Raw genomic sequence first — 116,788 nt, 5'->3', positions numbered from 1 at the left:
GACTGACACCCAGCTTGCTACAACCTCCTTTCAGATAGTTTTAGGGAGCGATAAGGTCTCCCCTCAGCTTCCTCTTATCCAGGCTGAACAACCAGTTCCTTCAGCTGTGCCCTGCTCAGACTCCCATTTGTGGTGCATACCCATTCAGTTTTTCACTAGTGCAGATCAAATTATATCCTTACAGAAGGTACAAGTTAAATTTACACACAGGCTCAGCACATCTTAGTATTTGTTATTTTCCCAGGGTCCATAATATTTGCTCTAGCAGTACACTGATGTCAAGTCACCGCCATGGACCGGCACTTGTTGAGCTCTAAAAGGGCAGATTCATTTAGCTGTCTTTCCTCTCCTCTGAAATCAACTTAACTTTTTCAAGTATCTGAAAACAGAGTCCATTTCCCCCCTTCTGACACCTCCACGTTAATTTGACATGTATCATAGTCTACACTAAAATGATCAGAGTTACTTGGCACAGAGTTATTTTGTTTGTCATGTTCATAAGTATTGTGTTTGTGAAAACTAGGGGAGTCATGACAGGTTTCTCAATGCTTGAATGAAAGCTCACATTTCTCACGTTGACTTGCTCAGTTCATAGTGACTGTGGTTCAGAATCTGAGGAATGAACATTTCCACTAGACTTCACAAAAAACTTGTTTAACTTCATAGAATCACAGAATCATAGAATCTCAATTTTCCGTCACGTGCCTTGTCTCCTTTCAAGCTCTAAATTTGACTCCCGGAAACAGAATGTTGCAAAAAATCATCAGATTTAGAATGTTAGTAGATACTAGTAAGAATGACTAGTGATAATTTTAGGTAGATCAGTCTCAAATAGAATAAATGATTAAATATAAATATAAAAAAATATAAATGAATAAATATAAATATAAATATAAATATAAATAAATAAAATCTGTATTGCTTATGCTGCTAGCATGTCTCTGTAAAATTCCAAACCTATGGTATTCATTAACCAATAATCTCTTAGTGGTTAGAAACAAGGACAGTAAGTTGTAGTCCAAGATGTCTGCGAGACAGGATTTATGATGGTACCCACTGTGTATAATCTTTGAATCATGACCAAAGCAGGTACAAGCCAAGAGCCTGCGAGCCAAGGACATGTTCCCTGACCATACATGGTCAATTTGAGGAGTGGTCGAGACCTCCGACTCACGGACCACCTACCCAGATTATACCACCTACACAAAAGAGGATAATAGAAGACTATGATTGAGGCTGCGCGCCAATTTGCATCAGAAGCGAGAAAAGAAGAACCAGTTATCAAGAGGATTAAATTAAATATGTATTGTACAGACTGAATATGTATGAATTTAATATTTAAAGATCTGTTGATTGCAATGTGCCGGTGGATATCTTTGGGAAGGATCCCATGTCCCCAGAGCGCATCATTATTAAAGGACGTCTCTACTTATTTGACTGTGTGTAGATAAGTTTTTCTTACCCACTGCAGATTTGCAACAAGAACACTTTGCTGATGTGAATCGGAGAAGGATATGAAGGCAAAGGAAGGATCTGTTCCTTACAGACTTTATAGTGCAAGCCCTTCCATTTATTATCTTATTGCTGCAACTCCTGCCATGTGAAACATGCTCTTTGCTGATTCTCCAAAATCTTTATCGAGCTTTGAGATTCTATTTGTTTTGTAAGAAAAGATATGGTCTTCAGATTTTATTTTATTTTATTTTTTATTAAAACAGTTTAGGGATTTGATTTCTTGGCATTTATGTTTTGTCATCCAACTCCCTTTTTTCTCATCCTTCTCTTTCTTTCCCTCCATTTTTTTTTCAAATTTCCAAAGGAAATAAAAATTGAATAATGAGAGAATGTAGTTTCAATGTGTCTGTGGTCCTCAATCTTTCATTGCATGAGAACATTTTGAAATAAGGATCAAATAATATAATTGTTTGTAAAATAATTTTTTAACATTAAAAATACAAGAAATTTAGCAGGTATCAATTCAGTCTTTTCCAAAAAACAGATTTGGAGATTTCTATTTTTATAATTCCAAACTCACTATGGCTTTATTACAATAAGGCTTCTGTTGCTCTTCTCCTTTTTTAAATCTTTCTTTCACTTTGACAAAGATTGTGTCTGCATTTTTCTGCTTTTTATGAAACATGAATTGCTTTATTATTCTCACAAGAAAAGTAAAGAAAATAATGAATTGAGACTAAGTGTTAGCTATTCCCCACAGAGCCTGTCAGGAGTACAAAAATAGCTTACTGCATGTTGAATAAAAGGTCACTGAAGTCTGTTCCCTTAATATTCCAAGCTAAGGCTGCTCCTTCTGCAAGCATTTGCTTTGCTGATGGAATATCTAAAAGGCTGTCAGGGCACATAGAGAGTTAAAATTTCATCAGAGAACGGACTACCTAGAAACAGTCATTCCAAGATTGCAAGTAGTTTTGAGGGCTAAGAGGATGCTGAGAGTGAAATGCTTAGGGTCACTCTTTGGATTCTCAGTAAAGCTCTGAATTACCTTTGAATTACCTTCATTAGGCAGTTTGTGTTGATAGAAGGAGAGCTAAAGCTATGGCTCTGTCTCTGAAAAAGAAAAAAAATAGAAGAAAGAAAAGGAAAGCAAATGATGCACCTTGTGTTGCCTCAAGGGATGGTTTTGCAATCATGCTGAGCCTAATTGACGAACATGTTGTGCTTGCGCTAAGTCCTCAAAGATTTCATAGCACGTCAGCAAATATGCTACTATTTGCAGTTCAGTTTGGTATTATTTGGTCTGTATCAATGCTGTGGAACTGTGGTAAAACAACATGTGATTTGATTCCAGCCAGCTCACCCATAAAAACCGTCGATCAGCCCATGCTATTATTCTTAGAGGGGCACCTCTGTGACTGGATTGGATTAAATGAGCAATAGAGTCAGGTTTAAATTACAAGGAGAACAATTTAATGGAGACAGATTTAAAACATGGAACTTTGTCATTATGGGGAAAGAAAGAAGCAGCGAGAGCTGCTGTGATTTCAACTTCCTCAGTAACTCTTGTTTACCAATGAGAAGAAGTAGAAGAATCCAGCCTAAGGTAATAGTGGTTGACATTTGTTTTTATTGTTCGATGTACAAATGTTTGTATTAGGTTATGACATACCTGTTGTGAGGAATGGTAAATAAGTGTTAGAAAACAGAAAGAAGACAGTTTGATCAGTTGTACCATCTACCATCAATTCCATATGATATTTTTATTGGATTAATCATAATTTAAATTTATTTGGAGAAGTGGAATTAAGATGACAATTTTTAATGAGAACATTAACATTATTAATGCTGCAAAGTTAAGCACTGTTTACATTTTTAAGTTACAGGATTATCTTATAGGTTTCTGCATAAATGGTAAGCAAATAATTAAGTTTAGAATCCCAGAGTAGCTAAGGCTCTGCAAAATACTTCAGATTGACCTTTAGATTTATGTGAGAGGCTTTGTAGTTTGTTAAAAATATATGTATATTGTAGACAGCTGGTCTATGTTTTATTTTGGAGAAAAAGGATGCTCTATAGAAATCCCATTGAGCTGCATTGATCTGAAATAAAAAAATCTGCCTTTTAAAATATGCATGTTTCTAAGTTTAAACCTAACATTTGATCGTTTTGTTTAAACCGACCTTCTACAGGAAAATCAGTGTGAGGGGTCATGCTTTGACATGCTACTAATTTTATACTATCATAACCACTCTGAAGTAATAAAGTTGTAAAATGATGCCTGGTTTTCCTCCCCGGGTGGCACGATTTAGGAAGTATATCTGAATGCACAGGTAAATGTCTGATGTCAGTGGCATTTGGGAAGGTATTTAGTAAGTGTAGTTATGAACTACAGAAGTACTGAGAGGCCTTGATTATTCTGGACTAGCCTCTCCAGCTTCCACTCCCAGTCATCGCACGGGTGATGCAGGCGTTTCCCAAGTTTGACCTTGGTAGAAACAGCTGGAGCTGTTTCTTGAAAAGAAGATCTTGCAAGGCTTTCAGGGCTTGATAGGAAAGCTAAAAATTCTTTCCCAGCATGATAATGATCTTATTTGCCTATCAACTTTTTTTTGCCTATAACTTTTCAACATATCTAGAGCTACATTTCGTCTGTGCACCCCACTTGATTTAAAACAGCTTATCTGGTCCATGTCCAATTCCTGCTTCTCATGTGATTCCTCTTCAGTTTGTGAGTCCAGGAATAACCATACTTTCTGTTCTTGAAATAGTCCTAAGAACAGATTGATGCTTCAGAGAAACCTGTTTGAGCACTGATTTCTAGGCTGCCCTTTGTTTGAAATTATGATGATGCTAGGGTCCTGGTGTCTTCATACAGGCAAACAGCTGTTTGGAAAATCCCCATGTACCCAAATTCTATTTGAATTGAGTCGTGGACCATTGTTCACACGTTAAGAATTATCTCCCAAGGTTATGGTAATTATGTCCTTAGCTACACAATGCCTTAATTTCCTCCTATGTAAAATTGCATTCATGATTCTTATCTAGCTTTTGAACCCTTTTAGAACTGAACAGCGTTAGTAATTTGTTTTTCTTGTTTGCTAGGAGAAAGAGCAGATCCTAACCATGATAGGAATTGTTAATAAACATTAAAGAGACAACTTCCTAGCAAATGATTGAAATGTTAGAAACTTGACTTTATCATATCCCAAGCTTCTGCACTCTTCTGTGGAAGATACATTCTAAAAAATTCAGAAATTGTGCGACTGGCTTTTCTATTTCCAGCAGACTTGAAAAGTGGTTTACCTTGAACATTTAGGCTAAGATGGGATGAATGCTCTTCCCACTCCAGAATGCCTGTTCCTTTGCAGGGGAAGTTCTTTAATTTCATTTACCTCTAATACTATTCTACATAACAGAGATGTTGCCAAACTTAACAACTTTGTCAGTAAGGTTTTGACCACATGACAATCATAGCCAGTGATCACACCCACGAGGAATATATCTATCATTGCACTTAGCTCCTTTAATTACCTGTCTTTCTGAAATGAGTATTTACTTAATAACGAGTTACAAAGACCATAAATACTCCCTTCAAACTTAGCAGAATTTCTTTTTAATTTATAGATGAAACATTTTATGTCCCGTTTTTCACTCCAGTGTGTCATGACTGAAACTTAGTAGTAAGCCAGGCAGGTTTCTCTTGCTTTGAGAGGATTGTTGAGAATGTCAGAGAAAACTTTATATAGTCTCTTGTGTCATCAAAAATTAGTTGGTCCTTTTCAGATATGAGAAAAGAATCATGCTAAAAAATGTTTTTATTCCTGCATGACTTAGCACAGCAAATTTGAATATGCTTACAAGAATGCCATAAAATATGAGGAGAACAGAAAGCATTACGTGGAATGGAAATAAATAAAAGAAAATGAAGTAGAGGGAATTCTTCTTAACGGGGGACAGCTGAACGCATGACCAGATCTGTTCTTCACTCCTTCCTATGTAAGCTATCCTGAGAATGTTAATAGTTTCTCAATTAAGTCAAAACCTGAGATGGTACGGTAGGTCGCAGAAGGTTGTGGAGCTACGTAAAGCTGTGTTAGAAATCTTCTAATAATAAGAATGGTAGTACTATAAAGAAACTAGACAGAATGCAGTGTGCTGCTTTCTGTCATGAACCTCACCTCATATACCTAGCACAGCTGGTTGAAAGAAGAACACTGCGTGCTATTAGCGAGTGCCAGTAGTGATCACAGTACTTCCCCATCTCTGTAGTACATAAATGTGATATCAACAGTGGACTGCACCAATAATTTCCAGTATCACAAATCTATATTTTCACAGTTAGAATATATGCCACACACTACATTAGTTAAATCCGTTGTTGTGAACCTTGGTGAAATTACTCAGAAATGCTTGATGTACCTGTAAGAGAGAAGAATTGGAGCGTAACTAGGTGTATGTGCTCACACGTGCCTGTTTGTCTGTATATGTTTGTGTGGGAGTGACTTAACTTAAATATGCTTACTGTGTGTTTGTGATGTTTAATTTGTTTTCTAGCACACGGCATCTCCATGCATTCCTAGGGCTGAACCTGCCCTGCTGCATGACAGTCTGTGTGGTTATTTGGCTAAAGAATGAGAAGTTTCTCTTGTATGTGAGGTGTAATAGTGGGGAGGATTTGTTGACTAAAGAGTTTCCAAGCTTGGAAGAATGGAAAAGTGGGAGAGATGGAAATGTGAATGATGTGCCTTTTAGGGTAGTGCACCTCAGCAATTATATTAGGCAAGCGCATTGCGTGGACCACCATGAATGCAGAAGAACAGCTTTGTCCTTTGACCACACTGTGAAAAGTGGTGCTCATTCCAGGAGCATCAGTAAAAGTGGCAGCCTTCTAGAGTAGCTTCTGTGGGTGAGCATGTATTTCTTCTTTGAAAACCCTGGTTTCTGAGTGAAAGTAAAACTATTCTGAGTTGTTGACAGATTTAAGACCAGCAGGGAACATGCCATTCCTTGGCCGTATGAAGGAGGAGAGTACCTTTTATTTTCAGTTTTAGATATTCCCCTAACATGTGGGGGGTTAGGGACGCCTCCGTCACACATGCACAGCACTCAAAAGAGGAAAAGGAAAGACAGGATGGCAGCTGAGCTCTGTCTCACTATGCACAGCATCATGAGAGCCTCGTTATCTCACGGGGCAGAGCAGCTCTGCACCGATGCCAGCAAGAACCACAGACCAAGGTGCCAGAGTTTGGTCCTCAGCAAATGACACATAATGTCCAATGCAAAATCAACCCTTGAGGTATTAATTAATTTTAATTTTCCAGGCTGGCAGTCTTGATGAATAGATTTTACTCACTGTATAGCAAGGTCAGTGTGATAAATTTTGAAAAAATACAAGTTCAAATGTTTTTTGATTTCACAAGCACTGAGCTCAGTGAGAAAGAACAGACTGAGACAGCAAGGAGAACAGCCAATCCTGTTATATTTGTCTTTCTTATTACTGACTTGCCATGATAAATATGGAAAATTATATTTGGCTAGAAGGAGGCTGAGAAAGGGAACAGATGGCCACCAAAAGAATACTAGAGCAGCTAATAGTCACTGGCATATTTCTGGGATAAAAATTTAAATCTGAAGCCAAGCAGAAGCATTATCCATTTTTTTCTGATCAGGGTACTGTGTATGAAACTGATCCTGCTATGCTCTGACTAGATGAAGGTGGGCTTCCTGAAATGCATTCGCCGAATGGAATAAACAACCTCTGTCCTGCAGTTAACGGCTCTTGCAGTTATGCTGACAGAAATAGTTGACAAGGTGGGGAAAATGTTTATGTTCCTACTGTATTTTGAGTGAGAGTGCATTTGCTATGGCTTTTTAATATAGTGCATGATTTAACACCTACATTGCATTCTGTCTATGCATTCTACAGGCTTTATTCTGTTTTGAAGACAGAAAGAAGAAAGCACCCGTTTAAATGAGGAGACAATGGAGTCTATATTTTATATAGTTGTGTATTTAATGATTTCTGAAATTTTAATGCATTTCTGATTTTTATGGTCAATCATGTACTGAAAAAATAGGCTGACATTTTAGGAATTACGCAAATGTGTCACAATTTCTGATTTTGCAAAATGCTGTGTGGTCAGTACCTAAAACTCCTTATGACTGCAGACTAGAGAATGAAGCCATTGTTCTGTTTATTGAGTGATAATTGGAATTAGCAAAGTAATACATGATTTGAAGGGCTAGAATAGCAGGAGATGATAGTTTGGGATTGAAGTGCAGTATTGGAGCTGTAGGACAGGCTGAGTGCTCTAGAGGTAGGATAGCCAGGAGCGCAGTATTGGAGCTGTAGGACAGGCTGAGTGCTCTAGAGGTAGGACAGCAAGGAGTGAAATGGAGTGGAATAGTAACAGCTGCCGCAGTTTTTCTGTAGAGTGCATTCCTGCTTCCTTAGCTCTTGCTGAGTTTTAAAGACATTTTGTGAATTGTTCATGCTCTATTAGTAAATACAATATATTTTGCAATTTGTATTTAGTAATATAGACATCACTGCATAGCCTTTTAAAAGTATTGCTAAGGAATAAAATGCCATTTTAGAGTGAAGACTCTGCGGCCTGTACAGGTATGTGAAGTCCACTGTTTCTTTGGTTTTCAGTGATAGCTGTTTCTCGCTAAAATCCTGGCTTTATATTGACATGTATTTAGAAAAGTGGTTAACAAACTGTCTTTAAATGGAATGCGATGTTTTCATCAGCTCTAGAAACTGAAAAATAAAGCTAGCTGGGAGTAAAGTATAGATGAAGTGTGGGAAGAAGTGTAACATGCCTAAAATTAATAGTCTTATTAAGAGATCAGTTGATGTACCTACCAGAGTTATGAATGTGGATCCCAGACTCACCTTCATAACAAATGTGATTCTCCCTTAAAATGCAGGATACATAGTTTGCATGTGAAATGTTTGTCTGTAAAAATAATCTGGCACTGGGTTTTCCATAGATCATCTATGCAAATTCCTACTGAAGGACAGTGACCACAAGGATGTCTGGTGCACTAGGCAAAGTATATCATGCTCTAGGACATTCATATGTAGGATGCAGTAATCCAGTGGTCCTCTTCTGGGGGCATTTGTTGTGGTGGTTCTGGATTTACAGTACATAGTCCCTTACACCTGGACAGCTGATCTGCAGTTCCAAAGATGGGAATTACTATGTCGTGCAAAGACAGATCTTCATTCCCTTCTCTTTCCTAATATTCTCCTCTGCTCCATAGATATCTATGACCTTTCCTCTCAAACTGTACCCAACTAGCATAATAAGGCTAAACCCAGAGCTGCTGTTCTCATCTTGTTCTGAATCTGAAGTTTACCCTTTAAGCTTGCAAAAGGACTTATTTATTTGTGGGTTTTTTTCTCCCAACTTTTCAAATAAAAACAGAAAAGACCTGCCATGGACACTAAATGGCACATTTGTCCAAAGGACAATTTCTAGCTCATCTGCTCAGCTTTAGTGATGTCTTTGTGGTTGACAGTAAGGCAATCAAACCTGCACACCAAAGGGCAGCATTTCCTTCATGTGATCAGGCAGATTTGTACACAGATTTTTATCTTCATATTTAGTTTAGAGGTGTCTTCTAGAGGTCTCAAATCTAACCTCATCTCCAAGGATGGAGATCCCAGAGCCTCTCTGAGCACCTATTCCATACTTACAAAGCAGGATGTGTCAGAGCCATTGTACATGTGTCTTCAGCTTGATCTGCACCTTTGTAGCAATGCCAATGTGTCCTGGATATATCGAGATCGCCGTATGTGCATGGATCAGCTTGTACACAAGCACCCCTCACCCCCTACAGCTCCTATATATATATGCAAAATATTGGCACAGATGCAGCAGTCTAATCTGAGTTGTACCTTCTTTCAGGCTCAGACAGAAGCCCTTTCAGCACAGCTGGGCTGCAGCATGGCAAATGTTTTTTTACAAGCACTAGCCAGTACAAAACACATTAAGCATACTCCTCCAGTGTGCAGACACCTTTTACTCCTCCAGTGTGCAGTCATAACTGAAGTCCATGACAAAGGCCACTAAAAAGTGATCCCCTGGCACTGGATAGGCTAAAAGTCATTGCAAAGAGCAGACACTTTATCATCAGCAGGTGCTCTGCCCATTTAAGACTGTGTGACAGGTACAGGCCATGGAAGCCCTGGCTTCAAAATAGACAAAGAAGAACACCATGCTGCTTTATTTTTAATCTGCAGTTCACATTCATAAGATAATTTTGGCTGCAAATTTGTTATTTTGAAACTCTAAGTTAAAGTTCCCCACTCCAAGTTCCTCTGCTTCTAGAGAAAATATGGCTGTTCTACAACTTCAGAACTTCTATAGCAGAACTGATGTGTCTACTTGGATAAAGATGAATTTTTTGACTATGAGTGGAATCACATTGTGTCTCAGAGCCCAGGGACCAGAGAGCACTTTTGACCAAACCCATTGGGATTCACACCAGCCTATAGAGCAGAGCTCCAAGCTGCTTTAGCCATGGAGTTTGCAGTAACCAAATTATCATAAAGATTTCTGCAATTCACTGCAGTCTGTTGTTGGACAGAAATGTACAGTACTACTTATCATGTTTATCTTTATAAAAATCTGCTAGAAGCACCAGCAAAATCTTAAAAATTATGAGCTGCATAGCACTTTCCCCGTGTTTCTCTTTTTGCATTTGTTGCTAATATTATTTGTCCATTGGAACCAATGGATTTTTTTCTATATCTCAGTAAGTTTAGACATGGATTTTTGGTTTTATAAAATCTATACCACAAGTTCAATCAGTTTAATGTTGCTATTAACAATGGATGAGCTCACAACCTACCTTGTGGGGCAGTGAGCTCTTCCAAGCAGACTATCAGCTTTTGAGCACATATTTAGGGAAGGCAAAGGCCCCCCCTTCCCCTCCACTGACCACATGGGCATATCGAGCATGCTGAGAGGCATAATAGGCAAAGCAAGCTGTCTCTGCACCTGCCCACAAAACAGTTGTTTGACTGGGAGAGGAATTGCTAGATCATAGCACGTTTTCAGCAGCTTTTGTGGTCCTCTCTCACACACTGTGTTGGCACAGACACTGCCACAATGGAAAGAAACACAGAAACAATACAGAGATTTCAGGATTTTTTCTTCCAGAATAATTTCTGTTAAAGCAGCATTTCATGTTTGCAGTCTTCCCGTGTAGATGCATATTCTCAGTCTCAACTTGTTCAAGAGAGAGATCATCTGGGATCTAACAGAGTCTTCCATCAGGTATGTGACTCTTCAGCTGACTTTAAAAATATCTGAATGCTTGTTTTCTAAGAGACCCCTTATAATAAATGAATCTGAGCAAAGGGAAGTCCTTTATTCTCTGCCTTCTTCCATTTCCGCTGTAGCTGTACGACTGTTGCAAGTGCCTGCTGGTATTTTGGTTTTGCTAGCTGTTCAGTAGCATTTGAGGACTTTCTTCTGCCTAGCCTCTTTTGTTTCTTGAAGCTTTCATGTCAAGTTCACTGGAATCTTAGTTCTAAGGTTTTAAAGACTTTTCCACAGTATTGGAAAAGAAAACCTATTAATTCAAGTTGGTTGGATCGAGAGCTTTGTTTCTTTGCTTTTTGGGAAAATATCAAATCTCTCCTTTGTTGCCAAAAGTTTGACAAATATGTTTCTATCCTTCCTCAATGACAAAAATTTCACAGGCTTATAAGGGTTGTACCCTTAACTCTCTGGACTTTGTTCTGCATTTGATAGTGCATAGTTGATCTATTTCAGATCTATTTCAAATAATCTTTTTATTATTTGGCAAAGAAATAGTCTACCTTGAAAATGTTCTTCACTAAGAGTGTGATTTCTCTCACTTTAGATATCAAGAATATTAGAAATCCTAACATTCATATAACCGCATCCTTAAATGACTGAATTTAAGGAATGAGTGATATAGAAATGTTTTGCAAATAACAAATGGGAGAAGTCTAAAGGAAGGACTAATAATCCTGGAGTTTTCAAATTAGTATAAGCATTTATTTTTTCAGTAAAGTTTGCACAGAGCCTGCGTTTTCCTCACTAATGAGGAGAGCGACAAAGTGGCCTAGTCGAAGTGAACTCCATGGCAAATGATGGGGAAGGAAATATTGAGAAACCAGTGCAGAGAAGACCCTCCCACTGTCTCCACACAGAATCACAGGATGTTAGGGGTTGGAAGGGACCTCAAAAGATCATCTAGTCCATCCCCCCTGCCAGAACAGGACCACCTAGAGTAGGTCACACAGGAATGTATCCAGGCGGGTTTTGAATGTCTCCAGAGAAGGAGACTCCACAACCTCTTCGGGCAGCCTGTTCCAGTGCTCTGTCACCCCCACAGTGAAAAAGTTTTTCCTTATGTTAATATGGAACCTCCTGTGCTCCAGCTTGCTCCTGTTGCCCCTTGTCTCCACCCCTGGTGTTTGGCAGCAGTCCAGTCCCAATTACACTGGGAATAACTAATGATGTTGCCTGCCATTTACAACTCATGCCTACTTATTACCCTATGAATGCTTTATTCTCCCCTCTTAAAGAAGTCCTGCTGCCTGGACTGGTTGTTTAGTTTCCAAGCCCATCTACCTTTTCCAGCTGAAGCAGTCTCCACTCTGATGCTGGGTGGAGGTGTTCTTGTGGGAAAACTTTCATGACCCAAAATGTGCGAGGCTGCCCTGTTGCCTGGACAAACTCCTCCTGCCCATTAGTATAAGTGGGAGCTGACGGAGGGTATGTGCTCGTTTCACCTTCACCGTTAGGTGTCAGAAGAGAACCATACACATTTTCCAAGGTTTTAAATCACCCTGGTTTTCGAAGGTGTTACACAGAATTGCTTGCTAGATTATAATGTAGTACTTACCTATGCTTTCTATTTAGAAAGTCAGTCCCGGTGTTCTTTCCCTCCCACATCTGGAAGGTCAAGCAAAGCATGGTTTGGTTGCAGACACTGCAAATCCTCTCCCTGTTGAAAGCAGCCTGCCTCAGATAACAAATAGCTTGCAGAATGTCCTCCCCTCTCTTCAGGTGAGTTACAAAGCTCTCAGACATCTTGTGTGTGCCTGGTTAACCAGCTTCTAAGTACTGCTAAGACTGTCAGTGGCAAAGTGTCACAAGTGTGTTTGTGTGTGGGAAAAGGGAGATAATTTAGTATCAGAATTTCCAGCGGTTTCTGTTTTCAGTCATAATTAAAGAGGGAACAAAAGGAAGAACTACAGTCAAATAGACAGATTACTAACCAGCATGGTTGTGTGTATCTTCAGACATTTTAATGGACACATAATATCACAGGAAGTTTTTGAAGTCATCGTCACTTTTGGCTTTCCTTCTTTCTCAATTTTTCCCCAAATCCTGCGTCCATCCCCTGTCTGTATTCTTCCTTTTCTGCTTCCATCCGCAACAAATCAGGGACCTGCACTACTCACCACCACTACTCTGATCACTCCCTTTTTCATCTTTCTTCTGCTTCAATGGAGTGTCTTTATTGAGAGATTTGACAGGTTCTATAGGGCTCTGAAATGAAATGTTTTCAGATCTCTTGCACTGGAAGTCCTCACATAAAGCATTTTGTTCGGGAAGTCAAGAGACTTCTCAAACAGTTTGACTTTAAAATTGGCAGCTTGCTATTACTACTGGTTAGTTGATTTGGTTAGGAGGGTGTGTATCGTTGGGCGAAGCTACAAGATGCAAAATAGCGTGAATGATGAGGTAGAAGGGATTAGTTTCCAAAATAATTTAAATTTTCTTTAAAGATTAATTCTGTGGCCTTCATAAATCAAACCTGCATTCGAGTCCTACAAAAGCCAATGATTAAGCTTTGCATCTGAAAATGAACCTTCCCTCCATTTTATTTTTTGTGAAAAGATTGGAGCCAAATGTTTTAGAGAGTTAAGTTTTGGTTTTTAAATTTCATTTATAGACTTCTATAAGAAGCTGTGTAAACACATGTAAGAAAGCCTTTTGCTTGGCTTAGAAATGTCAGAGGACAATAAACATTTCAATCTAGAAAGCATGATTATGTGCTGTCTGTTTTGGAGACCTTCTTTGTTTACCCTTCCTTAGAAATAACACAGCATTGCTGAATTGAGGGAGTGTGTATTGGAATGGGTAGAGTGGAGTTCTCAGGCTGAGGCTCAGCAGAATAGCAGTAGGACTGATCTGTGTCAACACAGACCTGTACTTTATCTGGTCAAGTGTGCCTCTCATACCTGATCGCCCTGCTTTTGTAGCAGTTAATATTGCAAAAGAAGTAGCAAGGTTAGAGACAAGTATGGGAAGATGTTTTCACTTTGAAACAAACCCATTTTCACTTGCACTAATGTATTCTTAACTCCAAACTCACAAGCACCAAGATGTATGTATCCAAGCAGTACCAGCCGGGACTTCTTGCAAGGACATGGTCGACTAGGATTGCCCACTGGTTGGCCCATATCATGTCCCCTGGGTTCCTCTTGTCTTGACAACCACGTGCTGGTTATTGAATATGGCTTTTGTACCCATCTGACAATGAGACTGATCTTTTATGTCTTCATCCTGTCCCACCTCTGTGAGTCATCAGGACTTTTTCAAGGGATAAGAAATTATAAATAAATTAAGGAATAATTTAGGTTGGAAGGGACGTCTTGAAAACATCTAGCCCAGCCTCCCTCTACAAGCAGAGCAAACTTGGAGCAGGTTGCTCAGGGCCTTGTCCAGGTGGGTTCCGAATATCTCAAAGGTTGGAGAGTCCACATCTTCTCAGGTTGCCTGTTGTAACAGTGAACCTCTCTCGTGGCAAAAAGTGTTTCTCCTAATATCTAACCAGCATTTCCTGTGTTGCAAGTTGCATCCATTAGCAACATACCCATCTTGTCCTAGATTCATGCACCTCTGAGAACAGTCTGGCTTTGCTTTCTCTGTAGCATCCCTTCAATAACTAGACAGCAGTAAGATCAGTCCTGAAGCTTCCTCTTCTGCAGGGTCACCAAATGTGTTTCCTGCAGCCTCTCATTGGACATCATGTCCTCCAGGCTCCTGACCACCCCCTGACCTCTCTCCTGAATTCGTTCCAGTTGGTCAATGTCTTTCCTCTATTGGGAAATCACAGACCAGACACAGTACTCCCAGCGCGGTCTCACAAATGTTGAATAGAGGGAGAGATCACTTCTCCCACCCAGCTGGCTATCCTCTTGCTAATACAACCTGAGGTGTCTTTGGCCTTCTTTGCTATGGGGGCATACTACTACCTCATGTTCAAGTTGTTGTCAGGCCCTTCCCTGCAAAGCTGCATCCTTTCAGTTTTTCCCCAGCCTGTCCTACTGGCTATATGCTGTTCCAGGTGCAGGACTTACCATTTATCTTCGTTCAACTTTAGAAGATACACATAGCACATTTTTCTAGCCTGGTGAAGTCCCTTTGGACAGCAGCCCTGCTGTGGTCGGCAGACTGGAAAGGGTGAACTCATCCATTGTCCAGATCATTAATAAAGACACTAAAGTGTACTGGCCTTAGTATTGATCCCTGAGGGATGTCACCAGTAACCAGTTGTCACTGATCACAGTCCTTGACCACAGAACTTGACCACCCAGCCAATTTTCCACTCACATTGTGATCCATTTGTCAAGTTCATATCACACTCTTTGGGCTTCAAGCATACCATGGGAGACAGCGTCACAGGCCTTGTTGAAGTCGAAGGATATGATGTCCATTGCTTTTCTGTCATTGGCCAAGCCAATCACTTCATCAGAGAAGGCAATCAAGTTGTTCAGACATCATTTGCTCACAGTTTATGTTGGCAAATTCTTACTGACTATTCCAAATCTACTTCTTGTCTTTCATTTGGTTGGAAATATTTTCCAAGAGGAATTGTTCCATAGCCCTCCCAGGGACTGAGGTAAGGCTAACCAGCCTGTAGTTCGCTGAAGCCTTCTTCTTGCCCTTTTTGAAGGTAGGTGTGATGTTTGCCTTTTCCAAATGATCAGGAACTGCTCCTGATTGCCATTGACTTTGAAAGATGATAGAAACCTTCCTTGCAATGACATTGGCCAGCTGCTTCTACACCCTCAAGTGCATCCCATCTGGTCCTGCAGACTTGGGTAAGTCCAGCTACTTAAGTGGTCCCTAATTACCTTCCTCTACTGCAGGTAATGCTCCTTTACACAAATGTTACTTCGAGACTCAGGGACTTGAGAGGCTTGAGGGCAAAACTTACCAATGAAAAGCATTGTGTACCTTGTTCTTTTCCACTGGGCAGTGGGTTCACATTTCCCTTAGCCTTCCTTTTTTGCTGGTAATGTACTTATAGAAACTGTTCTTACTGACTTTTGCATCCCTTGCTAGCTGCAATTCCAGCTCAGGTTTGTCTTTCCCAAACATGCATGCATGTTCAGGTAGTGTCTCTTGCATGTAGCCCAGATAGCCCATCCCTGTGTCTATCTTTTTTGTGCACCTTACTGTGTTTGCGCCTGGTTAGAAGTTCCCTTTTTCATCCATACTGGCCTTCAACAATGTTTGTTCAGCTTTCTGCATGTTAGAATGGACTATTCTTGTGCTTTAAGGAGATTGACTTTCAAGATCAATGAGCTCTCCTGATTCCCTTTGCCCTCCAGGACAGTCTTCCATGGATTTACGATAAGAAGATCCCTGAACAAGCCAAAAGGTGCTTTCCTGAAGACCAGGGTTTGTAATTCTGCTTGTCTCACTTCTCTGAGGATTTTAAACTCCACAATCACACGGTCACTGCAGCCAAAGCTGCCCTTTCCTTGACCTTCACATCCTCAACCAATTGTTCCTTGTATGTGAGTAACAGATCCATCAGTGCATCTCAGATCACCTGCTTTAAGAACACAGCCCAGAAATCCCCAAGAATGCTTTTGCCACTTCAGCAGATACTGAAGCGATTGAGTTACCCCATGTATATCAGGGTCACCTAATATGCGGTTATGATGACTCTTCCCTGCTGTACGTAAGCAAAACCCCACTTCACTAAGTTAGCAAAGCTCTCTGCAGACACTCTTGCCCTCCTTCATCAGATGGATCCTGTCTCTGCCTAGCAGTTCTTGTTCCTCATCCTGTGTTCATAGAAACCATAGCCTTCTCTAGCTTCCGCCAGGATTGATCCACTGAATGCATCATCTCCAGCTCAGTCTTTTCCCCCTAATGAAGAGACTGAGGAGAACATGGCCTGGGCTCCCACACGTTACATCCTTATCCCAGAGCACACTGTCTTCTGTCTCCTTAAGGATCTGGTGCTCTTTTATCTCCAACACTCCATCATCTCTTCATGGCTTGATTTTGTAGTCTATCCTTTGTTTTCCCATTCTGGGAGCCCTGAGAATCTGCATGTGCTGGAAACTTGATCATCTGCTGATATAGGTGGCATCTGTATATCCTTGCAATTTCTTCCTTCTAGTACTTCTGCACCCACACAGGCCCATTCATACCAGTCTTGATGTTTCTGATGTAAATGTGTATGTGTGTGGACCCAAGCTGGTGTCCCTGCAGTTCTGTGGGCTGCACAAGCAATTTCAAGGATTCTAGCACAGCTCTCCAGTGGATGTGCCCACATTGAAATCTGAGACGAATAATGCCTATTTTACTATCTTTCCTACCCTCTGTACTAGTTCATGAGAGTTACTGCAACTTAATCAAACCATGGCAGTTTGTAGCATTTATAGAAAGTGAGAGCCCCTGTATTGAATGAACCTGGAAGATGAACTTCCTTCTCTTACTTAGAGATTTATCTTCCCATAGTGCAATAGCTTCTAGTGATATTGCAGAATTTGCTCTCTGGATAGGTAGGGCGTTCTAGTCGCCAAGCATACTTGTTCGGTCTCAGCACAAAATTGACACAGAGATCACTGAACAAATCCAGACTAAATATCTTGCAGCTTTGTCTTTGGGAATGTAGCATTTTAAAATATATTTTTGTACATATTTGTATAATTGCAGATCAACAGAATGTTCATGAAAATATCTGAAAACAATATTTTTTTTTCTTTTTTCTGCTTGGCAGGAAAGCAGAACTCAAGCCAATTTTTCCCAATTTAACCTTCCAGACAGGCTTCCTGAAAGCGATACCAGAGCCCAGACAAAACCGTCAGAACTGGAAAGCACCAGCATCAGTGTCAAGCTGCCTATGACAGCTTCAGGTAGAATAAAACAGAACATGCTAAAAAGACTGGAGTGACAGGCTGCCCACACACATGAGGAGTGTATGCAGTCAGGATACTCTGTGCCAGAGGTCCCATGCTAAATGGTCACTGAAATATTTAAAAAACATTTTGGAGGACAGGAATATGGATGAGCTCAGTGATTTCTAAAAATGCTGTTTGGGGATGTATGCAACAGGAGAATGAACAGACTAACACAAATATATAAATGAGAGAAGTATGCATTATACAAAATAATGCATATTTGTCTAAGATGACAGGTCACGTAGGCGACAGCAATATTCTACTACTGTGATAAAACACTTTTCCCACTTGCTTGTAGCTTGTGTCATATTTTATCTATGTGGGCTAAATTGCATTTTGGGAGTTCTGAGATCTAGAAAGTTTCTTGCAGATTTAATCCATTTTTAGAAGGATTCTAGGAAAAAAAAAGTAGTGGCCTTTTCCTTTAAATGATTTAGCATCCCTTCATTAGTGGATGAAGATCTGCCACTGTTTAACAAAACACCCACATACATGCCTAGAGAACAGGTTGATTTGTGATGCTACCGTCTGATTATTTATCTAAATTTAAATGATGTAAGTGGAGGTGTTAGGGTAGCTGAAATATTTCTGTGCAGAAAGAATCAGAACTAGGACAACAGCAGATTTGGGCTTCATTTAATTCCTAACCTCATGCATCTGAACTTGACAGTTTCTATCAGAAAAACAAGCACTTGAAAGCTTTGGTTAACTACAGCATACTGCCGTTTTATAAATATCACAATCAAACCAATAAAAGCATATTTTTTTTTAATGTAAGCTATGAAGCTTGCTGAAGCACATAGATGACAGATGGGATTTTCAAAAACATCTAGGTCCCTAACTTTGCTCAGAATCAAATTTGCCTAAGCTCTCTTAAAAGTCTTGCTGACAGATTATGAATGCTTCATTGAACATAATACTGTAAGTCAGAAAAAGAAGAAGGAAACATAAATTTGTGCAAAATGTCAACATTGTAGAATCATAGAAATGTTGGTTGAAGGGGACCTCTAATAGTCAGCTACTCAACCTCCTGCTCAGAGTGGCATGCTCTACTGTAAAACGTTCCATTGTAAAAGCAATTTGCCATCAGGTTTCTGACATTTTATTGATTTTTGGTTTTATATTCTTGTTTTCTGATTTAGAAGCCTTGAAAAGTTTTAGAAACTACTTAACAGTCTATGAGCAAAAAGAAATTTTCAATTATACAGAGCTATGGTTTCTTGGGCTGGAAGCTAAAAAGATTGAAGGTTTGCCTGAAACTCAGAATAATAATTGTTACGATGATGAGCATGGTTCCTACTTAAAGGTAAGTGGAAAAATTGTGGTATTCATTTTCAGCTCAAATTTGTAGTGACTGTCTGCCAACTCTTAAATGATCTATGTGAGATAAATGTTGTTTCTAGAAGATAAATATTCACATAGTGAAAACATCAGTACCAATCACTTTAAAGCTCAGAAGAGAATCCTAAAGAGAGACCCACTTTGCATCTCATTCAGGACTGATGCAAGGTAGGTGGATTAATGAAGCACGCACTTGTTATTTTCTCTCACCCCTGTTTAATGTAGACTTCACTTGCTGACAGTCCAGCTTCTTTCATAGACAGTAAACTCTCACACACATGAACTTTAGAGCCTGATCTTTGTTGTATTATTTGAATCTGAACTATTCGTTTTCTTTCAAAGGTTTTACATGACCATATTGCATACCGATATGAAGTGTTGGAGGTCATTGGGAAAGGGTCATTTGGGCAGGTCGCTAAATGCTTGGATCATAAAACCAATGAATTAGTGGCATTGAAAATAATAAGGAATAAGAAAAGGTGAGACATCTGTTGACTTTAAATGAGTACAATCAGCTTTTTGTTCTATAGGCAGTGACAGTCTGGCATAATGTGAACAAAGCAAAATCAAACCCCCTGTACATCAGGCTTTCATTAAACACAGTGAGACAGAGTGAGGAAAGGTGGGGTCAGGGACTCAGAACTGGCCTGGACCCAGTGGAGACACAGTCTATGAAGGCAGGCACATTTTTTCCAGACTTACAAGGAGGTCTCTGTATCTGTGACACAGTTAATACAGAGCTCAGGTAACCTGGCCTGCATGACTGAAAGCTGAGAGCCTACATTCTCCCACCAAGACTCTAAAGCCACAAGAATATGTTGGGAGGCTCAAATCGCTCATTTTAACATGAAAAATTCTACACTATTGTCCTAAGCAACCTCTACCTGTTATGTGACTGGTTACAAATTTTTAGTTGAGTTTAGCTTGAACCAGTCTATGAATCAGATCAGAATGATGCTGTTGGCATCAGCAACAGAATTGCTGTTCAGTTTTCCCCCTCTGTGAACACCAAATGTAAAGACGATCTTCAAAGCTGACTCTCTTACTGTGGTAGGTGTGAAATACAGCCCTGTTCAAGTAAACGGAAGCATTCCTGTGGACTTTGAAAGCACTAGGATTTTACTCTGGATGCTCATTTGAAACTTTTTCATTAAAACATATTTTCAGACAAGTCAAAATAACTACTCTTAAGTGTTATGTAAGGCCAGTATATTTAGACTAGAAAACAACAAAAGAATCAAAGTTGTAGTATTTAACAGGGGTGAATGGTAAATTTTAAATCATTGTCCCACATGTTGAGTTTACAGTAAGATTGTGTTGCAATACTATGTCATGTGATATTTCAGATTTCACAGCCAGGCTTTGATAGAAGTGAAAATCCTTGATGCTCTCCTGAAGAAGGACAAAGATGATACTCACAATATCATCCACATGAAGGAATATTTCTACTTTCGCAATCACTTCTGTATTTCCTTCGAACTGCTGGGGTAAAGTATGTTTTCCTTTACACAAATTTTAAGGAGCATTGTAGATCTTGTGCCTTACCAGCTTTAATTTTTACGTCTTCTTCAGAAGAATTTGCAGGTATGAATGTTACAAGAAAGGAATACTGTTTAAATACAGACTGTATAATTGAGCTTTTAAACACCAAAGTTGAACTGAAAAATGCTCCGTTTAGATTTCACACAGACAGTGACATGATCCTCCCCTGATTTTCTGTGCTGTGTATTGAAGTCATCTTCCCTAAAAGACCTATAATGAAAAGACTAAAACAATGAATTCAGGACTGGTAAACTTCAGGGTATATAAATATGAATAATATTTGATAATTAAAAAATATAACTGCTTCTTGCTTTCTATGAACCTGTGCTGCAGAACACATCTTAGGAGGAATTTTGGAGAAATTTTAGAGAAGTCAGATAATTTTATTCACCAACCTCCTTGTAATCAGGGCATCAAACTGGAATTACGAATGTTACCCACAGTCCCCTATCTCTTAAAGTAAAGCCCCCATTCCTGCATGTGTTATAGCCCTTGCTGAAGATTCACAGAATCACAGAATGACAAGGGTTGGAAGGGATCTCTGAAGATCACCTAGTCCAACCCCCTAACAGAGTAGGATCACCTAGAGCAGGTTGCACAGGACAGCATCCAGGTGGGTTTTGAATGTCTCCAGGGATGGCGACTCCACATCCACTCTGGGCAGCCTGTTCCAGTGCTCTGCCACCCTCAAAGTAAAGAAGTTCCTCCTCATATTTAGATGGAACCTCCTGTGTTCATCACAACATGGAAGGCTTGATCTCAAAGAGACCTAAATTCATTGTGTTGTTGCATGTGAATCTGTCACTCACAAACACACGGGGAAGGGTTGACTCCTTCTCTCCAGAGGAGACACAGACCAGTCTTCTCAGAAAGCTGTTACGGAAACTCATAGGAAAACATTCATGGCATAACTCTTTATACCAGTTGAAGACTGGTAGTCATGTAAAAATATTTTTCTGGTGAAATTTTTATTCCTTCTAAAATATAGTGAAAACCCCTTAATTTGTGAACTTTCTTCTCCATCATTTACTTCTGAAGCAATGGTCTTTGCCTGACGCCAGTGAGCTGATGGTCCCAGGGTGCTGACACGGGGTCCTGGGCTAAGGGCAGGTGAGGGGAACTCCAGGCTACTGGTCAGGGCCATTGGGGCTGGTGGTGCCCTCGAGGACTTAGGGCAGCATTCACATGTTGCTGACCACGCTTGCAGAAGTCAGCAACATCATTTAACACCCTGCTGGAAGGAGCTAAGATGTGACGGTGACAGGTGGGATATAAAAACCTAACGAGACCTGAATTTATGGGGGTATATATCTAGAAAGATTTAGCGTTGACTAAAATCTCTTTAGACAAAAAGGATTTACACAAGGTAAGCCAAAGCAAAGATAAATGAGAGCGAAAGGAGACTGAAGAACATTTGTTTCTCTCGGTTCCTGAATGATATTTTTTCTTGGTGAAAATCAGCATGGCTACATAACATAGCACTGAGTTTAGCAAGCAAGCAAGTCCACTGAATTATGTCTTCTTTAGATCTGGAGGCTCAGGGAAATGTTTGTGCATATTACATACAGAATAATATTCTCAAGAAGGAAAATAGCTAAAGGTCATTTTCTTCTGCATGAGTCCTCCCTCATGTAGGAAGACAGGCTAAATACTTTCTTAATGCACTATAAACTAACCATGCCTTTACAAATATGTTCCCTGATCTCTTTTCTGCTTTCTGTCTTCTTCCACCCCCACAACCCCTGCAGAATAAATTTGTATGAGTTGATCAAAAAGAATAATTTCCAAGGGTTCAGTTTGTCTTTAATTCGACACTTCACTCAGTGTGTGCTGAGATGTTTACAAGTGCTCTACCAGGAAGGAATCATTCACTGTGATCTGAAGCCTGTAAGTATGGTAATTTCATAACCTGTTCTTCTGTAAAGAATGCACTAGCTTCATCTTATTTTTTATTGATAGAAAGGAACTCTCAGAAAAGTCCTTAAAACCCAGTAGGATATTTGTACAGAAGGTATAGTTTATTTCAGACTGAATTAGTACTAGAGTCGAGTGATTCTTTCCATTGATTCAGTTCATTCACTGTAGTATTATACGAGATTATCTGGTTGCCAAAATGTATGCAAATATAAATCAAATTCAGGTAATGACTTTTTGCTTCAAGAAAGAAAAAAGTACTTGTGAAATTAAGTATTTCAATATGAGGGACATTATAATGCAAGGAGATATTCACAAGGTAACCTGTTTCAGGTTATCCTGTAAGTCTATTTAATTTCATATGCATAAAATTAAGTAGCCTTATAAATGACAAAGCAATTATATAGTACAGTATTCAGGCTGATCACCTGTTTCTCAAGGAACATCTGTGATCTAATTCCTGCTGCTATATCTGCTAAGTATTCATACTACATGAAACATTTCCATTCTCCTTAAGCCACAATCTTAAATGCTTGCTATTTTCTGAGATTTCTGAAGTATTTATTTCTATTTTGATTTCAGGTGAATGTTTCTCTTGATTTCTTTTTTAGAAATGCAAATGAACCAATAAATAAATAAATAAGCTGTAAAGTAAAAATGCTAAGGTTGAAATTTTGTTCTCATTTTGCTTAATGTATGTTGACTCAGAAGTCTGAAGAGCACTGTTGGTACCCATTGTCTTGCCAGCCTCTTTGCTAGACCAATTTGCAATGAGAAGTGAGGCTTGCAATATAACAAAAATATCTTAATCAGAAACAATTAGCCCAATGGGAAATCTGTTTCCAGGCAGCCACTGACAAGGAATGAGGTTGGCAAAATCTATGAGTGTAGTCTGTATTTAAATAGAGTAATGTATGAGTGAACATTCAGTGAGTTAACTAAGAGAATTTTATTCTCGTTCTACGATTGTACAGTCTCATGAATTTAATTTACATTGTCTGAAACTCATATCTGTTATTCCATCTGTCTCCTATGATACTTCTCAACATAAGGTAGAGTACAGTTCTCTGGACTTAATGTTGGGTAATCACTGCCCCCAGAACCTGGTTTTGCATTGTTAATCAGCTCACTTGCATTGTGAGAGATTCAGTATTAGAGACCAAGTCTTACCTTGAGCATGAAGGGATAGCTCAGCTGCAGAGAGGATGCTTCTTCCCATGATAGACCCAAGAGCGCTTGGGTAATGCAAGTCAGCCCTTGCCTTGTGTTTCATCAGTAGCAGCTTCTCCCTCCTGTCGTGCAAAGTATTTCCTCATAAGTCCACTAATTACCCAAGAAACTACTTTGTCATTGGTTGGCATCAACTTGGGAACTGCTCAGTCCTTCAAAGCTTTGATGTATAATCACTTTAAAACTGGTTGATAAAGGTAGCCATCTCTCTGCTAAGAAGTGGAGAAGGCTGTGTGATCAGAAAGGAAATCAAAGGAAATGCTTGATTCAGATAGATTTTTAATGACAATAAAATTCAACTCGGCAGAAGAGAGCTAAAAGGCTATGCTTATACGTCAGATCAAATATTCCTGAGCTAGCTGTTTAAGAATCACTTCTCGAGCTGGAATTGTAGGCACACAGTGCTGTATCCATCTGCACCCAGCTAGTATTCCACAGGACCCTACCATTTCTGTTCACCACTACTTTGGGAACTCTGCACCACAGTATCGTGAACTGGAGAGAGGTATGCTTACAGAGAGTCTGGAGAAAGTTGAAATCAGTGGAGGGAAGAACTGTGAAGCACAGCTTGTTCATGGGGTGGGGGCTTTCTGTGGTTACAAAAAAAGATGGTTCCGGTTCATTTAGCACAGCACGCAACCAGGTGCAGTTTGCCTTCTACTAGATTAAAAACTATGAGTTTTGGGGAACGCACTCTGCTCACACAGCATGCATTCTCATGGGCTGTTGTCGTGATAGCGCTGTACACTGCACAGTGCAGTGGCTTGAATTGTACATGAGGGACTAGTGTCCCTGTCTAGCTAACCTTCAAACTGTGTACCTTTACAAATATCCCTCCTGCTTTGGTTGATTGCACATTATTGAATGCCTACTGATGTTAGCAAATGCATTCCCAAGGAAGCTGTAGTTTGATGTTTTTATTATTTATATAAGTGTAAACCCAATGTGTTATGCATTGCTTATTTTCCAAAGTGTTCTCTAATCTAATGTGGTGTTAAAACCTTTTTTCCCCTGTGATTTTTTTTCTCTTTAGGAGAACATATTATTATACCACAAAGGCCAAGGTTCAGTTAAAGTTATTGATTTTGGATCAAGCTGCTATGAACACCAAAGAGGTTTGCAGAAAAGTCAAGTTGATGTAATTTTCTTAATAAGCTTTCTTAATTTTAAACAATGTGGAAAAAGTATTTATTTGATTGAGCTAATATAGTGGCCTAATTAGAATCTGATAAACTGTTCGGTCACTGGTAGGAAACAAGTAAGCTATTACTGTGCTTTTTCTTTGTCCCAAGCTTGATCAGTTCCTCTACTCCTGTTGAAATCAGAATTGAATTTGCAAGAGTGGTTAGCTGAACAGGCCTATGAGGATGATCCCAATACTTCACTTAGCAAGGAGTTTATCAGGTCTAGAGAGCCTTTCTCAGTGGGATGCTTAAAATATAATTGGTACTTTTTGGACTAATACAATGGGGGGGGGGGGGGGGGGGGCGGGAGCTATGCTTTTAGTTTAGAATGTCTAAGTTCAGTTTGTGGGTTTTTTTCCTATCAAAGAAAGATTTAAGTAGAATGTGGAGGAGATAAAAAGAACAACATTTTTAAGGGAGAAATGAATGTATAAAAATTCATGTAATAAATCTCAACATTAATAGACATATTGTAAAGCAATAATGATATCACCATCAGAAATGCAAATATAATCTGTTAAAAAAACCAAACACAGCAACAAAAAAAGAAAGCCAAGAAAGAAATCTACACTGCACTTTATTAACTTAGAAAAACAAAACTAGTCTTAAATGTAATATTTTTCCTATGAAAGATTGATATTTAAGCTGAGCCAAACCTGTTCATCTGTATTTTGGGATTCAGATCATTAGATTTATGTCCCAGTTTTGTAGGGGTGCATAATCATTTTAGGTTTGCCCATATTCGAGTAGAATGTGATCTGAGATGCAGCCTGAAATTTTTGCAGAGAGGAACAAACTGAAACACAAAATGAGTGAAAAGAGAGATGGAACATGACTGAGGAGACTCTTTCAGCTGAAACAAGAAGTAGTACAACCCTCAAAGTGGTGCAGGATTAGAGAGTAGAAAACAAAAAGTCAGCTATTTATTTGTGAAAAGAATGACAAAAAGCAGACAGCAATAATGCAGCTGGTCAAACGCACAAGGGCATAGATTGCCCCCACAGTACTCTCTAACTGTACAGATTTGGTGAAATTACATATTGTGCAGCACTTACTTTTCAGGGCGCTTTCCTTCCGGAAAGATGTTGAATATGCGGGGATGCAAAGAAGTGTAGAAATATAAACGAAGTGACCATCAGAGAGATAGGAGTAAGAAAATAACAGAGCTTACATGCTGTAATCGGGTTCAGTCATCTGAATGACAAGAGGTAAAAGAATTAGTCTACCTACTATGATGAGTATCAATCTTGAAATGAAATCTTTTCACATCTGCTGTAAGCTATAATGCATTAATAGGGAAATCGGAAGGCAGTAGGAGATGTTCCCTAAGTGTCAGTGAAACCAGTATGTCCTACAATGTAAGCCTATGATACTGAAGAGCTGTCGACTAATGCAGGGGGAAGACCTCCAACCAGGAAAATGAACTTGGCGTAAGCTGAATCATAATAATTTCTTTCAGCGAAACTTGTTGGAGAACCATTTCCAAATAGAATAGTGGAAAGAATATCACCCATTGATTTTAGGATGGAAATAGAAAAGACTTTCAGGGCCTACGTGAGCAATCTCTTAATGTCAGCTTATGGACACAGTAGATATGTGATGCCTGAACATCTATTTCACTTTTCTGTGAAATCTGGAATCCACATTTCTGTCCCAATTATGATATTTTGCTTCTTGTCTAACTTTCTGTTTTGATACAGTGTACACCTATGTTCAGAGCCGGTTTTATCGCTCGCCTGAAGTGATTCTTGGTCATCCTTATGCTATGGCTGTTGATATGTGGAGCTTAGGCTGTATCATAGCTGAGCTTTACACAGGTTACCCACTGTTTCCGGGGGAAAATGAAGTAGACCAACTTGCCTGCATCATGGAGGTAACTTTTTGGGTTGTCTTTTGAATTGCATACTCATTTGATAAACTACATTGCCAGCAACAAAAAAAAATCTCAAGAGATAATGAAATAGAATTGTCTATGGGCTGGCTTTTTAGAGGGAGGTTTCTTACAGCCAAATTGTTCTTTGAAAGGATGGGTTCTAATGCAAAACTGTTATTTCTGTTTTGTGTGCCAAACACTGCTTTGTACACTCATTGTCTTGCTTCTGAAAGATAGAATTTTAATCTTGTCAGAATTTGTATGGAGAACTTAGAACAGAAGAAGCATATCTAAGGGGAAGGAGAAGCAATCCAAATTATAACAGGCTCCTTTTCTCTTAGAAGTCAAATATGTGTTGGTCAATTTGGATGTTTTTAGTCCAAACTCCTGCTGAGAGAGACATTTTTGCCAACATTTGAGTAGTCAGCTGTGGCTTTGTCTAGCAAATCTTGAAAACCTCAAAGGCTTGAGTAGAAACCCACTGGGTGACCTGCTCAAGTGCTGCTCTATTTTCCTGGTGAAAAAGTCACCCTGCACTTCTCAAGCCACAATTTGTGGGTGTTGCCCCTTCTTTTACTGTCTACCCCTACCAAGGAGTTTGGCTCTATCATCTTTGTAAATGTTTTTCAAAGAGTTTTAGGAATGTACTGTGACATCTACCTCAGATCACCTAACCAGTGCAAATGTTAGAATAGATGCAAGACTGACCCACTAAGACAAGTTACTTAGTTATTCCATATCAGTCACTAAACTACAACCTGACATTGAACTCAGCCCCAATTTCTGATCCTTCTAGCGCCCTGTTAGTTTGCACAAGATTTTCAAAGAGAGTACCTCTCCATATGGTCTCCTACGACAGCTGTCATTAATAGAGATGCTTGTTCTTAGAACCGTCTGTGGTAGCAAAGATCCCAGTGTCATCCTTTATAAGATCACATTTTCTGAGGGCAGACAGCTCTAAGGAATCCCTTCATTCCTTCCACAATAAATGGCACAAGAAGAAATGCTTTGTAGACATTTCCCAGTAAATTGCCACATTCAAGTTCTTTTTGAATGGAGGGTGAAATACCACGTCTCTCCTGATGGTTGTTACATATGTTTATGAAATGAGAAGTAACTCCATGAATTCATTTTCTGTGTTGAAGGTATTGGGTCTTCCACCAGCCGATTTTATCCAGGCTGCATCAAGGAAGCGAACGTTCTTTGGTAACAGCTTCATGTTGTTTGTCTTCGCTGGATTCCTCCCCGCTAGTTAATCATTAGTTGATAGTACCGGTGGAGAGCAGGGCCAGAGAACCTTAGCTGCTTCTTAGCTGACAAATCTTCTTTCAGGAAGAGGTATTGAGGAGAAGCAAAAGGGTAACATGAAGACTACAAATGAACCTGGTGCTGTGCTCTTCATGTCTTATGGGCCTCTCATTGCCAAGATGATCGGGAAGGGATTGGGAAATCCATTCCACTGTTACTCCTTAAAAATATTATTTCTAAATGGAACATAGTGGGCTTTGGGAAGTAATTTATATCAAGTTCATTCCTTTGCGTATAATTTGGTTTTGTAAATTACACAAAATTAACAAAAAAACCTCTGTGTAGGATGCAGTCTCTAGGATCTAACCAATATTGTTTGCACAGTGCTGACAGACTATCAATCCAACAGGCCAAAACTGCAGTTAGTGGGATGGATATGGGTACTGGTTTTGCAAGTCTCCTAAATACCTGGTGATGATGTTTAACCTTATTTTTTGAGCATGTCTGTATTTTTTTAAGATTCCAAAGGTTTTCCTAAATCCATAACTAACAGTAAGGGAAAAAAGAGATGCCCAGACTCCAAGGATCTAAGCACAGTGCTGAAAACCCATGATGCTGGTTTCTTGGACTTTCTGAAAGGATGTCTAATGTGAGTTCATAGTTTTGACTTATGTGCAGCAGGCTAGTTTTGACTTTGCTTTCATTCTCTTGTGTCTTTAAAATCTTAGTATCCATTGGGGTTTTTTGGTGGGGTGTTTTGTTTTTTTGGGCTAGATTTGGTTTTTTTCCCACACGGTAGCATTTGGATAACTACTATTACTATTCACAGCAAGGAGAAATCATTGCACAGAAAGACTATATGGGATTAATCCAAGGTACAAAAAAAAAGCTGACATCGTCATATCTAAAAGCAGATCTTCTTCGTCTAATGCTGGAAACGAAACTCTAAAAGCAATGTTTCCTACCCATTGAGGCCTTTGTATTAAATCTTTTCTGTTTTATCAGATGAAAGTTCATTCAGATCACATAGATAATGGTAATGCACTGTCCCAAGGCAGTGCATATCTGGAGATCAAAGTATGGTTTTCTACTTAAATCTAACTCCTGCTCTGGTGGAAACCAAGTCTTCCAATTTCCTCCAACTGGAGTTACATTTGGAGCTGACTTGGCTGGCTTGAGTGTCCTGACTGTGTTTTCTGTGCTAGGCCTTGGAAATGGCAATCAGGCGACATACTGTGGAATATGGATGAAAACAGTTCTGCTTCTCTGAATATCTGCTCACAAAGGTCTTGCTCTTTGTGTGCACGTTCCCTTGGGTGAGATTAGACTTTTTTTAGTTCCAATACACTATATGCCTCCGCTTTAGCAGAGGATAAAAAGGCGAAGCACATTCAGCCATGTCCACCCCAGAATCAATGGTATTGTTTGCTTGCTTCTTCTTGACTGTGGCAGTTAGCACGGAGAATTACTTAGCACAGTTACCAGAGTGTTACCCTGTGGTTTGCATGCTGATTTAAACCCTTTTTCTCGTTATCATAGTTATACTTATTTTTCATTGACAGCAGTCACATTGCACTTTTCAAGAATTATCTGATAGACTGTATTTTTCCATCTTTTTGATTGGAATAGATTTTTATAAATCATTGGAGCTCAGTATGTGAGAAGAGTCTAATATGTCTCAGACCCTGTAATTTCTAGGATAAACTGTTGACTTTACTCCAGCCAAGGATTATGCTACTGAATATCTAGTATGAAAAGTGGTCCACAGCTGTTTTCTTAAAGGAAATTGATGATTTGCATATTTTTGTCAACTGCTAAATGCAACTAACATGTAATTGTTAGCAGTCTTCACACAAGGTAGAAATCCCACAGATTCTCTGTGCCAGGAACATTTTACCTAGTGTCACAGAATAACTTAGGTTGGAAGGGACCTCTGGATGTTATCTGCCCACCCTCCCATTCAAAGCAGAGCAAAATGCATCGAGAGCAGCCCTGTGGAAAATGACTTGGGGGTGCTGGTGGATGAAAAACGGAATATGATCCAGCAACGTGCACGCACAGCCCAGAAAGCCAAATGCATCCTGGGCTGCATCAAAAAAAAAGTGTAGTCAGCAGGTCGAGAGAGGGAGGTGATTCTCCCCCTCTACTCTGCTCTGGTGAGACCCCATCTGCAGTGCTGAGTGCAGCTCTGGGGCCCCCAGCACAAGAAAGACGTGGACCTGCCTGCACGGGTTCAGAGGAGGTCCACCAAGATGATCAGGGGGTTGGAGCACCTCCCCTGTGAGGGCAGGCTTAGGAAGTTGGGGTTGTTCATCCTGGAGAAGAGAAGGCTCTGGGGAGACCTTATTGCAGCCTTCCAGTACTTAAAGGGGGCCCACAGGAAAGGTGGGGAGGGACTCTAACAGAAAGTGTAGTGATAGGAAAAGGGGTAACAGTTTTAAACTGAAAGAGAGTAGATTTAGATTAGATACCAGGAAGAAATTCTTTCCTCTGTGGATGGTGAGACACTCGAACAGGTTACCTGGAGAAGCTGTGGCTGCCCCCTCCCTGGCAGTGTTCAAGGCCAGATTGGATGGGGCTTTGAGCAACCTGGTCTAGCGGAAGGTGTCCCTGCCCATGGCAGGGGGGTTGGAATTGGGTGATCTTTAAGGTCCCTTCCAATCCAAACCATTCTGTGATTCTATGATTCTATGAAATTTGGAGCAGGTTGCTCAGGACCTTGTCTAGTTGGGTTCTGAGTAGCCTCTTGGGGCAACATATTCCAATAGCGAGCCACACTCACAGTGAGAATATCAGTGGAAAAGTGGCTATGTGCTTGGGTGGCAAAAGAGAGACACAATTTAGTGTCACCAGCATATCCTCTGTTATCATAAAGTAAATGTGACTTTATAACAAATGAAGGACTGTGGGACAAGCAATCTATTTCATGGCTCAAACACAATCGTGTGTTTTCCAAGGTGGTCAGGTTACAAAGCATTTTACAGGGTGGGACTCCATGGACCCTGCTGATGTGAGGTGTCATTTTACTAATTGGTCTTTTTGCCTGGGAGATGGTTGCTAATGAGGTTTGAGGTTTCACTCATCCATCAAACTAAAAGACTGAGCATGCAGGACAAACTTTTGTCTGGTTGCCTTAAATACTGATCTCTTGCATACGTGCAGTAAGGCTTTCAGGGAGAGTTTGGATACTAATTTGTACTGTGTAATGGCAGCAGAAGCTGGTCCAATACCTTTTCCAGTGTTACTTGTATCATATGCAAGGCTAATATTTTGTGTCTTCTTTAGCACTGACTATAAGTTTCTTTTAGAAGTTCAGTAGTACTTTCCTAAAGAAATCTATGCTAACTTGCAGTTACACAAAAAAAAAAAAAAAATCCCTCTGTTTCACAAGAAGGTTGTTTCTAACGTTCCATGTTTGCTAAATCTGTATGAATCATTGATCCATTTTGTTTGCTGGCTGAATCAGAACATTTAGAAACTAATTTCAGTGAAGCAAAAAATCCCTGTAAACAAGTAATTTCAGGTCACACAGGAAAATATATATTATATGTTGGGGTTGTTTAAATTTTCAAAGGAATGAAGTAAGGCTTGAAATGAAAACTCTTTTTGAGACAAAAAGAATTGGACTATTTTGTCTTTTCCAGTTGTCAATCTGTATCTGTTCAAAGCAGCCTGATACATTTGCCATGACTTCACAAATAGTTTTGTTCAACTCATATACACCTGTTTAGCAGATGAAAACAACAGACAGAAAAAAAAAATCACTCAGCTCTTGTTATGACAAGAATCTGTTTGTTTTCCTACATTATTTCGTTGCAGTTCTGGACAGCATTGAGCTTAGACAAATCAGAACAAAATAGTCTGCAACTGATACAGAGATTACTAACAGATATATTAGTATTTGTATGAATGCAGTACCAATGTAAATGTATGTGTGTTTGAGCACTGTAAGAAACAGCAGAATAGGGTTTGAAAGAATGATATGTACTGGTAACAAAGGACACTGCTCCCACCTGTAAAATTGAGGAGTGTGTTGTCTGTGTCACAGCTGGGGAGCCTGCACTCTGGTGAGACCACAGCACAGGAGACCAGCAGTGAAAAATCTCAAAGCTCACAGCAATTACATGGCAACAAGGTTGCAGACTATCACATATGCCATTTACCTTTCTGTTAGCCCAAATGGAAAACAAACTTATACTCCAAAATACAAGGAAAAGCAAACTATAAGTGGTTACATTGCTTAACATTTATGGAGACTGAAGTCACCAAGGTTCTGATGGCAGGACCATGCCCAAACAGCAGGTGACTCCTAAAGGAAATAAAAGGTTTGTCTAAAGAATGGTACATCATTACCAACCAAGAAGAACTCTAGAGATTTGATGAGGACTCAGTAGCTGACAAGCCTTGTCCCCTGTATGGCACACAAGTGGTCTTGGCCAGAACACTTATCACCTGTGAGTGTGTGGGTGTGAAATCTGAGTGAATGAAACCTGTGAGAGGATAAAGTCAATGTAGAGATTTTGCAAAAAAAAAAAAATCAGCTTTCATTTCCATAAGATCTCACATAAGTTTTGTTACACTAAGTCTTTACAGTAGTTTCAGATGCAATTAAATTAGGGAAGACATATATTTTAATTAATTACCCTATGTCTCATTTACGTTCCCTTTCTTGGAGCTTGCATTGGCAGAATGTGAAAACCTTGAAAAAAATATTCAGTAGGGTCTCTACCCTAATAACACTGTGAACTGCATATTAAAAATGGTTTGATGCTGCAGAGGGTTTGATCAGCAAAGCACACAATACTGAAGTAAATAAAAAGTTTGGAAGGATGGAGAAGATCACATAAGGTTTTTCCTTGTTTTCAAATTCTTTTGTTTCAAAAAATGTCCTCATGATCTGACTTTCAGAAGACAATACTGAATCTTTTGGCTTAAACTAATTTTCAGTCAGAAACAGTTGAATAACTATTTGTCTACCATGGATTTAAGGTGGGAACCTGCCCTGCGCATGACTCCTGATGAAGCAATGAAGCATGCATGGATCCAGGAACCACAAATATACAAAGCAAAGCAGAAAACACAGAATTCAAGGAAGCTGAATGATGGCTCTTTCTCTACACCAGAAAAGAAAAATGAGAATATTCATAAGCATGTGTTACCTGGAGAATCATCAGTGTTTGGTATTTCTTTATATTTAATATCATCTGTCTGAAGTAAGGTGAGGTGATAATACACAGTGTGCACATAACAGATGGTCACTGGAATGTGGTGGATAGAGCCACTATTTCTCAATTCTGTAGAAGCACATTCCTTATGTTTTATGGCAGCTGCCAGCAAGAAGACTGGCAGTACTAAAGATTCACATAGAAAGATCTTTTCCCTACTGACACTAAAACAGTTATGATATCTGACAAAAGAATACATCAATGCTGGTTACAAAATTCCAGAGAAAATTTTCAACTGATTTTTTGTGAGTTTGTGGTGAACGTGTGTTTACCTGCTGTTAAGTATCTGCAGTCTTACCCTATCTTTTTATTTATTTATTATTATAGAAAATATCTGGAAAGATATGACTGACAAAGTGAAAGATGAACTGGCTGAAAGACCGACTCCCACTGTGCCCTTCACAGGCACAACAGAAAATGATGTGCAGAACACAAGGAGACATGTTATTCCAGAGAAACTTTTGGAAACCCAAATGGAAAAGCCTGTAAAAAATTATCAAGCAGAACACAGTGGTGAAACAGCTCTTCCAAAAAATTCTCTTTTTTTCCCACCAATAAAGTAATACACAGCGTAAGTGACGATTGGTTCAGTTGCATACCTGGTATATTTTGTAGGTACTCAGGAACATAAGCTGTATGTTCTGTACGTGGGCTGTGCACATTGTAAGTATATTTAATGTTGATTTTACCCTGAAATAGTCCAGGCCACCAAAACAGAATTTGAAAACCATTCCTTTTCTTCATCTACATCCTTATGATTGGAGATCCTTCACAACTAGCAGCAATAAAATGGAGACTGTAGAGGTGGAGAGTGGCTTATTGTTGATGTTATAAGACTTTTGAATTTTAGATTTTCCTGGATCTCAAAGAACAAACGCATTGACTGAAGAATCTGAATCCTTTCACTCATATCAGCATAAATCAGGAATAATCCATGGATAGGATTGCTGGATTTATTTCTGTATAAAAAATAGGAGAAATCAAATCCAGCATCTTCACTTTCCTCCTTCTCTATCTCCCTCTTTTTTATTGTGAAGCATTGGATGGAAACAATTGTCACACCTTCTTAGCAGATTTAGAAATGTAAATTATATTCTTTAGCTCTTTAGCAGCAACAAAGAGTGGTATTCTGAGCACACTTCTGCAGGGACTCCACTCAATATTAATTTCAACGAGAAAGATGGATTAAAGTAAGCTATTTTGATTCAGGAAAACTGTCTTCCACAAGAAGTTTAATTTAATACTCTGAAAAAAACCCGAATTTCTATGACCCCTATGATTTATATGTTTTCTCAATTTAAACATTTAACTCTTTGGACAATAGACTGTCTTTTCGTTGCATTTGTAAAGCACTCATTTCATTATGACTATTATACTTTACTGTGGATTATAGATAGTACCACAATTTAAAAGGAAATAACGAGGAAATTGTCCTACAAAAACGTAGCTGCTACTGTAGTAGTGATACTGCGGTAGTCCCTAAGGAAATAGGTGTTCGTAGGTGTTAAGAGTCACCATAACAGCAAATTCTCACAGGCTCTGTGCAAAAGAGAAACCCAAAGGATATGAAAATGGTCTTCACACAGTTCTAATATAACAACAAGCCATCTGACAGGGTACAGAGGTGAGTGCACAACAAAAGAACCATAGCAGGTGTGCTCTCCTACTGAATAGAAAGTTAATGGTAACAGTCTCTTCAGAGAAAATGGACTGCACAATGCAGTGTGACCATTCTCTTGGCTTCAGGCAAATCCTGGGAAACCTGGAAGATGAGTGATCTGAGAAGGGCAATAGCCCATTATTAAGTGTAATGAGCAGTGAATTATAAGGGTATTTTGGCAGACAAATATCATCCTGCTGTGATTCAGACATTACTGACAAGCAGGCCAGCTTGCAGTATCAGAATTGTCTGCATCTCTAGCTTCAGAGAGACTGCTTTGCAGCTGAACCCTCCTAGAGACTGTAAAACGCTCCCATTCATGACCAGAATGATGTACCAGGAAAAGAGAGTTCTGTTATGCACTGCATTTCGGCGATTGCACAGAATACCCAGGGTGGGTGAGCATGGGGGCAGAGCCCTTACCACAATGCACAGAGGAGTCCCACCCCTGGTGGGAGCTGAATGAAGGAGTCAAGCTCATTGTCAGTTTTAGGGAATATTCTGATAGGTTTTTGCAGATATTTGGAAAATACTTTGACTGTTTGTTTGCAAGTAACACACAAGATAAGAAGCAAAGAAAGGATTTATGTTTCAGTGCAAGGGTTCAAAGTGGACCAAGAACAGCAAGACCACATAACATAAAAGGTCAGATTCTTATACCTTTGGAACTATAATTTGTATTGCCTTACAACTTTATGAGTTGCTGCTCGTTCCCCATCTCTATTGTGGTACATTCACTTGACTGCTTTGGCGTCTCAAAGTTGAAGTACCTGACTTCTCACAATTGTGCATTTGTGTATTTGTCTGCTCTACCTCAGAGGCAAAGTTTGGGGTCAATTATACCGAGTCATTCTTGATAGTATTGCTTAGTCCTAATGAAGTTGTAAACCTTATTTGATGTATGGGCTTATGTACTCAAGCCACATATTCCTCACAATTAATACATTTCAATAGCTTTTTGTAGTAAGCAGCACCATATTACTTCTCACAGCACATGCTGATAGGTTTTTCAAGGCATTCAATGTTGAGGGAAAAGTGACAAAGCCACCTGAGACTTGAATTCAGTTTGATTATCTTTCTATTCATTGAAGGCAGACAGGTGGCATTTCACCATAGCTAACTGGCTGCCATGTATTTTCTGTCTTCCCTTTCTTGCTCACCTGCTGTTCTTTTTTAATTCCTTCAGCTTGCACAGTGATTTCCACCTTCAAATTCTTTCCTAATAAGGGCTCTTTTAGATAACTGTCGGATTTTTTTTTTCAGAAATGACAGAAATAAATAGAAATGACTTAGCAGAAAGATCTAGCCCTCAGATATCATCACTGCTTTCACATTCCTCTGCAGAAACAAGTAGATCCATCAGGTATAGGTAGCATCCTTGGCCCTGTGCTGTAAGAGGACAACCTTCAAAATGTTGAGAACAATCATTTGACTCCCACTCCGCTTGAGCTACCTGCAGACTGGTAATGACAGACTCGTAAAGAAAAGAAACACTGATCAATTTACTTAATTGAAAAACCCAAACCATATATCACATTTTCTTTCTGTATGATGTAGTGTCACTTTTTAACCACATTTGCCAAGAAAATTAAGTGGCTGCTTTCTTGTCTGTGTCTGTATGTTGGTCTGCCTGTCTTCGAGTCGGTGTCCGCTTCCCCCATTAGCTCTTCAACTTAACAGATATCATCTGAGGTAGGCATAGGAACAGTGTTCTCAAAGGTATTTGCTTCTGTATGCTACAGTTGATAGAGAAGTGAGACCCTATTAGCGTTACCAGTGAGGGAAAGGCAGGAGAATATGGTTATGGCAAGTTCTGCTGGCCCACTGAGCAGCGTGAGAGCGCTGGCAGCCCAGGGAGCACACGCATGCTTCTGCATCACTGTAAGGATAAGCTGCCCTTTGACAGGAGCTGGTCATTAGGGAATGTGGGACATAAGAAGAGCTGGGCATTTTACAGCAGAGATAACTGATTGGGGGTGTAAGGCTAGAAGGGGCATGGTATGGAGAAGTGCTAGGAAATCATGTCATTGTTTTCAAGAGAAGTTGCAGGAACCAGCACTGTTGCAACAGTGGGTATTTACAGGATGTCAGACACAAATCTTCAGGAAATCCAGCTGTGAGAACCCAAAGGCTTGGTGAATAAGATGTTATACCTCTTCTGTCTTTGAAGCCTCATTAAGAAAATGTTGTCTGTAAAAAAATAATGATAATGTATGCTCCTAGCCTCGCTGCCTTTCTGGAATTGAATGCATTTTGCAATAATTGCACTTCACCACCCCTCCTAGGAGGCTGCCTAAAGTGTAGTTGCTGTAAGTCAAACACACAGTCATTACCACAGCCTACACCAGACTGTGGTGATCCAAACTCTAAGTCTCTAAGTCTTCCTTGTGTTGGATCCTGAAGTTAGTTCTTTTATTCAGGGTCCATAAAGATATCGTCTACAACCACCCTGAAACACCACAATCCAAATTTGCACGATGCAGAGGTGCAGCTGATTGTGAGGTGTCGCCTGAACGCTATTTTGGATCCTTCATTAATGTTTCAATGCCATCTAGTGTCACTACAGGTTGCCTGTATTCAATTTTGAATGCATTGCTGATGGCTTTTATTTATCACCTCCCTCCTAAAAGAGTAGTAAGTCCACCAAATACAGCTCATAGAGCAACGTGCAACAGCGGTGAGGTCCCTGTTTATAACCAGAACATTGTATCTCTACCTGGGAACAGAGTGCTTCAGGGTTATACCCCGACCCAAATAACAACAAACCAAAAAAAAAAAGCACCCTATGTTATATAAAGGTAGAGTTGAGTCATGAGAGTGCAGCAGTGTATCTGTACTACACTGAAAAAAGGATGAGTTTAGCAACTACTTCACTGAATCAATGCAGCTAAGAAGCTCTCAGAAAAAAGTACAAGAAATCTAAAGCAGAGATATTGCAGCTTTCTCCCCCTTGCCCCTGTTATGCATTGTTTTGATTTCACAGTGCACGATGTACGTGTAACACGCTTTGACTCCTGTAACATCTGTGTGGTTAAGCAGGGATCATCTACCCTGGGGCAAGATGCTAACCAGGAGTATAAAGTATTTGTAATGCTGGCTTTTATCTATTTATCAAACATTTAATGTTTGTCAGACTGGATGGATTAAAGCCATTTGAATTTTTCAGTCTGCAGAGAGACTTGACAGAGAAAGTGAGAGATTGGTTACATTATTTCCAGATTCTTTTTTAAAAGCAGAATTGTCATAGTAAAATCATTGGTAGGCCAAATGAATTGAAGAATTACGGTAATTTGTGAGAGGGAAAATTTAGGAAGATTTAAGCTCTTAGAATTAAATTTTTCCCAGCTGTGTTGTCAGCTCTGTGACCTTCTGCTCCAAGGATATTACCTGCATGCTGTGAGAACCAATCACTTGTTTAACAGGTGTGTTGATTAGACAAAGCACTAAGAATTGTTTCCAACGAAACACACAGTCTTGTCTTTTACTTGGTTGTAGCTTCTTTGTATCAGCACCAGTATCCACATGGCACTGTACTGTATGGGGTGGACATAATGCAGATTATACACAGGGAACTAGATTGCACAATAAAAAAAAAGCTGTTACAGTCATTCTTTATCACTTAAGGACATTAAAACTACTAGTTCTTCACATCCGAAAGGCTGATCATTGACTGAATTGTTACTTCTGCTAGAAAGAAACAAGCAATAATGATCTCCAGTGAGATCCTGGGTGTTTGTATGTGTAGACAGGTTCCTGCTTCATGTGGCGTGGCCAGAGTCGCGCGTCGGGAGACACTTTTCATTCTCACCATTCCATGCCTATTTCCACACAACACACTGCTCAAACAACCTCTTTGCTTCTTCTCATGATCCTCTTGCTAGAAATGAAACTCCGGTTTTGCTGACTGTCCAGGTCTGTGATCTCCACAAGTAGAGACCCTCCTAGTTACTCCTGGTCTACAGTGCAAGGGTTTATCAGCAGGCATAAATTTCTGTGGTTATAGGTGTGCGTGTGCCCTCCTATTTGTTATGTGAGATAGCAAAAGCCAATTTGTCAGCCTGGGAACTGGTCATCTTTGACCTTCTATCCTTCGCAGTGATCTTAGCTTTCAAATGACAAGTCTATCAGCAAAATTACTATGTAGACATTTTATTGTTTATATCTGTTCCAAAAGGCCTTTATCCATAACCTATGATGCCCCTGCCTTTGACAGTACTTCTCCCTTTGAAGCTTGGGAAGGGAAGGGGACAAAAGAACTAGAGTCCTACAATTCCCCCTTCCCTAAGTATCCTCATCTGCTCTTGTACTCTCTCTTTCCCTCCTAGCCCACTTGGCAAATTACTTAACATAAAGAGAAGAATCACTTCTCTATCCTCAGAGTTTTGTTCAGGGCATCCAGGATTTTCAGCCTGTGAAGAAAGAGAAGGCTTTTCACAGCTGCAGTGGGACAACTGCAGAAACAGAAGTATTTGTGCAACACTGCAATGGAAAAACAAGTCAACAGCAGTGAAAGAGCTGAGAAATGATGTTAAGCTAAGATGAAGTCCTTACATAAGGTAGCTCATGAAAAAATCTCCCCTGTGCCAGCACCCTTCCTTCAGGATTGCATGCTTTACTCCATAAGGAGCCTGTATCTCCTCTGCTATGGGCTCCTCATGATTTGGTAGAAGCAATCCTGCAGATGTGTGGCAAAAGGTAAGTCAGCTTGGCATAATCTTTCACAAAGTCCACAGTTTTTTGAAATCTAGAGGATCTGGAATGGATCCAAACATGGAAAAGGAGGGCTGTCAAGTGCAGTGGTGTGTGCTGCTGAATGCAAGGATATTTTTAGCCTAGTTACTAAAGGTTCAAGTTATCACTCTGTAGAGTATCTGTCTGGGGATCAATCTCCTGTCATTTTTAAACCTGACGGTTAATTTTACTCCAAATAGTTAGCATAATATAATAACATATCATACAATGTCTTATAAGAGAGTATCACTTTTTTCAGTATGATATAGTACTGTGCAGCACACTGCAAAGCACAACAATCTAAACTGCAGCAGCTCATAGTGCAATATGATGCAACATAATGTACTTCCCAAATGAAGGTAGTCATGCATTATCTCAAGGCCTTTTAGAGGACACAGTCATTGGGAAGGATGGAGATGGGGAGGAACAAGAAGTATTTGTCATACTTGAAGCTTGAACTGCTGAGAACTGGGAAATAAAGTTAGTAAATTCTCTAATGCAGCCTTGCTTCTGCCCTTTTCAGCAGATAAAGGGAACACATCATTAATCTACACTTTCACACGTTACCAATATGCCTTGTTCAGAGAACAGGAAATGTTATCATTGCAAGCACTGTAACAAGTTCTATCAAGCAAATCTTGTTCTAGGAATGAGGCACAGAGTTGAGCTGCCTGCACTTATTCTAAGAAAACCTTGATTACCCCACTGATAATGCCCACTTCCTGCCAGTGTTTACAACCTATTCATTTTCACCCAGGGCATTCCCTTTCCCACTGTCCTTTTACTTGTCTTTCATTAACATCCTCCTTTTATGTTCCCTTGGGTAATACAGCTAAGACCTTTCAAAGGAGGGTAATGAATCGATGCCAAAACAGCATATATTCTGACATTGCTTCAACTGTTTTTGAAAGGAATCCTATGCTTCTTACCCTGCACTGCACCAGGTAGCTGTTAAGCTGATGAGACATGGGGGCTGGAGTTGACTATATGTCATAGACATGTGTGCTGCCAGCAAAGGGTTTCAGCACTGGAGCCTTCAGAGTCATTTCAAAAAAGTTCTGGGCATAGCATTTTCATTCTTCTTCATCTCCTGAGTTTATTGTACACCATCGTAATCCCCAAAGAGAAAACTCAGTGAAACAGCACTGCTTTCCTCCTCTCTGTGTGCCTCTGTGTGCTGCCATTGCACCCTGTGGTTCTGACTTTCCTCTTTCTTTTCACACTTGGCTCTTGTATGAGCACTTAGTTTTTTAAAGGGAGCAGTTTTTATCTGCTTTCGTCTACTCAGGTTGTCTCTAATTTTGTAATCTTCTTTGGCATATTGCTCACTGCCAAAGATATCTTCCTGTTCCTGGATATCTCTCCCACGCCCCTCAGCAGTGGCACACACACACCACATCCTGCTCCATCAAAGAAACCATGCAATTCTAATCTTTGTTACACAGCTAAACCATCCCTCCTTGTAATCCCAGGATACTCATGTCTTCCAGTATCATCTCAACTGCATCTCCTAATCTCACGCTCCCCTTTCCCTCACGAGAAAGGGATTCTCTGCTTAAAATAAAATGTCTCACACCACCAGGTCTGCAAAGCACCCTAAAGCAGCTGCGCAAATTCCCTTCTCTTTTTTCCCACCCCCTTCATCATTAACTATGTCTTTTGTTCTCCCTACAGAGAGGCTGAAGTCTCTCAGTTTTGATATGTTTGTGCTTGAAATATTTACTTTGCACTACCATATCCCTCAGCCCTGCCTGATTCCCCCAGAACAGTGTCTTTGGCCTCTCTGGAGTAGAGAGAATGTAAAATGTTGGCATTGTATTACATAATTCACAAAAGAAACCACAAATAGACTTGCTGTCTATGGCAGGAGTGTCAACAATGTAACCAGGGATCAAGCAATCTGTATGCAATTTAGTTAGTTAAAGTCCCTGAAGATCAGATTAGAGATCTCTCCTTCTCCGTTACTCATCTGTTCTGTGAGCACTTGTCTCAGCAGATTAACACAAACAGGCTTTTCTAGGCTTTCTTAGCAAGTAAATGGTAATAAACCACCATGTCTTTCAAAATCCACAGACCCGGGCTACGTTTTGTAGTGAGTTATGCAACTGGGCAAATTGGAGATGAGATGCACAAGGCAATTCCTGGCAGAACCAGTTGGAAACCTACTGAGACTCGCTGTTTTTCATATCATTACGCTGAAAGGTCTCAGGCAGGGCAACAGATGACACCCTTTTCTCCTTCCACTCACTCCCACCAAGGTATAGTGTATGGAGCAAAGAAATTTTTCTTTTACTGTTCCACTACAGTCCAGATTGCTACCACAGGAGCCCTTTTTATGTGCCACAGCACCTTCCTCTGGTAAGCCATGGCACTAAGACTCACCAGCCCATTTCGAGCAAACTTGCCAATGATCATGATACCAGACAATAAGGTGCCATAGTCAGGGTTCATTTCAGCATTTGCAACAGAAAGGCAAGCTAGTCAGGAGAGCCACTTTTCCTTGGTGAGAAGAGCCAGCATTCAGCCATCCTGAGGAGTACTGGGTAGGAGGTAAACACTTTGTTGCTTTTTTTTGGTTGTGTAGTACAAAACAGCTATTAAAAATATCTAATGGGATTGCCTAGTACGGTTTCACTGAGGCAGGGTGCCAGGGCATATTATGTAAAGAGTTGATCTTTCCTACATGTTAAATAGGATATAGAATAGTCAGTTGCCACTCCTCCTTTCTGGCAACAGGCCCACCCTCATGCACTTCCATATAAACTGGGCCCCTTGTAGCAGAATAGCTGCCCAAGGTACCAGCAAGACTCAGAAACTGCAGTGATGCTGTGGATGATGGCAGTTCTCTTCTCAAGAATCAAGGGTATGCTCCTCCTCTTGTTCCTCCCATGCTTTTGTTCTAGTCAGCCTTCATCTCCACTGCTGTGTTTGTCCATCTTCCTGGATCCTTCAAACATGGTCTACCTCCACTGGGACCATGACGAACATGAGCTGACAACATTTGAGCTGCAGGTCCATACAACTGGCTGGGTGGCATTTGGATTCAGCCCTCATGGAGAGTTGCTTGGATCTGATATTGTGATAGGAGGTGTCTTCCCAAATGGCAGCACCTACTTCTCTGTAAGTTGAAAAGACTTCCTCTGCATCCCCCTTTGCTAAGAGTCATGCTCCAAGTATATTGCCTTGAAAGTATATGGGCTCAACTGGCTAAAGATAGATGTCCAAGGCTATTAGAGATCCTCAGTTGGCATGGCCTCTGACTGACCATCCAGAAGAGCCCAGTTCTTCTGCAGGTCCCGTGTCATGCCTGCTAGCCCCATGCAGCCACCTGAGATACCCTATGGTATCCCAGATGGCACTAGATAATGTTGTTTAGGCAAATAAACTGATCTCATCTGCACGTCACAAACCACAGACAGAACCAATTAGATATGACTGAAGCAATCACCTACCATGAAGCTGGAAGAGGCTGCTACGAGTGTAACTTCTGGTTCATCCAAACCAGAGGACAGTTCAGGCAAGAGTCAGATGTGAAACACCCATGTTTTCCCTCACTGAAGCTCTTCAAAGGTTAATTCACTTGTTTCCTCCATAGTAAGTGGAGACAGGTGTTCACCTCCAAAGATTGCTTTTTCCTGATGTTGTTAAATGTCTCCCTTAGGAATAGGATAGGATATCCTTGGGACTTGCTGTTTTTTCCCTTGTCTGTAAAGGCAGCCACTAAGGATAGATGCCTACTGTTAAAACTGCTGGAGTTTAGAGGAATAAAATGCCACTGAGGGTGCTAAATAAAAAAACAGTGTTGTTTTATTTTGTTTTGTTTTGATCATGAAAGAGAAAGTCAGTTTAATGTTATCCAGAAACAGAAAGAAAGTGTTTACACTGATGAAGAGTTTGCCAGTCACAGCGATTTTATTTTGTTCAGTTGCTTTCTGTTCCCTTTTCACAAAACGGTAAAATGTGTTTTGCATTAAATATGTCTCGGTGCTTGTCTAAAATGGGTGAACTTTGGAGGGGGTGAGGTAGCTAGCCTTGGTTATGGTCATTAGTTGGTTGCAAAACTGTTCTTGTGTAATACCCAGTTTTGAAATCTTTTTGTGATTGTGACACAGACAGGGGATTTTTGGCAGTGAATGACTAAAGGGAAAAAAAAAATGATCAATTTAAAAGAAACACTTGTTCTTTATTTTTTAATAATGATTTTTTTTTTAAGTGATTTGGGGTAAAAACAAAGCATTTAATTTCTCCTAAAAGAACATCCTGAGAGGAAAAATTTAAGTGTTTGGTTTCAAAAATATTAAGCATTCCACTATTTTCAGAAGAGATATTTAACATTTTCAATGTTTTTCTGCATTAGTAGCTGAAACTCTTTGTTTATATTAGAAAATAATTTTGGTCCCACAAAAGTTTCAGATTTTTTTCAACTCTTTTACATATCAGAAAATAACTCCCAATTATTCAGGTCTGGTGACATTCCAGTAAGCAAGAACATTAATGACCATTGCTCAGTAGGCTGTAAAGCACATCCTCTGAACCCATGGAACAGACAGTTTGAAAGAAAAATACGCTACTTCCTGCAAATGGAGTTTAAGTGGGGTGTTCCATTTGCATTCCTCCTTCTAACCCTCTCTCTCTTACACCCTTGTTTTTTGTTTTAATTTTCCTCTTTACTACAACCATAACAAAGTCATTATCTGTGTAATGTCCAACGGGTGAAAAACTAGCCAAAAAGGCTTGTTTTCACAAAGGTGGAGGGGTATTTTCAGCTGTTTACTGCCTTCCCCTTTCATAAGGCATATTTAATTTCAAATATTGTATTTATTTCAAAATAGCTTATTTGCAGACTACTTATCTTTGAATTTGGATCTTCTAATGAAAGAGTGACACAGGTATTTCAAAACAGCATGAAAACAGAAGCTGTATTTTCAAACTACGATATGTCCCTCTGTAAATTGAGCATTTGGGTTAAAGAAAAATTGTTTAGAGTATTCTGAAACTCCAAATCCATGGATAAATTCAAGAAGAAAGAATATTAGAGGAGATACTGGGATATTTAGCAAAAGCTGTAAGCAGATATTGAAACAATCACTTGAACAGAGACGGGAAGAAAAAAATACCAGTAAGGATTTAATATAAAAATGTTCTTCCTTGACCAGAATGTTGTCTGGTAAAATTTTTTTCTTTTCATTGTAGCACTTAACAGCTGTATATTAGGGAGACATTTGCTTTAGTATGTTTCAGGTTTTTCTTGGAGAGATTTTCATCCCGTCTGCAGACACTGCCTTCTCCTTTCTGGTCATTTGAACTCCTTTGCCACAAAAATATGATGCGATCTCGGTCAGTCAGCTTGCCTTTGACAACTTGATGGTCTGCTTTATGCTTTCTACCCTTCTTACTCTTCTTCCCTTTTGCAGCTGTCTGTCCAGCCCCACCTTTTCACCTCGTATTTTCATAGCACAGTTATTGTGGCCCATTCTGTTCCCAGTAAGATTTCTACGGGAACTAGACATTTAGATGTTTTTCAAACTCTGCCTCACTTTTCTGTGCCTTTTTACTGAGTAACAATTGCATTTGATGACCTCTAGTCATGCATTATTTGTCTTTTTCACTATGCCTGTGCTGCTAAAGCCATTGATTAGCTTGCAGTTTCTAGGAGAGCTCAATATCCACAACCAGGCCCAGGTTCCAAGTGGTGTGGAAAACCTAAGAGTTAAAGTAGAAGGTTTGGTATGCCTGAAATATTTTACTTTGTAACTTCCTCTGTTTTTCAACAGAGCTTATTTTACTTCTCACCCTGTGTGGTTGAGCCAGATGTGCTAAAATGCCTCAGCATGCAGCAGGTCACTCACTCAGGGAGCAGGGATGATCCTCTAGTTTCCATCCTATCCAGGCCAGCCTCTGAGTGATAGGACCCTGGGTTTGCTCCTTCCTTGAGCAGCTGGATATAGCAAGGACTGGATGTGGGTTTTCTTCCATTGGTTTGTAGAATTCACCAGTGAAAGCAGAGCAGCTTTTTGGAGAATGAAATGCTTTGACAATTACTCAAGTCCCACATGCTTTACTTGGAAACATGATGTCTTGGACTGTAGGAAGCTCTTCTCTTCTCTCTATTGCTTTGACCACTGATCCTTTTCCGGGATTGTCATGTGGTAGATGAGGCAATGCTTGAGGAAGATGAGAGGCAGGACTACTAACTGCTGTCAGTGACAGAGAATGGGACTTTCACCACCATGCTCTTCAAACACCACCTCTGGACATGTGACCCAAATGACCTGGATATCACAGTGAGAAGGGGGGTTGCTCAAGCAACATCCCAAATGACCCATTCTTATGTCCCACTGTATTCCCAAATCCCTCAGATCAGATCTGAGAATGACAGGTTTTTCTCAAACCAGCACAATAACAGGAATACAAAAAAATAATATGGAACCATAGAGTCACATTTATAATGTCAATTTCAAGGACACTATTTTGATGTCTATAGTGTGTCAGAACACACTATTTTGTGTTCTGACATTGTCTGAGTGTCTGGGTATGTACCAAATATGCACAGTTATGTTATTTTAGGTGACTTCTAATTGCACATAGTTAGTATGTTGATTGTGTTTTAATACATGTGCAGTTGTACAAAGCATGTGATGTAAGGTGAAGATGTGTGCATGGTTGATGGGAAGGAATTAAGGAGATTTTCCAGTGAAACACTCCCACTACAGGTGGACACAGCATGCCTCATTACTGCATTTGGCAGTGATGGCATAGTACAATTCTTTAAAGGCCAAAGATTTTCCAAATCTCTTTTCTTGATGAGGTACAGAGGCCCATCTGACCCCAAAATATTCTTCACCTATGACCTGAGGCTGGACAATGTAAGTACTGGACAAGAACTTTACTTGGCATGTTGAAAATGTCCCCTTCTTCTGCTGTTCTTGCAAAGTTGATCATGCCCATGCTGGAGGTTTGGATTGCAGAGGTCAAAAGGGCATGACTGATCCTGGAAAAAGGCAAATAGAGCTGGCAAGAGTAGGAATGAGGTGGGAATGGAAAGCTTGCAGTGTGGAGGGTAAAGGGTTTATTTGTTAGGAAAATGCTGTAAGGAGATCCCTGTTCCCTTGACTAGAGTTTACAGAGCCAAATGCAGACTGTGGTGCTACTGAATTGCAATATAATTATTAACTCACGTATATAAGTATACAGGTCTGCTATCCCATCCATATAGACCCATATAAAAATATCTATAACATACTGCAGGTATTTACTGCTTCCCATCTTAGTTTCATGGGAACTACACAATATCACAGAGGAGAGAAATAATGGATATACATTTAGATGCTCTGTGATAAGTCTGGCTAGGAGTTCAGTAAACGCAATACACACTACTGTGTGTGCTGCCTCCAGTATCAACTTAGGCAGCATCTCAGCATCATTTATAGGGATTTACCAGGAGAGCTGGAGCCTTGCCTTAGCGTAACCTTGTGGTACATGCACCATCCTTGTCAAATGGAGTTCAAAAGTATCAACTCAGTGTGGTATTGCATTAACACCTTCCTTCTTTAAATAGCATCAGCCCACACAATCAGCACTCACTCAAGACACAGCAGAACCTGCTGATCAGCATGGGTAACATTCCTTAGTAAAGAGGGGCATTATTTTTGTATAAAGATCTGTGGGATTAGTGCTATCATGTGTTGTGCTTATGACTCCAGAAAACTAGCAATTAAAAATGTTGATTGAGCTGAATGGATGTTTCCTACACTTGGTTATGTTACAATAGACAAATTAGTAATGCAATTCCCTTTCAGAAAAACAAACAAACAAACAAACAAAAAAAAACCCACCACAACATAAAAAGTCTGAAAGAAAAAGACTTTAAGACCTGGAGGAGCTGACAAATGTGTTTGCCATACACCAGAATACAGTTTCATCTTCTTGACCCTTTAATCCTCTCACTCATTGCAACCAAAAACCAAGCAGTTGCTTGCTAAATGCATCATCCTTCCTGCCCCCTCCAGTTCTGAGTCTCACTCATCTTGCATCGCCTGCCTTTGGCTTCTCCAATTCCCTGTGCCAGGGGAACCTCAGGTGACTTGTGTGTGTTTCTTTTCCAGTTTGCCATTCCAGCTGAAGAAACCAAATATGCATGTACCTTTATCCCACTGCCCATGGTCAGCAGAAACACCGTATCTACAAGGTAAACTTGCAGGCTGCCTTACTGGGGAAAAAAAAAAAAAAAAAAGGACACTGCAGCCAAGAAATTGGTGTATGAGGTAGACTATATACATATCTAGTCTGGAAGAACACTGCCCAGCATAACAGGTCAAATAGACATACCCGTGATTCTAGTTAAATAGAGGTGCTTTAAAGGAAGATGTAAATCCTTTCTGGAAAAATGGACTCTGCTGGGTGCACACTGAAATGTGCAGAAAAACCATCATCCAGTTCACCGTCCATTTTGTGAATCAGATTATATCTGTTTGCCTAAGACATGGTTAGCTGCTTTTTCTGGTTGCCTGGGAAAGAAATATTTTAGGGTTGACAGTAATTTTTTTTTGACTCTCTCTTGGTTACAGTTTGAACCTGTAATAACACCCCACAACATAACCTTGGTTCATCACGTTCTTGTTCATGCCTGTGGCAATGCCAGCACGTTACCCTGTGGCATAGATGGTTGCTATGGAGCCAATCCAGATTTTGCCCTGTGCTCTCAGGTGCTTGTGGGCTGGGCTGTTGGAGAGGTGAGTCTGCAGGGCCCATTCTCTTCCCCTTTTCTTGTTATGAAGGGTAGCATCCTTGTTGTCAACTTGTCCAGTTGTCATGTTAAGAGTAAGGATGTGACATTTGCCTGTCAGAGTCCTCTCAGGGGCTTTCACTGAAGCAGTTTCACAAAGTTGCAAATACATATAATTTATTAAAGCGACAGATATAACAGGTGCAGAATTACCATTGATAAATGCACTTACTGCAATAGCGCTAAAATACTATAATAACGCTAGCCAAGTTTTCCTGGGTATTCTTCACCAGGGGCGAATGCGCAATTCTTACCAAGAAGGCGTCACTATCTTGGCTGGAGGAAGAGAAGCACAGCCCATCAACCATCTCTTCTAGATCTTCAGTCCCTTTCTCCCAATTTTTACCTCTTATTCTCCTCTTTTTATTCTCTAATTCTCTGTTTCCCCTCCCACGGGTTACATATAGCATGATTTAGGTGGGGAATTGAGTGACACAGTCATATATGTACAGAATTAGGCAGAGGTGTTAACTGTAATATTAATTTCCAGATGAAGCTGCAGTTTCCATAGGGACACCTTGGGACCCTCAGTACGTCTGACTAGAAATCCATTACAGCAATTTTGACTTGTTACCAGGTGGGTAAATGCTGGGCAGTTGTCTGACAAAGAACAGCCTTAGGATGGAAGCCTCAGACCTCACTTGCAAGTCTATTAGAAACCAGCTTCTGCATGAAACACTTCCATATGTTGCTCAGTACAGCATTCAGGACAGTAAGAATAAACTGGACTGGGGTCCCATTCAGGAAGAACTTAAACTAACATTAGAAACATCGATAGTTATATCTGCTTAGATTAGACAGATCTTACCATTGAAAAAGCTGAGCACGTCTTCCTGCTATGATACTAGCCGGAGTGTTAGGGAAAACATCAGGGAAATGGAGGCACCATGGGAAAAAGGAACAGTGTGGGAAGGGATAGAGTGGCTGTGGGAGAAAGAGATGTACCAAGGGTCAGGATGAAGTCCTGAGAGCCTAATAATACTACCTCAGGCTTCTACCATGACCTCCAGCACTCAATCCCTATGGCACGAAATGAAGAATGCCACCACGGTATTTGCTACCATTTTACAGAAAGGGAAACAAAAATGTGGAATGAGTTTATGGGAATCATCTGAGACTGGAACCATCTGAGCAGAGCTGGATCCATATCCACTATGAGTGAAGAACTGTGCAACTGTGTATCTTGAATAACTTTGACACTGTACATTACAGTGGACCATACCACTGGGTGAGGGTGGAGGGTTTAGGTCTTCCTGTTAATCCATGACTTCTCCCAACCTGTTATTGGAAAGGGACACTGTGTGTGTTACTTCAGGCCCCACTTCTGATATTTCTGGACTCAGTGCTGAAGGGGTGGTCATTTTTCTTTTACAGGTTTAATGGACAGCTCAGGGGTACGAATCTACTATACTCTGGAGCTATGGAAATATGATGTGGGGGTTCTGCAAACAGGCATCTTCACTTTCCCTGTGCATTTCATTCCTCCTGGAGCAGAATCCTACAGATCTTATGGCCTTTGCAATTCCAGCCAGTTTGATGAAGTAAGTGTGGGGAAAGCCACACAAAATCCTTCTTGATCTTTCTCACTTTGGGCTTTCATCTTGCTCTAGACATGTAAAAAAGACATTTGGCGCAGGGTGCTATCTTAGCCTTCATTTCTGCATGTTGCAAAATGAGTATCTTTTCCAATAACACTTCTTAGCCAAGATTTGGCCCTAGAGCATTAGCAGAGCTGGGTAAGCATGTTAGAACCATGGGTCTAATACCCATTCACCCCATCTAAGTGAAAGAGAAAGAAAACCTGAAGGATGTAGTGACTTCCCAAGAGGCTCAAGGTGGTCCGCTCCACCACATGCAAGAGGCCTTTGCTTTACCATAGGTGTGTGGTACCGGCGCAGAAAGGCAAGTACTAGGCTGGGAGGATGTAATGCTCTCTCTCGGGTCAAGAAGTTATCTCTAGAGTGGAGATCTAAGATGCCTCAAAACACAGCCAAGTGACTGCTAACAATAACCAGCTCCGGTGGACTGTGGGATCCAGGGGATTCACAGGTCCCTCCAGGACTGCTAGATGTGAGGTTGCCACTTTCCCCTTTCCCAGGCCCAGCTGGGGGCAGACTCCAAAGATATAGACACCCTCCACCTCACCAAAACACACACACACAGAGCACAGACTCAGCTGGCCACAAACAGGTCAACAAGGACGGGAGTACAGCACCTTTACAGGCACTACGCAGACACGAACATTGCCCACAAGCATGGAGAACACAAACGCCCCAGTTCTATTCCTCCGCTCTGGATAATGAGGCTTGAAGTTCACTAGAGAAACATAACCATACGCTCGCTCACTCAGCTCTCATATGTAATCACATTTGTGGGTCTCTCTGATTTCTGGTCCAGACCATAAGTCCTTTCAGCATCTGTGCCCAGATGGTCAGACAAACATACTGACCAGCAGTCTGCTTAAGTGCAACTGGACTCTTCTGTTTTCTGTTTTCTGTTTTCTGTTTTCTGTTTTCTGTTTTCTGTTTTCTGTTTTCTGTTTTCTCTTCTCTTCTCTTCTCTTCTCTTCTCTTCTCTTCTCTTCTCTTCTCTTCTCTTCTCTTCTCTTCTCTTCTCTTCTCTTCTCTTCTCTTCTCTTCTCTCTTCTCTCCATTTTCCCATGTTTGTTTCTCTTTCCCTAACTTGGACCTCTTCCCAAAGCATCTGATAGCAAATTCCCTCCATCTGATAACAATCCCTCTCAAAAATCCAATAGGTTTGCTCCCTTTTATGAGACCTGTGGTACTTTTTTTTTTCTTCTTTTAATCAATTTCAAAAATTTTCTTTTAAGGGTTACATTTTGATGTTTTTAATGTCCCATTGATCAGTGTCTTACAATTTCTGCTTTTACTTTTTTATTATCTGCTCTTTCTTAGAGTTCATGTATCTGTTTAACTTATTATCTACTGTATCTTGTCTTTTTTTTTTACATAGCTGATAGCAAGGTATGCTTACAGTACCCAGCATGAGATACCACAAACTCAGACAACTATGTCAAAGTACCTAAAGCCAGAAGAGCAATTTTCAGAAAGGTTCACCAGAGCAAACTTGCAATCAGTAGTGACTACATAAGGAAATGGTCTTAGACTTTTTTTAAAAAAAAATGTTAAGCTGACATTTACATAAGCTTTTGACTTGATGGGCAGGCTCTGACATACTTCATTTTGAACTGCAGATGAATGGGATGTTGGTTGCAGATGTACATGTTTTCGCCTACTTGCTTCACACACCTGTCTGGCAGAGGAGTGAAAGCTGCTCAATACCAATAAGAGAAGGAAACACACAGCATTGCTGCCCATGCCACAGGATCAGTTCCTGCCTCTTAGGCTGGAGTGGATGAGAATGATGTTCCCAGGTTAATCTCCATCTGTCTGTCAGTGCAGGAGATGCTGCAGCATCTGAATTGTAGTGCAAAGAACTAGCTCCTAGGCAAAGAAGGGTCAGCTCAGCAGAAAGTAAGAGACCAGGACTGTGCCCTCTGTTAAATAAAACAGGTTCAGGCAGTGAGCTCAAACACTGGTCTGCTGCTCATCAACACTAGTCAGATATGGACAGTGCCCTTACATGGCTTGGTCCAGCTACCCAGACTTACTCTGAGACTACACAGGCACAGTTCTGGGGATCGTGTGTACCAGTTCCCTCAGGCTGCATGGGCACAACTGCACTGGGTTTGATTTCCTCCACCATCCTCCCACACTAAAAACTTCAGCACCACTATGTGCTCTCTGATCACACCCCAGCCCATGAAGCACGAATTCTCAGTTTCAAGCTATGAAAATAGCCAGTCATTGTCTGCAGCAAAGTATTTGAACACTACTTCAGCTGCTTAGAATTTGAGAACAAAACAAAACCCAGAACTAAAACTTAATTGTGCTTTATGCCAAAGAGGCATCACAGAGGTCTAAGTGTTTGGTAGTATAGGTATAATGTCTATCTCCTCCTTAAGTTTCTAATTTCAGAGTAACCCAACATGAGCCAAGTATCACACTGCAGACAGTTACAGAGAGGCAGACACTTAGTCTGTGCCAGTGAGCCAAGAACAATCCACTATGCTATGATATTTAGCAATATGGGTGTAGTCCAAGATGTTGCAGCAGCACTCTAATCTTGGAGTTGTCACTGTGACACCTTCAAGATCAAGTTCCCTGCCTGTCTACATTGCATTGCATGTGCACACTCTGGGGCGCGATGTGAGTTCCATATGGAATGGCAAGGAGAAACTTTGGCATTACCTGGTCCTTAGATGTCTGTGCTCTCACACCAAATCCCCTGACCCCTGCACTGTCTCACATATTGCCTCACATGCTCACTCACCCTACAGAAACTCCACACATACTGAGTTGATCATGTAGGTATGCAAGTATGCACTGTAGACAACCTGTGGAAGACAGGAGAGTGCCTGGCCCTCCACAACCAATGCAAACTGAGTTATGAGCAGGGCAGGAGCCGTCTAGTTTAGCTTCTAAGTACATATATGAAATGTCACTCAGAAGAATCTAGGTTGCTCCAAAATGGCACATCTGCCCTTGAAGATGGCCTTCCTCAGTTATTCTTAAAGACCAATGTCACCCTACAATCAAACATGGTTTAAAAACCCTGGCCCTACACCTTGCTACCTACTTGCCAGCATGCCAAGAAATGGGGCCAAGTGACAAGAAATTCCTTCAAAGGCAACCTCAGAAAAGTGGGACTAGCACAAATGTCTGATGGGTATTTTCCCCTCTCCGGCCAACTCTATCTGCAAAATACTCACCCAGCAGCCTCTGTCACCTAACTGTGACATGGCAAAAGCACAGGAAAACTTTTTAAGAACCTTAGGAAACAAACTTGATCTGCTATAACTAGACTAAATAAATGGGGATTTTGTAACTTGAAAGGTGCATTGTGAATATGTCTGTTGCCCAATTATGCCTGTCTGTGTCTCTCAGGAGTATCAGATTATAGCTGGCAAATGTGGTTGTCCCTTGGTAAAGGAGCAAAGTAGACATCAGTAAAACCTATTAGCTTCAAAGCCATCCCTCAGCTTCAATGCTAGTGATCTCCAACCCAAACTGGCCTGACACTGGGATTGCTATGCTAGACAGCAAGAGAAGAGGAGTGAGCCTCCCTCCATCTCACTAGCTAGCACCTTCCAAGTGCATGCTACAAGTAGCAGGGAGTGATATAATCAGGAGAGTTTTCTTTAGACTTCAGAAAAATGGAAGGTTCTGTCTCTTTGCTAGGAATCAGTAGTGAGGACTAAGACAACAATTCAGTTTACTTAGGATGAGAATGTATCAGAGAAAGGACCTTTACAGACTTTACCATGCTACAACCTTGTCCTGAAGACATCTCAAGCACAGGCTCCAGAGCAGAAGGTCAAGTGTTTGAAACACCTTCTGACCAGAGATGATTCAGGCACAGCGAGCAGCTGGGGTGACTAGATTTTTCTGGGATTTCCCCTGTAACACATAGGATAGGTATGTTCTTAGTCACATGTCCAATTAGTGGAGACCTCAGATGCTTTGGAGCTTGACCTTGGCAGAATATAGCAGATTACAATATTTGATAGCAAGTTAGGGGCAGGCCCATCTCCTTTTTAGGTGTTAATTCCAGAATACCCCAGCACAGGCCAAAAGTCACACATAGCCAGTATGAGTGACTTAGCAGAGCTATTTTGTTCCAGACAATAGCAATAGTTTCTGGCTCTTACTCTTTATCCAAGTCACAAGGTATACATAAACCATGTGTCATGACAGAGCATCTTCTTTCTTGACTTGAAGTTTGTGAAGCCTGGCCTCCAAGCCAGGTTCCTCCCTCCTTAACCCATTTTGCTATAAGGTGTAACTGGACAGTGGTGTGAGCCTAACAATTCGCCTGCTCAGAGCTGCCAGCAGTCACAAAGCAGGCCTACAACAAGCCAGCAAGAGTGTGCAACAGCTGCTGGGGACAGCCTGCCCATAAGCACCACAACAATTTGTGGGCTGCATATCTTGATGCAGTTTGCAGTGTGCACCATAGATGTAGTTAGCAAGACCTAAGGACCTGTAATGCGGATAGAGAAGCAGTGCTCAAGCACAGCAGAGACCACCTAAGAAGCAGTTAGCACAAATCACTGTAGAAATAACAAGGAAGAATTCACATGTGATACTTCTGCACCTGCAAGGGAGGTCCTAAACTGCCTGCCAACTCTACTCCACTGGGGTCAGGGAGTCTTTGTTTTTAGGGTAGTGTTTTGTAATGCAAGTGTTGGAGTTCTTAATTCAGGGATCCCAGATTGTCATCTGAAAGGCACAACAATTACTGATGTGTAAAAAATCTGTATTTGGATTCCAGACCAAAGAGGGTTGGGTGAGAAATTTCAATGTTTGGGACTGACTGTTAATGAAAATACTCTCTGTGAATTACGGTACAAAAGAGATCAGGCATGATTTCTGGAGAGGATTTTTCTCAGCTCTGTTTATTTCATCCAGGAATAGGTTATTCCTTACCCCTCTCTGGAAACATTACACACCTACAGCACTGTGTCCGGTTCTGGGGCCGCCAATTCAAGAGAAACAGAGAGCTACTGGAGAGAGTCCAGCGGAGGGCTAAAAAGATGATGAGGGGATTGGAGCATCTCTCCTACAAGGAAAGGGTGAGAGACCTGGGACTTTTCAGCCTGGAGAAGAGAAGACTGAAGGGGACCTTATCAACACTTATAAATATCTAAAGGGTGGGTGTCAAGAGGATGAGGCCAGGCTCTTCTCAGTGGTGCCCAGTGACAGGACAAGGAGCAACAGGCACAAACTGGAGCACAGGAAGTTCCACTTGAACATGAGGAAAAATTTCTTTACATTGAGGGTGCCAGAGCACTGGAACAGGCTGCCCAGGGAGGTTGTGGAGTCTCCTTCTCTGGAGACACTCAAACACGTCTGGATGTGTTCCTGTGTGACCTGCTTAAGGTGAGCCTGCTTTGGTGGGGGAGCTGGACCAGATGATGTCCAGAGGTTCCTTCCAACTCCTACCACTGTGATTCTGTGATCATAACCTTCTCCCCTTGTTTGTCTTCCCCAGCAATGGTGAGCAGCTGAGGATCATCTGTGAGGACAATAAGTATAACTTCAGACTGCAGGAGATTCGGGACATGAAGGAAATCCTCATAATCAAACCAGTATGAACCTCCCTGGGATGTAGCTGTGGGTGGGCAGGGTGGGGTGGTGGCAAGTACCAGAGGTGTCAAAGCATATCGACACTTTCATCCTTTGTCAGTCTGCGGCCTGTTGTTTTCACAGTTTCCTGGTTCCCCATGTTGGAGCGGTTATTTTGCATGCTTTGCCTGTACTGCTGTGACAGTGTGACCTACTGTGTTCCCTGGGGGATGAGATCCTGGTTGAATGCAACTTTCAGATATTGGCTCGGTCAGGGATTACTTTTGTAAGTTTGTTTTTCTACCTACAAACCTTCCATTACTTTTAAAATCAATTTATCACAATTAAAATATTTTGGGCAGACATTACTCTTCCCCAAGTAAATACAGCCCTGGCAAAAACTTCTTGTGTCAGATACAATACCATGGACATACTGAGGCATGCCTTGCAGAGTTGCTCCATGGCTGGAGAGCAGCTCTCTAGCAAGACTCTCCTACTATAAGCTGATGAACAGATCCCAAAGATATCTTGCATCTAATACCATACAAGATAACTCTTGCTCAAACTGTTAAGTGCAAGTAGCAAAACTTCCAGTTGAGTTGGTTTTCAATCATTGAACACTTGGATTTAGTGAACAAGCAGAAGTCGAATACAGAAACTGATGTAATTTGGCAGCTGGATCTGATTTGGACTTCTCAAAATATGAAGACACTCTTTTTAGTTCTTCTTAGTGAGACGAGGCAGCAGTTTTGCAGAACTTCACATGTAAACAATTATTGTCATACTCAAGCTTTGTAACTTATTTTAGAGCACACGTCATGCAGAGGAATTAATGACTTTATTGCACTTAGAAATGTGCACAAGAAACCAAGGTTTGATCTAAAGCGTATTACAGGGTTTATATTCGCAGAGTGTAACACTGTTTTATTCGGTTGGGCCCATTCCAAAAGTAGGGATAAACTGAAAAATTCTGATCTGGATGTCACACTCAGTTAATTCCCTGCATGTTTTAGTTGAACTTTCCAAAGTTTCAGATTATATATTATATAAAAATATAGTAGTTTTCCTGAAGGATAGAATAAGTAGATTTAAGTTATAAAACTGCAGAGCAACCTATTTATTAGACTCTTGTGAGGATTCTTTGATTCTTGTTTCTAATTCTCAGACAAACAAACTAATTATTTTCTTTCCACCAGACAAGATCTGCCTGAGCTGTGAACAAGAGAGCTTTCCTGAAGGAGAAATAGTCTCCTCGTTGTGTCTCAGTTGACCTCTGAGTCATCCTTGTGTCTTTGCAGGGTGGGCCAACCACCATGAATGAGATGTGTCTCACATTCCTCTTCTACTACCCTCATAACAACATCTCCAGTTGTATGGGCTACCCTGACATTTTGTATGCTGCACATACTCAAGCAGGAGACCTCAGAGTGAGTCTTGAGTCAACATGTTTCTGGAAGTAGCAAAGCAAAATGTAGCTATGAAGAATGGCAAATGGAAAAGATAATGAGAAGGAAATGCTACTGATAGGGAAGAAAGAGCCATGTGCCTGGATCTGTCTAGTTGAACTCCCTTGTTGCAGGAATCTATCAACTGTGATACTTTAACAATCACTTCTCCTTTATCTTTTTTTCCCTCTTCCTTTTTTCCCCCCTCCTTCCTTATCTTTTCATCATTTGTCTCCACCTCCCCATTGCTCCTTACTCTTTCCCCAGTGCAGTGGAAGGAATGATGGCCATAGACTTTGTTGACTGGGACAACAATACCGTCAAAATTGCAGAGAAAGCAGCCAAGGAGGCAGATCAAGTAGTCATGATTAAAACCATTAATGTAAGTCCCCCTTATGAGCAATTTGTGGGTGGGGAAATGGACTTGGCTCTCATGTTCCGAAAGTAAAGCACAGCTGAGAGATAGAGCCAGCACACAACACCTTGGGTAACACTAGCTATTCATGGCTACAGGAACTGAAAGGGATTACCGGAATTAAGAAGTCCTGTCTCAGGCTGCAGTCACGAGTAACTGCTCAAGACATATTTAGTCATCACTTAACTTTGAACTAAAAGCTAAAAATTTTTCTCTAAAGAGAAAAAACACTCTTCTGTCTTGGTAATATAACAGTGCCTAGGGGGTGATGCCATGGCAGGGCATTTTTGACAGAATGAGCAATAAAATAGTGCTGAAGGTCCCTCAGACAGCATGCATATAAAGGGAGTCATAATGTTTCAGAAAATCCACATCCATGGAACATAGCTTCCTGGCTCCTACTTATCTGATTGCATTTCAGTGCATCAGTCTGGTACCTACTCATCTTAGAGGTAAATTAGGGAAAAAAGCTCTTAAATTGAGAAAGGATCAAAATTCCATCATCTTCTCCTCTCTCAGAAGAGTTTCTCTGCTGTCAGAGGTGAGACCTGTTCATGAGTTTCTCTGAGATGATTAGTTACGCATCCAGACAGCAAGAAAATCGACTGAAACACTTCCAAAACTTGCAGTACTATGCCAGAGTCTTGTGGCTCCCAACTTAAAACCAGGTCATGTAATTTTATGTTTCCCTCTTTCCTTCCATCCCCAGGAACTGCAGAGAAATGAGAGTGGTCTAATCAGACACATTAGTATTCCAGAGCATGCTGCCTGTCACTGTCACCAACCACCAAAGAAACTGCTTCACTTCCTCTTCTTTCTTTCACACAGCTGGTGTTTTCTTGGCTTATCTTGGCCTCTGAGTATGGGAAGTGAGGGGCAGATCACTAAACAGATTACTGGCCCTCTGAAGAAGTGTCTGTAATTACCACCTGGTGGGAGAGTGTTCCAGATCTGGTAGCCCTGAACATGAGAGAATACTTACATAATAGAAAATTGTCTCGCTTTGGAAGAAACAGGTTCAACAGGCATTGGCATTTATTTTATTTTCATAAAAAATACTTTCTAATATAGTTCACTCTAAATCAGAAAAGCGATGTACTATAATGCAGTAAAGACAGGAATACAGTCATCTCTTCAATAGCTGCTGCTTAATTGTTAAATCCAGGGCTTTCATAGATGGGCTACTATATGTATTTGCTCACTAGTATTTCAGTAATTATTATCTGATTTCAAGCTAGCTATGTACTCCCTGTACTTAGGTCAGTATAGAAAACTAGATTCCTTAGCTATTAAATAAAGTGATTGATTCTAAAACTAGTCCTGCCATATCCATCAACGACTGCATAGCAGGGAATTTACCTGTTGATTGCCAGGTAATAATGAGTCAATGACTTGGTGTTCACTGAAAAATAGACATTATACACTCTCACACACCAAATCTATGAATTCCAATTTTACAAAAGCTAAACCATTTGCTGTCCCCTTTTCTTGTGTTTTCCCCCGCTTATGTATGAGAATTAGAAGAGCAAATCTGATGACAGTTATGTTCTTTGTCACCATACTGACTCTTCCAAATTTCAAATTTCATACTGGTACTTTTCAACAAATTCTCTTCTCACATAACCCAAGGCAGAGTGTCTGCTTATTTTGACAATAATTAGCACATCAGGAAAAAGCATCATGAAACAGAGTGATTAGGAGGGTAAATAACCACAGATCGTGGATTCCTTCCTTATTGGGCTGATGAACATTTATTAGCTGGTAATTATCTCAGCTAGAACAGAAGCATGGACAGAAAAAAAAAAAAATTCCTTGAAGCCAGTGAGGGGAATCCATGAGATTTCAAGAGAATCATCCAGACACTCTGAGCTGTGCCCAAAGAAAACATACATTACTGAGATCACTGCTGTGCTTAGTAACATGATCTTAATTCTCACTAAGCATTTCCCCTTCAAATTCCTATTGGAATATATCATTTTCCTTCTCAGTCGTAGTGTAGGGAAGTCACAGGTAGTACTGAGGCATTCATCCTCCCTTGTATTTAATTAGGGCAAGAGGCTTTAGAAGTAGAGTAGTTCCAGTTGGAAAGGCCTTACAACGATCATCTAGTCCAACTGCCTGACCGCTTCAGGGCTGACCAGAAGTTAGAGGGTGTTGTGGAGGACATTGTCCAAATGCCTCTTAAACACCAACAGGCATGGGGCATTGACCACCTCTCTAGGAAACCTGTTCCAGTGTCTGACCACTCTCTCTGTAAAGAAATGTTTCCTAATGTCGAGCCTAAACTTCCCCTGGCGCAGCTTTGAGCCATTCCCATGCGTCCTGTCACTGGATCCCGGGGAGAAGAGACCAGCATCTCCCTCTGCACTTCCCCTCCTCAGGAAGCTGTAGAGAGCAAGGAAGTCGCCCCTCAGCCTCCTTCTCTTCAAACTAGGCAAACCCAGAGTCCCTGGCTGTTCCTCACAGGACTTGCCCCCCAGCCCTTCCACCATCTTTGTTGCCCTCCTCTGGATGCACCAAAGTCTCGGGGATAGCCTGACTGAGGAAGATGAAATTGGCCTCGATAGCATCTCAGTATACCCGTGAGAAGATGAAAGAAGTGAATGAAGAATGTTGTAAACAGGTTTGAGGAGATGATAAGAAACTGAGCAAGGAAAGACTAAACAAGTGAATACCACAGAGCAGAAATTTGGCAAGAGAACAGTAGATGAAGTGGGAAGTACAGTAGGAGCTCCAGCCAATCAGTATGTGAATAGAGGTGAATGGACAGAGCTACTGAGCGAATCATTAGAACAGCCTTAGTGCATGAACCGGTGGACAGATAAGAAAGATTATAAAAGGGTATGCTTTTTCTGCTGCGCCATCTCAGCCATCTTGGCTTTTTGTAACTTAATAAAGGCTGCCTTCTTACATATATTTTTGTCGGTGTCGATCCCTACCGCAACATTAAAGGACCCTCACATCCTTAAACTGTGGGTCCCTGGGCTGGTTCTGGATGGGATAGAGTTAATTTTCATCATAGTAGCTAGTATGGGGCTATGTTTTGGATTCATGCCGAAAACATCATTGATAAAACAGGAATGTTTTAGGTACTGCTGAGCAGTACTTACACAGACTCAAGGCCTTTTCTGCTTCTCACCCCAACCCACCAGTGAGTAGGTTGGGGATGCATAAGAAGTTGGGAGGGGACACAGCTGGGACAGCTGACCCCAGCTGACCGAAGGGATATTCCATATCATATGACATCATGCTCAGTAATATAAAGCTGGGGGAAGAAGAAGGAAGGGGAGGACATTTAGAGTTACAGTATTTTGTCTTCTCAAGTAACTGTTAAGTAACCTGCTTTCCTGGAGATGGCCTGCCAATGGGAAGTGGTGAATGAATTAGTTATTTTGCTTCGCTTGCACGCACTGCTTTTGCTTTACCAATTAAACTGTCTTTATCTTAACCCACAAGTTTTCTCACTTTTTCCCTTCTGATTCTCTCACTCATCCCACTGAAGGGGGGAGTGAGCAGCTGCATGGAGCTTACTTTCTGGCTGGGGTTAAACCATGACAGGCCCAGAGCTGCACACAGTACTTAAGGTGACACAACCACCCCATGCAGCACTACAGGCTTGGGGTAGTGTGGCTGGAAAGCTGCCAGGCTGAAAAGGACCTGGGGGTGCTGATTGACAGCTGGCTGAACATGAGCCAGCAGTCTGCCCAGATGGCCAAGAAGGCCAACAGCATCCTGGCCTGTATCAGAAATAGTGCGGCCAGCAGGAGTAGGGAAGTTATCATGCCCCTGTACTCGGCACTGGTGAGGTCACACCTCGAATACTGTGTTCAGTTTTGGGTGCCTCACTACAAGAAGGACATTGAGGTGCTGGAGCATGTCCAGAAAGGGGCAATGAAGCTGGTGAAGGGCCTGGAGTACAAGTCTTATGAGGAGTGGCTGAGGGAACTGGGGTTGTTTAGTCTAGAGAAGAGGAGGCTGAGGGGAGACCTTATTGCTCTCTACAACTACCTGAAAGGAGGCTGTAGTGAGGTGGGGGTCGGTCTCTTCTCCCAAGTAACTAGTGATAGCACGAGAGGAAATGGCCTCAAGTTGCAGCAGGAGAGGTTTAGACAGGAGACTAGGAAAATTTTCTTTGCTGAAAGAGTGGTCAAGCATTGGAACAGGCTGCCCAGGGAAGTGGTGGAGTCACTGTCCCTGCAGGTGTTCAGAAAACATGTAGATGTGGTGCTTTGGGACATGGTTTATTTGGCGTGTTGGTGGTGGTTTGATGATCAGACTTGATGATCTTAGATGTTTTTTCCAACCTTAAAAAAAAAATTAAAAAAATAATTGGCAACTCACAATACTACTAATGCCAGAACCACTTCTCGACAAAGCTGACCACATTGAGCCCCCAACCTTACATGTAACACACAACTGTCAAAAGATCAAATTGATATAGGCTTCTGTTCTCATAATCTCTGTATGAGAGAAAGAAAAAAGAACTTCCTCCTGAAGGCTAGAGTGGGGAGGGAACTATGAGTCATTCTCAGTCCAGAGTGCAATTTTAAAAACAGCAGTGAGAGGAAAAAGGGAGAAGGGGGAGCAAGAATGTCAGAAAATCTCATTTACGCTGACTTGAACCTGATTGAATCAACCAGACCCAGACTACAAAAGGTCACTGACATCCAAGGTAGGTCAAGTGATCTGCACTGAGCTTTCTTTGTATTCTTCAGCCTCCCTCCCCCATATTTTGAAAGAGTGCCATGGATCCCCAGAGTTCCAAAGAGGATGAAGAAAATGTGAGGGGCAGCGCTGTGAAAAATGCACAGGTCGAGTATGCATGTAGATTTTTAGCCAAAAGAAGGGGGATTGTTATAAGGTCTGCTTTTCATTTGTTAAGGTGCAAGTGTGACAGAGAGTTTCTTACATGTTATTAAGAGTAGTTTCTATCAATTTAGCAGATTATTCCACAGTTGAAGATCAATTGGTCCTGATCCAGGTGTGTTCTCACACAGCAGACTGATTCCTGCAGCAAACCCATCAGGAGTGCCTAATATTTCTGTTGTTTGAAGCAGTCTAGTGTGCAACTCATTTCTGCTTGCTGAGCATAGTAGCCATTGCTTCAGGGTTTTTTCCTCCTGGCTTTGTCTGCACAAACTACTTCTTTAATAAATCAAGCATAAAAATGTTTCATGGACAAATCTAATTTCATTAAGTATAAATGACTTTGCAGAATCCTAACCTAAAATTTATCTTTCTTTAATGCGCTAAGAATTATTGTATAAACTTTTGCACTGGTTTTGCTACATCTGCATAAAATTGTATCCTAAAATAACAGACTTCATACACTGTGTTACATTTTCTTTTTTCTTCCCTTTATTTTTAACCTTACTATCTGTTTGACATGAATAGCAGTTTTTATTTCTTGCCATCCTGTGCTTGTCTTTTGCATGAAGTGTGATCCCTTGGCATTTATTTTCAGGTGGCTGCAGTTTCTAATGCCCCAAGAAACAGTGTTTTTTCACTCTTTCAACAGATTACTTCATGGCTAAATCAACAGGCACCCACACACGCCACCCAATTAAAAGTTCCATTTCCCTTGTAATTTAGTCCGTGTACTCCTACTTACAGTTTTTATACTGTTTTAATAGCACTTTTATATTTCTTTGCTTGTGTTTTTCTGGAAAACCCCTATCACTTCTTTTCTTCCATGTGTTCATTTAATTTATGCACAGTATTTCCCAGTGATTATGCATATCTTACAGTATAGTGCTCAAACACTGGCTTCTGCCTTCTTTTCTTTTTCCTCCAGTTTGCTATTTTCTCTTTGACAGTGGATTCCCTAGATCAAATGCAGTGTTCACAAAGGAATGAAATTAATTCCATAAGCCAGAAGAATGCACTTAAACTCGTAGAAGACATTAACTCTGTATACTGATAGAAAAAAAGTGGCTCAGTGCTACCTATCAGGATGACTTTGAATGTTTTATAAAATTGCAACATCATATTTCTTACTTTCTACTCCCTTTTTATGTGCCCCTGCCCTTCCTTCCTTCCCCACATGCTTTCTTCCACACTCGTTTGTATTTATTATCTGCAGATGTTAGAATAGTTTTCACTTTTCTCACCATCTCATCATTAACTACTAACCCCTTTAAATTCAGCATGATCTGCAGTTTTCAGGTTTGCTTTGACATCGTAGCCATTCTCACCACTAACATATGGATATGAACTGACTAAAAGACAATCAGACAACCTTAGGGTTTTTTTCCCACTCCTGTTTAGATTTAAAATGCACGTGCAAGTGCCCAAGTCTCCTCTGTTATTGTCTGTGCTGAAGACAAACTGGATCTTTTTCTGCCTATAGCAAGTCCTCTAGGGTGTGAACGCACTGGACAAAAATACTATTTGGGCAGAGTTAAACACAGTCACATAAATCAGTTGCTGTCACGTGTTTAGCATTTCTCATAATTTCAGTCTTTTTTCTTCCATTTAAGTTGTTTCTCAACTTCCTCTGTTCTCTGTTACTTTTGCTTGGTTTTAGGTTCTACATACGCAGAAGTGAAAGTGCAATCCCTAGAAACAAATGCTGCAGCTAGCTACACATCGTCCGGTGAGTCTTTAGATGTCTGCTAAATTGAGATGTATTTAAACAATGAGAAGAGAAAAGGCTGTTCCTTATTTTCTAAAAATGCAGTGATATAAAACTGCATGGGAGACAGGAAGATAGAGTTATCTGCTTTACATAGCCAGAGCCGGGGTCAGTTAGTTGATGTGTTGCATTACACGCAACTAAACACTTGTTGGTTTCACTGGTATAGGAACATAAGGATATTTTGGGCCAGACCAAGAAGCCACCTGGCCCAGCCTCCTGTCTCCAACAGGAGGCATAAGTGAACAACTAGAAATTAGTAAAAAGAGGGTAGGCATATATGATACCTTCCTGTAGTACTTTCACACACAGACATCTACTCAGGGACTTCCTGAGACAGATGTATCTCTATTTACATACTCTCAGTGGATTACTCTTGTACAAACTTGCCCAATCTCCCCTTGGTTCTATACGCAGCCCTGATTTCTGTAACACCCTTTGATGAGTGGATCCACAGTTCTTTTTAACATCACGCCAAGAACCAGCTGTATTTTTTTTACTCTGAACAGGCCTCCTATCAGTTTCAGCTGATGTTCCCTGAAAGAGAGAGTAAGCAGCAAACACTATCCAAGGTCTCCATGACACTCAGGATTTTATATATCTGACATAGTTTCTTCTTAGTCATCTCTTTTCCATAGTGCAGAACCCTAATCTACACCATCATTTACTGCTTCCCTTCTCTGAACCTTTTCCTACGTGTTTTTTGAAATAGGGGTAGTAGAACTGCATGCACCATTGAAGGTAGAGGCAAATAAAGGATTTATAAAACCATGTGGCAGACAAAGCATCCCTGATTTTTGTTCATTTTTCTTCTGAATAATTCCTAATGCATGAGGGTTTAGAGTCTTCATCCTAGGAGGTATTTAAAACATGACTGTGCATGATCCTGGACAACCTGCTTTAGCCGACATTGCTTGAACAAGGAAGTTGGACTTGGTGATCTGAAAAGGTCACTTCCAACCTAAATGATTTGGTGAATGCTTGGTCAGGATAGCAGACAGGTCTCCTCTAGAAATTTTTTTTTTATTATTTTTAACTCACACTAGATCTGTCACTTTCTAGTCCCCAGATGCAAAGATCACTTTAAGAGTGGAATTATAAAATGGCATTAGTAATCCAGCTATCTCAACACTTAATGTCTCTTGGAATATGTTAGTATGTCCATTTTTTTTATTTGGGCCATACATCTTCCAGTTCATGTGGCTCCTCACAAGGAACTGCCCCGAAATGGAAAATCTACCCAGTTCTTACTCAGTTAATCCTGACAGAAGGGAATAATTTAGCCTCTCTATTATGACCTTATCTTCTGAATGCTTCCTGGATAGGCTACCATCCACTGGCCTACAGATCTCCAGCAACGTACCTTCTCTTGATGTGTTTGAATGCACAATGTGTTTGAAACACGTGTTCAAAACCATGTTTGAAGTCTTTTCCTTCTGAAGTTCTTTTCTGTCTAATTATTTTTTCTTATATATATTTGATCTCCCAGGGTCTGTGATACTTTCTATTTTCTTCATTTAATGTCTACAGCTATGGAAATTCAAATATCTGCTTCTAATAGCTGTGTCAACTTTCTTTTGCCTGTTCCCAGATCACTCTTAGTAGGTACCTTGTATTGGCCATGTGTTGCCAGGATGCTGTCCTTCAATAATACATGCTCTGCCTGTAGGGATTTCATTCTCTCTTAGCAGCCCTTTTCAGCTTGTTTTTAACAAGAACACTCTCCTTCCTCCAGTTCCCCTCTTTTACCCATTATCACTCTATTTTTCCTTATGTAGTCTAGTATCATGAGACTCTCTTCCTTTTAACTGCTTCCTCATGTTTGTAGCATATTTGGATACTGTTCAGTTACCTAATCACAGGTGTCCAGAGCCATCTGGGAAGCATCAGGACATTTGGTCTGGCTTCAGTATGCAAATGTGGAAGGCCACAGAATTTTGGAAGTCCTGTGTAGCATCTTCCAGATCTGTGCAGTTATCTGGTACCTGAGGGTATCTCAGATGACAGAAGCCACTCATTTTCAGGTACTTGACATCCGAGTATTTTAGCCTAGGATGGGACATTCCAAGTCTTCCCATCTAATTTTTCAGTCTTCTAGTATATGTGTAGAAGCAGGGGTGCCATAGCTGTTGTTTGCTTCTTAACGTTTTGTTTAAATGACATGTTTGCATTTTCTGCCTGACTGTTTCTACATTCTGATCTTTCCTTTTCCTTCCTAGTTTGAAGTCATAAATAATGCTAATATCACCCTAAACTGCTCTGTAGCTCGTGACACCTTTCCTTTCCTCATTTTAAGTTACAACTTTCAGTCCCTGCCAGCTTGCTCTTATTAATTTTAAAAGTTACTTAAAACCTGGATGTCATGCCCAGCAGCTTGACTCCCTTATAGTTAAGATGAAATCTATTCCCCCAGAGTGTTTGGACACTGCACCAGATGTGTCCCAAATTCCTGAAGAATCAGAAATCTGTATCCTTACCCCATCTTCTCAGCCAGGTGCTAAAATGCTACCTTTTCACTTCCCCCTCCAGTCTGCATAGGGTATTGAGACCATTTCTGGAATTGCTACCCTAGGATTCCTGGTCACCAACTTCCTTCCTACAAACTTCCGTTTTGCCACTAAAACTTCTCACTAGCCTTCCCAGTCTTGTTGGTAACCACATGGACTAATGTATCAGTAGATAGTTTGCACCTATCAAATAGATTTGTTGATTAGTGCAATCAACATGTTTTCAGGGTGCAACCATTTCCTGACCAAACCTCCTCAGGCAGAAAACCTGACAGCACAGACTTCTTAAGTGCCTTCTTCTTTCAAAGACTGGTTTAAAATCAGTCTAGTTTAATACTATAGTAACCATGACAGCTTCTTAGTATTTCAGTAATTCAGATAGTAATGCACAAGTAGGCATAAAAATGAGGTTACCAGACAGACCAGACTACGTATTGACTTCAGCTAGGATAAAGATTCAGGATGGCTTCCTCATTTATCTAAAACTATTTACTTTACAGAGCAGGGGTAATAGCAGCAAAAACCTGAATTTGTTTTTCAGATCCTAGTCGTCATGCAGGCACCATAAACTTCAAAGATAGCAGAAGGGGTAAGTAAATACTCTAGCAGATATGTGAAGCAGGAGGAGGTGGAAAGCTCTCCTTTACTCTTCAGTGCCTGATGAGTCCAGTCAGTCACTGAACATATTATTTGTCCCCTCTTGGACCTGCTTGTGCTCTACAGCACCCAGCCAGTACCCACTGAGTTGGCAGACTAATGAATATTGCATGGATGTCCTTGAATTAAATCCTGAACAAAAGTCCACAAACAATAGTCAAAACAGAAAGAGGAGACAGTTCAACTCCTCTGAAAATCTTGCTTCACTGAGGAGTATAACATGGCAGGACCTTTATCTGATAGGTGATTGGGTTTTGCTTTCATAGTATTTTGAGAGGACAGATAACGATGCCAGGGAGCACTTAACTACTATCAAGTGCAGCAGAATTGTCACGGGTTAGAGCCGGGCTGGCCACTAACGAATGACAGACGCTCTCTATTAACCCCTCTCCCCTCCTGGAAGGGGAAGGGAGAGAGAACAAGGGAGAGAGACTTACCGGTTGGAAAAGAAAACTAAAACAGCTTTAATGAAACAATAACAATGAAAGAAAAGATAAATAATATTGCTAAGAAAATAATAAAATTCATACATATATACATGAAACCAGTACGAACACCTCCCACCCCACCCCCCCACACCCGATGACAATACCTCACCACTGATGCTGCAGGGCTGGCACTGGGGCAGTCCCAGGCTGGATTTGGCAGCAGACAGGAACCAGATGCAGGAGCTGGACTCAGGCACTGGATTCAGGAATGCACGGATCAGGATCAAAGACAGAACAGAGTCTTCCTCGGATGTCGGCCATCGAAGAAGAGAGCTTGACCTTCGTGATCACTCACCTTTATACTGAATATGATGTATATGGGATGGAATAGTTAGTTGGTCAGTTTTGGGTCACCTGTCCAGTTCAGTCCTCCCTGCAGGTGTGACCTTTCACTTCATTACGACTCTTTTTCACTTCTGAGACCCCAACATGGGGTGCAGGATTTAACAGTGACCTTGGTTGCTATAGGAGCAAGTACAAGCAAAAGCCTCTCTGCATACCATTCTGTGGTACCAACTATAAACATCAGGCATTACCACCGCTAGAAGCAGTCGCTGTCTGGAAAAACATGCTGCTGTTTTTCAGAAAGTGCAGTTATTTAGAAGATATTTAACTGAAAAGTAAAATCACTGAACAGAATTAGTTGTGGTTTAGCTCAACTTTAACAAAATTTGTTAGAATTTAACAAAGTTTTCTAGGCAATGGCAGAAGGGTTCAGGTTGAGTGTCTGTGATGCGAAAAAAATGTGTCCACAGTGCATGTATCACAAGAACAAATATCTCAAGGAACAGCACTGAAGGGCTTTGCCTAACTTGAAAGAGTTGTCTCAGTGTGAGCCTGAAAAGGGCATCTTTGAATGAAGACGAAGGGTTCCTTTTCCAGTTGTTCCTCTAATCTTTATTTTTTCTGTCTATCTGTAGGCAAAAGCTGTTGCTCCAGAACATGTGTCGCTGTATTGGTTGCTGTGATAATCCTCCTACTGGTCTTAGCGATGTGTCTGATATTCATGTGTAAGTCCTGCTAAAAATGTAATACCTGCAATTAATTTGTGACTCTTACTCACTGACTGACATCTAAGTCATGACATCCAAAATAAGTAGCAACAGAAGGCTAGTTTGAAGGCATAGGACAGTAGTTTTTAAAAGCCAACCGTGGCCTTAAGAGGAAATCCATAAAAGAGTCAAGTGGTTTGAAAGTTTAAAATTCCAAAAGAAAAAAAGCCAGAACCCAGTTAAAAATCTGACAATGTTCAAGAAATAAATTATATATTGCACAAATGTTTGGAGAAACAAGTCAAGATATGATTGCTATCCATGAGAATATTTCAAGGCTATGATCTTGTATCATGTCAGCAAGATGTCCATAACACCAAAAATCTTTAAATAAATATGTATAAAAGCTCATTTGAAAGAGGTAGCTAAGTCACAACTCAAAGGAATTTGTTTCCACCTTACTTGAATAAAAGCCTCATACTGTGTCTTTTTGCATATATATCACTGAGTTCATAATAATCTTTGAACTACATAAAAAGGATACATTATTTGTTTTTTAGAAAGAAAGCACTCTTACCTCCATTAGAAAAAAAAAAATAAAAATTTAATAGAGTTATGTGGTACTTTCCTCTGAATATTTTCAAGGAATCTTTTTTAAATTTCATATTTGTTGTTTCATTTCATCCTTTCATAGTTGGGCAAGCTTAAAAGGTTTTCACTATCTATCACACTGAAGTCCCAGAGTTTGGCACCTACTCAGAGGTGCACATGGAGAAACTCTTTGTGAAGACATGCCATAACCTTTGATCCATGGAACCTAAAAAATAGGTTGGGGGAGCTAATTGATTTTTTTTTTTCCAAGGCATAGAGTAAAGGACAGATGTCTGATAGTGCTCTGACCTTTGTAGAAGTACAATAGCACAGAAAGGGCATAAAACCCCCAAACAAAACCACAAAACAAGGTGAAATTCCCAGCATTAAATAGAGCTTTACATCATCAGTTGAATGAGGCATCATTAGAGTTTCATTCAGATCTGGCTTCAGTTATAGTTACTTCGTTGGATTCAGCACTATCTCAGTGAACTGAAAAAAATACTCCTGAGAAACCTGAGATCTCGATCAAACTTGAGAAACAAAATCAAATTAGCTTTTCATTTTAGCAGCATACACAGAATCACAGAATCACAGAATCACAAAATCACAAAATCACAGAACACAGAATGGTAGGATTTGGAAAGGACCTCTGGAGATCATCTAGTCCAACCCCCTGCTAAAGCAGGTTCACCTAGAGCAGGTGGCACAGGACTGCATCCAGGCAGGTTTTGAATGTCTCCAGAGAAGGAGACTCCACAATCTCCCTGGGCAGCCTGTTCCAGTGCTCTGTCAGCCTCAATGTAAAGAAGTTTTTCCTCATGTTGAGGCAGAACTTCCAGTGCTCCAGTTTGTGGCTGTTACCCCTTGTCCTGTCACTGGGCACCACTGAAATGCGCCTGGCCCCATCCTCTTGACACCCACCCTTGTACTCCAAATGAAAACTGTTGCCATTTTGACTGGTCTAAGTTGTAATTTTATAGGAGTTTTCCACGTGGTTTTGTTTTGCCGAGTATACTGTTGTTAACAAACAGCCTGTTTAAACAAACTAAACTGTCACCTCTTGATATTGCTGTATCATAAAAGAGCTCTGCAGGCCAGAAGGCATTTTCCATTTCTGTTCATGAAAATGACAAGAATTTTACTCAGGGGAACTTGACGAGAAATTTTTATGATTTTTATAATAGTGTCATATTATATTCTTTTTTCTTGGGAGAAAATTTACCTGCTTGTAAGTAAAATATTGGCCTTGCAGTTCATGAGCTGGTCTTCCAAGAACAGGAAGGTTTGACTTTGTTTCAAATGCTCCTTCATATGAATTAAATTTTGCCCTTTTCTGAAACCAGGAGCTGATATCCAGCCTCAAGATATATGCATATAAAAGCATATATGCATGAAAACCAAACAATTTCAAACTGATTTTTCTTGGTTTGTTTTTTTCTGCCTTGTTGCTCCAGGGATTCAGTAAAAGGCAAAGAGAGCCTTAGTGTTCCAAATTAGCCTATGACTGAAGCGTGATAAACTTGTGTTGTTGCTCCAATTAGAAAATAACACATTGTTGCATTGTTTTTTGTTTCATTGCTTTTGAACTATTTTCAGTAATGCTGCTGTCTGAATCTCTCAGGCAGAATTCAGAGTTAAAGGTGACAATATTCCAGAAGAAAATTTTGACTCACCATTTATGTGTTGTAAATTGATTTCCACCCAGTAGGAGAATCAATAAGAGTGGTGTTCATTTTTGTAATGCATACCAGTATGCATTCATTTCTAATTTTTCACAGAAGTAAATGCTTTAAAATTATGTTAGGTAGTTTTAGCACCAGAATTTGGTACTATTATATACTAAGGACTTCACAGTATCTTTACAAGAGTACTTCAAGCTTCCACCCACAGGCTCAAGCTATATGCAAAACCCAGCTTCTTCATCTTCTAAAATGAAATGGCCCTGATATTTGTTCGTACCCTGGTTTTGAGAACTTTTCCTGAAGAATAAATTCTGTTTCCCCCTCTTCCAAACATGTGGCTGCTTCTTCAGCTTCTCAGTCCTCAGCTTTAACTTCATTATTTCCACCACGATTATCTGTTTTAATATTCTATCATATATCATGTGTATCTCTGTATACAGATTTAGATGTAATTCTATATACCAGAGCTTTAAGAACCTTTGTTTTCAAATGTTCAGACATACATCTTTCCTTGTTTGGTTGGTTTTTTAATAGCGATATCTAAGACTCAACTTCACCTGCGCCAATATATTGGGAGTTAATCCCTAAAAGCAACAGGTAAATCATACAATTTAATCACTACAAAATTAGACTTCTATTGATCAACTTTGATCTTTGAATTGTAAATGTAAAAACAGTATTATACATTGCCAGCTATACATTTAGGTGGTACAGTGAAACTTTTTTTTCCACAACTCCAGAAGTCTAGTTCTTGTTTGCTATCAGGAAAGAAATATAGATTAGTAGGATGTCGTAGGTAGTGTGGTTTTGAAGTCTGTAGTGGCTTTTACAATTCATACTTCAGCAATTTGTAAAAGAGTAGCTCGACAACAGTTTTGCACCAGGAGATGCCAGCTCATTACAATCCCAGCAAAAAGAAGGCACTCAGACTTTGTAAGGGATTATTTAAAATGCTCTTTATTAGAGCTAATGTTATAAAGAAAGAGAGGACAGCATAGAAAATCCTAGGTCCCTTCAGATGCCGGTAATCCTGAGGAAAATTTACAGAACAGAGGAACTTGGTCCAGTGGCTCTGTTTTCTGGGAAAGGAAGTATAACCATTTCGCAAAATAATACTGTTATTTCATACTTCCTTTCATCACTCACTGTCTAGCTTTAGGAGGACCTTTATAGAAGGACCTGATTAATACTTGGTGCTATCACTGAGATTCAGTTGTCAGTACTCTAGTTTGGAGTCTCTGGTGGTCCTCGAAATTCTTCTGGACATTTTTGGCAGTAAGTTTTGTGAAACCTTGATGGTCTATAGAGAGAACTGAAACAAGATACATGGGGAGAACTGATATGTTGTATAAGACAAGCGTATACATGTTAGTTATTCCAATGTTAAGTATGCTACTCAATCATTTAAGGTAGTAGTTGAGGGGATATTTCAGCCATTAGGGGTATTTGTAGTTGGCAGACAAAAAAAAAATTCTATATTCTCTTTATGATCATCATAGGGCTAAAGGATACTTCATTTAGGCTATGAAGAACTCTGTGAGATGGAGTTGACAGAAAAACTCCCCACATGTTAAAGGCTGGTCAGGTTGTTTCTCACAACAGGCAAAAGTGGGCCTAGGGAAAGTTATTCCCTTTCCTGAAAACTTTTGCCTTGCCAGTATTTTTTGTTTCTTGAGGAAATAATTAAATTCTGCAGCATTCTCTGAAAAATGAATATCTTATTGGAATAAGATATTCAGTCAAGGTACAAATCTTCCTCAGGTTTTTTGTCAACAAAAATTTGGCTACAGAAAATGTACTGGAAGAAGACATGCTACATTTATGAGAAAATAACCTGGTTTTGCCAGAGGTGAGTACAAGACAAAAATGGATTGTCTGTAACAGAGCTGCTCATCTCTCAAACTCAAGTTACTTCTTGTCAGCATAGTTATGACTACATTGTGGGGGGCTGTACCCCTTCCAAGGTATCATTCCTACTGCGCTATAGGTTGTTGCATCTGTAAGGATCCATAGGTACTAGGGAAGTGGATCTACCTCAAGGAAAGTAAGAGCTCAGGATTGCCACCTTCCTTGTTGATAGTTGCAGTTTGGATGTGTTGAGCTAGTAATCCATCCTTTCACTACCAGTTTTTGATGTCCAGGTGAGGTTGGGTGTTACCTAATCTAGCGGCCACTCCACTTCTTTTCCCTCATCTTATTTTTGAGTTTACTGCTTGTAAACAAAGTTCTTCCATTAATATTCTTTTTTATTTCTTCGTGCTGCCATTCAGCAAGATCTGGACAGGCTGGAGAGCTGGGTGGGGAGGAACCTAATGAAGTTCAATAAGGGCAAGTGTAGGGTCCTGCACTTGGGGAGGAATAACTCCACACACCAGTTCAGGCTCGGGGTTGACCTGCTAGAGAGCAGCGCTGTGGAGAAGGACCTGGGAGTTCTGGTGGACAGAAAGTTGACCATGAGCCAGCAATGTGCCCTTGTGGCCAAGAAGGCTAATGGTATCCTGGGGTGCATTAAGAAGAGCGTGGCCAGCAGGTCGAGGGAGGTTATCCTCCCCCTCTACTCCGCCCTGGTGAGGCCAATCTGGAGTTCAAAGGAACAGGGAACTACTGGAGAGAGTCCAGCGGAGGTCTACGAAGATGATTAGGGAACTGGAGCATCTCTCCTACAAGGACGGATGAGAGACCTGGGGCTCTTTAGCTCGGAGAGAAGGCTGAGAGGGGATCTTACCAATGCTTATAAATATCTAAAGGATGAGTGTCAAGAGGATGAGGCCAGACTATTTTCAGTGGTGCCTAGTGACAGGATAAGAGGCAATGGGCACAAACTGAAGCACAGGAAGTTCCGTCTGAATGTGAGGAAAAACTTTTTTACTCTGAGGGTGACAGAGCACTGGAACAGGCTACCCAGGGATGTTGTGCAGTCTCCTTCCCAGGAGACAGTCAAAACCCACCTGGATGAGACCCTGTGTAACCTGCTCTAGGTGAACCTGCTTTAGCAGGGGGGTTGGACTACATGATCTCCAAAGGTTCCTTCCAACCCCTACTATTCTGTGATTCTGTGATTTTGTGATCCCTGAACTCCATGCTTTCAATAGGACACAAACTCTTGAGGGAGTTTCTAAACTGATAAAATCAAAGCCCCGAGAAAACATGAAAAATACACAAAATCACAGGAGCTTCTTTAGTAAACTAAGTACAAATCTAGTTCAACTGAGGCCTCATCTACTTTCTTCACCCTCTCAAAACTCTTTTTCCTTCTTGTCTGTGATAAATCCATGCAGTTTAGCTAGTCATCAGACAAGAAATATAAATTTGTAAGCCTCCCTCCACAGTCTATTTTTCTGGGAGTTGGAAGCCTCCTATGGAGCACAAATCCCCCACAGCCACTGCATCAGAAGAAGGACAAAGACCAAGTCTATTTCAGACTGTATATCTGCTTTAAAACCAAAAATGCACACTGTTGTGTCATTTTGGTGCAGCGAAGCAACACTGTTAGACCAGCTTCCAGCTGGGGCACAGGCGTGCTCTGCCTGAACATCTCGCCCCAGTTGTTTGGGGTAGGAGCAGACAGTGACCTCAGTTCCAAGCTGTGTGGGAGCATGCTTAACCAAGAACAGGTTGGCTTGAGCACTGATGTCTCAAAGACAGCTCTTACTTCTTACTGCTATAGTTACACATATACTGTACACCACTGTACACCACATTTACTGCCACTCTGAACATATACAGAGCATTTTTTGTTAAGTTCCAGAGTTAGGCTCTTTGGAAATCTGCTCCATAATATGGTACTACAGTTTGGGTTTTTTTTCAATGGAGGAGCAAAAAGGTGAGGATTGGCATTCTTTGTGGGGTGATGGTGGGAGTCAAAGAGCTCTGACAGTCTATGGTAAAATGGTCAGCCATTCAAAGCAGAAATTGTATTCTTATTTCCAGACTATCCAGCTGCAAGCAACCCACCTGACCCAAATGCTGTCAATGAAGAGGCACTAGGTAGGTTATCCTCTGTCATTCAAAATACAGTTTCCAGAAGCCTGTTAGATTGCCTTTTAAGGGGGGGGGGGGGGGGCGGGGGGATAAAGCGTGTCTAGATCTTGTTCAGAAGCAAAACAAAGAAAAACTCTGACATCTCAGGAATAAACAAACTTACCCTGTACATTCATGGGAAGAGCTCTCAAGGACAGAGACTTTTCACATTTTCATCTTTTTTTAAAGTAGTGCTTGGTCAGCACTACATTACTGTTTCAGAGGGAAGAACTGATCACTCGTTCATGTTAGTGCAGAGAAGCCCATGGTGTGGGATAATTACTGGAGGTGACTTGGAAATTAAACTTATATTAAAGATACAGAATTGTTCACACATTAAGGAAAGACACAGAACACAGTGCAGTGGATACGCAAGGAATCCATTCCACAGAAGTTCCCTAGGCAGCCTTGGGTGTTGGCAACATCTGGGGAGTTTGATATGCTTACTCTAAGAGAAAACAGCACAGAGGGTGGAGTGGAGTGAAATCACTGCAGCCAGCTCTGTGATACCACTGCCAGGATGGGAACTTGATGGTATCATGGAACTGTTAAGCTGCATAGTTGCTAGCCTGGGCCAACACTTTGTCATTTTTTTGACAAAATACCATCCTTTGGTTGAACTTTGCTCATTATAATCTCATTATAATACCAAAACACACCTCTATTCCAAAAGCTACCCGGCTTCAAGGTGTGACCACCCCTCACTGAGCCTGCGCCCTGAATTTCTTTAGTCTCTACCTTTAAAAGCAAAGTGAGAGAATTTTACACCAATCGTAATAAAGAGTCACTCAAGCTCCACCTGAAAGGTAAAAAATAGTATAAAAATAGCTTAAGAGAGAAGGACATTAGGGAAGGCACCATCAATGATGGTGTCTTAGCAGAGCTCGTTGAGAGAGCTTTCAACTACATTTGAAAGGGGATGGGGATGTATCTGGGCCTGCCAGAGAGGCACCTGGGGATAGTAGCTTAGTAGTAGTGGGGCAACATACTAGTATTTCTGAGTACCAAAAGGCCTACCACCCCTCGAGGGTGAAATCTGTATGCTCAACTCCCTTCCTGAAATGCTTATACACCAAGGCAGCCAGCACGGGGAATAAACAGGGAGAGCTGTGTGCAGTCGAAGGGCTGTGATATCATTGTGATTACTGAGACATGGTGGGACAGCTCACAAGACTGGAATGCTGTCATGGATGGCTATGTACTCTTTGGGAAAGACAGGACAACTAGGCAAGGTGACGGAGTTGCTCTTTATGTGAGAGAGCACCTGGAGTGTATTGAGCTCTACCTAGCGGGGGGGGATGATGAGCGAGTTGAGAGTTTATGGGTAAGAACCAGGGGGCAGGCTAAGATGGCAGACATTGTTGTGGGTGTTTACTATAGGCCACCTGATCAGAATGAGGAGGCAGATGAAGCCTTCTACAGACAGCTGGAAGCAGCCTCACAATCACAGGCCCTCGTCCTTGTGGTGGACTTCAACCACACTGATATTTACTAGGAAAGCTACACAGCCAAGCACCCACAGTCCAAGAGGTTCCTGAAAAACATTGATGATAACTTTTTGACTCAGATGGTGGAGGATCCAATGAGGAGAGGCGCACTGCTGGACCTCATACTAACAAATAAAGAAGGACTGAAGTTTGGGGGTAGCCTTGGCTGTAGTGACCACAAGATGGTGGAGCTCAGGATTCTGTGTGGAAGAAGCAGGGCAATCAGTAGGATAGCAACCCTGGACTTCAAGAGAGCTAACCTTAGCAACTTGAGAGACCTTCTGGGAGGTGTCCCATGGGCTAGGGTTCTAGAAGGTAGGGGGGCCCAAGAAAGCTGGTTGCTATTCAAGCACCACTTCCTCCAAGCCCAAAACCGATGCACTCCTATGAGGAAGGAAGGGAGCAAAGGAGGCAGAAAGTGTGCTTGGATGAGCAAGGAGCTCCTGGAAATACTCAAAGGGAAGAAGGAAGTTTACAGCATGTGGAAAACAGGACTGGCCACTTGGGAGGAATATAGGAATATTGCAGGAATGCAACGAGGAATGCTAAGACTCATTTGGAATTAAGTCTGGCTAGGACGTCAAAAATAATAAGAAGAGATTCTTCAAGTACATCAGTAGCAAAAGGAAGACCAGGGAAAATGAGGGCCCCCTGCTGAATGAGGCGACTGCCCTGGTGACTGAGGATACACGGAAGAGAGAGTCACTGAATGCCTTCTTTGCTTCAATCTTTACTGCTAAAGCCGGTCCTCAGGAATCCCAGACCTTGGAAGCAGGAGAAGAAATCTGGAGGAAGCAATAGTGCCCCTTGGTTGAGTAGGATTGGGTTAGGGATCTCTTAGCTATACCGGACACTCACAAATCCATCGGCCCCAGTGGGATGCATCCATGAGTGCTGAAGGAGCTGGCAGATGTTATTGCTAAGCTGCTCTCTGTCATCTTTGACTGATCATGGAGGACAGGAGAGGTGCCTGAGGACTGGAGGAAAGTCAATGTCACTCCAGTCTTCAAAAAGGGCAAGAAGGAGGATCCAGGGAACTACAGACCAGTCAGCCTCACCTCCATCCCTGAAAACGTGATGGAACAGCTCATTCTGAATATTATCTCTAAACAGGTGGAGGAAAAGAAGATTATCAGGAGTAGTCAGCATGGTTTCACCAAGGGGAAATCATGCCTGACCAACCTGGTAGCCTGCTATGGTGGCATGACGGGCTGGGTGGATGAGGGGAAAGCAGTGGATGTTGTCTACCTCGACTTTAGCAAAGCTTTTGACACTGTCTCCCACCACATCCCCATAGGTAAGCTTAGGAAGTGTGAGATAAATGAATGGATAGTAAGGTGGATCAGCAATTGTCTGAAGGACAGAGCTCAGAGAATTGTGATCAGTGGTGCTGAGTCTAGTTGGAGGCCTGTGACTAGCAGTGTTCCCCAGGGGTCAGTACTGTGTCTGGTCCTGTTCAACATATTCATCAATGACCTGGATGAAGGGTCAGAATGCACCCTCAGCAAGTTTGCTGATGATACTAAACCGGGAGGAGTGGCTGACACACCAGAAGGCTGTGCTGCCATTCAGCGAGACCTCAACAGGCTAGAGAGCTGGGCGGGGAGAAACCTAATGAAGTTCAGTAAGGGCAAGTGTAGGGTCCTACACCTGGGGAGGAATAACCTCACGCACCAGTTCAGGCTCGGGGTTGACCTGCTAGAGAGCAGCGCTGCAGAGAAGGACCTGGGAGTTCTGGTGGACAGAAAGTTGACCATGAGCCAGCAATGTGCCCTTGTGGCCAAGAAGGCCTATGGTATCCTGGGGTGCATTAAGAAGAGTGTGGTCAGCAGGTCAAGGGAAGTTATTCTCCCCTTCTACTCTGCCCTGGTGAGGCCACATCTGGAGTACTGTGTCCAGCTTTGGGCCCCCCAGTTCAAAAGGAACAGGGAACTACTGGAGAAAATCCAGTGGAGGGCTAAAAAGATGATGAGGGGACTGGAGCATCTCTCCTACAAGGAAAGGCTGAGAGACCTGGGTCTCTTCAGCCTGGAGAAAAAAAGACTGAGAGGGGACCTTATCAACACTTATAAATATCTAAAGGATGGGGCCAGGCTCTTTTCAGTGGTGCCCAGTGACAGGACAAGGGGCAACAGGCACAAACAGGAGCACAGGAAGTTCTGCCTCAACATGAGGAAAAAACTTCTTTACTCTGAGGGTGACAGAGCACTGGAACAGGCTGCCCAGGGAGGTTGTGGAGTCTCCTTCCCGGGAGATATTCAAAACCCACCTGGATGAGATCCTGTGTAACCTGCTCTAGGTGAACCTGCTTTAGCAGGGGGGGTTGGACTAGATGATCTCCAGAGGTTCCTTCCAACCCCTGCCATTCTGTGATTCTGTGATTCTGTGATGATAAGTCACGGACCATCTTAGACTTCTGGGATCAGTCAATGGGCTGAGCCTTTCTTCCCCCCCGCCCACCCATAGGGGCACCTTTGAGTAACACTCAAACACTCATTTACACCAAGTGCTCCTTGAGAGACTCAGAAATCTCTATAGAGTTGCTTTTACAACTTAGCGTGCTTTATAGCCAGGCTGTGTTATTCTTATCTAAACTTTCATGTGCTTTGCAGACAGCGAATTTATCACCAACAATACAAGGAACTTGTGTATCTGTTGCTGCTCCAATAAACTGCACTATCATTAATCTAGCCATGTGAGCTCTTTTGAATGTGAGCACACTCCTACATGTAGCCGTGATAGTTTCATTGAGTGCCGCTAGACTGATAGTGCCAGGACTCCGTAATCATGACAGTTCAATTATCTATCCAGCCGTGTGAGCTGTTTAAGCGCTGCTAGACTGATACTGAACACGACTGGACTCCTAGAGCCAAACTGAGCATCACTCAGAATCTAAGCCCAGCCGCCACCAGACCCTCTGATATCTGAGGACAAGCTGGAAAGCAAGGGGGTTTATTTTCTGCCAAATTCCTTTGCACTTTAATGTGACACATGGCTAGGTGAACAATCCCTTCAGTATCACAGCATCGTAGTCAGCATGGTGGATCAGTGTGTGTGTACTGCTTTTCAAATACTCCTACATTCTTATATCTTAATGAAGTGCAATTCCGTTTTGCTGTTTAGCAGCTGCTGGATAACAAAACTATATCATGCAGTCCCTGTCCCCCTGAATCATATCACCCTTTCCAGGTCCCACTCTGTGTTCCTCCCAGTACCCTGTCTGGCAATGGAGAGAAGTGTTCTTTCTTTCAGCAGCATCACTATTGCCATATTTTGCAGCAGGCAAATAAGACATTTGAAAACTGAAAGCTGCTCTTTGCCCTGACCATTTCTCTTTATCTCTTGAACAAAGATTTGAAAGGCTGAATAATGTTATCTGTGATTCTACTTCTGTGACTCATGCCTAGTGACTCCTGGCCTGGTATTTGCTACAGAGACTGACAGGGGTCCCTGGTGGCCCAGTGAAAATTATAAGCAGGACCGCATAGGTACTTTTCTATCTGTAACTTACTCTCTTAACTTTCTTTTGTAATGGGATCCCTTCATTAGTGTGAACACCTGTTCTTCCCTCCTGCAGGCTGCCCCAAAAACTGGAAAAAAAATGGACAAAAATGCTACTTATTTTTACCAATAGAGAAAAAAAATGACTGGAACACCTCCCGTAAAGCATGTACTGACAGGAATTCAGACCTGGTGATCATTGACAACAAGGAAGAACTGGTGAGATCTAAATTCATAGAGCTGCTTCTAGGGTTGCTTGACCTGTATGACAAAGGCTGATGGGTTACATTTGTGTCTTCTCATGTTAGATGTCTTTGGGGGTCTATAATCTACTGCTAGCCGTATACACCAAGCACCTCTGTATGGTAGCAAACACCTTCACAGTAAGATGCATCTTGGTGCCTGAAGTCTTGCATTTGGAAGCTCCTCTCCCTGTGCATGCTCCCATGGGAAGAAGCAAACTCTCTGCCCAGCTGACTTATGTTTTAAAAGGATTTAGCACACACACCCAAGACCAAGCAAGTTGAACAGACACTTATTTGTGAGAGCCATAGCTTTGACAAAAACTGAAAAGGCTTTCCCTTCACAATCAGAATAGAAAATTGTCTCCAGGTATTAAGTCACACCTGGCTGACTACAATGTATAGCTTTAACGGTATCAAAAGTGCATTATTCTATTTAATCTGTTCCTAAAAACCCCCAGGAAGAGATATGAGATTATATAAAAATGGAATAATTCAGCCTCTGAAGCTGTGGAAAGAGATGGTGTGGCTGGATGCACACTGTTTTTTCTGTGTTGGCTATTTAGCACTAAACTGTCTGTGTACTCTGGTGAAGGAAATGTGATTTTAATGTATTATCATTGTTTGTTCCCTTTCTAGAATTACCTTATCTCACAATCAAAAAGTAATTACTACTTACTTGGTCTTAGATACTCTAAGAGTGAGAACAAGTGGAAGTGGATTAACGACGTGGAACATAGCAAAGTCAAGTAAGCATCACATGACGTTTTACTGGAAACAGTAAAAAGAAAAAAACCACAAACCAAAACCAGAGTTGGTTAGTACAAGCAAGATTAGGGACAGCAATTTGTAGGAACCTCATTCCTTGCGATTCAGGTGACTCAGCACACTCCTGTGATAAGTCAAAGGGAGCCTGCAAGTCACATGGGAATACAGGCATGTCACATCAGTATGGCAAGAGAGGACACAGCGGTAGTTCTGGTGGGGAAGGAGGAATCTGACTAGATGGAGTTCAGTGGGGAAAGAAAGGATATACAAGGCAGGGACAAGAGAGGGTGTGCTATCAGCACCATTGAGTGGAGGCTACCAATGAAGGGGAAGGTCTCTGGATAGGAAAGCATAGCCCATATACTTTTGTTGAGGTCTGGGGAAGAATGGGAGAGAGACTCCAACAAGGCAGCTCCTAATCCCACTGAATAATATAGCTTAGAAGCAAGGACAGGTGCCACTCTGTCTTTCATGGAAGTGATACTGACCACCTTGCACCCAGCTAGGTCAGGAATGCAACTAAAACTGACTTTTTCTCTCTGTTCAGGTTTGATATAAAAGGAAACTTTAATGACTATTTCTGCACTGTCATTGGACATGGCGAAGTACAAACTGCACCTTGTGGTGAATCCTCAACAACACAAAATATGTGTGAAAAAGCTGCAAGTATTTCAAAAAGTCAGAAGGAGAGCTGAAAACAAGAGGTCCAGGCAGGAAAGTCATCCCCAGCTGCCTGTTGGAACGGCGGACGGGACTTGTCTCATTTAGCTGTCTAATAATCTAGTCGAAGGGACTCTTACAGGCTCCCTCTAGACACCTTGCCAAGCTTAGCACATTCTTTTCCAAGATGGGTGTGTGAGACTGGATGGATCCCCTTCTAGAGGAGCATAGATTTTCACACATTAGGAGTCTGGGTGGGTTGCTTATACTAGATACCTGACTTTCAGGCAGCCACTGTTAGGTGATGTGAGTCCAACCTCAGTGATAGGTGTGATCACAAACAGATCCTCTCTCTCATAGACACATGCATATATACCCATACATTTGCAGTCCTGCTTGTGCACAGGGAGACACTTCAAAGCAATGCCATGCACTGATCTTACCTGAAGCCACAAGTGAAAACTAACACATATTTATATTTTGGATCCTGTAGAAAAGTGAAACCATGCTTATTGTCATGTGTCATAGACATGATTGACAGGACAAAGTCAAATGTGTGTGTGTATAAACCTTACTCTGTAAAAGGGTGTCTCTGTTAAAAAGCCACACTGGATACTAGACCCTGTGGGGCTAAAATGTGATTCACCAAAAGGGAAATGATCCTACGCCACAACTCTGTGCATAAAATCAACACTAGTCCTGTGTAGGTCAGGGAAAGTGTATCAGTTTAGACTTAGCCATGCTGGAGAAGGGCACAGGACGAAGAGCATTAGTGACCACCAAAGCCTGGAAAACAGTCACAATAATAGCTCAACTGGACAGAAAATAGTGAAATCAAAACCACAATTACTTGTGAAGAAGCTGTTAAGAAGTATGAGAATGACCTACAGAGCATGATAACACAGCAGACTATCCTGTTTTTCTAGGATAATGATCACAGGAGAAAATCATGCATGAATGCTTTTCCTGCACAGAAAAGTTAGAGCTAACACCAAAACCAGGTGGTGCTAGCAGAGCAGTGACCAGCAAACAGTGAATATTATCAAAGCTCTTCCAACGTGCTTCAGTGGCTCTTGGGACCCTGGGGCTTTTGTAACTCAAGGATTATCATTCTTACCGTCTCCTTTGAGGCAGAATCATTCCTACTTAAAATGGTGCCATTCATGGCTCTCGCCTTCATCCGCAGCGTGGAGAAAGCTCTGTGAATTCTTTCGTGAAGTCATGCTTTCTCATTGGGAAAAAAAAAAAAAAAAAAAAGGTTTTGCTTAATCAGAGAATTTATACTCAGAATGTTGTGGCCAAAGGTAGTGAAAATGGAATCATTCAGCAAAAACTCTTATTCTGACCTGAAAGCACATTTTGATGTCCCTCAGACAAGCAATACTACTTACTGCCCTCATTCATCAAGACTCTTTTGTAACACATTTGTAGTTCTTTCATGGACTTTTAATCACCAAAGAGCAAAGAATGCGTGGCTGTAACAGAATAATCTCAATGGCAGAAACCAGAATCTCTTATTTCAGAAGGAAGCTGTGCCAGAGGGGTTATTTGTTTGTACTCAGTTTACTGGAGGGTGTGGGAGAGCACTCTCTATTGTGTTACAGATGACTGCACTTTGATTTTCATATTCCAGCTGCTGCCCTTTGATCAGGTGGGCTCTACTGAAGGTGAGGGGCAGGGAAATATCTCTTTCCTGGGAGTCACTGGACCTAGGGGGAGTTTACAGTCTTCAGCAAGAGCAGGTCCAAACAGATATGCATCAGAGGTGACAGGAAGGGGGAAGCTGCCCTAGAACCACTGTGGAACTACATGAAGTCCATCAAACCCAGAAAGCCACAGAAAGTCACAGGACTCAGGAGCAAACACTGCTTACAAGGAAATCCCTAACAAAGGATGAGGTTCGATTGAAAGTCATTTATTTATTCAATCTGCCTCTGTGCTTGTTTGTTCACAAAGTTACATTTTTCTGATTTTGTCACCTTAGTTCTTAAATAAAACTTAAGTTTACAGCTTGGGATTCTTTGATTATCTTTTGGCATGCCCACCACAAGGAACAGGTGAAACATTTCACACTCTGACTTGGTCAGGGTCTCATCCCGATGCCAAGGACAGGCAATCCAAACCTAACCTCTCAGAGCTTCTGTGGGTGGTGCCTGCAGACAATTACAAGGCTGGTTTTAATTCTTTATGCAGTTGGGCAATAGGCTGACAGTCATTTAGATAGGTCAGGCTGACAGCATCAGCCTCATAGGGCACATCCTAGTGACCATTAACAAGCAGAATCTGGGACTGAGGGACACCTCCAAGAGACTTGTCCTATTTTCACAGACACATATCCCTGTGCGTTTCAAGAAAAATGTGGTCTTTAGTGGATTAACTGGGTTGCTCTGCTCAGTTACTGGGCAATGTTCCTCCAGCCTCACTTCTCTAGTGGGTAAGAGTTGTCTCCTCCACTTTCAGCTATGATGCCACTACATAAAATCATGATTTCTGTGCAATTCTCCTCCTGCACAATTTGATTTTAGTTGACTGGAATGATTTCTTCATGAAAGTATCAACAAACAGAGCTAAGGGGCTGAGTACACACTGAAGAGAAAACATGTGTGGGTATATGCTTATACGTAGAAACAAACATACACATTAACACTCTGAAAAGCTTCCTTGGTTAAAACTGTTTGCTGATTAAACTCTGCCCACATTCCATTTTAATGAGATGTCATTCTGAAAAGAAGAAAAACACAATGTTTCCTTTTCTGCTGGATCAACTAACAGATGAGGAGGACCACGGGAGGAGAGAAGGATCATTTCCAGCACAGGAAATGCAAGTTTTGTCCATACAGGGGTTTTTTGGTTGGTTGGGTTTTGTTTGGCTTTGGGTTTGTTTTTTTTTCCTTTTTTTTCCTAGTGCTGGTAACTTATACTTGAGCATGTTGAGTGTATACCGAATCTACACGGAGGAAGATATCAGACTCTACTGAGTCTCTATTGAGCATGTAGAAACTGAGATATATAGAGGCTGTATTTAGGGGAAAGGTTAATTTCCCTGTCAAATTTCTAATCATTGGTGGATGTGCTACAAATTTTCAGTGAAATGGCTGTATACGTACATTTAACATGACTAAGAATGTGGTTTTTTCCTCATTTCAGCATTCGAAATAACAGAATTATTGAACTAAGACTTAAACTATAGGCATCACTGTTTGTGCCATCTACAAAAAAAAGAAAAAACAAATGTTTCTAAAAGTGCCTGTTGATATTGGCTTGCTTTTAGAAGGCCAGTTTTGCTCTCTCACCTACAACTTCCTTTGTTAGGAAAGGGACCCTTCTCACTTCTAGTGCCACAAAGATGCTGGATTTATCTGCTATAGATGGAGACCATGGACATATTTAAAAGTAGCTGAGGTGTTTTGCTCTGAGGGGAACTACAGTACAGTTTTAGGGAGGGAGGCTTTAAAGAAATGAGTTCAAAAGGACACTAAGCTAGGGCAAAAGCTTTAGATTGTGGCAGAAATTACTTAGGAAAACAGCGTTTGCCTTTTTCAAATAGAAAAGGAAACAACATAGCAACAAACAAGGACAACAAATGCTCAGCTTTCAAGGACATGTGAGTCCCATGGACCTGTTTTAAACAAAGGACTATATTTGCAGGAAGTCAGTGAAAGGAGCATAAATTGTAAAACATCATCCAATGGGAGAATGAAGAGCGCTGAGACAAAATTTGAAGATCAAACAACCAGATGCACAACAGAAAAAAATAATTATTTCAACTGTGCAAGAATCCTCTGAGAGAATAAAGTGCATTTACAGAACGGATTAATTGTAGTTTTTAAGAAAAATATGGAGTTTTCCGAGAAAGCAGTTTCTCTACACTGGGCTTCAACACACTTTATTCTTTTTTTGTAATTAAGATATAAACAGAAAATTATATATCAGGGAACTTAGTATTGGAATAAACAATAACACAGGACCCAATACTTTGTCATGTTCTTAATGCACTTAGGAATTCATTTTTTTATCTGATGATAGCATAGATGACTGTAAAAACTTGCAACTGTACCAAAGACTTGAGGGTAGCAATTTTCATACTAACATGTTTTACTTAACCTCAAAAAATTGTTTTCAGATGTTACTTAACCTCAAAAAATTGTTTTCAGATGTAAACTATTTTCCCACTTCCCACTCACCATGTTTTCCAGGTCATTTAACAGCAACGTCCAACCTTGAACAACACTTAGAGATGCTTTACCATTAGCTGAAATATGCCAGTCATCTCTCCTATCTCATAAATCAACAATAGGATTTCATCTTACAATTGCAGTTACTTCATTTCTTCAACTAGAATTTCACAATGGGATACAACAAAAGGCTTTTGGAGAGCCCAGCTGGTTCCTCAATTGCCATCCTGACTGTAAAGAGAACTGGAAAAGACAAGAGAAATACAGTTTTCAGAAACAGAAGTCACGCTTGCTGAATTCAATTGTGACATCTAGTGACGATATTAAGGAAAAGTAGCCCACAGACTAACCCTGCTGAAACATTACAAGCTACAGATCGCAAGAAGCATATAGGCAAATTAAATATTTGTTATTTGCTCCTTAATTATTCTACAACAATTGCTAAGAGTAATGAGATTAAAACATGTAGTATTTTACCAGACAAGCAGGAGGATAACACAATATCCAGAAAATAACTTACACCAGTATTTTACAAGAATGAGCACTTCAGGTGGTAGAGCTGGGAACACAGAAGTGCCTATAGAGGACTTTGATGTAGCTTGAAAATGGAAAAAAATACTGACACAAAAGTTATTATCTGGGAGAACCAAAACAGTACAAATATGAACATAGGGTATGTACTAGTGCAGCATTAGAGGTCAAATCAATCAAAAAATCCTCATCTTCCCCCGGGAATTTTGATTTAGCTACACTTTGTGCCCTGTGAACAACACATTATTTATGCCAATAAAACTCAGTAAAGCAGGTATCATCCTCATGTACCAAACACACAATCTGTCTAGAGTATGTCTGTCCATTTCCTGACTTACTGTATTTAGTAGTTTTTCCGCTCTCCTTAGTACTGTATTACTGTATGACACACAGACATGTTTCATGAAAGCTGAAGATGCCTGTGCCTTGTCTGTAGAGCTTGGGCATGGGATGAGTGAGGAAGTCAGATTTGATGTCGGTGGTTGAGATGAAGTTATGCTGAGCCTCTCCTATGTAAGTCCCTTTGCCAGTTCAGGAGGACATTTGTTCAAGACAGACCAGATTCTGAGTAATTTTCTAAATTTAGAAAAATGTCAGTGACACTATTACCCTTACAGAAAAAAGTCCGAAAAAGCTACTTGTGATAATTAAACAAAGGAACTTGAAAGACCAATAACATGTTTTCAATGCAGCTTCACTGCATGAGAATAACATCCATTTCCCTTGGACGTGGAAGGCAGGTTTGGAGCATGAATAAGCCTGTTTGTTATTCAATTTATTTTTATAAGTTTGAAATTATTAATTACAGGAAAATTAGGTATCGTTAATGCCATTTAGCAACGTTTTGTATGACACACAAGTAAGGTGAAGGCATCTGTGATCCCAGAGGACTCTTCTGAGTCACAAGCCTCTGCCAGCTGTTATTAAAGCCAGTGGTAAATACCATTAAGTCTGTGGTATCTGATCATTCCCGTTTCCTTTGTTGACTTTAAAGCACTCAGTCTTCTTCAAAGGGCCACTAAAGCATATATGCCGCTTTTGAGAAAGGACTTCACCTTCCATTTGCTGTCAGATGAAATTACTCTGCTTCAGGGCTTCTGGAGGATCACTGACTGCTATGGACAGGGGACCAGCTAACTATCCCCAAATACCACCTCTCAGAGATATCATTTGTTCCTTATATCTACACAAAACACATGCTGCTAGACTCACCTCAATAACATAGGCAGTTTTAAGTAAAATCTGAAGGAAAGGGTAATATAGATCAGAGAGGTCAATGGGGGAAAGAAAAACAACATATTCACAAGGATAGCTCATCCTGCTCAGCTTTCTCTGAGGAGATGATTGATTCATTTGAAATTCAGATTTTATTAAAACATTTGACTAGGATTCCACATAGGATTAACAAGCGTTTTGGAAAAAAAAAAATATCATGTTTAATACATTCAGTAGTGGCCTTGTTGCAAAATGCAGACATCTGATAGTAAAGTCTAAAGTAACATAAGGTTAAGTCTGAATAATACAAGACTGGAAGACAATGTCAAAACAGGTGAAGATCCAAGCCTAATACAGTAAGAACTGCAGGACTTCAGGAGGACTGTAGTAGAAAAAAACGTAACGAAAAGGAACAGCAAAAAGTGCAGTGGTACAGACTAATAACAAGACTTAAACTGGGAGTTTCGCAATTGGAAATGACAAAAGACCTGTGCACCTCAGTCAATGCTAAGTGACAGGGAACTACCAGTGTAGCAAAGCTGTGGGAAAAAAAAAAAATATTAGTGCAGTCCTGAATGTAATGTATTAATATTTCCAGCAGAGATTAGACATGTTACTACTATTCTACAGGAAAAAACAGAGCCACAATATGGAGAGAAGGGATCTTACAAAAGATGCTTAAGAAAGTTTGCATGGACTAGCTTAGTGAAATGACAGATACGCAGGAATGCATTTATTGTCCATAAGTGTAACAGAATCGGTAAGGATGGAGGGAGAAAAGTTACATTGAAGTACAAATCTGGCATGAAGTGAGTAATAAGCTGTCCATCTTAAATTTAAGATGCAAATTTGATTTAGGATAAGATATGTCAGGCTGCATTGAAAATCAGTCCAGTGTTAAAAATAAAGCCTGTTCAGAAACTGTGTATTTGGTTTAGGATATAAGATTTTTTTTTTTTTTTTTAATTTGCTCTGAAGTCTATGTTCCCTAATTTCCAGACCTAGGGATTTTTTTTAAAATTTAACTTGAAACCATAAATTTGAAGATCAGGTGAACTTTTGGCTACGTCTTCAATCAGCTGAGACCTGGGGCTCTGGATTTGGCTGTAAATGTACAACAGTACAAGGAGAATTTTACAGATAATTGTGATCAGAAATGGGGCAGTAATACCCAGCACTTGGGCATCAGGCTGTGCCAAGCTCCTCCAAAACACAAGCAGTTCATCTATTCATAGTAAAACAGTTCCTCTCTATGGAAAGGGAATAGTTGTAGTAGCTCAGAGGAAATTAATTAAATATTTTATATTCTTCATATATTTATGTGTAATTCACACTTACGGGATATAATAACTTCAGCATCTGAATTCAGAGTCTACCTGAGCTCCAGCTCTTGTAGTTGTATGTTCTCAGATCCTGTGACAATGTAACACAGTTCTCTGCTGCTTGATCTTTTTTTTATTTTCCTTTCACACTTAAATTTTTGCAAAACTTTCTGTGGATGTAAAAAATAATCAGTAATTTCTCTCTTTAGAAAAAGATCTGCAAGTGGATGGGGGAAAGATTATTAATGTAATGTGTACTCTAGGAAATGAAATGGGCCAGTATGGTTTTCTGACTCACATGACATCTGATCTGACACAACTCACTTCTCTGCAGCGAAGCTCTCCTTCCAAAGAAGTTTGACTGCATGCAAACTAAGTAACCAGAGTAACCCTTGGCACGTGCTAGTCACCAGATCATACTCAGCTTTTTGTGGTAGAATGCAAGTGTTTCAGGCTAAATCTGAGAAAAAAAAAGTAGAACAACTCAACAGCACTGAGTTTTAAAGCAGCCTGTAAGCAAGACAATACCCAGGAAGGTTTTGATGCTATTCTTATCTCTGCCCTTATGTTCTGCTTTGTCCAATCCCTTTTACAGTGCTTTCCTTGAACACAGCTTGAAGTGCTAGTACTGAGGTTACAGCCACAGTTTAGCAGGTGCAAATGTGTGACTAAAAGTTGCTTCCTCTGCAAACCAAACATGAAACAAGAAACAACTGATGGAGAGAGCAAAGAAATGGATGTGCTTCTGTGATTGCACCATTGGCCAAGGAATGGCACACCTGTTACCTGGACCATTGATGGAGGTACCCTCCACTCTATGTGCATGTATGTTATAATTTACATTCTAACTACTTACCTGGTTATATCAAGGGAAAGAAATTGTTGGATGGTGCAACCTTCTAACTTGGAAAAGAGAGAAGCATTCTTTTCCTTCGTTATAGGAAATATGGATGTGATCTGTTTTCAGCCAATGAGTCCAAAGGCCTCATCATGAAAACTCGATAGCAGTATCTTCTAGATGTGTAAGGTATCAAGAGACATTAGAGATACACTAGCTAAGAAAGCAATGGGCATGTTGATAGATAAACTAACGGATGTGTAATGTTGGCATAAGATTTTGATAATAGATCCTCTTCTAGCATATGAACGGAAGATATCTTGACTTGCTACTTTCTCACAGCTTTCTTAGATGAACAGAGTATCGTTGAGGGGCAAGGAGGGGGAGTAAGGAAAAAGTCATTAGAATAAGCTTGTGAGTTGGAAATAATCCTGTCCCTGGCAACTGAGCAGTGGAAATTGGAAACATCTCATAGAAATCAAATACTCAGAAATAATTGATTGTGTTTCAGTGTATTTCAGAGAAGACTGGGGATCTTGAGAAGCATATGCGTGTGTGAAAAGGATGGCAAAGTTGCAAGTCTCAGGAGGATTTAACATCCATTATACAACATAGAGCACGACTAGGAGAAGCAATATCATTCATTTTCAATTACATTCTTGAAAACAGCCTGGAAAGAAGACAGTAAGGATGACTTTCATTTTTCTCTCTCATTCTTATTTCAGATTGAAAATCTGAAATCAGCAATTTCATCTGTGCTGTAATTCAGCTAGATGCCGTGAATGATCTATCTTGTGCTGTCCCACCATGTTGGATTAGAAAAGTATATTCCACTTCCATATTGGACAGGAGTTCGGGTTAGGAGACAATACCAGAACTGAAAACTGGTCACAAGGACAGGTACCTATAGACAAGCACATTCCTAGAGGTTAATATGAGAAGCGCAATGCATGACTGTTGCTCTAACAGTTTCTTTCTGTCTCATCATGTTCTAGATAAAGCTCTTAGGAAATTCATCCTGAAACGAACCACTTTGTGTGAGGATGCAAGCTGAGATATCGTTGATGGAAAGCATCAGAAATGAGAAAATGTAGATGAAGCTTTAAGAGTAGCAACCAAAGCTGTATCCAAGACTATTTTAAAAATCTGTCTGCTCTAAAACTGTTCTCAGATGTATCCATCACTGCTTCACCTATTTTCAGTGCAGAGTAGAGATTTTTGATAAATCAAATAGCTTCTCCATATAGATGTCACCTTCTTCTGGTGGCATTTCTTTGGCAACATAGCTCTTTACCAGCTAAATGTCCACAACACCTGTGCTGCGTGGAGCTCAGCGAGGAGGACCAGGATCACACAGTAAATGGGACACACTTTGAAATTATGGCTGGCTTTCTGAAACTCTTCCTCACTGAAAGGGGGCTATCACATCAAGGTAACAAAGAAACAAGAAAATTACCATGCCAATATAAGTTCTGTAACAGGAGAAAGAAGAACAGAATTTTAACCATAGAAACTGGATGCAAAGTTAGCCTTTTGATCATGATCATAATCGCAGAACATAAGCGCCAAAAAATCCCATTTATTTGTTTGCATTGTAGATACTTAAGAAAATTGGGAGGTTAAGGAGTCACAATGCTGTGGCTTTTACAAGACATGTCCTCTAAAATAATTAAATAAAAAGGATGGATGTCAGTATATAATAATTAATTGATTTCTTTATACATTCCCATGACTCCTTAAATGAATGGTATAGTGACTCAGTAGTGTAGAAGTTTACAGACAAAAAGAACATATATATGGCATTTAGTACTAGGGCAGTGTTCAGCTCCTCTTCTCTGCAGTACACCAGACATAGATATGGATGACATTTTACCCCATGCATTGAATATGCTTTCTAAACCCAACTGCATCATATTTATTTGAGCCTAGTCAGGACTGCACAGGGTGTCCTCCATTTTATGTTTGTATACATGGTATCAGGTATTACAGGAGCTAAACAATATATAACTACTGAAAAAACCCTATAGGTATGTCAGTAGAGTAGATAAGAAAAAAGGAGTCTTGTACCAGCTCTGTGAATGTAATAATCGGTCAAGGAAACACCATTTGCCTACTGATCTAGGATGTTTCAAATATCTTACAAGCAATCTACAAATAAGATCTTCTCCACATGACATGTCTGCATGCTACTGAATGGTGCCAGCATTTCAGAAATCTTTCAGCAGCCACTATAGCACATTCCAGTCACATTCAACCATTTGTGGTCATGAACTTTGTGTACCTTGCAAGAAAATAAATAGGTTTCAGGGCTGCTCACATATCTTTTTAAAGTTGGTCTTTAGAAGACAGACACATCAAAGTTAAGACTTCTAAAATTAATGTTATTCACTATCATTCAGTAAAAAAAAAAAAAAAAACACTAAAAACTAGAGGAATTCAGGACTTGACTTAAGGAAAAAATAAGATTATATTGAGTAGAAACATAGGTAAAACCCAAATATACTTATACAAAGAATTTCTGTGCAGACAGATCACAAATACCTGCTCTTCTCCAATAGGGCTCAGCAGAGGACAGCCCAAGAAAACTACCCATGAGATTTATTAGATCTTTTGTGATTTTTCAGCTACTGTGGAGTTTCTACTTTTGTTCTCTTCAACAGAGTTTTTTCTATTTTTCCCTCTTCTACTGGAAAATTTCCAGGGCTGGGTAGTGCCTTCTTCATCTTTCTCCTATTGCTTGCACTGAAATGGGAGTTCTTTGCAGTTCATGGGCCCAATTACATAGCTATCTTTTCCTCGAGGGTTTCATGCCACGCAACCCTGAAGAATTCATAGACTACACAGTGACTCATGTATTCCAGTTGTTTATCTTAAAATACACTGAACTGGCTGTATAAACAGAAGCAACAGTGTATGCTAAGAGTACTAACCCTCTCTTCCTTTCCTCTTTCATTTCTTCTTTCTGATTTACTCCAGCCCTTTCCACCATGCTCTATGGAAATCTTCCTAAGTAAAAGCAGCTGACTCTTAAACAGCGTTTATGATTAAGTTGTTAATGAAGGATGATTCACAGGTTAAAAAAAAAAAAAAAAAAAAAAGGAAGAGGGAAATGGAGAAGAAAAGCTGCCCTTTTTTTTTAAAGTGTTTATTAAATTGGATAGGATTTCATCATATATAAACACACTGTGCATATATATAAGGGTGTCTTGCTTTTTCATCAGAAATTCAGGCATTCTCCTCCTGGTCTTCTTGGAAGTCTACATGATATCAGAAGACATGCGGAAACAAACCCAAAATAACTGAAGTTGAAAGTTATTTTAATTCTGACTGCTCTTTGCCATTTTTATTCATATGTATGTAACAGAAAAAATGGAGAAGTCTGTTCAGTTCTGAACCGTGCCAACCTGGCTCTTTGGGGATACAAAAGGCCCCCTGCTCTTCTCTGTGACCAACAGATATTACTCTTCTAGCATTTCTAGTTCAAAAAATAAACAAATAATAAAAAATCTCAAAAAAAAAACCCACCCCAAAACAAGAGTAGCACAAGCTGGTTTGTTTTTTTCATCAGAAAGTCTACAGGGAATCAAACATTATTTACTTCCACAGCCTGAAACAGCTGACTAGGGGAGTTAGAATTCTTAAGTGAGTATGTATAGCCAATATCAGAGGAAAGCATTCCACAGTCACTGACATATATCCTAACATGGAAACTCCAGGGCAGCTCCAAAAGGCAGAGAGACTGCCATCTATGCAGGGACTTTTGTTGTGCAAAGATACACCGCTAAAGCTTCGGAATAGACCAGTCTGCACTTTTCATTTATGATATGTATCCCAAACAGCTTTTTTAATCATGAAAACTAACCTTTACTAGTGCCAATGTATGCCAATGACCCCAGACTGAGACAAAAGACAAATACAAGGGAATTATGAACAAGTTGTCCCCACCCACAGCACCTTCCTTTTCTCCAGTTTATTGTCAGTTCAGCAATGCTTGCCATACTTTTCTGGGTTCCAGCCAGAACCTCTGAATACCTGGAAAATAATACAAAATAAGAGTTTTTTCATTAATGCCAAGATGAAGTTGCACAGCTCTTCTCTGCCCCCCTCAAATGTCTAGTTGCTGCATATCCTGCAGAACCTCTGCCTTACATGCCAGGAGCACTTTCCCTCTGCACAGCTGAGCATGCTTGGATGCTCTCAGAGAAGGCACAGTCTTTCCTCCCTTCAAAATTTGCCGCTGCCCAGGGCATAAATAGACAAAACCAGCTGTGAACAGAGATACCAAAGAGCTACCCAGCCTGTCATGCCCTCCATAGTTTTGCTATTAAAATTGCTAACAAGCACCTGTTGCTGTCAGATGCATTTGTGGTCCCTGCCATATTGCTGCAAGCAAACTGTGAGCTCCCAAGGGGCTGAGTGACACATTTTTTATTAAAATAATACTAAATTATTTTTACTTCATTATTCTGACTCTCAACATTAAATTACATGCAGGTGCTTTCTCCAAGCACAGGAGCTAAGTGCTTCCTTTTAAAAAAACACAGATGGATTCTCACACATTCAGGTGTTTACAGGAGCTGGAAAGTTAAGGGAAATGCCAATGATCCTGAAAGTTATGACAGAGTTACCAGAAGTTCAACAATTTGCATTGGAGCAATAACTAGAGTTCATATTAGATCCTATAAGCTGTTGTCAGATTGCAGGAATATTTTAACCTCTTTGGTTGTACTGGGGCTATGGCTCCAGCGCTGACCTCTCAACTGATGGTCTTCTTCATTTAACTTTTTCAGCTCTTTCTCAATCTTCAGTGTTGCTGAATTGTCTGAGCTGCTTAGAGACTTCACTACAGTGGGACACTACATTGTGCTCTGGTGGGAAAGACCTGCAATGATTTAACAGGGCTCTTGCAGCATCCCAGGACTGCTGCAGGGTGGAAAGACAGGACTTACCCACAACTTGTTAGTCTTAAGAAGCCCCAAATGGCACAGAAGAACAAAGATAAGGTACACGATTTTAAATGAAAATAGAAGATAATCCCTTTTTTTTTTTCTGCTACCCAAAACTCTTTTTGTCAAGAGAAAAAGGACTGATAAGACTAAGAAGTGTCCACTACATATCTATCTTGACAACTGCTTAAAGTATAAAATCTCCAGCATCTAATCTCCTCCCAGCTCTCTTTTATCTGGACGATAATTGCTGTTCTAGTGCCAGGACCCTTCCTCCACACAGTGGGAAATAAACTGGCAAAAACAGGACCCTTTATCCCAGCGCCCTGGTGTGGTCCCTGAGTAGGTGAACTGGAAGTGCCTCTTGGCTACACAACAAGCATAATCAGAGGAGAAATAGTGCAAGCCTCGCTGGAACATCTCTTCAGCAGAGGGTTCTCCCTCTCCAAAAGTCTCCGAGAAGTGCCTTCTGCACCCTGCAAGAGAGATGTAAACTAACCGGAGCTTCACTTAGGAATCACAGTCAACCAGCAGAGAATTTTTTATCAGCAATGAGTTGGCCTCACCAGCAACTTGGGACATCTCCAGAAGTTTCTCATCAGCTGACTTGATTTTGTAATTGTAGAAACAATTAACAAAAGTAGAAAACATAGGCAATGTTGCAAAGACCATAATATATCCAATGAAAGTTTTATAGGAGTCACCAGAGACCTGGCCTAACTAAGCAAGTAAGAGGATGGCAATCACCAAATGTAAGCTTCCTAACAGGCAAGCTGATATCCCAAAGAGAATACTGACTGATGAGCAAGGTGATATCATAGATGATACCTCATTAATCATCCCGATGGCCTTTCTATAGACCTCAGTATCTTCACAAACTATCTTCAGCTGGTCAGGCAGTGCCTCACTGAATGTGCCTCCTCTCCATCCTGGAATGACTTGATCATCCACTGCAGGTAGGGCCAGGAGGGATTTCCCATTGTAAAGGGATGGAAGGCTATAAAGAACCATGGTGACATTCTTCATCTCATGGTTGGGAGTGCAAATGATCTTGACAATTTTATCCAAAAAGTGGACTTCACTGGAGTCAATATAGGTCAAATGGGTGAGGTGCAGTGGCACAAAACACGGCACCAACATGATGGGGATCACTGCCTTCCTTTCTAAACAGTCTTGGAAGACAGACTGGCTTCCAGAAGGCACCACCTGCTCTGGACAAAGTCAGGGCTGAGGACTAAGACAAATTTCTGGTTTCCTTGAATGGCCTCAACCATGTTTTCAACAATTGTTTTACATGGTATGAAGTCCCTCTAATGATAACAGGCCTTCAGATTAGGAATCATGGCTTCTAGGCTCTGGATAAGGTTCCTTACCCAGGTTGAATTGATGTTACTATAACTGACAAAGATGTGGTGAGTCTCACGGGCTCCTAGTGCAGGTAGCTCAGGAATCACCTGTGGTCCTTGAAGATCTGTCATTCCTGCTCTTGCAGATAATGCAGAACTGCTGTCACTAAAAGTATCTGAAACGGGTTTAATTTCTTCTTTGAAATCCATCATTCTTTGCTGAAAAAGCAAACCACGAAAGCACAAACGATTAAATCATATTCCATAAAAACAGACAGAAATAAAAGGCATTATTTTGCAAATTGTTCTGCCTACCAAAGGCAAATAATTTTGCTTGTCCATGCTTTTCTTCTCAGGCTACACTATACAATTGTGGTTTTACATTTGCAGATACACTGATAATGGTGACAGACTCTCAGTTCAGGAGTTGGGATATCAAACATCTGGCTTATTCCCTGGCTTCAACTCAACTCCATGCCAGAAACTTCAGTCACATTGGTGAGAACTGATTCAGATTCATACTTTTAATTTAACCCAGTGGAATTGTTTCTGGGAGCAAATGTTTTTCATCTAGCCAGAATTTTAATTAAATTACAGTAGAAATTATAAATAACTATATATTCAATTTAAGCATTTGCAACAGCAAATCTCCTTAGTGATAAATATCAGTATTATCTACTTGGGATTTAATATTAGGAATGCACAGAATATTGTCCACTGCTTTTGGTATCAACACAGAGGAGCAAGAAGCAGAGCTAGTACCATAAGTGCAGTACCCCTCTTCAGACAGCTCTCCACAGACCACCAGAAAATGTCCTGGACCTCGCTTCAGCCTAGCTATGCGAGACAAGAAGGAAGCAAACAGTTCGCCTTGGAGACCTTTATAAAAGCTAGGTGTAATTGCTGTGGAGGTTTTTGTTCTCGGTGTGAAAATCTCTCTGAAGCAGTCAATCCATCCACATTGGAGAGGCTGTGGGGAGAATACAATAACCCTTCCAAAACCAAGGTACAAGACGCCTGTTCCCCATGGACAACATGCTGTATCAAGGCTCAGATACTGCTGCTCTATATTACTCCCTGTATCATGCAAGGCCACATTAGTCTTAGAAAATACTATTTTTTGCAAAGATCTGCCATGTAAAATTTCAAACAACTTGCTTTATGGTAGCAAAAAGAAATAAGTGGTGACAAACTGTGTCCTTCTACTGCCAAATATTCTCATCTCACCCAGTGCTGGCAAACCCAGCACCTGAACAAGTCACATGGCAGCTTGCTGAGAACTATATAAACAGCTCAGGTTGTTCTGCAATGTCTCCAACCTCCTTAGAATTATAGAATCATAGAACAGTTTCAGCTGGAAGAGACCTTCAAGATCATCGAGTCCAGCCTTTCTCCTAGTTCTACCAACACCACTAAACCAGGTCCCAAAGTACAACATCTACCTGTCTCTTAAACACCTCCAGGGACGGTGACTCCACCACCTCCCTGGGCAGGCTGTTCCAGTGCCTGACAACCCATTCAGTCAAGAAATTCTTCCTAATATCCCGCCTGAACCTCCCCTGGTGCAGCTTAAGGGCATTTCTCCTTGTTCTATCGCTTGTTCCCAGGGAGAACAGACCGACTCCTGCCCTGCTACAACTTCCTTTCAGGTAGTTGTAGAGAGCGATAAGGTCTCCCCTCAGCCTTCTCTTCTTCAGGCTAAACAGCCCCAGATCCCTCAGCCATTCCTCATACAAGACATGCTCCAAATTCTTTACTAGCTTGGTAGCCTCCCTCTGTACCCTCTGCACCCTCTGCAGCACCTCAACGTCCTTCTTGTAGAGAGGGGTCCAAAACTGGACACAGCACTCAAGGTGCAGCCTCACCAAAGCCGAGTACAGGGGAATGATCACCTCCCTTATTCCTCCTTTTGCCAGCTGATTGCATGCGAGGCCCTCCTCTTCTTCCTGCCTTTCTCATCCTTCACCTCAGAAAGGAATTGCCCTCTGCTGAGCTCACATGAGGACCTGAAACCAAAACAAACCACAGCTGCCAGCACCAGAAGACAGACCAGGACCTTGAGCAACAGCCATCTTTGTTTTCCCTACATCTCCCACCATGGCTCTTAGGTGCTGGGAGTATGGCATCACCTCAACAGTGGGGCATCATCACCTCTGCATGAAGGACAGCAGTGCAGCAAGGAGGAGGGAATAATTTACTCACCACCTGGGAAGAGGTGAGACACGAGCCACAGCAGCTGCTGGTTTCAGTGACTCTGACTTCCCTGTCATGAAGAAGAAGCCTTAGCCTCAGAAACAGAGTGACAGAAGGGGAGGGCACTTGGCAAGAAGACAAGTATCTGATGCCTTCCTGGTTTATAAAGCTCAGGCCCTGCCCACTGTGGAGCTCTCTTAGCTTCTTCTGGAAGCAGCATCACAACATGGCCAAGGGCTCCACACCAGCTGTATCAGGTCTTTGTCGTCCTGTATCCCAGCCCTGTCCAATGTGCCATGTCCTCCCAGGGCCAACGTGGAAAGGTGAGGAGAATGAACAACTGGGGAGGGGGTGGGCAACCACAAAGGAAGCGGGTAGGGAGACAGGGGCTTGAACATGGACGGCAAGAGGAGAGTCACAGCAAAAGGTGCCCAGGTGCCCTGGAGTTCTGAGTAGACAGGGAACCAGAAGGAGACCCTATAGTGATCAGGATCCACCTGCCCACGCCACTTTTCCTGGTGGAGGCTAGCTTGATCAGGCATCTGGGATGTGGGTGAGGAGGTTGGTCCCAGCACTTGGTGGGGCCCCAGGTGGGGTGCTGTCTCCATCACACTGGGAGGGAACTTGAGGGCCTCAGCACAAGGGATAACTCTTTGTTATGTGACTGGAAGAGGAAGAAAAAGTCATTCCATGCAGCAAGAGACATGACACTGTAGGATGGAGAAATGGGGACAGGGCGGAGGAGAGAGGACGGACATATCCCCATGGCCTAGAAGAAGGCAGGCCACTGACACCCAGGTGCAAGTACCCAGGGTAGCATGGCCCAAGGGTACTCACCTTTCAGATAAGGCCTGCTTGCTGCTATAGGATTACACGCAGCCGCAGCTCTCACTACTGCTAACTGATTTGCTGATAGCTGATGCTTTTTACGCCTTTTCTTTTTAGTGGTTCTGCTTCAACATTTTTGGCATCATTGATCATTTTAGCAGGAAACATAATTTATTCCTTATTTGAAAAAACACCATTATAGATCAACAAATACAGATTTTGCACTTACTCATATTTTCAGTGGCAGTTATATAATTGATACAACTCTAAGCCTTACCGACAGAAAGGATGCGTGTAAGCACACGTTTCTTCAATGCATTGCAATAAATCACACATAGAGTACATGCATTCTTGTTACACTCTTTGAGGAAAACACTTTCAAAATGAAGCTGAATTTTCATGGAGTCATAGACTTTAGATCAAAGTGAATTAAATAAATGGAAAGGCTCAATAGAATATAGTGGGTTTCTATTTTTACTTGCCAGAGAAAATCAGATCTTGGAATATACACACTTGCTACTGAACTGGGCAATGGAACATCAGCACAGAGAAACAGCACTGAGCAGATAGATGACTATTTGCTCTTGATAAGCAATTTGGCAGGGGATACTAACACATCTAATTGAAGCCAGAAGCAAATCATCTTGCATTCTCTTTCACTTCTTCATTTACCCAAGGTGAAGACTGGCTTTCTGTTTTCTGTCCTTATCAGAAAATGAGCCAAAACTACTGCAAATCTTAGCCTTCCACCAGCAGATCTTCACCATTTATTCCCATTTTGCTTTTTCTTTGCAGTAAGATCCAATTGGAAAATTCGTAACAGAAGCTCAGCTGTGCCTTCCTAAATACAAAGTTGTTACAGTAGACTCTACCTCTCTAAGTATGAGATTTGTGACCCAAAACCCACTTCCTTAAAGGGATGCAAGGAACAAACCTCATGTAATCTTCCCACTGGCACCTCTCACAGTCTTCTATAAACGGGCATTAGCTTAAACCATGCAGTACATGGGTACACTAATATTTTCTGTCACATTGCCCAGACATCTCTGCACACTTGGAGATCACCGAACTCCTTTCTTGGAGTTCCTTTCTTGTAGTACAAATGCATTTGGTTCTATTCTCTTGTTTTAAAACAACAGGTTTTTCCTGTAAATTCCCCTTTGTTCAATGAGGTGCTGCTGCTGTTCGTATCTCTCAAATGTAATTTCCTGGTTTTTTGCTCACCTACCTTGCATGTAAAGATAAATGCAAGGTGTAACAGTGAGGCACAAGACCCCATGGTAAGAGGAAAAAAAATAATTTTTCATTTTTCACTCGACTAGACACAAATCACAGGTACTTGTTTTTCTCTGCGTACTTTTCCTGCAATTCCTTTGAGTTATCTGACTCTCCTCTGTGACAGCTGCATAGGCTGGATAGGTAGAGGTTCAAGTCAGTATTTCAGGTTGGAAGCAAGTTGCACTGTGCACCTGGCTGATCAAAATACAGCTCTTGCAGGAGTCTGCAATTGCTTGCAACAAAACAAATATCATGGTGTAAGAATATTTGAAGCAGAGGGTCCTGGGCTTTGCTTGATCCTTTGACGGAAAACAGAGGAATACCCTATCCAGAGCCCACCAGCAGTTCAGACATGTAAAAAGAGACATCTGCACTCAGATAGCTTTCATCACAAAGAGACAAAAGTATGTGTTTTCACTACCCCCACCCCCTCTTTTTTCCCCATCTTGTTTTTGGGTAGGTTTGATTTTTTCTTTCTGTTTTCTGTACAGTTCTGTTTTGGCTGCTGTTCATTCACTTTCTGCTGTACTTGCTTTTTCTTAGCAGACTACTGCCTTGTTACTTAGTTACTTCTATACAAACAGCTCCTGGGGCTTTTACTTTTTTAATTTTTTTTATGAACCTTTGCTTCATTCGCTGCTTCCTCCTAGAAATTAAAATCCCTTGCCTGTGATTCTTGCCAAGATACTGTTAGCATTTTTTCCACCAAGTGTATGCTGACTGATACAGTCATGTCCAGCCTACCACACACAGTATCTGCCCCACTTCCTGTTTCATACTGTATTTATTTCACAAAACTCAGCATAATCTGTCCGGTGAAGCCTCATCCCTGCCTCCACCTCCCCTTTTCTCTGTACTTCCCCATTGCTTCTTTTCAACACTGCAGCCATTATAGCTAGGGCAGTCTTCAGAACAGACATATAGGTGTCAGGATCTGTGCTGACTCACTGACAACAAAAACAATGCACAGGGGCAGCTCAAAGTTTCTGTAATCTATCCATCCATCACATTAGCAAGATGCAAATAACAAAGCTGGACTTAAAAGCTGAATCCAGCACTCCACTGTATAAAGTACAGCCAAAGCCTCAGCTGGCTTCACAAGCCATATGCCTGCAACCACAGCTACACTGCTCAGTAGAGAGGAAGGGCGAACGCAAACACAGCCCCATGCTGCCATGGTTAAATTGCTTTCATGCTGCATGGAACGTATCCTCATAGTCCGTCCTGTAAATACTCACCTCTGGACAGTGCTAGCTTGTGTAGATCTGGACTGTGCTTCCTTACACATTGCAGAAATACAAGGTCCTGAAATATCCAAGCATCAGGTCCTTGGCTTCTAGTTTAATCCGGAGTACCTCAGCTCCCCGCACAGCACATGAAAAGAACTGGATGCATTAGAATGGCATGTGAAATACTTTTCACTGATCACCAGGAACTGTAAAGCACAAGGCTGTGTCCAGACACCAAGTCTTCTCTACAGATTAGATGCCTGAGTCAATAACATGAAAGAAATAAAAACATCCACTTAAGAGCTAAAGCCTGGGTATGATTGCCTCTGTGTGGGTGTGTGTGGAAAAAAAAAAAAGAGAGGTGTGCTAGCTGGTACACACACACCTTGAAGTTCAGCCACACCAACTAGGCTTGCAAAGCAACTGAATATTCCATAAAAGGTGAGAAAAAATGCTGAAGACATTACCATAATTGTCAATTTTTTAAGTGGTTTTCTTTTCTGGCTTACTATTAAAATCTTTGAATAAGTGGAGGTATACAGCCAAGAGCTCTGACATACTAAGCCCTATCTACTGTAATTCTCTCATCCCTTTACAGTTTAAGAAAACATTTTGTAGAATGTAATTGGCAAGAATCTACTGTTTCTGTCTTTCCTGCTTTCTGTTCAATCTTAATTAATATGTCTCAAGCATAAAGAATTTGATAGTGTAAACTGCAGTTACACAAAATTGACAAATGTCTTCTGTGCAAGAACAGAGCTTTGATGGAGGACTAGAAAAATCTTCCAGACTCTATTACTGCAGACAAGGAAAGCTAATTTCATTGCAGTTAGTATTGAAGAGAGCTCTTCACTTTACAGTCCAAGTCTGCCCAGATTCTCTTTGGTGAGCTTACAATGTTGTCCAAACACCGGTATAAATGGACATGAAACAATTCTTCATCCATCTGCAAACCAGCTATGATTTTTCAATAGGAGAGTCAAATATCCTTTTAGAAATCCCACAGGTGAATTTCATGCTGTTATTAGTTTTATAAGAAAGACAAAGACACATTCAAGAAAAGGCATGAGCGAAACCAAGAGCTCCCCACCACCAAGAGAGAGTAGCAAGCTCACTAGCTCAGCAGAAGATCAACCCAAGAAAACAATGCTTCATTTCTTTCTAGGCTTACAGAGTAGATCCAGTCTCACAGAGATCCAAAGAGCATGAAAGCTGGTGTGTAAACAGGATGGGCAAGCCATCTCATTACTTCAGCTGTTTATGACACCAAGACATAAAAAGAATTATAAACCCTTTTATTTTTCCACCCAGGAAGAACCTTTCATGATCTAGTATCTCTTGAAGGTCACATTGTCACTCACTCATGGCTTCCACTGAAGTTCATGCAATACCCTACATCAAGTGGTTTTGCAGATCACTTGAACTCACTCGGGTAGTGTTTCTCATGTATTTCCTTCATTTGACTGCCAAAGGAAATTGCATTATTAAGAAGATATAGGAAGTCACAAAACCCGGTTCTTACAAGCTTCTACCTGGTGCATCTTGTCTCTATAGTAGATTACACTGCTGCCATCTACCCCATGGAAGAATCTGTGACGTCTGCTGTTATCCAAAGTTTGAAGAATTACCTTTCTTCTGTGGTGCACGATCAGCATCATTTCACAGAAGCTCCTTGTGCTGAGTTACAGCTTCTCATCTGGGTTGCCACTCATCTGTTCCTCCCAGCCATGGTGGGTCAGAGTTGAAGAATGACAATCTTTGATACAACTAAATGCATCAGTACTTTTTGGTAAAGAAAGAAGCTTCTTTATATTTTGGACCATTTCAGTGACTGCAGGCCAATCTCAAGGTTTGGCAAACACCATTCACATCCCTACCTACAGCTGCACCCTGCTATTGCCACTTAATTTCAGCAAAGTGTTTACAGCAAATGGAATAAAAATCATATGGTTCTGTGCTTTAGTTTCAGACAGGTTTTATTTACAATGTTCACAATGATTCAAGAAATTAGTCTGAGTTCATACTGATGTGAAAGCGGATTACATAGGCAAAATGATAAAATCTAGACAAGATAGTGTCCTTGTAGAACAACAAGAACTTAACAATTTCTGAACACAAAAGAGGTAAGATCTTCTTAAAAAGTTTACAGTGATATAATCACGTCATCAACGTGCAGTAAAATGGATCAAAACTTTCAGGAGCATTTCTGAAATTGTTAGCATTTCCTGGCTTTGTATTAATACATTTTGAGGCTACACATGCTTGCATTTTTTTTTTTTTTCCAGAACACAGTAGGATATATCTCTTGAGCAAAACAGACACACGCAAACACGCCACCCCACACAAATTAATTCTTCACTCTTTAGAGCTCTAATCATTGCCTAGCACAATTATGGTACACTATTACCATGCAGACAGCACAGGTTCACATTGTCACACATCATGATAGCATCTCTTTACTTTTCTAAGTTATATCACAAAATACAGATGGACACACCACATCCTGTGCTCTTCCCTAAAGCTCCCAATGCAGGGACCAGGAATAACACACAGCCTCACTTGTTCCTTGGCAGCCAAGTGAGAAAAGTGCACTGAGAAAGAAACTCAGCTGTGTTTTGACCAACTGGTAGTGCATAAGTGATTTATGGCAACAACCTGTAAGTCACAAAACCCATTTTGAAATGTTTGAAAGAAACACAATTTTGCCAATGCAAAAAGGAACAGTGTTTTCCAACTCTAGAGGAATGAAATCTGAATAAAGAGTTAACCAGCCCATTAATAAAAGATGCCATCAAAGAACCAGTCCTCTTGCCAAAATCTTACACTGATTTGCTACTACTGAAAACAACTTACAACGATCAAAGCGTTTCAAGTTCCTCCAAACAACGAACTCTCAAAACATCTTGATCGCTGGACCAGCCCCACTGAAATCACCCATCCAGCAAACTAGCACTCAGGCTGTTCAAAACAGTACCAACATGCTTCCTGATGCCACACTTTGCAAAGCTGCAGCTGAAGAAACATCTAAAAGTTGCAACAGAATGGCAACGAGGGGTGTATTGCTATGTTCCATTGCCTTGAATGGGTTCACTGGGGAAAAAAAAAAAAAAAAGAAAAAAGAAAAAAAGAAAAAAAAAAGGTAAGGGGCTTATTTGGCGTTGTAAGAGAAAAATTAAATTAGTCAGTAACTGCATCAGGCTACACTAACAGTTGTTACATTCTGGAGTCAACATGCTCCTATATACTGGAGTCAGTGTGTTTCACAAGTGGTATCACCCTGTGCTCAGGAAATCTGTATTGTACCATGCAGAGCTGGCTATAGAGCAATGCACACTGTACCCAACAGTGCCGGCAGTGTGCAAACTAAAGAGAGCCCTAAAAGCCACGGAAAGCCTACAAGGTTGAATCTTCTTACGCTGAAGAAACATAGTACATGTTACAGCCACAGTGAAGCTACGACAGCGGCTTTTCCAAGAGCAGACACCCAACAGTGACAAGCCACTGGGACTGTACTGAACTGCGTATGGATGCACAGCTCTCACTGATGGGCAGGAGCTGTGGAGGTGGCACCACGTTCCCCAAAATCACTACCCATTTCTAAGCTACCCTAAAGCACTACAGTTGAGACATACTTATAAATACAAATCTAATACTCATAAATGTCCAAATATACACCTACTACATGCTGAGGCTTTTTGTTTTAATTTCTCCAATCAAAGTGCAAACCCAGGCAAAAAAAGAACATGAAAGGAGCTCTCCATATACTTTTTCCTAATTTGAGAAAACATGCAACTAGTGCTAGTTTTACAACACTCTGAAAAACAGCAGTCTACCCTTTGATGGCCCAGTTCAGAAAACGGATTTCAGAACCTGGCACAAATCCTTTGTTACAATCAGACAAAATGAAAACAGTGGATGGCCTCTCACTTCTGCAGGTACTTGCTTTTCTGCCTCACTTCAGATTAAATTTTTGGTGACACATGCACAAACTGTGGTGGACAGAGGGGTTCCCCTCCTATTCCACCCTCCAGTTCCTCAAGACCCTGTGATGTACAGAAGCTGCTGCTCCAATTTGAGGCAGCAGGCCAGCTTCTTCTTCCCTCTTTGCCCAGGGGAAGAACTGCAGACAGCAGCCAGGAAGCCTGCAGCCTCTGCAAACAACTATTCAGCAAGCTAAGGAAAGGACTTGCAGCAACTGAGAGCCTTCTGTGCTTTTACTTCACTTTGTTCACCCTTCCCCAAAATTGCAAAGTTCCCCCAAAGTTGTCACCAAGTGACCAACTTTGCACGCACCCTTCACCTATTTGATCTGCTTAGATTGTAAGTACAAGACCAGGTTTTGCTGTCATTCGTCCAATATGAGGTCAAATTCTTGACTGACCCTGAGACACCACGGTAATTGCATTTCTCAGCGTTCACGCTTCACGTTTCACTTCCTATGGCTTCTCAGAACTAAGAGAAGAGCCTTGATGTAGGGTTTGGGGGGTTTTTTTGGTTATACACGCTTCTCTCTCTTCCACTCATAGTGTCTGGCTGTAGTCTTCCACTTGTAGTTTCTGCCCTCACTACTCTGCCTACTTCTCAGAAAGAATAATATTTTTTTGTCTATCAGATGGGATCCTTCCTTATTCCCCATTCACACAGTTTTCTTTGTCCTCCTGTTTCAAAATTCTTCCTCTTGTCCCAGGGAAGGAGACATTTTTGAACATTTGTCAGACTTGAGTAGGAAAGCCTGACTTCCCAGCATTTTCATATGGTAACAGAATACATTTCTGGAAATCAAAGCAAGATGGGAACAGGTTTATGATACACCACCTACTGTTTCCCATTTTATTCTGCATTACTTGAAGGACAAACTCTAGGATTTCCGTAGTATCTTTGACAAGGGGAGTTTAATAAAACATCTGAGTTCTAATGTAAGAACGGTGGCCATATTCCTTCATCTGACATCACCAACACCTGTCTTAATGCTTGTGCAGCTGTGTATGCACAAGTCAGGAGTCATTTCAGGTATATTGTGCGTGCACGAACACACCAGTTCTTAGCACTGACCCTCCATGGCACTCAGAGAAAGCACAGGAGCAGATAAGAAGCATGAAGCAAATGTCATAAGGTTTTTTGCCCAAGCTCACAGAATAAGCAAAGCAGACAGGAAAGGAATGTACCAATACACACCTCAAGCCTATGGGTCAGTTACAGAGCTACTCTGTAAAAAGGAGTAAGCGTGCAAAGCCTCACCCTAAAGATCTGTAAAAGTTATCTAAATTAGTTACTCGAGTAAAAGAAACACAGATAATCAGTTAAATTATAATCTCTTTACCTAGATTGGTGCACTTAGTTCATTCTTTTGCTTCTGTTGGGTTTTTTTCCCATTTTACCAGAGTGTGACAACCGTTTTTTGAGCTAGACTCCTTGCTTTCAGATGCCTGCAAATCAAAAAGAACACCAAATGCCATCCAGTGTCTGCCACGTTAAGGAACAAAACCTTTCGCTGGGTAACAGCATGGAAGTGCTGCACATGCAGTAGTTTACAGAAAAATACTGGGTGCTATTCATATTGCCCAGGTTTAGACAGCGAACTTGGATACCTCATTCCAGTTTGCTGTCCTTTCCTCCTCTGCATCAGCTTTACAGTAAACCTACTGAAACCAGTTTCTTAGCTTCAGCCTCCCTCAGGATTTCAGCTAAATCAGATGTTTGTTAAGTCTGCAAGTTTGTAAGACCACAACAGAAGCATGTGCTGAAAGAGCTGGATCTCCTATTTTTAAAATTGTTCCTTAGCTAAATAGGTATTATATCAAATACCACCTATTAGGGAAATGGTGAACCAAGTTCAGCAACTGCATGAGAACAAGTCTTACAACTGTTTCACTTAAGTATTTTGTTCCACCATCTTCGACTCTCACAGTCATTGCCTGATTCCAAACTTGCTGTTCCCCACACCAGTACTGCAAAGGAGGGATGAGGCACCAACCATTACAGCCGTATCTTTCACCTCCGTTCTTCCGTCCAGGGTTTTGCATGTACATCTCAGCTACAAACAGAGAAGACACACCCAGGCTGCAAGAGGTTCAAATATTTAACCGTCCTGACAAACACAGTATTGCAATTTCCATCCATAGCAATGACAGCTAATAAATACCACCTGCTCATACTCTCACATCTGAGGAAGAAGGGGAAGCAGGTGGATCCATCACTGTCTTCTTCACTGCGATGTTCCTAGAGGTGGCCTTCTGCCTGCACTTCACACACTGCATTTGCATTCCACATCCTGGACCTTTCAGGGCTAGGAGCCAGTAATACTGAGCTCCACAGTCAGTTAACTGGAAGGAAGTGGGACAGGCACATAAACACTGCCCATGAGCACATCTAGCTTAAGAGAAAGACAAAACAAAACAAAGCAAAGCTTTCATGAAGGCTTCCATGAAAAGTGAAACACACTTTGAACACATACTTCCTCTGTCCCTCAAACGCTGAACAGTATGGAAAGATTCACCTTAACTTTGTGACACCAGGACCCAGACAATTCCTCCCTTGGACCTGGATGTCCCCTAATGATCTAGACACAGCATTTTAACATATAGCTCAACCTATAGCTTGATGCCAGGCAATGACACATCCACATCATGTTTATTTACCTCTTTTATGCATCAAAACTCAGAGCAACACCTGCCTTTGGAATAACTAGTAGAAAAGAAGCTAGAAGAAACAACTCCCAGACTATACATCATGAATGGGCAGGAGGATTCTATTGATTCTTTAACACAGGGTTTTTTCCCTTCCCAAGTTGATTACTTAAACAGAGGCTAAAGTGTGAAACTAAGTGAAATGACTTAGAATAAGGTTTCACAATAGGACATATGCTAATTTAACAGGTCACTGCTACCAGACTGAGTGCTCCCTCAGGAAGTTTGCAGATGACACTAAATTGGTTGGGACTGTTGATCTGCTCGAGGGTAGGAAGGCTCTGCAGAGGGACTTGAACAGGCTGGATTGATGGGCTGAGGGCAATGCTATGAGGTTTAGCAAGTCCAAGCGCCGGGTCCTGCACTTGGGTCACAACAACCCCATGCAACACTACAGGCTTGGGGCTGAGTGGCTGGAAAGCTGCCCAGCAGAAAAGGACCTGGGAGTACTGGTCGATAGTCAGCTGATCATGAGCCAGTGGTGTGCCCAGGTGGCCAAGAAGGCCAACAGCATCCTGGCTTGCATGAGAAATAGCGCGGCCAGCAGGAGTAGGGAGATGATCGCCTCCCTGTACACTGGTAAGGCTGCACCTCGAATACTTTGTTCAGTTTTGGGCCCCTCACTACAAGAAAAACATTGAGGTGCTGGAGCATGTCCAGAGAAGGGCAACGAAGCCGGTGAGGCATGTGGAGAACAGGTCTTATGAGGAACGGCTGAGGGAACTGGGGTTGTTTAGTCTGGAGAAGAGGAGGCTGAGAGGAGACCTTATCGCTCTCTACAACTGCCTGAAAGGAGGCTGTAGTGAGATGGGGGTCGGTCTCTTCTCCCAAGTAACAAATGATAGGACAAGAGGAAATGGCCTCAAGTTGCAGCAGGGAAAGTTTAGATTGGGCATTAGGAAAAACTTCTTTACTGAAAGAGTGGTCAAGCATTGGAACAGGCTGCCCAGGGAAGTGGTGGAGTCACCATCCCTGGAGGTGTTCAAAAACGTGTTAATGTGGCACTTCAGGTCATGGTTTATTGGGCATGGTGGTATTAGGTCAACGGTCGGACTTGACGATCTCAGAGGTCTATTCCAACCTAATGATTCTATGATCCTATGCACTCATCCTATGTTCTCCCCTCTTCTTGTGGCAGTTCTCGTTCCTATCTGACTACACGTGGAGTTGATTGAGCTGACCACCTCAGGATATTAACTCAGAAAGAGCAAGGTGGTTTTTTTGCTGTGTTGGCAAGCTGCATGAGTTTATAGCGCAACCAGACGAGTGACAGAGAAGAAACAATGGGGGAAAAGAGAGAACAACATGCAGGTGGCTAGAAAGGGAGCAAGACCGTTTTGGTCACAGTGAGTTGGCGCTTTGACTCAGACATATCACAGAACCATACCCTGCAGATCTGGTTATATGTTCTAGGTAGTGCTCCTTATGAAAGCTTAAACAGTTCTCCACCCTCACCATCCTCCTCAGCTGCACAGCCCTGCTCTTGTGTCATGAGCACTACTTATTTTCAAGCCTGACTCAAATCAAGGAATCAAAACAGCTGAAACAGGGCAACAGTTATTTTTCCGGCTACCTCACTTCTACTTTCATCTGTATCACCATATGGCCAAGTATACAGTGAGGCCAGTTCATGGGGGAGAATACTAAGGAAGTGCAAATGAGAGGAAGATGACCCTGAGGCTTTATAGCCAGCACTGCTATAGACCCAAAGGTCTAAAACCTCTATCCACTTTTACAGAACTGATTTCTAATGTTTTAATGAGATCACAGTCCTGACAGTGCCAGTGACTCACAAAATCATTCCACAGAAGATAAGATCCTATGGCTATTCCCAACAAATCTAAGCAAGGAAGTCTATGCCAAAGGTACACGTTCAAGCCTACTAGGAGTTTACTGAACTGGAACAGCTGAAGTCACACATGAACCCAACTAGGAAATGATGCAAAAAATTTCTTGGTTCAACTGCCTGCTTTACAGAAACTGCATGGGTTACAAGTACAGAAAGAAATTGTCCATGACCCTTCAAAGCATTACAGAGTCATCTAAGTCACAAGGGTCCTCTGGAGGTCTCTAGTCCAGCCTCTTGCTCAAAGCAGGTCCCATTAGAGCAGTTTGTTCAGTGTCATGTCCAGTCAAGTTTTCAGTATCTCCAAGGATGGACATTCCACAACCTTTTTGGGCATCTGTTCCTTATTATCTTTGCGGTAAAACATTTTTTTTCCCTTTTATGAAACTGGACTTTCCCATTGTCTTTGTTTAGTCAGTTGTTCTATAATGCAATGCCCCCCTGCCCCCTGAGGAGAGGAAGCGGGAAAAGGAAAGGAGACCCATGGGTTGAAATGGAAACAGATTTAATAAAATAATAATTTAAAACAATATTAATGCTAATACTAATATAAAGTACACAAAGTTATACTCAGCCCATATAGTGGTTGTGAGCTGCGTGCTCCTGGCAGTGGATGCTAGATGTCAAGCACTGCGAGCATCACAGCTCCAGAGAAAGCACGACAGTCACAACAAACAGGAGAGCAAGCCTCGGGAGCAGAATGATGGGCAAGACCCTCCTGGGATGTTGAACACTGAGGAAGAGGGCCCATTCCCAGCAAAATTTCCAATTTATAGTGAGCGTGGTGTTCATGGTATGGAACACTCCTGTTGGCCAGCTTGATGTCAGACACCCCTGTTCCAACTTGTGTCCATTGCCTGTAGTCCTTTAAATACACCTGAGGAAAACTCTGAAAGCCATGTAGGTCTTTAAAAAAGAAGCCAGCACGGTGTGCTGTTTGGAGCAAATGTAGTTGAGAACATCAGCACTTAAGAAGAGATTACGTTGAGCAGCTCTGCAGGTGTTGAAGACATGGTTCACTTGTGCTAGGATCTGGCTTGTTCCTTCTGGCCCCTGGGAGAAAATGGCATCATTCATTGCCATTGGCACCTGGAAAACTGTGCAGAAATGAATATAGCTCTACACTCCTCCTGTCCTGGACAGGCTGGTCTTCTATCAGGAGAAAGGTTGTTGTGGGATCCTGACAAAAGCGGGGCCTGTTTCTGTTCTCTCAGCCTATTATGTCTCTGGGGGAGCATCACTGGACAATGTCTGCTGGCATTTAGGGTGCTTTCAAGGACCAAAAGGTGCAGTAAGGGGTGCTCTGGTGCTCTGCTTGGTGTTCTCTTCTAGTTCCTTGTTTTTAACCCTCTGGCCCTTGCCCTCACTTTGTTTTTATCCTTTTTCTTCTGCAAACAATTGTTTTCTCTCCATGTTCTCTTTTTTTCTTGCTTTCTTTTTGAGGCAGGAGGCAGCATTTATTTTTTTTATGAGTGGAAAAACCATCCCTATGGATGGAAATAAACAGTAGAGATAGTGGCCAGGAAATTAAGAAGGACTGAACCCCACACTCTGCAATGCAGTAGGTGGCAATTCAGAGTGCCACAGCAGCAGGACAATGCACTACTGCTCCTAGAGAGTTCATTTCCTGGTACCTACCACCCTCCCAGAATGAGCAGAAGCAGAAGCAGGAGAGCTACCATCATCACCACAACCTCACTACAACCCCAGGAACTGCCAGGCTAGTGCTGCAATGCGTGCCTCCATTCCCATCTGCACCTTCACGGTGATGTCCCCACCACCCCACGCAGCAAGAGTCATGGGCTACAGCTACACACTGTCCCCTTGGCCTACGTGTTACCTACAGAGTGAAGAGCTGCTGCCCCTTTCCATCATACCCCACAGCAGACCCCACAAACACTGAGATTGAAAGAAGGACAAAGTGGAATCCCCTCCAGTGACATGCTCCACGCTGCCCTGTGCCTTGCCCATTTTGATCCCTTTCCCCTCCATCATTTTTTTTTTTTTAGTTAAGAAAACAGAAAACAAACAAAAAAAGATATTACCCTTACAGTGAAGAGATACTATTTCGCGCTGGCAAACATTTCTCCTTCCCCTCATAGACCTTACAGGGTCGTATTTGTCTCAGCAGCGTTTCTTCTGCAGACTGTAAAGATACATGTGATGCAGTTGGCTACACTGGCTGCAGAGGAGACAGAGAAAGGGCTGCTGTTAACTCCAGGCTCCCTGGAGAACAGTCCTTCAGACAGCACTGCACTGATGTTGCTATGTATTTGAGAAGTGCCACATTTAAAGAAATCACCCATATTCCGGTACAGTTTGCTTGCCACAACATTCTCTGTGGGTCTAAGCTGGTTGATGAGAGAGAGATGGAAGATGAGATCATTGTCATTTAGCTACATTTCTTACTTGCTGTCTAACATAGTCTCTTGGATTGCTCTAGAATACCCAAAAAAAATAAGGACAGGAATTTAATTAAGGACAGGAAATTAAAATTAGGGAAGTATTTAACATTCCAAGCCAAGAACTTTAAGTATTTTTACACTGAGAGGAAAAATTATTTGAATGACTTGCAGACCATGAGGCTGCAGTCCTTCAATAACAAATCTACTTTGAGTAACTTGTTCTACAGTTTCCTTTTCATTCAGACAGCTGTTTACTGAAATTATTCTTGTGAAAGGAAGGGTGACACACAAGACTGGGTTTTCTTTCTTTCTCCTGCCTATACATTTCCTGTGTAGCCATAAGGACTGTAGCCCTCTGCACATCAATTCTCATCCCTAAAATGTGTATAGCAATCATTTCTCTCTTTGGCCCTATGCAGATCTTTTCTATTTAGACTATAAGCTCTTCCTGGTAGAGATATCTGTTGCTTTAAGTATTTACCATACAGACTCTTGCCAAGGACCTAAGTGTGAAAGAAACAGACATTCTAGTTTTATAGCTATGCCTGGTTTCCAAACCACCAGCAGCACTTTCACCCTACTTCATCAGCCACTCTCATTTGAACACAAGTATGTTAAACAGAAATAGGTCAAGTAGTAGTCATATCTGCCATGCACAGTGATTAGTTTTCCCCATCTCACTCTGATTTTGAATATTTATGTAATCAAGGATTACTTTCAGTTCCCTAATATGCCTAATCCACCACCAGACCTAATTTGATTATGTTGCTGAAGTATTTAATATTAACACTAATTTAATATTATCTGGGGTGGAAGAAGAGAGTACTGACACAGCAAAATTTTCAGTCTCTCATGGATTATTTAGGTGATCAAGAACTTCAACAGATAGTGAAGAAATGCAGATACCTACACAAGACATGTGAATTGACCTTACAATGACAAGTTGTCAATAACTCGTGTCAACAAGAGTTAATGCACTACTGTGCATGGAAATAATTTTATATGGTTCTAAATGATACATGTATTAATGCAAGAAAAGGACTTCGCTGCCAGACAGACAGCTCAGTGATCACGAACTGCCAGTGTAGATCTGCTGTCAAAACAGCAAGCAGGCTTATAGGATGCATAAAGAATATGGTGAAGGATAGCGCTGACAATATTACAATGCTTACATCAATTTTTTATGTTTCCTTTTTAGCACATACTCGTCCTACCATGAGATAGTCTGATCTCTCTGCAGACTCATTAGCCATACAGGTCTGCTACTGGACTCCTCATACAACGTCCTTCCCCTGCTGTGCTCTAGCTCTACAGGGAGGACAGTACTTCTTGTTACAATACCTTCAGTGTTACAGCAGCTAATGCTGGGAAGAAAAGCTGTTTAAACTGATACAGATTAGGAAAAGAAACCTTTTTGAGCAGTCCGAATGTTATTCATGCCTTGATGGAAGGTGCTCGGCTCCACTAACTGCAGCCATGAGACAGGATGCTGAACAGGAAACTGAGTCGAGTAGCTCTGCCAAGCCCATGTCAGGATGACTCACCACTTCAAAAGTCACAGGTGATGACTGTGCCGCACTTCTTTCTTCTCCTCTTTGGTCGAGAATGGACCTATCAGTAGAAGCAATGGAGGTCTCTGGCTGATGATGTAGCTGCATGGTCTTGTTTCAGCTCTGGCTTCTAAGAGCTTCCTGGTGCAGACGCACAGCCTGCAGACATTTTGGGGAGGAACTTCTGATGCCTGCTACCCATACAGGGGACATGATGACACCAAACTCAACTGGCAAAATCTACAATTGGACTTTTTTGGAAACTTTTCTGGTTTGTGGCTGCAAAGGCTTCAAATGGTGAGTGACCTTTCAAGGTGTTAAACGTGATGTTTGCTCTATGGTGAATCCATATTATCTATAAAGAATTTCTGCACTTTCCTGGAAGATAACATTTACAGGAAGTACAGCTACTAACAGTTATTGATGGCCACACCATCAGGTTCTGCAGATAAAGCCAAATAAGTTTCTTTATATCATCTGAGGTTTCCACCCTAATCTCCTTGTCTTGCTTATTTTTTATATTTTTATCTGTTTTATTCAGTTCACTAGCGTTAATTGTTTTCATGTCATTATAATGCTGTGGTGCTTTCTCTTCCGTTACTCCAACCCTTCCTACTTATTTCTATCCTACCCAGGTCATTTTCAGTGTTAAGACTGTCTGTTCCTGAAATTGGGGGCTATGTCTTCTGCTACAAAACAACAATGCACAAGTGCTATAAACAAGTAAATAACAATCCTAATGAATACTAGCCTCACCAAAAATACAAACACAGCTGATAAAATACCTGGATTCCTTTCTCTTGTGCCTCCTGTTCCAAAACATTCCAAAATAATGTTTTGCCAGACTTCTGCAGTGGAATGACTGAGCTTTTTTGGTGTAAAAGACCTAGTTGTCTGACACACACAGCGTTCTGAACCCAACACTTCATCAAATGCTTGGTACTTCTCAAGTAGTAACTTCTGCAGTAAATACAGTCTGCTAACACCTCTGTTAAATACCTTCTGAAAGAGAGTAATTTCTTTAATGTTCAAAACTACTAAGCACACATGATATCCCATAAGGTGCTCATCGTTATTTCTGCTACATTGGTCCTTCATCTTTTTCTTTCATTTTATCGTTTAAAACGTACTATTTTTACTCATCTGACTAGTTTCATGTTATATCACAGAAATGTTTGCAACTTAAAGACAAGCAAATGCATTTGTCTTTCCAGTTTAATGATTTCACTTTGGGAATTGCAGGAACTTCTCAATATCATCCTGAAAATATAACACCTCAAAAAGTAATAGGCAATAGAATAGTAAAAATTTTATAACTTAAGAAATAAATGTATTTTTGTTCAGCTGAACACAGGACTAATGAAAAATAAACTTCAGGAATAGTAATCAAAAAGCAAATCTTTCAGTACTTTCCTCCTTATTTACTGGCAGGATTCCTATGGTACAGAGGCATACTGAGATCAGGAGGCTTTGCAGGAGTACAAGCAAAACATTACAAATAAGCTGTGCCTTTTGCTGCATGAGAGGTACTTATCAATGGATCAGTGGAGGGTTACTAGCTCTAGAAAATGTAAAAAGAAACACAACGTTAATTTAGCTTCTTTTCTAATAAATAGATTGGCAATTAAGAAGCTAACACTTGTCTGATAGATGTAGATTTTACAAGACTTTCCAAAGCACACCAAAGTATCAGAATTCAATGTCTTGTTTGGGATACAAATTCTTCGAGATCCATCCAAAGATTTTGAACTCACTAATAGTTCTTTGGTTGACTGGGGAGGGAGACAGAGATGAACTGACAAAGTTAACCAAACGCCAGGTAAATTAGTCCACCCCAGTCTGTGCAATCACAGTGAGATTGCTACTAGCATGGGAGCTGTTTAGCGGCAGCTGGAATCAGGTGTCTCGGCAGTACGCTGCTGTGACCGTGGCACAGATGTTTCCTATGTGTATATTCTGCCTCTAAATTTCTGACATGCAGTGATTTCTCCTTGCATAACTTGAAGGCAACTCTTCAGAAAAGTTAGAGGTAACATGTTAGTGGGGGATAAAAAGTAATCAAAGATTATTTGTGGTAGCAGCAAGCAGGAGGTGGCATCACCAAATCCAACTGTAACTTTCTGAGTTGGTCCCATTAGACTCCTAGTATTGCAAGGGCCAAATCTTTTCCAGAGAAAACAATTTCTTTTGTAAAATGCCGTGCTTTTTACTTAGAATGTTTGCATTTTCTCCCTGCATTGTGGCAATATTTTAAAGTCATTTTCCAGTGATTCGGTTTGGAGGGTATTATTGTCTTTTGCCATTTTCCTTTAAGAAATTCCTATTTTCTTTTTCAATCTTCATTTTATAAAATGTGGGAACATTCCATGAAACCAAATATGCATGTGAAAAAATAAATATATGGCCCTTGCAGTGTCTTATGGGAGACCGTTTTTTCCTGCAAAAACAAACACTCCCCTTTTCTGAACAGCTATCCTCAGCACCCCAGCAGCCTCTAGTGATGTCCATAGGAGTTACCTGTGCAAAGGATTTTACAGACTTGCCTTCACAGAGGCCCATACGCCTCAAGTTGGTAAGGCACAAGAAAGTAGAGCCAGCAGCTGAGCACAGGTTGGACAAGTGTCCCTCTTGCACTTGGTCTGTACACTGCAGTCTGCTTGGGTATGGGATTAACTCTTATCCTCCAAGATCAGCCTGAACGCTCAGTGCAAATGCTCAACTAGTCTATTGGCAGCAGCCCTCCCTCACTGAAGCGTTAAGCTGAGGTG

The 116,788-nt window shown here is 41.1% G+C and overlaps 3 protein-coding genes across 4 annotated transcripts; all 3 read left to right on the top strand.

The window, feature by feature from the left end:
* Positions 1-2,962: 2,962 nt before the first annotated feature.
* On the top strand, positions 2,963-33,796 carry DYRK4 (dual specificity tyrosine phosphorylation regulated kinase 4). 2 transcript variants are annotated; one of them, XM_086465639.1, is made up of 14 exons: positions 2,963-3,058; positions 10,665-10,745; positions 12,366-12,512; positions 17,479-17,614; positions 18,802-18,965; positions 19,343-19,479; positions 20,347-20,487; positions 22,291-22,429; positions 24,720-24,801; positions 26,571-26,743; positions 27,889-27,949; positions 28,511-28,640; positions 32,981-33,135; positions 33,544-33,796. In XM_086465639.1, the coding sequence occupies exons 1-14, from the start codon at positions 2,963-2,965 to the stop codon at positions 33,777-33,779; spliced, it is 1,878 nt and encodes a 625-aa protein (XP_086321765.1). In that variant the 3' UTR covers positions 33,780-33,796. The 2 variants fall into 2 exon arrangements, with proteins under 2 accessions (XP_086321765.1, XP_009953197.1); XM_009954895.2 differs by lacking the exon at positions 2,963-3,058 and adding an exon at positions 7,243-7,266.
* Positions 33,797-42,562: 8,766 nt separating this feature from the next.
* LOC104349369 (DBH-like monooxygenase protein 2) lies at positions 42,563-57,433 on the top strand. Its single transcript, XM_086461008.1, is given in 12 exon segments — positions 42,563-42,727; positions 47,713-47,773; positions 47,776-47,795; positions 48,175-48,349; positions 48,874-48,969; positions 49,767-49,933; positions 51,607-51,656; positions 51,658-51,695; positions 55,466-55,563; positions 55,746-55,826; positions 56,839-56,971; positions 57,258-57,433. Coding segments are annotated over 12 exon segments (1,260 nt in total).
* Positions 57,434-61,990: 4,557 nt separating this feature from the next.
* On the top strand, positions 61,991-82,093 carry LOC147416300 (C-type lectin domain family 5 member A-like). Its single transcript, XM_086465627.1, has 8 exons — positions 61,991-62,072; positions 63,927-63,995; positions 68,607-68,696; positions 74,885-74,941; positions 79,869-79,949; positions 80,039-80,181; positions 80,844-80,953; positions 81,520-82,093. The coding sequence occupies exons 1-8, from the start codon at positions 61,991-61,993 to the stop codon at positions 81,665-81,667; spliced, it is 780 nt and encodes a 259-aa protein (XP_086321753.1). The 3' UTR covers positions 81,668-82,093.
* The last annotated feature ends 34,695 nt before the right edge of the window (positions 82,094-116,788 follow it).

This window comes from Leptosomus discolor, chromosome 1 (genome assembly GCF_034619465.1).
Source record: "Leptosomus discolor isolate bLepDis1 chromosome 1, bLepDis1.hap2, whole genome shotgun sequence".
Taxonomy (NCBI): domain Eukaryota; kingdom Metazoa; phylum Chordata; class Aves; order Leptosomiformes; family Leptosomidae; genus Leptosomus; species Leptosomus discolor.
The sequence above is the reverse complement of the archived record's forward strand: the minus strand, read 5'-3'. Positions and strand labels throughout refer to the sequence as shown.

Bases quoted from the DNA above. Each gene is read 5' to 3' on its own strand.
- LOC147416300 (XM_086465627.1), top strand. From the start codon at position 61,991: ATGTCAGAAAATCTCATTTACGCTGACTTGAACCTGATTGAATCAACC. The intron at 62,073-63,926 runs GTAGGTCAAGTG...GCTTGGTTTTAG, and splicing joins AAAGGTCACTGACATCCAAG to GTTCTACATACGCAGAAGTG. The intron at 80,954-81,519 runs GTAAGCATCACA...CTCTCTGTTCAG, and splicing joins GTGGAACATAGCAAAGTCAA to GTTTGATATAAAAGGAAACT.
- DYRK4 (XM_086465639.1), top strand. From the start codon at position 2,963: ATGGGGAAAGAAAGAAGCAGCGAGAGCTGCTGTGATTTCAACTTCCTC. The intron at 10,746-12,365 runs GTATGTGACTCT...CTTTCTATTTAG, and splicing joins CTAACAGAGTCTTCCATCAG to AAAGTCAGTCCCGGTGTTCT. The intron at 12,513-17,478 runs GTGAGTTACAAA...TCTGCTTGGCAG, and splicing joins ATGTCCTCCCCTCTCTTCAG to GAAAGCAGAACTCAAGCCAA.